The following is a 144,179-nucleotide window of genomic DNA, read 5'->3' as shown; positions in this document are numbered from 1 at the left end:
GGCAGGTGGAGCAGAGAGTCTCAGACATCATCAGAACCTAGAAGGAAGTGAACTGTCTGTCTCATGGTAGCCTCTCAGAGGAGATAGGGAAGCAAATGGGAGATGGCATTGAAAGCCTCACAAGCCTCCTACCCTCTTGTGCTCTGAAAGAATCAGAGGATGCTCAGCCAGACTCAGAGTGGCTGTAGTTCAAGCCTTTTCTTGTGTGGCTCTGGAGTTGCCTTTTCTCTGCACTATCTAATTGATGTAGCATTTTTATTAAAAACACTAAATTATTCCTCTACTGATGTGTCAATTTTAAAGGTTTTTTTTTTTCTTTTTGCACCAGGATTGAACTCAGGGGCAAACTCAACCACTGAGCCACATCCCCAGCCCTATTTTGTATTTTATTTAGAGACAGGGTTTCACTTTGCTTAGTGCATCGCTTTTTTGCTGAGGCTGGCTTTGAACTTGCAATTAAAGGCTTTTTGATTCATTAATTGATCAAACTCACAAATTGTAATTAGAATCCCATCTAAATAGATAAGAACTATGTCAAATATTTGATTTTTAAAAATATTTATTTTTTAGTTATAGGTGGACACAATATCTTTATTTTATATTTATGTGGTGCTGAGGATCGAACCCAATGCTTCAAGCATGATAGGCGAGCACTCTACCTCTGAGCCACACACACCCCAGCTCCAAATGTTTGATTTTTTTTTTCTTTTTTTTAGGAGGCATAATGGTTTACAGCAGGGAAAAAAGCATTGCCTTCAGAGTCACATAGATCTGATTTTAGCAAATCAAACAAGTTTTATTACTGGCTAGCTATGTGATTACCGATGAGATCTCAGAACATTCTTGTCTTTGTTTGGGCAACTATAACTAAATATCATAAACTTTATAAAATTTAGTTATAACTAAATGTCATAAACTGGGTGGCTTGTAAACAACAGAAATTTATTTCTCACACTTCTAGAGACTGGGAAGTCTGAGATCAAGGTGCCAGAAGATTCGGTGTTTGGATAGGGTGCATTCTCTGGTTCATAGATGGCCATATTCTTGCTGTGCCACATGTGGGCTGTGCCACACGTGGCAGAAGGGGTGAGGGCACTCTCTGGAACTTCTGTTAATAAGGCATGAATCTAGCCAGGCACAGTGGTGCACGCCTATAATCCCAGCAATTTGGGAGGCTGAAGCAGGAGGATGGGGAGTTCAAAGCCAGCCTCGGCAATAGTGAGGCACTAAGCAACTCAGTGAGACCCTGTCTCCAAATAAAATATAAAATAGGGCTGGGGATGTGACTCAGTGTTCAAGTACCCCTGAGTTCAATCTCTGATACCCCTGTGCCAGCCAAAGAAAGGGCACTAAGTGCACTCATGAGGGTTATACCCTCCTGACCCAATCACCTCCCAAAGTTCTACCTCCAGTTACTCTCTTATTGGGGGTTAGGTTTCAACATACAAATTTTGGGAAATGCAAGCATTCAGTCTACAACAATTTATTTCCTTTTCTGTAAAATGGAAGTAATATCTATCTCTTGCCATTATGAAATGTGATGCTGTATGTAAGTGGTACCCAGCACGGTGCATTTTATGTTACGCATGTTCAGAAAACATTCAGTGGTAATCATTGAAATACATCTTATCACGGATTGATAACTTGTTAGGGATTCTAGTTATCATAAGTACATAGATGGAAATTTTATTTTCAAAAGAAAACTTCAGATACTTGTTATGGAATATAATCTGAAATTCTCTGATGTCTAATATTTATTAAATATCTGTTGGGTAAAATAAGGTTCATGGGCTATTTCCTGAGGATGCGCAAGTCATCTCTCTCTCCATGTTTTTTAGGTTAGGATGCCTGGGAAACAGACTCTGAGATGAAAATTTGTATCCAGGGAGTTTATTGAAAGGAATACCCTGGGAATCAACATGTGTGAGCATGAGGAAATAAGAATAAACAGAAAAGTTTAATTGTGAATGAATTTTTCCTTTGGATTCATCAGATGATCAGACAGTTACAAAACAGGACACTGTGATTTTGGCTTCAATTATTTAATTCATTCAAATATTTCTCTTTTTAATATTTACTTTTTAGTTGTAGGTAGTGGATACAATATTTTTATTTCATTTTTATATGGTGCTGAGGATCAAACCCAGTGACTCACTTGCGCGAGGTTAGCACTCTACCACTGAGCCACAATCCCAGCCCCATTCAAATATTTCTTAAGTACTTGCTGTGCACTTTATGCTGGGTTCTGGAAATGGTGAACAGAATAGGCTCAGTTCTTGACATCATGGAGCTTATAGTCTAATAAGGAGAGACAGACACTAGAAGAATTACTTATACTCTGATGTTTAGTAAGTTACTAATTAAAATACAAAAGTTACTAGCTAAATTATATATTTAAAAAACCAAGAATAATAGGTGATAGAGGAAAGAAACTAGCCCTAACAGGTATTTAAGACATAATATAACACTCTGTTATTTAGTGAGAAACTAATCAGCAGATCAGGAGAATTTGGCCTAACTATGTAGGTAGTATATGAAAAAAGGAGTTTTGGAACAGGATAAAAAATGGCTTATTTGATAAACTAATGAAAGAATTGCTTTAAGACAATTGGCTGGTTATTTGTAAAAATTAAATTTAGATATGAATTTATACTTTACACCAAAAGAAATTCTAAATACATTCACTATTAAAAACATATGTTAAGTCACAAAGGCATGGGACAAAAACCTAGTAGTTTTTTTTTGTTTTTTTTTTTCCATCCTGGGGATTGAACCCAGGGATGCTTTACCACTGAGTTACATCCCCTTTTTTTATACATATATCTTTATTTTATTTTTTAGTTTTTTTTCTGTGGTGTTGAGGCTCAAACCCAGTGCCTCACATGTGCTAAGCAAGAGTTCTACCTCTAAGCCACAACCCCAGCCCTCCCTAGTCCTTTTTGAGAAAGGTCTCGCTGAGTTGCTGAGGGGCCAAGGCTGGCCTGGAATTTATGATCCTCCCATCTTAATCTCTCAAGTCACTGGGATTATAGGTGTTCTTTTTCTTTTCTTTTCTTTCTTTCTTTTATTTTATTTATTTATTTATGGTGCTGGGAATTGAACCTAGGGCCTTGTGCATGTGAGGCAAGCACTCTACCAACTGAGCTATAGCCCCAACCCCTATAGGTGTTCTTTTTCTGATGTTATTGTTTCTTTCTTTATTTTATGTTTTTATTACTGTATTATAGTTATACATAACATTGGAGCTTATTCTGACATAAGCATACACGCATGAATTATAATTTGCTCCACTTCAGTCCCCAGTACTTTTTCCCTCTCCTCATCCCTCCCTGTTTCCCTTTTTCTACTCTGCTAGTCTTCTTTCTACTTATTTATATATTTTTTAAAAATTAGTACTTTATAGATATACACAAAAGTGAAATTCACTATGGTATATTCATATGTGTACATAGCATAATTTGGTCAATTTCATTCTACCCTTCCTACCCTTCTTCCTTTTGCTGCCTCTCCGCCCTCCTCCTCAGTCTCCTTCCTCAGCTCCACTGATCTACCTTCTTTCCATGATTGCTATAAACATGATGTGCCTGTATCACTGGGGTATGCTGATTTTACTTCTTTTGGATAAATGCCAAGGACTGGGATAGCTGAGTCATATAGTGTTTCTATTCCTAGTCTTTCTGAGGAATCTCCTTACTGCTTTCCAGAGTGGAGTACTAATTTGCAGTTGCACCAAAAATATATGAATACACCTTTTTTCCTCACAACCTTTCCTGTATTTATTATAGTTTGTATTCTGATGACTGCCATTCTAACAAGAGTGAGATAAAAATCTCAGTGTAGTTTTTTTTTGCATTTTCCCAATTGCTAATGGGATGTTGAACATTTTTTTCATACATTTTGGTCCTTTGTGTTTCTTCTTTTGAGAAGTGCCCATTTAGAACTTTTGCTCATTTGTTAATTGGGTTATTTATACCTATACTCAATGCAATCCCCACCAAAATACCAATGACATTCTTCATAGAACTAGAAACAGCAGTCCTAAAATTTATTTGGAAGACTAAAAGACCCTGAATAGCTAAAGTTATCCTGAGCAAGAAGAGTGATGCTGGCAGCATCACAATACTGAATTTCAAATTATATTATAGTGCTATAGAAACAAAACCAGCATGGTATTGGTATAAAAACAGATATGAAAACTGATGAAATAAAATATAAGACACAGGGACAGATTCATATAGATATGGTCATCTGATTCCTGACAAAGATGCCAAAAACATACAGAGGAAAAAAAGAGAGCCTTTTTAGCTAATGGTGCTGGGAAAACTAGATATCCACGTATGGATGAATGAACTCGATCCCTATCTTTCACCCTGCACAAAAGACCTAGGAATTAGACCAGAAATTTAGCAACTGCTGGGAGAAAACATAGGCTCAACACTTCCACATACTGACCCAGGGACAAACTTGCTTAAGAAGACCTCTAAATCATGAGATATAAGACCAAGAATCAATGAGTGGGATGGCATCAAATTAAAAAGCTTCTGCACAGCAAAGGAAACAATTAAGAGCATGAAAAGAGAGCCTATAGACTGGGAGATCTTTGCCAGCTGCTTCTCCAGTAAAGGATTATTAGCCAGAATATATAGAGAACTCAAAAAGCTTAACACCAAAACCAAAACAAAACAAAGAAACAGACACACAAAACAAAATACAAAAAAAACAGAAAAATAGCCCCCAAATAACCAGGCTTAGAATTTTAAAAAATATTTTTTTTTTTATGAATTGGAATGAAGAAAGCCTTTTAATGCAACATCCCAAATCTAAAACCTCAATGTAAAAGATTGTTAGCTCTAACTACCTATCAGTTTGAAATAGCTGTATTGTAAAAAAAAAAAATACCATAAACAAAGTCAAGAGAAAAATGGATCAATTCAGAAAAATAGATTTGCACAAGAGTGACAATGGCTAATTTTCTAAGTATATAAAAACCTCTTAAAAGTTAATAAATAAAATATCTACTAACCTGAGACCACACCCTCAGTAAATACACATGCTGATCAAAGGAAAAGAAATGCAAATGACTTTTACAATTATGAAAACCAAATGAAATAATGATTTCATGTATTGACTGAGTAAATGTTGACTGAATAAAACAATAACAATGCCAAATTTTGTGACTAATCTGCTAGCTGGAGGCCCAGAAAACTGGTGATTTAGCTATAGTCCAAATGTGAAGGGTGGAGAAACAATGCTGGTGAGGTAAGTCTCAGTTTCAGGGCAGGAGGAGACCAATATTCTAGCTTAGACAGTAAAGCAGAGAACAAATTCTTCCTTTGTCCATCTTTTTGTTTCACTCAGGCCCTTGTGAATTGAATGATGCCCACCCACATTAGGAGGGTCATATTCTTTACTCAGTTTACTGATTCAAATGTCATTCTCATCCAGAAACATCTTCACAGACACACTCATAAATAATGTTTAACCAAATATTTGTCCCCCATAACCAGACAATTTGACAACACGTAAAACTAGCCATTACAAATATCAATTAGTAAAAATAGAATCAGAAGGTCAAATATACATCTTATTAGAGTTCCAGGTGAGAAAAATAGAAGGGGAGAGATACATTATTCAAAGAGATTTTGCCAAATAATTTTCTAGAATTGATGAAGACATAAATCTTTAGATTCAGGAGACACAGTGAATCCAAAACAGAATTTTCAAAAAGAAATTCACTTGAATGTGTCTTGGTACAACTGTATAACACTAAAGACAAAAAGAAATTTCCATCATCAAGACAAGGGAAAAGATAATTTACTTACAGAGGGTATGACGATTACACTGAGAGCAAACTTTTTGTTAGTTACATGAGAACTAAAAATCAGTGGTATGATATATTCTAAGTGGTGAAAGAATATAACCATCAATCTCAATTATGCTATTATCACATAAATCTACTTCCTGATAAATGAAAATAGAGAATTTTACCTTCAACAGATCTTAATTCAAGTATTCCAGGTGAAATACAGTATTGTGTACAAGAGCACAGAATATGCAACCAGACCATTAGGGCTTGAATCCCAGGGTCTTGTGATCTATCTGTCTTAATGATGTATCTTACAATGTACCTGTGTAAACTTGAACAAATTACTAAAAATATCTTAAGCCTTAAATCATTCATGATAAGAAAGATTCTAACAACAGTCCTGAACAAATAGCAGGTACCTAATAAGCATTTTTGTTTAGAAGGAAGTTGACATACTAATTACCTGTAGGCATGAGTTAAATTTTAAGGATGACTACCAAAAGTACAGAGAGATCATACCATTCTCATCACAGGGAAAGACTAGAAAGATTCTTAGTTAATCCAAGATGAGACAGCAAAAGTAATGAAAAAAAGTTTATAAAAATAGAGCATCTTGTAAGTACAAAATATGGTGGTAGACATTTTTGTAAGAAACAGAGATTAAAATATGTGAATTTGCTGGGTGTGGTGACACATGTCTGTAATTCCAAGTACTCAGGAGGCTGAGACAAGAGGATTATAAGTTTGAGGCCAGCCCTGGCAACTTAGTGAGACCCTATATCAAAGGAAAAAAAAAAAAAAAGGTCTGAGGATATAGCTTAGTGGTAGGTAGAGTGTCCCTGGTTCAGTCCTCAGTACTCTTCCCACCAGTGAATTTGTCTACTTGTATAAAAAAAACGATGGTAAGGGTAAGTAAGAAATTAAAGAAGTGGATGAAAGGGGTTCTCAAGCACACATGAAAGGTTGTGGAAAATTGAACAGTAAGCAAGTCTTCACAAATTTCAAAGAATTAGTAATATATGGATCACATTTGTAGACCAAAATGCACTTAAGTTAGAAACCAGTATAACCAATCAAAAGGAAAAGAAAGGTGTGGAGGGGTCTCATGAAAAGCAAAAGGAGATCAGTGGAATAGAGGAAAAGGACCAGGGAATGGCAGGCTGGAAGGGAGTGGGGAAGTGCTGGGGAGGATATTGATCAAATTATATTGTTATATTGTGTGCAGGTACTAATGTGTAACAACAAATCCCATCATAACGTACAAATGTAATGCACTAATAAAAATGTAAAAAAAAAAAATTGGACTGGCCATATAATTTAGTGGTAGAGTATTTGCTAGCATTCATGAGGCCCTGGGTTCCATCCTCAGCACCACACAGAAACAAAACAAAACAAAACAAAACCCAACCCTACCTATTTGTTGGTAGAGTATAAACTGGTCCAGTAGCTTTGGGGAAATGTTTGACCATACCAACTAAACTGCATACACAAGTAACCTATGACCCAATAATTTCTTTCCTGTAATGGAAATGCATGCCTGTGTTTAACAGGAAATAAATACAGGAATTTTCACAATAATCTAAACTGGAAACTACCCAAATGTTCATTAACAATAGAATAAGGAAATTGTGGTACATTCATTCAATAAACTATCTATAGGAATGACAATTCACAAACTATGTTTCCATGCAACCATATGAAAGAATCTCACAAATAGAAGGTCAAGTGAAAGAAGCCAGACAAAACAGCTTGTATACTGTATGATTCCACTTATATTAAATACAAAAGCATGCAGATCTATGCTATTGAACGTCAAATAGTGTTTACTTTTGGGGAAGGGTAGAGATTGGAAGAAAGTGTACAGATAGCTTCAGAGGGCTGGTAAAATTCTGCCTTTTGATCTTGTTGGTGACATGGTTACATTTAGTTTGTGAAAATTCATCAATGATATTCCTTTGTGTATACATGTTATTCTTTGATAAAAAGTTAAAATTAAACTCATTTAAGGTTTATGTAGTGCTTTAAAGTATTCTAATAAGAATTTATGAATAAGAGTATTGTCAAAGTGGGGAATTTGTAAATGCTCAGAATTACCCACAAAGAAAGTACTCAGTCAAAACTTATGAAAGTGGCCTGGGGTTGTGGCTCAGTGGTAGAGTGCTTGCCTAGCATGTGTGAGGCACTGGGTTTGATTCTCAGCACTTCACATAAATAAATGAATAAAATAAAGGTCCATCAACATGTAAAACAAAACAAACAAACAAACAAAAAACTTGTGAAATGTAACAAAAGCATAGGGAAATTTCTTTTCTCTCTCTCTTGTGGTGCTAGAGAGCAAACCCTGAGACTCTACCATAGAACTACATCCCTGACTGAAATTTCTATTTTTGAATGTTTACATTAGAAAAGCAGGAAGGCTGAAAATTAATGAGCTAAGCATACAAATTAAGTTAGAAAAAGAAATTGGCAGAATAGACCCAAAGAAAATGGAAGGAAAGAAATAAGGATCAAAGCAGGCATTAATGAAATAGATAAAATAGAGAAGATCAACAAAGCTATAAGTTGGTTCTTTGGAAAGACTAATAAATTAGACAAGCCTCTGGCAAAAGTGATTATGAGAAAAGAAGGAAAATAAATAATATTAGTAATGAAAAAACACACTCGCAGAAATTAAAAATTACAAAACTATGCCAATAAACTGTATGCCAATAAATTTGAAAACATAGATTAAGTAAGCAATTTCCTAGATAAGTATCACTTGCCAATATAGAATCAAGAAACAATAGAAAGCCTGAAGAGTACTTAAGAAACGGTATTAATAGCTGGGCTTGACTGCGCGTGGTGGCACAGGCCTGTAATCCCAGCGGCTCAGGAGGCTGAGGCAGGAGGATTGCAAATTCAAAGCCAGCCTCAGCAAAAGTGAGGCACTAAGCAATTCAGTGAGACCCTGTTTCTAAATAAAATACAAAATAGGCCCAGGGATGTGGCTCAGTAGTTGAGTGCCCCTGAGTTCAATCCCTAGTACAAAAAAAAAAAAAAAAAAGCTGGACATGATGGCACAAGCCTATAATTCCAATGACTTGGGAAGCTGAAATGGGAGTTGGAGTAATGTCACATCACATGACTAAACTGGTCAGGGCCACACCAAGTGAATTTGGGGAATAAATAAAGACACAGACACAGAAAGTACCTTTTCTTTGGGTTCAGTGACTGCTCCTGAACTGTAGCTCCCACAAAGGGGCAAAGCAGGCAAGAAAGAGAGTGAGGAGCATGTGCTGAACACTTTTATTGGGGAGAAGCCATTCAAATGAGGCAAGGGGTCAGGTTTCAGGGGGTTGAGTCTAGCTTTGTGATGTTTTGCTGTCAGCAGGTTGACTGACATCTAGGAAGCCCACGCCCATCTCATGTGCTGTGTGGGGATCAGAGGCAGAGCGATGGAAAAGATGCATATATTGCCCGCCCAAACAAAGGGGCAACGTGGGTTCAGTCCACTGTATGTGCTCAATGCTCATAGTTCACACACACACACACAGCCCACAGCTGGCTTGCCACATCTCCACATTCTCATCGTTTAAAAGCTAAGGGATGCTGAGTTCCTATGTGGCAGCTCAGGACAGAGACCAGCTCAGCAACTTAGGCCCTAAACAACTGTCTCAAAAAAAAATTTTTTTTTTTTTAAAAAGGGTTGTTGATGTGACTCAGTGGTTAAGCACCCCTGGGTTCATTTCATGGCATCAAACAAACAAACAAACAACCCCAAAATAAAAACAAAACCCCAAACCAAAAGAACAATCCAGATGTTGGATTATATATAAAATAAAAGTTATTAATATATATATATATATATATATATATATATATATATATATATATATATAGAGAGAGAGAGAGAGAGAGAGAGAGAGACAGAGACAGAGTAAAAGTGATCAGCAGATCAACAGCTTTGGTACAGTTTGTTATTTTAAAAATATAGTTAAGACCAAATTAAGAAGAGAAACTGTAATACTCCATAATTTTTTTTAAAGAGAGAGTGAGAGAGGAGAGAGAGAGAGAGAGAGAGAGAGAGAGAGAGAGAGAGAGAGAGAGAAAATTTTTTTTTAATATATATATATTTTTTTAGTTCTCGGCGGACACATCTTTGTTGGTATGTGGTGCTGAGGATCAAACCCGGGCCGCACGCATGCCACTTGAGCCACATCCCCAGCCCAATACTCCATAATTAAGTCTAGATAGCATCAATGTGATAGGAGTTGAATTAAAGGGAGTGAGGGGTAAGAGATATGAAAGTGTGTTACATTTATTTTTATTTATGAGGAGAAATGGATCAGTAGATTAATTTTTAAAAGGGCTAAAAAATAAAAGTCCAAGGGGGAAGGGATGACAAATCCCAAACAAGAAATTCAGGTGGTAGAAGATCCAAATATCTCAATAGTAATAATAAATATAAATTGAGTAAGCTTGCAGTGAAAAGACAAAGTGAGATTGTATTTTTAAAAATCCAGACATACTATTTTTAAGGGATACATATTATTAAGAAATTATGCATAAATAAATGAATACATAAATCCATCATTAGTATAAGAAATTTTAAGAAATCACTCTTCATTATTGCTAATAGACAAAAAGCAACAGATACAGAAAAACTGCCCAGTAGGATTAATAAGCAACCTAATGCAAATGAGTTCTATGTGCAACAATTAGAAGATTTATATTTTTATCAAGCCTTTTGGAATATTTTCTTTTTTTTTTCCTCTCTTTTTTTTTTTTTTTTGCAATGTTGAGGATTGAACCAGGGCCTCATGCATGCTAGTCAAGACCATACCACTGATGCTACATCTCTAGTCCAATATCTTCAAAAATAATTCATGCACTAGGCCATTAAGAAAGCCCCAATAGGGGCTGGGGATACAGCTTAATTGGTAGAGCACTTGCCTTGCATGAATAAGGCCCTGAGTTTGATCCCCAGCACCACACACACACATACACACACACAAAATAGGCTAGGTTAGGTGGCTCAGTGGTTAAGTGCCCCTGAGTTCAATCCCCAGTACAAAAAGAAAAAGAAAGCCCCAACAAATTTCAAATACAAATTATCATATGCAACATTATGTCTGACCTTAATGCAAATAGATTAGAAGCTGGTTACAAAAACAAAAAATTTAACCCTCTGAATATTTCAAAATCTATAAAACACTTTTTTTAAACATTTCATAACCAAAATAATTCATAATTTAAAAAAATACAAATAACAAAAACTTCCTAGAACTGGTGCCTCAGAAAAATCTGTGAAATGCAAAAAAAAATGCTTTTAGAAAATTTAACAAAGTCTTGAAAATTAATAAGGTAAATACTCATTTTAAGGTATTGATAAAAGAATGGAACAATACATCAAAAGAAAATAGAAGGAAAGATGACTAAAAGTGAAATAGAAAACAAAGATTCTATAGAGTCCAACAAAGACAAAAGTTGGTTTTCAAAACAACTAACAATATAAATAAACCACTGACGAGATTTATCAAGAGAATGAAGAAGATACAACTAATTCTTTGATTAAAAGGGGAATTTAACCAAAACAAAGAACAGATTAAAACATAAGATTTATAATCCCAGCGACTCAGGAGGCTGAGGCAGGAGGAATGCAAGTTTGAGGCCAGTATATAATTTAGTGAGACTCTGTCTCAAAATAAAAATAAACTGAATTGGGAACATAGTTCAGTCGTAAAGTACCCCTGGGTTCAATCACCAAATTATTAGTGCCAAGAAAAGAGTGGGACAATAGAGAAGAGGAAAGAGAGAAGAAAGAAACAAGCACTCTTAAGAGAACCCTATCAAATACTCAATGCCAATGATTTTGTAAATGTTGAAAAGAACAAAATTTCAGAAAAATGTAATTAGAAGAGTTAACTCAAAGAGTCTTAAACTATTGCCATAATTAATATAACTGAAACAATGTCTAAAATCTTCCCATAGAAACAAGTAACCTGATATTTAAAAATCAACAAAAGGGAGCTGAGCTACAGCACAGTGGTAGAACACTTGCTTAGCATGTGTGAGGCACTGGGTTTGATTCTCAGCACCACATATAAATAAAATAAAGGTCTATCAATAACTACAAAGGAGAAAACTTTAAAAAAACTTTTTATAAAGTCAATAAAAGACCCGAACAGAAACTTTTCAAAAGACAGAAATAACCAAAAGGTATAAAGAAAAGGGGTCAACATTCCTAAGAATCATGGAAATACAAGTTAAAATCATTTTATACTTTCTACTTCTATTATCAAAAGGATGAAAGATACCTATTGATGAGGATATGAAGATAAGGTAACCATTGTACATTGTTGGTGGGGGTATAAATCAGTATAGCCAGTATACAAACAATATGGAGGCTCCTCAAAAAAATTAAGAATAGAACTGCTAGATGATCTAGTAATCCCACTACTGGGAAGAAAAGGAAATCAGCATGTCAAAGAGATTTGTACACTCCCATGTTCACTGTAGCCTTATTGACAATAGCCTAGGTAAGGAATCAACCTATATTTTCATCAAGGGATGAATGGATAAAGAAAATGTGATATGTGTAGCAGCACACATATTTTCTCACTCTCACACACAAACACACACATACACAAAGGAATATCATTCAGCCTTAAAAAAGAAGGAAGTAATTTGTGACAACATAGATAAGCCTGAAAGACATGTTAAGTGAAATAAGCCAGGAACAGTATGTCAGAGACAACTGATCTCACTTATATGTGGAATCTAAAAAAGTCAAACTCATAGAAAAAGAGAGTAGATTGGTGCTGGGTTAAGGCAGGGATATGAAACGTCAGTTACATCAGAGGAATATGTTCAAGAACTCTGTTGAACAACATGATGACTACACATAGCAATTTATTATAAACCTGGAAACATCTTAAAGAGTATGTTTTGTGTTCTCACTATACAAAATTCAATAGGTTAGAGGGTATAGTCCATTCTTGATGCTATCGCAAAATATCATAGACTGAGTAATTTATAAACAACAAAACTTTATTTCTCACAGTTCTGGAGGTTGAGAAGTCCAAGATCAAGCTGCCAACAGATCAAGTGTCTGATGAGGTTTTCTGTCTCTTCCCAAGATGGTGCCTTGTTGCTGTGTCCTTACATGGTAGAAAAAGCAAAAGGTGAAATCACTGTTCTCATATGCAGAAGAGATGGAAGGGCCAGGCAGTTCCCTGGAGCCTCTTTTATAAGGACATTAATCTCATTCATAAGGATGGATTCTTCATGACTTAATCACTTCCCCTAAAGTTCCACTTGTTATAGTTTGAGTCTGAAATGTCCCCACAAGTCTCATGTGTTAAAAGACATGGTCTGCAGTGGGAGGCCATAGACATGGGGCCTAAAGGGAGTTTTTCTGCCTATTGGAGGCATGCCTTTGAAGGAGGCTATGGGCCTTGGTCTCTTCCTCTTTCTTTCTTGCTTTCCAACCATCAGGTTTTTGCTCTACCACACCCGCCACTGCCATAATGTGCTGCCTTACCACAGACCCAAAAGCAATGAAGCCAACCAGTAATGGAGTAATGGACTGAGACCTCCCAAACTGTGAACTAAAATGAATCTTTTCGGTTTATAAGCTGATCATCTCCGCTGTTTTTTTTTATAGTAACAGAAAGCTGGCTAATGCACCACTTCTTAATACCACTACCTTAGGTTTAAATTTCAACATATGCATTGTGTAACAAATAGCACAAATAGTACTATGTAAAGTAAAAAATAGATTAGCTTGATTTAGCCATTCTACAATGTATGCATATATTGTACATATATTGTACAGTATAATAGACATGTATAATTTTTGTCAATTAAAAAAATCTTCCCACTGAGAAAACATTGTTGGCTTTGTAGAAAAGTTCTAAGAAATTTTTAAACAGATAAACTCTAATAATTATTTTAATAAAGAGAGAATGCTGCCCAATATTCAAAACAAACCCAGGATTAATACGTTATGAGAATGAAAAATTATAGGCCCATTTCGTTAGTGAATATAAATATAATAATCTTTAAAAATAGCAAACTGAATTCAATGTTGTATGACAAGACAATACATAGCAATCCAGTTAGATTTATCCCACATACGCAAGGATGATTTAATATTAGAAAACTCATATAAAGAATTCACAATTATAAATTAAAAGAGAAAAATTAATGTGAAAATCTCAAAGTTTATAGCAAAAGCATTTATAATTAAAAACAAACATTTAGAAAATAGAGATGGAAGGGAGCTTTTTAATTTTGATTAAAAACTTCAAAAAACAAAGCCAAAACATCATCTTAAATGGGGAAACATTAGAAGTGGTGTCTTTAAAATCAGAACTGGCACATTATCACCACTTGTATTTAACATTGGTTTGGGGGCCCAAGACACTGTTAGAAGACAGGAAAGAGGCACTGGAGGCATAAAGATTGGCTTCAACTAGTAGCATGTGGCAGAACTGCCTTTATGGAACTCCCAAGCCCGACCTTAAGAAAACAGACTATTTCTATTTCCTGCTTCTAAGAATCCAAACACTGTATGAAATGGTCACCTTCCCTGATGGAGAGAACCCAGAGAGAGATCATGTGAAGAAGTCACACAGAGAGGGAGAGGTCCTGATATTGTAGGTACTGAGGACTTTCCTCAAGAGCCAAGACTCTACAAGTATGACCCAGGGGGTTGTTTCAGTCAGCTCCCAGCTGTTGGAGTCATCCTGACTGAACTCCAGATGTGTAAGTAAAGATGCCATCTTCAGCATTTCAGCCCCTGAAGATATCAATATCATATAGATCTGATATCCCTACCGGGCCCTGTCCAAAAACGAACTCACAGATTATGAACAAGGTAAAATGGTGATTGTTTTAAGCCACTAAGTTTTGAGGTAGTCAGATAGTCATGTAGTGATAGGTGTTTGAGACACTAGGTGTTTAACTTCATACATTGTTCTCTTTTTTTTTTTTTTAAAGAGAGAGTGAGAGAGGAGAGAGAGTGAGAGAGAGAGAATTTTTAACATTTATTTTTCAGTTCTCAGCGGACACAACATCTTTGTTGGTATGTGGTGCTGAGGATCGAACCCGGGCCGCACGCATGCCAGGCAAGCGCGCTACCGCTTGAGCCACATCCCCAGCCCCATACATTGTTCTCTTAAGCTCTGTGATATACAGTAAGGGTATGGTGTTTATTTATATGCTTGAGGCCTTTTATCTGTGTTCTTGCTATAGAAGAATTTTTATGTAGATGGCAATCTGTATGTATGATATGAATTGTGTCAGATAGATGCCAAGATGACATCCAATGACTCCTGTCTCCTAGTGTTTACACCCTGGGTAATCCCTTCCCCTGAATGTGGGCAGAATTGTGGCTGCTTCTAACACATATATAAAAACATGATGGATTAGGTTATATCATGTTGTAAAGGTGATAGGGTATCATTTGGGTGGTTATGTTACCTTGTGTAGGACAACATTTTAGCAGACTGGAATTAGAGACTCTCTTGCTGAATGAACATACTGCCCTATTAAGAAAGCTCACATAGCAAAGAACTCCAGGCAGCCTCTAAATCCTGAGGGAGTCCTCCAGCCAATTTCCAGCAAAAAGGCATGTTCATCATAAGCAATCCTAAGGAAATGAAGTCTACTAACAACCTGAAAAGCTTGGAGGTGGATTCTTTCCCCAGTTTAGCCTCCAGATGAGAATGCTGCCCTATTGAACCCTGAGCAGAGGATTCAGACAGACTGTGCCAGGACTCCTGACCTGTGGAAACTGCAAGATAATAAATGTATGTTGTTTTAATCCATGAAATTTGTGGTAATTTGATGTAGCAGTAGAATACAAGTGCAGGAAAATTGGTATTTGGGTTAATGTATCACCTATGTGTCCAGCAGGGAAGAATACTGCTAAGCAAACAAAAGCAGTTGCATTCAAACTTCACATCTCACTCACACAGAATTTAGCTGGTGGCCAACAATGTATTTCTTGATTGACTCAGGGTTGAAGAAAACCATGAAAATAAATGCAGACTTGTGGCAATAGGTTGAAGTTTTGAATTGAAGTTTTAGTGAGTTTCTGGTATAATGTTAAAAATTCTGAAGGTTGATAGATGAAAAAAAATTATGTGCTTCATGTGTATAGTTGAGTAAAGCACTTTCATGGATCTTTCCATTTTGGGTGGCTTACTTCTTTCTGATTGTGGCTCCCATAACCACAAAAGCTTTTTATATTCTATGCAGAACTCTGAAACTTCTCTGGTTTTCATTTGGAAAAAAAAATCTATGAACATCAGCATTTGTGAGTGTTTTTTTTTTTAGAGAGAAAGAGAGAACTTTTTTTAATATTTATTTTTTTTTAGTTATTGGCGGACACAACATCTTTGTTGGTATGTGGTGCTGAGGATCGAACCCGGGCAGCACGCATGCCAGGTGAGCGCGCTACCGCTTGAGCCACATCCCCAGCCCCCATTTGTGAGTTTTTACTTGGGGTATGGGGAGAGGGGAAATACCCTATCACTGAAGGTTTAGAGAGAATTAAAGTGGGAGATCATAATATATGGAAAGCAGTGACTGAGATTGGGGTTCTCTGATGACCTCATGGCTGTGGCGTGCCTAGTGCCCGGGAAAGTTTCTGTGCAAGGGCATAGAATTCCTAGCTGCTATGGCAAAGCCCTGCCTGAGGAGACTCTGTGCAAGAGTCTTCACAGATTTGACCTTGATCTCAGGCACATAGCTCCCAGGGATAGAGGAATTCTCATGCTAGACAACCACAATATTTCACCATCTCTGTTACTCCTGAGTCTGCCCCCTTAACAGTAACTTTAAACAATGGACCTCCTTGAGCCCTACACAAAGCTACTAACATTGCACATTGCAACTGTGGAAAAGCTGCACAGATGTTTTTAGTTCTGTAACTTTCCTGAGTACAAAAAGTAATACCTGCCATGCTGTTCCGCCATGATATACTATGCCACCACATGCCCAAAGCATGTGGGCCAAACCACCATGGGGATTGGAACCTCTGAAAGTATGAGCCAAAATAAACCTTGCCTTCTTTTAAGTTGATTAACTCAGGTATTTTGTCACAGTGACAGAAAGGTAACACTGTGATTGAGAATTCTCTTTCTCATGTTTGACACTTCTTTCCTTTGTTTGGATCCACTCAAATTCTTAGTCTCTCTCTGAATTGACTAACTATGAAATTCCATCCAGATAAGTATTTTGGATGTGGCAGATTCTTCCACTTGACTATTCAATATTTGCTCACTTTCTTTTCCTTACAACAGAACACAGATGCCTTCGTCCAATTGGGTTGCTATAACAAAATATCTCAGGCTTCATGACCTGAAAGCAACAGAAATGTCTCACAGTCTTGAAGGCCAGGAAGTCCAAGATCAAGGCAACAGTAGATTCTATTTCTGGTGGGGACCCACTTCTTAGATGGTGTTATGGTTTGGATTGAGAAATATCCTCTAAAAAGTTCGTGTCTTAAAAGTATGATCTCCAGTGCAGGAAAATTCAGAGGTATGACCTTTAGCAATGATGAGAACTATAAATCATCAGTGGATTAATTCATTTGATGGATTAATAATTTGAATGGATTATTGGGTGGTGATTGTAGGCAAATGACTGGAGAAAATATGTCATGGTGGAGCATGCATTGGGGACTATATATTGTCCCTGGCTTTTTGCTGTCTCTCTACAGACTGGCAGCCATGAGCTGAACAGCTTTCCTACATCACACTCTTCCACCATACGATGTTCTGCCTCACCTCTGGCTCAGAGTAATGGAGTCAGCCAACCAGGAGTTGAACCTCTGAAACTGTGAGCCCCTGATAAATGTATCTGCTGCAGTCTGGCTGGGCACAAAATCACGAGCCACTCAAGCAGGAACAAACTTCATTTTTGAAACTGCCGCCAATACCCCCGTACATGTCCGGGAAGAAAGCTGATCCACACACGCCTTCTCCAGGAACCCCAGAACAAGTTCCTCCCCCGGAATTCCCTCCTACTGTGCTTCCCCAACCAATGGGAACTCTCCAGGAGTCCCGTAGCAGGCCCCCCCCCCAGGTGAACAGCAGGAGTCCAATATTCATATGAATGCAAATCTTAACATAATCATATCATCTCAATGGCTACCTGGCGTCACCTTTCAACCAAAAGTGCCATGCATCATATTACTTGGCTGTGGCTCTTAGCATGTATCCTTCTCGAAATTATTGTTATCAGGTATTTTGGTCACAGCCATGAAAAGCTAATACAGATGGATATCTTTTTGCTATAGTCTCATAAGGCAGAAAGTGGGAGGGAGATCTTTTGGTAGCCTCTTTTATAAGGGTACTAATTTCATTCCCGAGGACTAATCACCCAGTCACCTCCCAGAGATTCCATCTCCTAACATCATCGCCTTGGGGGGTGTTAGGATTTCAACTTATGAATCTTGGAGGGACACCAACATTCCTTAGCAATAGATAAAAATATTATTTTTCCTAAGGTTTTCTTTTTCTTGGGGCAGGGCGTGCCAGGGATTGAACTCAGGGGCACTTGACCACTGAGCCACATGCCCAGCCCTATTTTGTACTTTACTTAGAGACAGGATCTCACAGGGATTACAGGCATGTGCCACCTCTCCTAGCCCCAAGCTTTTCTTATAGCCAGTGAAATGTAGATAGGTTAGTCAGGGCTTTTGTGAAAACTATGACTTCCTGATATAAGGGACAGACTCAGCTAGCAATTTCCTTTTGCTCTTTCTCCTTCTTCCTGTGTGGGCAGATACAATGATTTGTGGGGCAGCAGCTGCCTTGTAACCATGGAGGTGAATGGCAGAGCAGGTGGAAGGCAGGGCAACCTTGAGGGTGCTTTGAGCTGCTGCTTCTCTTGCCCTAGTTATCAACCTCTGGACTTATTGTTATGAAAGAGAACAGAATCTCATATTTAACTATGCCACTTTTTTATTGGGTTTCTGTTATGCAGCTGAATGTCATCCTGGCTGACAATGCTCTTCCTGAAAGGAGTTCCAGTGAGGAGTTTATTTTCTTTGTTTCTTGTGGTTTTCTCGTTTCTGAAAGGCTTATTTTGAACAACTCAAATAAAACTGGGCCATTGGGCCCCTCCCTTCAGGCCTCCGTCAGCATGGTGATTCAAGAAATCCAAATCTGACTTCAAAAAGCAGTGTTGGTGTCATAGGAGACTCCTGGGCATGGAAAATTGCAGCTTACTGCAAAACATCCCCAAAACCTTTTTACACAGCTTTCTTTCTCCAGTCACGCATTAAGCTATCTTTACTTCCTCAACTCTTTTTGCTAATTGCTATTCCAAACTCTGTGCACCTCTCTTTCCTACTCTTCCTTTTAGTCAATTTTTTTTTCTTTAAAAGAAGCTTGATGCTGCTACCTATTTTGGAAATCAATCTTTCCTCTTCTCTTTTTCTTCCTCTATTTTGGTGTGTGTCGGGAGATGTACTGGAGATTTTGGATAAAGGGAACTCGACTGAGCCACATCCCCAGCCCTATTTTGTATTTTATTTAGAGACAGGGTCTCACTGAGTTGCTTAGTGCCTCGCTTTTTCTGAGGCTGGCTTTGAACTCACAATCCTCCTGCTTTAGCCTCCTAAGCCCCTGGAATTACAGGCATGTGCCACTGCGCTGGGCTCTCTTCTCTTTTTCTTAAACTTGCAGTGTTACATATGGACCCCAGTGAGCACATCTAAGAATCTATGCGATGTCACGGAATTGTCCTCAGAAGGCAATTGAGGGAGAGAGCTGTGAGTAGGGACACTTGAATACGTTCCCACATATATTTGTCAAGTTGTCCAGAGAAACTGAAGAATAGGATGAATGTATATATGAAGAATTTATTATAAGGAATGATTCACGTTATTAGGGACACTGAGAAGTCCCAAGTGGGACATAGGCTGGGGAACTAAGAGAGCTGATGGTGTAATTCCAGGTAGTTCCAGTCTGAATGTTCAACACCTAGGAAGAATTTGTGTTTCAGTTTGAATTTATAGGCAGAAAAAAAATGATGTCCCAGCCTACAGGCAGTTAGGCGGGAGGAATTCCCTCTTCTTTACTTGAGGGTAATTTCTTTTTTCTATTTGAGCCTTCAAGAGACTAGGTGAGGTCCATCCACTTTAGAGAGGGCAATCTGCTTTATTCAGTCTACGGAATCAAATGTTACTGTTATCCAGAAATACCCTCACAAACACCCAGAATCACATTTAGCCAAAAGTCTGGACACCCCTTGGCCCAATCAAGTTAAGATCTGAAATTAGCCATCACCCCTCATCCCACTTGCTCTTTTCCCACAGCTCTCCATACTATGGGCCTACTCTCTAGGCTCATCTCTTCTCATTTCCCTTCTTTGTCCCTTTCACATGAGGGTCTTGGTTCTCATGTCCTGGAGTAGACTCTTTGCTACCACTTTCCCTTGAAAAACACTGTGTGAAGACCACAAAACTTAGATTGAATATTTCTCCTTCTTTAAAGTATTCCTTGATTTCCCCCACTAGACAAAATTGCTCTCCCTTCTATCCATCCCCAGCACTTTGTATGACTGTCGATCTTGTAGCTATCACAGATGGTTTATATTCTACTCATGTCTGTGTTTCAAATGTCCATGTTCTGTAAGTGACCCTCCAAGAGATGGGAGTGTAGCTGATGTGATAGGAAAGGAGAAGCAATGTCATATTTGCATAGAAATGATAGCAAAAATAATTATTTGGGGGCTGGGGATGTGGCTCAGGCGGTAGCGCGCTCGCCTGGCATGAGTGCGGCCTGGGTTCGATCCTCAGCACCACACACCAACAAAGATGTTGTGTCCGTCGAGAACTAAAAAAAAAAAAAAAAATGAATATTAAAAAAAAATTCTAAAAAAAAAATAATAATAATTATTTGGCATGCAAGCAGTGATTTTTATTTGAGAAAGACCCTTTAGTTGGACTTAGTTTAAAATCAATGCATTTTAAATAGAAATGTTAATAATAATACAAATAGCTAATATACAGACACTTTTACTGTATGCTGTGCAGTATTCTAAGTGCTTTTCATATATCACCTATGTAATCATTAACATTATGAGGTAGGTCCTAATAACCTGTTTTGCAAATAAGGACACTGTGGCAGAGAGGGGAAAGGTAGCACGACAAGGTCATAAAGCTGGTAGGTTTGGACTGGAGTTTGAATCTAGCATAGATGCATGGAACCCACGTTGGCTCTAGGAAGAGGCAGAGGTTGGTGAAGTTTCCAGGAGGAAAGCTGCACATCTATAATAGTGTGATCTATTATCCATGTTCCTGGATCCCTCTTATCTCCATGTAAACTTGCCCCCAAACAAAGGTTATTTTCTGCTTCTTTTTTTCCTCTGTTTTCTCTCCTTTAAAAATACTGTTAACTAACATAATGAAAACTTTTCTGGAAGAGCAATACCAAGAGCCACAAGCATTTCCAACCTGGTTTTTGTTATGAGAGTTTCTTTCCACATGTGATTCTCACCAAGTCATTAAGTTGTGGTACCCTTTCTGTCACTCTGCTTTTTTGTTGGTACTTCCAACCTCTGGATTAAATAATAAAGAGCCAATTGTACATTTCAGAATTATTATACATTTAATCAGGACTTTAAAAAACTGTAGAGAGCAATGAAGTTTGTAAATATGTCTATAATTAATGTTATTTTCATTTCACTGAAGTAAAAACACATTTTGTATATTATCATGGGAGGAATATCTTAATTTTTCTTTTCTAAAAATGAGCAACTTTTCCATTCAGAGTCTTCCTCTTCAATACCAAAAGAAAAATCATTGTAATTTCCTGTTAGAAAAAATAAAATAGGTGGATTCTAATCTATTTAAAACTAAATAACTAAATAACAGGACATTATCCACACTGACATATGTAAATAAATTTAGGCCCTTTAAGTTTCATACATTGCAGACTAAAAGCTATTAAAATGAAATTTAATTCACTTTTTCAAGGGTGTTCTTATAGGAATTATAAAATGTGCTATTGTAGGGATGGACAGGACATTTATCTTGAAGGAAAATGGTTTTCAGTACTTAAGTAGTTATTGTGTATAAATCATGATAGTTTCAGAGCAAAACCACATTTCTTTCTTCCTTCCTTTCTTTTCTGTGTGTGTGTATGTGTGCACATGTGCACGGGTGTGTATGCTAGGGATCAAATCTGGAGCTTTGCACATGCTAGACAAACATTTGACTGCTGAGTTATATCCTTAGTCTCTACATTTTTTGATAAGCAAATGAGATTAAAAAATAACTTTACCTCTCACAAAGCTCTTTGGAAATTTTTAAAATGTTGACACATAATAATTGTATATATTTATGGAGTACACTGTGACATCTCAATACATGTATAATTGCATAATGATCAAATCAAGCAATTAACATATTCATCAACTCATTTGATGCAAATATTAAAATCTACTTCTCTAGCTATTTTCCACAAAGCTCTTTTTGATGAAAGAGCACAAAAGTTGGGCATTTAAATGTAAAAATGTGGAAGTTTTCAAGATGATTCCTTGGTTCCAGATCTTGGTTCACATGTCTCTGTGGCCAAGAAGCTGAATGTGCTGTGAGAGTTTTGCTTTGTGGGACCATCATAGGCTTTAGTAGCAAGACATCTATTATGAAACAGCTTAGGGAAGGCTTCCAGAGAAAATATGAGAAATCTGCTATGTATTTGGAAATGCCCTTTCCCAGATATGGAAAGGACATTACTTGCAAAACTATTTTGGAAGAGAAGTTATTGGCCCATAGCCACCTTTTTTCTTTTTCTTTTTGCTGGGGATGGAATCCAAGGCCTCATGCATGCTAGGCAAACACTCTACCACTCTGTTATACTCTTAATCCTCATAGCCATTTAATTAAGATATTTTAAGAGTCTGTTCTCTGATTGGCATAGAGAATAACTTCTACTTAAACAGTCCGATATTCCAAACCCCACTCCAAACCCCTCTGCCTCTTAAAAATCTATTGTGTGACTTGATTTATCAATTTTGATTATTTTAAAAATGAAAAATTAGAGGCCTAGGATTGGAATAAAAGTTTTCTGCGTCCAAATTTAGATTGACCTTGGGAAAGTCATTCATTTACCTCTTCAGGTCTATTTTTTTTCTCCTGCTGTGTTTAAGTAAGTTGGACTGAGTCCCAGATTTTCTGGTTTGGTAGAAGAGAAAATGTGTCCTTTGCTTTGGAAGCAGAAGGTAATGTGGTAATTTCATGTGTTTTATTTTTAGACATTAAAGACTTGCTTTCTTAACTAGAACATTAGGATGGTGATATATATTTGTCAAGAATTTGATGACTGAATAAGAAACAATGATAACGGTGCAATTATCACTTCTATGTGCTTTTTTTTCTCTCTCAATGATCATAGGTACAAAGCAGCCTCTAATTATATGTCACTTAGATATAGTGTTTTTCATTAAAGGATGTCAAAATGTTTTGTAAACATTAAGGCTTGCATCTTTCCTGTGAAGTGAATATGATTATGTTACTGGTAAACAGAACAGCAAACTGAAACACAAAACAGTTTGGAAGCTGCTTAGATCACCTTAGAACAGTGCCATTAAGAATCAGAGGCACTGTTTGTAAGTTACTTGCTATAACTGCAGCACTATATAGTTACTTAAGAGAGGTAAACTAATGAATAAACTTTTTTTTTTTTTAAAGTGAGGAAACTCTTGAAAGAAGGCCAGTTGGTCTTGGTGACACTGGCTAAAGTTCTTAGATGTGCCAGTATATTGGAATGCTTGTCTTCTACACAGAAATGGATGCAAACTTATATAACTAAATCCTAGGAAGGAAAGTTACCAGCAGACAGCCTGGTTTGTTTTCCCTTCAGAAGTCATAGGCTTTATTCCTAACTGGTATTGTGGGTAGATTCTATGGTATTCAGTGGAGTTCATAAAAGCAGGGTGCTCTATTTTAGGTAAGTGTTCCTTGAAGTTCCATGTGTTAAAAGATTTGGTCACAGGGTGGTGCTATTGGGAGGTAGTGGGACCTAAAGAGGTGGAGACTAGTGGGAGGTCTGTAAGTCCCTGGAGGTATGCTTTTGTCCAGGATTATGGGGACCCTTCTCCTTCCTTCCTGTCTCTCTCTCTCTCTCTCTCTCTCTCTCTCTCTCTCTCTCTCTCTCTTTGTTTCTCTTTCTTTCTTTCCTTCCTTCCTTCCTTCCTTTTTTCTTTCTTTCTTTCTTTCTTTCTTTCTTTCTTTCTTTCTTTCTTTCTTTCTTTCTTTCTTTCTTTCTTTCTTTCTTTCTTTCTTTCTTTCTTTCTTTCTTTCTTTCTTTCTTTCGTGTCTGGCTGATGATATAAGTGATTTTGCTCTCTGTCACACAGTTGCTCCATGATGTGCTGCTGCCTTACTACTCAAGGCAATGGGGCCAACCAGTTATGGACTAGAATCTCCAAAACTGTGAGCCAAAATAAACCTTTTCCACTCATAAGTAAATTACTTCAGGTATTTGATTAAAGCAACAGAAAGCTAACTAACATAGGTGGGAACCAGAATATTTGCCAACTTTATTTTGTGAACAGCCTTGACCAGAGATTTTCAGGTATTTGGATCATATCCTGTTATAAAAGTATCTTTTCTGTCACAACTCAACATATAATACAAATATAAATGCATATAACTTGAGATAAAATTATTGTTTTAGTAAGTTATTTCATAGCTGTGCAAAAGATCTGATAAGAAAAATTTTAAAAGAGAGTAAGTTTATTGGGGACTCACAGTTTTAGAAGCCATCTTCATTGCTCCAACTATCCATTCAAGTGAATTAATACACTGATTAGGTTAAGACTCTCATAACCAGATGATTTCACCTCTAAATTTTATTGCATTGTCTCACATATATGAGTTTTTGGACAACCTCATATATAAACCATAACAATTACTAAATGTGATTCACACTGTTTTCTGTTCCATTATATTTAACTTTTTTTTTTTTAAGTGCAGATCATGGCCAACTAAATTGATTTTATGACCCACTAATGAGTTGTGACACTGGATTTGAAAAATATTTCTCACCGCAAATTCCAAGCTTTTCTCATTGCAAATCTCTACATACCTTCACCTTCTCTCTATTCCCTTGCTGCTCAGTACTGCTGGTGAAAAGTCACACACTGATGAAGACTGGTGGAGGCTGGAGAACATATGTTTGTAGAGGTCGGAGCTCTCAACTGTGATTTTATCCAGCAGCGCTCCATGCATCCCGTTGAATCACCTTCTCCTCTCTGCAGATGTATCAGCATGCATGCATTTGGGGATATACTCCTTTAACTTCCCGCCTCACGTATGAAACCTTATTATTCTACATTCCTTCTCACCTTCTTTTAGCTGGTGTCAGGCAGAGGTGCTGCATTAGGGCATCTTAAGTGCTCTTGTTGTTATTTATTCAGGTGTTTAATCTCCTCTAGGAGCAGTTAGTGCTATCACATTAGGCTTGCATTCTAGTCATTCTGCCTGTTTCATCTCTCTGGCTGCTAGATCACCTGAGATAAGGGGTTATTTTTCTCTAGAGATAACTCTGTGGGTCAGGCTCTATGTTAGTCAGTGTTCTATTGCTGTGACAAAATACATGGGAAAAACAACTTCAAGGAGGAAAGATTTATTTCAGTTCATATTTTAGAGGTTTAAGTCCATTGTCAGCCGGCTCCACTGTTTCTGGTGAAGCAGTGCATCATGGATGGAAGGCAGGGCAAAGGAAGGCTTCCTGCCTTATGGCAGTTGAGCAGGAGAAGAGAGGGAGAGAAGGAGAGAGAGAGAGAGAGAGAGAGAGAGAGAGAGAGAGAGAGAGAGAGAGAGAGAGAGAGAGGAAGGAAGGGGTCTGGGGACAAGATATAGTCTCCAAGAACATGTCCCCAGGACCCACCTCTGATAGTTTTAGCCACTTCCCAATAGTTTGGATTAATGCAGTAATGAGATTAGAGCCCTCGTGATCCAATTCTCAAAAGTCCCACTTCTGAACACTGCTGCTTTGGGGACCAAACCTTCAACACCTGGGCCTTTGAGAGGAATTCCAGATCCAAAGCACAACAGGCCTGATTGCTGACGTGTTCATAAATGACAGGAATTCTAAAGGAAGTGCATGAAAAAAGGGTCTAAGGCCTAGCAGCCTGCCCCTCCTGCCAGAGACCTTCTGTTCTTTGCTTTGCTCATACTTTTATGGAAGTCATAGAAGACACAGCCCTTTCATTGCCTCCTTCTGGCCTTGTATATCAGGAAGACCAGCATACCCATACACAAGGTTGAGGGGGTCATCTCCAGGATGCCAAGTTGTTCCCCACATTCACTGGTATTCACCCCTGAGTCCAGTTCACAGGGAAGGAAGGCCAATACCATGTCACTCCACTGGGACCCTGCATAGCTTTATACACCTATATATACAGTTGTCTGAATATCTCAGCAGCTCTCATGACTCAGAAGAGACAGATAATTTTGAGAATGAACAAGGAGGAAAGACTTCAAGGTACTCTTTTCTGATATCTGTAGATAAATGCCTGTTCAGCTACCTCCTTATTTATATCTTTTTATTCATAGCCAAGCTTATCAAAAAATGGAACTAAACCTATTATCTCCCTTTCTCATCCTACACTTGCTTTAGAACCCACTGCAGTGAAATTTTAATTCTACAATTTTCTTTGAAACAGCTATGACAAAGGCAACCATTGATCTCCGAATTACCAAATCCATTGGAATCTTCATGTTTCTCAGATCTTTCTTGACCTCTCAGTTGCAATTACCTTTACTGACCAATCCTACTTCCCTTTTGACTTTTTTTTTTTTGGCTTCCATTACCATACTTTCTCCTAGTTCTTCTCTTATTTCTTAGATTCTTCTTACTCTCCCCATGACTTTCCCATCTCTCCAATCTTCTTAATTTTGGTGTCACTCATAGCTCCATTCTATTCTTTTTTCTCTATTTTCTTCCTCCTCATTTAATCTTTTAACTTCTTTATTTAGCCATTTTGATGTGAATTTTTCCCAAATTTGTGTTTCTAACCCAAATCTACCTTTTTAACTCCAGATCAATTTACGAAGTGTTTACAGTATATCTCTACCAGGACATTTCATAGATGTTCTAAAATGGAAAGCAGTCTTTCTCAGAAATAGTATTGTATAGCTCAGAGGTTAGCAAACTAAGGCTGATAGATACAAATGTAGCCTGCTGCCTCTTTTTTGTTTTGTTTTGTTGTTGTTGTTGTTGTTTGTTTGTTTTGCTATGGCCTGCAAACTAAAAATGAATTTTACATTTAAAAAATATGTTTATTGGTTATTAATGGATATTTATTTTATTTATTTATATGTGGTGCTGAGAATTGAACCCATGCCTCATACATGCTAGACAAGTGCTCTACCACTGAGCCACAACACCAGTCCCAAATTTTACTTTTTTTTTTTTTTTTAGATGGACACAATATCTTTATTTATTTTTATGTGGTGCTGAGGATGGAACCCAGTGCCTCACATGTGTAAGGTGGGCGCTCTACCACTGAGCTACAGCCCCAGCCTCTATCCATGCCATTTCTATCCTTATTGCCAAAGATAACAACAGCAAGTTAACTTTTGAGTTCCTGATGTTTCCTTAAAATTGTTAAATAAAAATAATAATCAATAATAACTTCTCCCATAGGGAATAAGGATCAAATTTTATATTTTTAAACAGCTAGAAAAAACAAGTATTTCATGAGAACTGAAAGTTATATGAAATTCAAACTATGTTGTTCATTAGAAGTTTTATTCTAACATGGACCCATTTATTTGTTTATGTAATTTTTTTTAGATTTGGCTACAGGTTTCTTATAATAATAGCAGACAAGAGTAGCTACAACAGGGATCATATTGTCTACAAAGCCTGAAATATTTACTGTGTGACCCTTAATAGAAAAAGTTTGCTGACTCCGCATGTAGCTACATGAATCTAGCTTTGAATCTCAGCTCTACCTCATTTACTCTCCATGTAACCTGTCTGAATTACTTTATTTCTCTCACTTTGGTTTCCTCATCCATAACATGAGAATTATATTTACTGCATAAGGTTTTTGTAGATTAAAAGAGAATGCATATAAGACATTTAACATAGTAATATCTGATACAAATTACCTCATAAATGTTAAATCTGTATTTCTTCCCAAACTCTCTCTTCTTCCTGTGTTGTCTTTTTTAAAATTTATATATGACAGTGGAATGCATTACAATTCTTATTACACATATCTTTTTGTCTTTTCTATCTGTGTGAAGACTGCATGGTCCACTGGTCACCCAACCCAGAAACTTAGGAGTCATTCTAAGCCTTATATCTTATTTATTGTTGACTTTACCCACACGAAACTCAGGATGTTCATCCTTTTTCCTTCAGAACCACTGCTACTGATTTAGTTTACACCCTGATCTTCTCCTGACTGAAATCTCTCCTAACTTGCTTCCTGACTCAGATCTTGTCCTCGTTTCTTTGTTTTCCACACTACTACTTTTGTGGATATTCTAAAATGAAAATCTAATTGTGTTACTCTCCACTTTAAAATCATACAAGGACTATCCATTATCTGTTGGGTAAAATCTGAACTCCTCCCTGGTCACTTGTATGCCCAGCTTTAAACCCTCACCCATCCTACCATGAACCACATGTACCAACCTTATTATAGTTTGTCATTTCCAAGATAGTCTGGAATGCCCTTTCCCACCCTGTCAATCTAGGCAGCTTCCACGTCACTTTCAAGGTTCAACTTAAATTGCCACTTTGAAAGAAGATTTTGAGTCATGCAAAGTTGAGCACTCCCTTCTTTGGATTCTCATGTACCCTTATGGTCTTTAGTCATAGCATATAACTGTGATTCCAGGTGATAAGCTCCTTGAGAGCAGGAAATATTCACATTCCAGAGTTTAGAACAATGGTAAATATACTGTAGAAACTTACAAATTTTATCAAAAGAATGAACAAATTCCTACAAATATATAAATATAGGTAGTCAAGTGACTATCAACCTATATTTTTCCTCTATGATTTAAAAAAAATCAAAGTAATTATCTGAGTGTGTTCTCCCTGGTCCAGTATCAGCAGCATCACCTGGGAACTTGTTAGGGAAAAAAAAAAAAAAGTAGATTCTGGGGCTGAGGTTTTGGCTCAGTAGTAGAGCACTTGCCTGGCATGTGTGAGGCACTGGGTTTGATTATCAGTGCCACATAAAAAATAAATAAAATAGGACTGGGGATGTGGCTCAAGCGGTAGCACGCTCACCTGGCTTGCGTGCGGCCCGGGTTCGATCCTCAGCACCACATACAAACAAATAAGTTGTGTCTGCCACAAACTGAAAAATAAATATTAAAAAAAATTCTCTCTCTCTCTCAAAATAAATAAATAAATAAATAAATAGAATAAAGTTATTGTGTTCCTCTACAGCCCCCCCCCTCTCTCTCTATATATATGCAGATTCTTCAGCCTCATACACCCAGGTGATGTTGATGTATGCTAAAATTTGAGAACCATTGCCTTATGTTACTGTGGCCCCCTGTATTAGAGTCACTTGGGCTGGTTGTTTTAAACATACCAGATCCCATCCCAACATCTATGGGTGCATGAAATAACTGTGGTTTCAAATAACTGTGTTGCATATTAGCAGGACCTGGGCAGGACTTAAAAACAATAACTTGTGCTCTGACTTTATTCCAAAAGATTCAAATTGTTTGGGTTTGATGTGGGGCCTGGAATGAGTAGTTTTTAAAGCTCACAGCCCAGGTAGAGAATCACTGCACTTACAAATGAACATGAGTGCTGGGGTTGAATGACCTCTATCTAATCTTTTTTTTTTTTTTAATAGGAGAGAGAGAGATTGAGAGAGAGAGAGAGAGAATGAGAATTTTTTAATATTTATTTTTCAGTTTTAGGTGGACACAACATCTTTTTATTTTATTTTTATGTGGTGCTGAGGATCGAACCCAGAGCCCCGCATAGTTACTGCTTGAGCCACATCCCCAGCCCCTCTATCTAATCTTGATACCATCACTTCCTAGCAGTGTGACTTTGGGCAAATTAACTCTAAGTTTCAGTCTCTTGTCTACAATGAAGGTTAATGAGGTGATGATGTATATGTCAAGAGCGGCTCAAGACAGGGCTCTTGCCACAGTCAGTTCTTAATGAATGTTACCAGGACCTTTATGATTCTTTATGCACACTTAGGAGCCATGGAGCTGAATAGGTTGGGAATTACTTTATGTTTCATATCAGAAACCATGTAAATCTCCCAACTTTTAGGTATGCTATTTCATCTGGATGATCAGTCTTCTCTAATTCTGATGGTAATGACAAAGTTCTAGAGCACCCGCAGAAACATACAAGATTGGAAGTGCTTTATAAATTAATATCTTGCCCTCTTGCTCAAAGGGCTTAATAAGTGTATTCTTTTCTTTCCAGTTAGATTTCAATTCTTGTGTGGAGGGATCGTTTTTTATATTTGGTAGAGTGCTGGATATATAAGAACACATAAGCTTGACTGAAACGCAGGCTCCTAATGCCAATCTCAGTCTTACTAGTGTGATCTGCTGGGTTTTCTGAATTCCCTGTTTCTTGGTTTTCTCATCTGGGAAAGGGAGAAAGATTGTTTAGATATTTCAATTTACTTCCCAAGGCTACTGTGAGAAACAACAAATACAAATATCCATATAGCATCTTAGCATTTCTAGTGTGCCTTCAATTTGCAAATATTCAAAGAAAACAAAGTTTCCCCACAGCTGGTGTTGGAAAGCTGAGTATTTATTTTAGGTAGACATTGCTCCTATTGCCAGGTAACCCTAGTACATCTCTCCTTCCTTGTGATAGTTCATCATGAAAGGACATTTTAATGTGAATTGTATAAATTCCCAATTATAAAATAATTAAATATTCAGAGAAAACTTTTTTAAAGTATTAATGTTACCTTTTTATTGTCTTCCTCCTGAAGAGCCAAAGGTTCTTTAAGGTTTATCTGGCACCTTTAAAAAGAAAATTAATTAGGGCTGGGGTTGTGGCTCAGAGGTAGAGCATTCGCCTACTATGCGTGAAGCACTGGGTTCAATCCTCAGCACCACATAAAAATAAAATAAAGATATTGCATCTGGGCCTGGGGATGTGGCTCAAGCGGTAGCGCGCTCGCCTGGCATGCGTGTGGCCCGGGTTCGATCCTCAGCACCACGTACAAAGAAAGATGTTGTGTCCGTCGAGAACTAAAAAATAAATATTAAAAATTCTCTCTCTCTCTCTCCTCTCTCACTCTCTCTTAAAAAAAAAGATATTGCATCCACCTACAACTAAAAAATAAATATTAAAAAGAAAAATAATTAATTTTAAAAGCACATCAGGTCACCATATATATTTAATATACTTATGTACTTTATCTGTTTAACATATTTAATCCAAGTTTATATGAGTTTATATGAGTGTCAGGACTTGGATTGCTTATTTAACATACTTAATCCAAATATGTTAAACAGATAAAACCTGTTTTTCATCCATGATATAATACATAAACCTTATTTCTAGGACTTTTGTACAATTGTTTCAGTAATTAGTGTTTTGTAATGATGCCTTCTACATAATTTTATCATTGAATTCCACTAGGAATTATTGTTACCTTTGAAGGTTTGGGGTCAGAAATCAGTACATCAAAAAGTCTTCCCTATGAACTGTTATTAAAGTAGAATTTTGAGAGTAGGAAGCAGGTTGGGCTTATTAAATTCACCTCTTACTACTATTCTGTTCTGTACCTTGTTCTATCCCACTTGAATCCCAAAGCATTTTTCTTAAAATTTTATTATAGTGCTTCAGACAGCTGGTTTTTATTTTAGTTAGAATTAGTCACACAGTTCTCTGGCCTTGGAATTTGTAAGGTTTTGGATGGAGAGACTGTTCTTGGAAGCTGAGGCCTGTATAATTTTGTTAAAGACTTTTTGGCTTGATGAATTCACTGCTGTGGTTCTTGACAGATGAAGGGTGTGCATGAATTGGCTGTAATTTCTTCATTGTAACAAGCAAAGTTCTACATCAAGTGGCTTTTTAATAAATCAATTTTGTTTACTTCATAAATGTTAGAACATTACATAGAACTCCTAGAAAGAAGTTGGGTTATTATGGGTGATCCTAGATTGTGTTATCACTGTAAGATTCCCTAAATGATCTCTAAATGTGCACTGATATATGAGATGTAACTTTATTTTATGAACATTTGTAGAATAATTCTGGTGAGTTTATATGAGTGTCAGGACTTGGATTGCTTTTTTAAGAAATTCTCACTTATATCAGATAAGTCAATTGGGAAAATTTCGTTTTCCATTGAAATTTCCAGCCACTTCAATGTACTTTAACGTTTTGAAGTTGGTTTCATTTGTTGGATTTGATCAAATTCTAAAGGTTATTTTTTTATACTTAGTTTGGATTTATTTTTACTTTATTATTTATTTTTATGTGGTGCTGAGGATGGACCCAGGGCCTCACACGTGCTAGGCAGGCGCTCTACCACTGAGCCCCAACTCCACCCACTAAAGGTTAGTTTTTAACCTGCAGAGCTAGTTAACATTTGCTATTGATGTGGATCTGATTGATTTTGCTGAAGGAAAAAATCCTACTGAGTCCTTTCATTTATCAGGCATTTGTTGAGTCTCTATTATTTCCCAGATTATGTGCTAAAGGCTGGGATGTTGTGGACACAAAGTGATGAAGGACAGAATCATCTCTCAAGGAGCTCATCACAGGCAGTGGGTGTCAGGTGCCTTAACTGAGCAAACAGTTACAATACAAGGTGCTAAAGACTGGATTAGAGATAGTGCCTTCAGAAGCTCTCCACGATGTCTCCTTCCGGTCAGAAGTCAGGGCCTTTCTATTCCAAAACCTGATGAATATTTTGCAATTCAGAGTGCAGAGAGATGTAGGCTGATAATTGTTCTTGGGGAAACAAAGCAGAACGCTTTTGTACACGAGGTGGTGCTGCTGCTCTGTGGCAAGAACTGGCGGCCCCTCATAAGGGACGAAAGCCTCCAATCACCTTTGGGCTTGTGCTGAAAAGCTGAATTCTTAGACCTTTTCCTCCTTGACCTTATAGAGCTTTTAATTCCTAGGTACATTTGCTTCTGAATGAAAAGGCCTACTTTATCTCTGAAGCACTATTCATCTTCCTTCTTACCAGGGAAGGCTTTTGCTTTTACTAAAAGTTACTGAGGTTTTATTGGGAGTGTTCTTGAGAAATGCAGTATTTACTACCTAAATGCCCTGGGTTTTTGTTTTGTTTGTGATTTTAGTTGTTCTGACAATTTTTTGGAATGGCCTGAGCCGTTGTAAGGGCTCTCTGGGAAGAATGGAATGGAGGCAGGAGGGGGAAGCCCCCACGCACTGAATTAAGTTAGACTTTTTTTTTTTTTTTTTTAAACAATTGCTGCAGTATTTCTGGTAAGAAAAGTTATTAGGTGTTTATGGATATTTCAAAAGACCAAGAGAAAAAAAATGCAGATTCCATGTTAAAATAGACACCTGGGGACCCTTAACACTCAAAACAGAACCTAAATTGGGAATGCAAACGAGTGTGATCAGCGAAAAGCAGCAGTGGTTTCAGCAAGGGGTGTTAGCTGGATGTAGTCCATGAGCCAAGGGGTTGCCAAAAGCATTCCCAGGGGTATGTGTGATGGGGGTTGGCTTGGCCCAGTAGATCATGAATATGGGGTTTCCTCCTACTAACCACAACCTGCTTCTTCCTATACAGAGAAAACTCAGCCCCTGTTAATGGAGGCTCCCTCCTGACCTGCCTGTCCAGGAAGCTTGGCAGGAAGCAGTTACGGAAGAAGGAAAAAAGTTAGAGTTCCAGAGGGGCACAAAGAGGAAATATTTTAGGCTAACAATTTTGGGTTGCTGTTTTAGAATACAATGATTGTTTTTTCCTCCTTTGGAGATGAAGTTGCTTTGAATTGTTTTTTGCAGGGCAGGGGAGGGATTCTCCAAGAATCCAGAGAAGTACACTTTCTTATCAGTTGCAGTTGGGACTCTACAGGCCACATTTACTAGCATCTGAGGGCCAGGGTGTGGTAGAGCCCTTGCTTAGTGTGTGTGAGGCACCAAAATAATAATGATAATGATAATAACGACATAGATTTGGTAATGGGTCTTTTTAGCATTCAAGTTTTGGAATATTCTGGGAGAGCAAAGCTATAAGATATGTTCAAAGGTTATAAAAGTTATGTCACGGGCTGGAATTGTGGCTCAGTGGCAGAGCCCTTGCCTTGCAAGTATGAGGCACTGGGTTCGATCCTTAAAATCACTTCAAAATAAAAAAGAAAGAAAGTTATGTTGAATATTCCTTTCAAAGAATAAATATAAATGGTTAATTTTAAGAATATTGTTTTATATAGTGGCATGAATAACAGAACTTAATGATTACCTCTGCCTAATCTCTTCATGGTCAATGCCATAAAAATAGTGTATTGCCACATAGCATCTCATAATGCTGTTTGTTCCTATGTATGGATTATACTGTATCATATAAAATGCGTGCAATACATTGTTATTATTTGAGACATAATACATTGTATATATGTGATATATGCAATGTTAATAAAGACATATAATGTACATTAATGTTTGGAATTGCCTTTCATTGTATATTGTGAGACACAGCAAACAATAAAAAAACTACTCAGTGAGACTTAGAGCTATATAAATCAGTAATTACATGTTCTAAAGTTTGAATCAAATTAAATCTTAGTTTGACACCCATCTTCTGTAAGACTCTTTCCTAGTCTTTATGTGGGCACCCATAAGTTTAAGACAAAATTATGAAAAATTTAAAAATGAGGCTGGGGATGTGGCTCAAGTGGTAGTGTGCTCGCCTATCATACGTGAGGCACTGGGTTTGATTCTCAGCATCACATAAAAATTAAAAAAAAATAAAGATATTGTGCCCACCTAAAACTAAAAAATAAATATTAAAAAAAGAAAAGAAAAATTAAAAAAAATGAGTCAACTACCGATCTCCAATTTAGAAATGGGTTATTTTCCAAAATATTTCTTTAAAATGTTTGCTTGGAAATTAAAACACATTCTTATAAAAATGATCATACATGAATGTCCAGTTTCACTGGCTAGCCAACAAAGCTCAATTAATTCATAATGACTTTGGTAATAATGTTAACCTGATTTCTGGAATTTGAGGAAGGAGTCATGTGGTGTAGACATGAGAAGGAAATAGTCTTTCTGCTTTAGTGAAGCAGAATCAAACCTATGAAAACATTTTTAAACAAGAATATTTATATTTGGCCAGTGCCATCTTCCCTTTCTTCCCAGATCCAGGAACCCATGGTGTTCTGAAGGCTTCCCACCTTGTAGCTTCCCACTCAAGTCTAACCTACTCCTAATATACTCCATACCCCTTACCCCTCCCAGCTTATCAGTGATTTGGGAAGCATGGTCTTTGCATCACCTGCATCAGAATTACCTGGGGGTGCCTGTTAATTAGAAATTCCTGGATCCTACCCCAGAACTGTTGAATTAGAACCTCCAAGGGTGGGGACTGAGAATCTGTCTGGATTTATAACAAATTCCTTGAATCATTCATGCTTATTTAGATTGGGCATCTCTGAAATGAAATCTCTCATTTCATCAGAAGAGCCAACATCGTAAATCAGTGTTCCTCAGACTTTAGCACACTTCAGAATCCTTTCGTGAGATTCTGTTAAAACACATGTGGCTGGGCCCTCGTCCACAGGGTTTCTGATTCATTCTAACTGGATGGGTCTCAGACAGTGGAGCATGGTAGAAGAAAATGGGGAGTGCATGATTAGTACTGCTGAATAGGGGCTAAAATGTGTGTGCACGTGTGTGTGTGTGTGTGTGTGTGTGTGTGTGTGTGTGTTGTGGTGAGTAGGCATCTGAGATCTACCTATGTAGTAGTCTGATGATTTCCCTCCTAAGACCCTGTTTTTCATGCTTTCTTCTAATTTCCCTCCAATCTAATCCCACATATTCCCCAAGTAGTTCCAAGTAGTGATAATAAAAGAATAAGTGAGGAGAGGTAGAGGTAGGGTATGAAAATAAAATATTTCAGAAAATCCTCTATTAGGTTCCATTTATTTACATTTCCTGACGTTAGAATTTTACTTTGACCACCAGGGGGCTCTCCTAACATGGTATAATGTGGAAGAGAGACCTGGATATATTTTTTTTTTTAAAGATTGCTCTCTCCCTCTTCCTCCCCCTTCCTCCCTCCATCCTTCCTTCTCTCTCCCTTTCTCTCTCTCTTCCCCTTCCCCCTCTCTCCCCTCTTACCCCCCTCCCTTCCTCATTTTTTTTAAGTCCTAAAGTGATATCTGCATTCCAATGTTTATAGCAGGGCTGTTCCCAATCGCCAAGTTATGAGACCTGAAAGACCAGAGACTGGAGTACTGGAGTGCTTAACAAAATTTGCAATTAAAAGCTTCTACACTATTTTGATTATTAGGTTTTCCTGAAGTTATAAAAATATTTAAAAATTCCTGATTGGTAAGTAGATAAGAACAATTTGTTAAGTAAATGGAGGCTTGGAAGTTTAAATCTTTACTATAGTTGTTGGCTGACAAAATTTGTAGTGTGATAATTGTCAAATGAGTGGGGTTGGGATGTGAGAGTTAATGAGTTTTAAAATGATTTTAATGATCCAGATTAAGGTTTTCGTTTGTTTTATTTTCTAGACCAAGAAGCCTTCAGAATTAATATTTCACAGGTGAAATATTATTTCATAGGTTTCATGGGAAATATTTCACAGGTTTTCACAAGGTTTCTATTGTGGACAAGGATATGAAGTGAAATTCACAAGTGTCTGTGCACATAGGTTCTATAGTTCATCCTTTTATTAATCTTGACAAAGTGAGGGAGATTTCAAAGCAAGTCAAGCTGTTTAAAGAGAAATAATATTGCACAGACGTGATTATTTGTGGGATCTTACAGACACAGAGAATATCACATTGAGAGAAGATGACATATTTCCTAGTTACTCCAAAGAAACTGATTTCTATAAAGTAAGTTAGTTGGGTTTAATAAAGAATGGAAGCAGAGCTGGTTTCACAGGTGTGTGACCTATGCACTCTCACAGTGCCCTGTGTTCAGCAGTTTAGTTTAATGTTTTTCTGCTGTCATGTTGAATTCTTTTTTTATTAGCATTTTTAAAATTTGTTCTTTTTAGTTATACATGACAATAGAGTATATTTTAACATATTTATACAAACACATAGTATATTTTATTCTTGTTGAATTCTTAATAATTTTTAAACAAGGTGCAGTATATTGGGGTAGTTTTTGAAACTCTAAATGTTCTGGTTGCCCCCAGACCAATGACATCACATTATCAGGGATGGGTTCTAAGCATTGTTTTTTTAAAAACAAAACAAAACAAAACAAAAAAAATAAACAACTTTACTTTTGGTACGGGACTGAACCCACAGGTACTCAACCTTTGAACATCATCTTCAGCCCCTCCCCCACCTTTTTTTCTTATTTTTTATTTTGAGGCAGGATCTTGCTAAGTTGCTTAGGATCTTGCTAAGTTGCTTAGGATCTTGCCAAGTTGCTGAGGCTGGCCTTGAACTTGCCACCCACCTGCCTCAGCCTCCTGGGCCACAGGGATTCCAGGTGTGCACCACTGCTCCCAGCAAGGCACTGGTGGCTTAAAACTATTTCTCAATGATTCCAATGTGTAGCCTAGGCTGAGAACCACTGTAAATTTGGAACTCAATTTCCAGAACCTGCCTTCCACACCAGTCTTTCCTACCTAGATTGTTCTTGCAGTTTCATTGGCTTTGTAAGCTTTTAGGTTCTTCACACAGGTTTTATGTGTTAGAAAAATGAAAGTTTATGAAATTTGATTCCTTTATAAGATGTGTTTTCTTTTTATTGTCCTTGCTTTAAAGACTGTGGGGTTACAAAGAAAGTCTTCCATCTTAAATATAGGTCCAATTACCCTTGTATTCTCTTTAAAGTAGCAACTTAATTGACTCTAGAAGAGAAGTCTTAGATAGGTAGTAAGATTAAAACTGAAGCGGGTGGTGCATATAGTCTTTCCTCTCTTTTGCTTGTGGCTGAATATTCACTAAGCACCTTGCCCTGGCTGGGCCTGCCTCAGGTTTCATTAAATGCCTCTTTTTTATCTGAAGGTTTTGGGGGCACTAATTGTTTTTTCCTTATGAGTCACCTGTGGGCTTTGGCAATAATCTAGATGTGTCTGGTCCCAATCCTTCTGGATTACAGGAATTGATGGCTCCAATTAGAGACTTGGGGTCCTGCAAGGGCAAATCCTTTTAACCTTAATTCACTGGGGGCCTCCTTTGAACAGAAGTTGTTTTTCTGCTTTCAATCTCACAAAAGCACACAAGGAACGGCTTTCTTTTTAGCATGTCTTCCTAAAGTTATGTCCACATACAGGTAATTTAGGGATTAATTCCAGTGCTAGATATTACATTAAATCTTTCCACTTATTTAGCCCTGGACAAGGCATTGAATAGAGAAAGAGTAACTTAATGGCCAAATAATTAAATGTTTAATGAAAATATTAGTAAGCTGAAACCCAAAGGGAGATCAAAAATAATAATCCTTTGGCTCTCAGAGCTTAGAGATTCAGACCTATATGAAGGCAGCATATTCCTACGATTTTTGATCAAATTAGAAAGGAAAGCTGAAGATGAACCCAAAGTTTAAGATAAGGTATTTTGATATTAAAAAATTTCTCTTTAGCAAATAGTGATATAAATAATGTATGCAATTTCAAATTTTGAAAAGTGAATTTGTTTTTTTATATACATCATTCTTTGAATTGAAATGTGTACTTTATTTTTGGTTCATAAAAATGCACTAGGTTAGCACCTACTCTGTGGGTGCCTTCCTCTTTCTTTGTTTATTTATTTATTTATTTTAGGTATCAGGGATTGATCCCAGGATCCAAGGGCACTTAACCACTGAGCCACATCTCCAGCCTTTTGTGTGTGTGTGTGTGTGTGTGTGTGTGTGTGTGTGTATTTTATTTAGAGACAGGGTTTCACTGAGTTGCTTAGGTCTTTCTAGGTTGCTAAGACTGGCTTTGAACTCACGATCCTCCTGCCTTAGCCTCCCGAGCCACTGGAATTATAGGCATGCAACACTGTGCCATGACATTCCATATATTTTTGCTATACCTCAGAACAATCATGCAACAACCATTCTACTCCTTCTTCAATTTTTTGAAAGAGTTTGAGAAGGATTGGCATTGGTTCTTTTAATTTTTGCAGTACTGATGATTGAACTCAGGGCTGCTCTACTGCTGAACTACATTCCCAACCCATTTATTTTTAATTTTGAGACAGGATATTGTTAAATTGCTTAGGGACTCACTAAGTTGCCCAGGCTGGTCTTGAACCTGTGATCCTCCTGCCTCAGGCCTCCTGAGTTGCTGGGATTACAGATGTTCACCATGGTGCTTGGCTGGCATTGTTTCTTTAAATGTTTGGTAGAATTCATCAGTGAAGCCATCAGGTCCTGGACTTTTCTTTGATGGAAGACTTTTTATTACTGATTCAATTTCCTTGCTAGTTATTGGTCTGTTCAGATTTTCTATTTCTTCATGCTTCAGTGGTGCTGGCAGTTTTATGTGCCTTAGGAAGTCTTCCGTTTCTTCAAGGTTATTCAATTTCTTGGCATATAATGGTTCCTAGTATTCTTTTATAATCCTTTGTATTTCTGTGGTATCAGTCATAATGTCTCCTCTTTCATTTCTGATTTTAATTGAGTCTTTTCTCATTTTTTCTTGGTTAGTCTAGATAAAGGTTTGTTGATTTTATCATTTCAAAAAACCAACTTGGAGGGGGGCTGGAGTTGTGGCTTAGTGGTAGAGTGTTCGCCTCAGCACCACATAAATATAAATAAATAAAATAAAGAAATATTATGTCCAACCACAACTAAAAAAAAAAACTCAGTTTTATTGATCTTTTCTGTTACTTTTCTAGTCTCTCGTTTATTTTGCTTTGATATTTATTACTTTTTTTCTTCTAATAACTTTGGGCTTTTTCTAGTTTCTTGTGGTAAAATGTTAGGTTACTTTTTTAAAAATATTTTTTAAGTTGTTGATAGACCTTTATTTATTTATTTACGTGTGGTACTGAGAGTCAAATCCAGTGCCTCACACGTGCCAGGCAAGTGCGCTACTGCTGAGCCCAGCCCCAGCAAATGTTAGGTTACTTATTTGAGATCTTTCTTCTTTTTTTGATTTATGCATTTCTTCCTCTGAACTTCTTTTAGAAATGGCTTTGCTATATGCCTATTGTCCCAATTTAGAGATGAGGAAACTGATTTTCAGTAACTGATACAGCCTGTGTCCAAACTAGGACTATCAACTTCCTCTTATCTCTGAACTCTGCTTCCTCCTGCTGTAGTACACAATCTCTAGAAGCTGTAGAAATAGCATTTTTTATTTGGAAAAAAAAGACAATAAAATATATACAAGTTTTACTATTCTAACCACTTTAAGTCTACAATTCAGTGTTATTAAATACTCTTAGGTTGTTGTGCATTCATCACCATTATCAATCTCAAGAAGCCCTTCTTCATCCCAGATTGAAACTCTATACCCATTGGAATAATTCCCCATTTCTTCCTCTCTTTCCTTACAACCATTATTCTACTTTCTGTTGCCATGAATTTAATTTCTCTGGGTGCCTTATATAAGTGAAATCACACAATATTTGCCCCTTAGTGTTTGGCTTATTTCACTTAGCATAACATAGAGTTTCATCTATGTTGAAGCATGTGTCAGAACTTTGTTCCATTGTGTGTGTATGTGTATTTATATATAATGTTTGCATATAAATGTTTATATATACAATATTTACATACATATAATGTTTTATCTGTTTATCTCTCAATGGAAATTTGGGTAGTTTCAACCTTTGGGCTATTGTGAATAATGCTGCTATGAACATTAGTGTTCAAATATCAGTGTCAATTCTTTGGGGTATATACCTAAAAGTGGAATTGTTGTATTGTATAAATGGTAATTCTATGCTTATTAATTTTTTTTGAGGAACTACCATACTGTCTTGAAGACATACAATTTGATTTGGGGAAAAAAATAAAAGCTGTACGTAGAATGTTGAGGTAAAGTACAATTTAACTATGAAATAACAAATGGACCAATAGGACAAGGTCTGACTCCCTGTTTGTGGGTTTTTATCTGGGCATAGAGTTAAGGGAGAATGGAAGTCATGGAAGAAGGATATAATGAGGAAGAGATCTTCCTTCTCTTATTGTGGGTCCTTTTCCAACAGGTGGCCATTCACATTTGTCTGGCTCTTGCCCTGGATGTTCCAGTAAGAAGAAAGTTATTTGAAATTGCACACAGGTAGAGTTATCTTTCTTAGTAAAACTAAATTCAAACAGTCTTTTCTGACTCTGGAGGGAGCAAGGCTCTGTCTGATGATTTTATTGTTTGAATTACAGACATGCAGAACCATCCAGCAACCACACATATTGAATAATTATTTTTTAATTCTTTTTTTGGTCCTGAGGATTAATAGCCAGGGCCTTGCACATGCCAGGCAACTGCTCTACCACTGAACTACATTCCCAACCCTTTTTATTTTAATCTTGGACAGGGTCTCGCTAAATTGCCTAGGCTGGCCTCCAATTTACCTTCCTCCTGCCTTGGCCTCCTAAGTCACTAGGATTACAGGAGGGCACCACTGCACCTGGCTGAATCATCCCATTTTTAAACTAGTTGTCATGGTTTCATATTATAATAGTTCTAATAGATGCTGCAGTTGCTGGGCTTTCCTGTGGGGGCCAGGCCAAGTAAAACCACTGGGAGAAGAAATAAAAATAAAAAATGGCATCTGTCAGGATGGATGTTTGGCAACTAATGATGATTCACTAATAGATTTCAGCTGTGCCTCTAATATCTTCTGCACTAATGAACATTTAATGGAATCCTATGAATTTGCTTTTGGCAATGACTATGTGTGCCTGTGTTCAATTCTGCTCTGTCTTACTATTAGAAATAAAGAAATAGGACTGAAGAGCACATTAAGATGAGCTTCAGATACTCCCTTCCTTTAGAAACATTCCCTCCACTTGACTTATAATACTATACCTTTCATATTTTTCTCCTTTTTCTATGGCTATTCATTCTTTCCTTTCATTGACCCACCTCCTTGACTTATCTCTTAAACACTGGAATTCTTAGAAGTCTAGGGCAAGCTCATCCATTTTTATCTATAAGTCCTGATCCCTGAGTGTTCTATTGGCTTTAGATGTCTATTGAGTTCTAAGCCATTTGCCTATTTGTCTCTTTGCCCTCTCTCTCTCTCCCCCCTCCCTCCCTCCCTCCCTCCCTCCCTCCCTACCTTTCTTTTCTTGTTCTCTTTCTTTCTTTCTTTGTTTTTGATACCTGGGATTGAACTCAGGGGTGATCAACCATTGAGCCACATCACCCTTTTTTGTATTTTATAAATTTACAGACAGGGTTTCACTGAGTTGCTTAGAGCCTCACTAAGTTGCTGAGGCTGGCTTTGAACTCACAATCCTCCCGCCTCACCCTCCTGAGCTGCTGGGATTACAGGCGTGTGCCCCCATACCAAGCTTCTCTTTGACATCTCTGAAGGGAACACACAGGTACTCATTTCAAACTTCTGCATAATAAAATCAAACCTTGCACCTGTTCTTTCTCCAGTATTTGCCTTCTTAGTGAAAGTCACTATGATTCATTGGGTTTGCAAAGTCAGAAACTGAAGAATTTTTTAATATTCAATTATATTGCCAAGTCCTATTGCTTGTGCTTTCTGGATATCTCTGGTGTCTGTCTATGACGTTATTCCTATAGTTATTTTATTGCCACCATCCTCATTCATATCCCCATAATTTCTTGCCTTATCTATCAGTATCTCCTAAGTGACCTCCCTACTTCCATCCTCACTCCCCTCCAATCCATTTTCCACACATACATCTTAAATAGAGGAACATTTCTATTTAAAACTTTCCAGCAGATGGGTGTGGTGGCACATGCCTATAATCCCAGCAGCTTGGGAGACTGAAGCAGGAGGATCTCAGGTTCAAGAACAGCCTCAGCAATTTAGCAAGACCCTGTCTCAAATTAAGAAATAAAATGGGCTGAGGATGTGGCCCAGTGGTAAATCACCCCTGGGTTCAATCCCCACTACCAGAAACAAAACAAACAAAGACAAAAACAAAACAAAATAAAAAACCCAAACCAAAACAAAACAAATTCTCCAATGGTCTTCTGTGCAGTTAAGACAAAACCCAAATTTCTAAACCTACTGGGGTTGAACTTTTATTATTTTAACAACTGTAAGTAGAATTTCTCTTTTTAGAAGAAAATTATCTTTGTTAAGAAAAATGCCTGAACAAACTACTAGGGATGGGCTGAGAGGAGCTCTAATGACACAGGATGACACAAGCCACGGTAACAAAATAATCATCAATAAAAATAAACAAAAGTATGGAATTGATTAAAGTCCTGGTGGTGTGAAGACTTTAGGGAACCAGAATTCTAGTGTTTGCTTTAATTTGTACATTGCAATGATTTAATGCCCTCTCATATGCTCTATGAAAGCTGCTACTTACACAAATCACCTGGGTATGTGGGTGATTGTGTATGCATATGTGATTGTGTGTGTGTGTTGTGTGTGTGTGTGTGTGTGTGTGTGTAAGAAAGACCTATATAAAGAAAAGAAGAACCTTAGAGAAAGAATAAACAAAAGTAAATATTTTTAAAAATTATTTACTCATAGATGAAATTTCGTTCAAAATAATAATAAAAAATATATTTGCTGATTATAGATTAAGGATAAGAGAACACATAACAGCAATGCCTTAAAAAAAAAACACAAGAAGGAAGAATTGGGAATACTCTGTCATACTCCCACTATCCCTAAAGTGAAAGAATTATTTGAAAGTGGACACGGATTAGTTTGAATGTATATTGCAACAACAGGTCACCCACTAAAATTTTCCTAAAAAGAGCATAATCTTCTCAAAGAGCATTTTCTTCTGCCTTAGCATATTCAATATGCTAAGGCAGAAAAAAATGAAATTATATAAATTACTCAATGAAAACCAGAAAGGCAATACAAGAATGGGAGACCAAAAAAAAAAAAGAAAAAAGAAAAAAGAAAAAGAAAAAAATAACTAGAGCAATGAATAGAAAACGGTTACAAATATGATAGCTATTAATCCAGCTACCTCCAATGATTGCTTTCAATATCAATGATCTAAATACATGTTTAAATCTGGCCACTAAAATATTGTCTACTAGAATACCACTTTACAGGCACAGGTAGATTAAAAGTAAAGGATTGGGGATGTGGCTCAAGTGGTAGCATGCTCACCTGGCATGCGCGGGGCGCTGGGTTCGATCCTCAGTACCACATAAAAATAAATAAAGATATTGTGTCCACCAAAAACTAAAATATAAATATTAAAAAATTCTCTCTCTCTCTTTAAAAAAAAAGTAAAGGGTTGTGAAACAGAGTATAGAGCCTAAAAATAAAGCCACATAAATTTGACCAACTGATTTTTGACAAAGAAGCAAAGGCAGTTCTATGGAGAAGGGGTAGGGTGTTCAACAGACAATGCCACAACTGACATCCATATGCAAAATGATAAGTCTAGACACAGACCTTGAACTTTTCACAAAATTTAGCTCAATTTGAGTCATGGATCCATATATATATACTGCAAATCTATAAAATGTAGAGGATAACATAAGAGATAAGCTGAGTGACCTAGATAAAGTTTGGTGATGAGTTTTAGATACAACACCAAAAGCACAATTCATGAAAGAAAAGATTGGTAAATTAGACTTCATTAGAATAAAAAATTTCTGTATGTGAAAGATACTGTTAAGAAAGTGAAGAGATAAGCTACAGAAAGGGATAAAATATTTTTAAAACGCATATCTGATAAAGAACTTATATCCAAAATATACAAAGAATTTTTAAAACTCAACAATAAAAATCAAGCAACCCAATCAAAAAGTGCTCAAAAGATCCAAAAAGGCACCTCACCAAAGCTCCATAGTCATATGGAAAATAAGCATATGAAAAGATATGAAAATAATATCATTGGTGAATTGCAAATTAAAATAACCATGAGATACCAGTACAAATCCATTAAAATGTTGAAAAGCCAAAACAGTGATGATGTCAAATGCTGGTCAAGACATGGAGAAAAATAAATTGCTGCTGGGAATACAAAGTGGTATAACCATTTTAGAAGGCAGATTTTTTTTTTTTAAGGCTGAGCATAATCTTTACATACAATCCAACAATGGCACTCCTAAATACTTAACAAATAATTAAAATCTTAGGTCCTTACTCTTTGCATAAGGAGGTTTATAGCAATTTTATTCATAATTACCACATATAGAAGTATCCAAAGTGCCCTTTTATAGAAGAATGGATAAATCCACTGTGGTATATTGGCACAATGAAATATTAAAAAGTAATAAAAAGAAATGAAATTTCAAACTATGAAAAGGCATAGAAGAATCTTAAATGTTTATTATTAAATGAAAAAATGAGTCTGAAAAAGCTGCATCCTGTATGATTTCTACTATAACATTCTGAATATGGCAAAACTATGGAGACAATAAAAAGAGCAGTGGTATTAGTCAGTTTTCCATTGCTGCAATAAAACAACTTAGGCTGGGTACTTATGAAGATAAGACGTTTATTTGGTTCACTGTTTTAGAGGTTCAGGAGCATGGTGCCAGTATCTGTTTGGCTCTGGTGAGGACCCATTTGTCTATATCATATAGTGGATGGTATTATGGTGGGAGTACATGTGAGAGGGAGAGATCACTTGGTAAGACCGGAAGCCAGAGAACAGATAGGCTGTTCTTGCTCTTTTACACACTCTCCTGGGAACTAACACTCCCTCAGGCTGTGAGATTGGCATTCTCCCAACAACCTACTCTCCTACTGCTAGGCTCCACTTCTTAAAGGTCTGCTGCCTTTTAACACTGCCATACTGAGGACCATCATTCCAACACATGAACCCTTGGGAGACAAACCACAATCAAACCTTAGCAGGGATTTGGAGGGGAAAGAGAAATAGTGATGAATTGATGGAAGACAGGAGATTTTTAGGACAGCTAAACTATTCAGAATGATACTGAAATGGTAGATTTATGTCATCACACATTTGTCAAAACACATAGAATGTACAAAACACAGAATGAACCATAAAGTAAAATATGAACTTCAGTTAGCAGCAATGTATCAATATATGTTACTTAATTGTAACAAATTTACCACACCAATGCAGGCAGTTAAAGATAGGGACAACTGAAAGTAGTTGTGGGATGCTGGGAGTGGTGGGCATGTTTGTGATCCCAGCGGCTTGGGAGGCTGAGGCAGGAGGATCAAAAGTTCAAAGCCAGCCTCAGCAATTTAGTGAGGCTTTAGGTAGCTTAATGAGACCCTGTCTCAAAATAAAAAATAAAAAAGGGTTGGAGACATGGCTCAGTGGATAAGCACCCCTGGATTCAACCCCCAGTACCAAAAAAAAAAAAAGTAGCATTGGGGGTAGAGGTGCAGAGTATAAGGGAACTCTCTGCACTTCTTTTTCTTTTTCTTTTTTCTTTTTTGAGATTGAACTCGGGAGCACTTAAACGTGGAGCCACATTCTCAGCCCTTCTTTTTAAAAATTTTATTTAGATACAGGGCCTCACTAAGTTGCTGAGACTGGCTTTGAACTCACGATCTTCCTGCCTTATCCTCCAGAGCCTGTGGGATTACAGGCGTGCACCACTGTGCCCAGCTTCTTTGTACTTCTTGTTCCATTTTTTTTCCTGTAAACTCAAATCATCTCTAAGAAATAAAATTTATTAATTTTTTAATGGAATAAAAGCCTGTGCAAGATCCAGCAGAGGAGAATAGAGAAGTCAATATAGTTGGGAGCTTTCATTTTAAGCTCTTTCCACTTGGAGGTACTGGGGTTGATCATGATTACCTGGAAGATACTGAAAAAAGCAGATAGTGTCAAAGGACACCCCTCTGCCCACTCTGTGAAGAAAAGTAATTTTGTATTTTAAATATCTGGGGGGGAAACTCAGTGTCTAGAGACTCCGTTAGAGTGGAGGGCCAAGGAGTTGGCTAAAATCAGGTATTTTGAGAATTAAATCTGTGAACCTGAATCTGCATCCATGGAAGCATATGAAGGTAATGATAAAAAGTGGGAAAGTCCTCAAGATTCTATTCTATAGTCTGTGATAAGGAGATGATAGAGATCAATTCCTGGAGGTTATGCTACTTTATAGTGATTAGTATTCATCTCCAGAGTCAAAGAGTCCCGTAGGGGAACATGAGATTTTGATGCTTTTATTGTGGCAATCACAATCTTCTGTTCTCCACTTGGCATTTGTTCTCATTAAAAAATACATCCTATATATATATTTTTTTGAGAGAGAGAGAGAGAGAATTTTTAATATTTATTTTTTAGTTTTCGGTGGACACAACATTTTTGGGGGTTTTTTTTGTATGTGGTGCTGAGGATCGAACCTGGGCCCCACGTATGCCAGGTGAGCGCGCTACTGCTTGAGCCACATCCCCAGCCCCAATATATTTTATTTTAATAATTTATCTTGTAAGTTTGTGTGTGTGTATATATAAATATATGTATATATTCAGCACTAAGAAAAATAAACTGTTCTGAACGATTTATGTATAATAAACCAACTAATGTCCGTGTCTCAAAAATTGCCCCATACCCTGTGGTGATGAACCCTGGTAATCCCAGTGACTCTGGAGGCTGAGGCAAGAGCAACTCAAGTTTGAGGCCAGTCTCAGCAACCTGGCAAGACCCTGTCTAAAAATAAAAAATAAAAAGGGCTGGAGATGCAACTCAAAGGCACAGCACCTCTAGGTTCAATCTCCAGTACTACAAAACAAACAAATACACAAATAAAAAACCACAACCCACATATGAATAAAAGGATTCATATTAAATACATTAAAATACTTACTTATTGGGATAGGGGAATGGGAATAAAAAAGTGTATATATATATAAAACAGGCAGAACCATTACCATAGGAAATATTGTTTGGTGTGAGGGCTGAAAAAGAGCAAAAAATCAAACATGACTATGTAATTTCTGTTTTGGTTGACTAGTAAGGTAGCAAGCCTGCATATGCTGAAATCTTGAAAACTTTATCTTTCACAAATGTAGATATACAAAAAGAACACTCTTCATTTATTGTGAAAGTTTCAACATTTTTACAAACATACACAATACTTTTACACAAAGTTAATGTTATGATAATGCAGTTTCATGGAGTCAAATTTGCAAAAAAAAAATTTAAATGAATTAGAACACTCTATAAGACATTATAGGGGCTGAGCTCAGTAGTAGAGTGCTTGCCTAGCCCATGGGAGGCACTGGGTTTGACCCTCAGCTCCACATAAAAATAAACATGAAATAAAGGTACCGTGTCCATCTACAACTAAAAATATTTTTTAAAAGAAGTTAAAAAATAAGTCTTTACATACCCTTTGCCTCTAGTATTGAAAACGGTGCAAAGAAGAAATACATAGCATAGCAAACTGTAAACAATCAAACAAACAAAAGCCATGGGCCATTTGAAATAGTGGACGAAAAGCTGAAAAAAGAAAAATTTAAGTGAGAAAAATTATCATGAAAAAATGTATTGCAGGATTAGATTATGAGCAAATTGTGCAGAGATGGTCCATAAGACTGGTTACTTTCATGATTATATACTATATTTTGAAGTCTTGCATCACAATGAATGGCTGCTTTTTTCCCCCCATGTAGGGCCTGGTTCACCTTAGAGAACATGTTCATATTCGTTTTCTACATGGCACTGCTTTTTTTGAAGTTCTTCTATGACTTGATACACACTGACACAAGCATTGCCTATTGAATTTTCCCATCTTTTGTGCCATGATTCTTTGTTGTCTTGGGTATGAGAAAATTCATCCCTTATACACTCATAAACAGACCCCAAATTTGGCAGAAACAACACAATGATGGAACAGCATCACTGTTGTGTGTCTTCTTATCCTACCATGCACATCATTATTTTTGAAACAGTCAGTAACTCTTCTGATTCTTCAGGCAAATGTGGCTTTAATTTATTAAATGCTCCTGAAATTTCATCAGCTGGAAGGAAAGCCAATTCATACATTTTAAAACAAATTTTCATTATTACCATGTCATGTTGGTCCATTTACTCATTTGAATTTCCTGACATATGTATTGGACTGAATGGAAAAACCAAATGTTACTGGTAACACCTTTAAATTCACCTTTAGGAACCTTGATCACACCTACTTCCCAATCTGTTGCAGTTTGGGAATCCAATTGAAATTCATTTTCTTCTGCAACTTCCACAAAATCTTCAAAGAAGCATTTTTAAAGTGCTTCCCTTTTTCCAATCATTAATATTCAAGTGAGCAGATATGTTCTAAAACTTTGGAACCCATCAGGAGCATAAATTGTTATATATTTGATAAAAAGCAGTGGGGACAGTTTTGAAAGTGCCATCCATTAGCCAAAGTGAAGTATGAACTAGTTTTTCTATGTTAGATTTAGTGGTAGTATAAGAAGTTCATCTTCTTTGACAGTGAAATCCCTAACCAAGAATAGTTCACTGTTTAATATATTTTGTGACACTGGAGGACACTCTATCAATCTCCATATCAAGTGTCTTTAGTTTAGAAGGTCACTGAGCTTGTCAGATTCTTTTTAATTCTCTGACCAAGAGCATTTTTGGAAGGCATGCATGGTGCACTGTGCAGAGGGGCATAAGTAGCACGTGACTGAAAAATTTGCCAAATATCCTGTGTCCATCTGAAAATTCAGTAACTCCTTCCCTGAAATTCAGCTTTCTACCTCTCTTATACAGCCTTTTGATTTCCAATGGCAGTTATAGTTGTTGGGATTTTAATTTTCAGTCTAATTAAGGGTAGCTTTCTTGATCAAAGGTTCTAGGTGGTCCTGAGATGACACTTTAAAGTCAATCAGGCCCACGTCACATCTCCTACGGGCTACTCCCAGTCAATGGTATGCACTGGTATAGTGATCAGGCTGTCCAGGCAGATTTAAGATTTTCTTCCTTTTAACCAGTGATGTTGGGTTGAAGACTTCCAAATAAGTCTTTTTTTTTTTTTTTTAAAGAGAGAGTGAGAGAGGAGAGAGAGAGAGAATTTTTAATATTTATTTTATTTTTTTTTTAGTTCTCGGCGGACACAACATCTTTGTTGGTATGTGGTGCTGAGGATCGAACCCGGGCCGCACGCATGCCAGGCGAGCGCGCTACCACTTGAGCCACATCCCCAGCCCCAAATAAGTCTTATAGAATGTCATAGAATTGTGTAGCAGTCTAAGGTCCTTCAATCCAATCTTTTTCCTTCCTTCTCCTCTTTACAAAGTGAAAACTAATTTGATGACTTTCTCAGACTCATAGACTGCTTTCCTATTTCCCTTCATCATTGTTTCCCCAAATTCATCTCTTGCGTATTTAATCTCATCTTGACTTCTCCTTCTCAGACAACCCACACTAACACGAGTTGTTATGGAGATATACATTAAGAAATGTCTGACTGACAGTTACAGATAGAGATTAAGAGCAATTGATAGAGATCTTGCATCAAAACAGGGAGCAAGTAGAAAATTATCTCAAACTGGCCCAAATGATAAGTAAATTCATAATCTCACTTAACACAAGAATGGTTCCTAGTTATGGTGTGATCAGGGCTCTGGCCCCCATTTCTCTAAGACTTTTGGTTCTTCTCAACTTTGTGTGTAAACTTTGTCCTCAGGAGACCATATTAGTCAAAAAGTCTATTCATTCTTCCAGCCTCAGCTCAAATGTCTGGTACTCTTTGGAAACTCACAGTTGACCCACTTAGAAGCCATTTATCTTTGCCAAACTTTAATCAGTTCAGTACTATTTTATTCTGCTTGTCAAGGTTAATTGTTTATATGGCTGTCTCCTCTCTACACTGGAAGGGACAGTAGAGATCATATTATATTAACTTTTATTCCCATTTAGTGCTTTGCGTATATTGGTATTCAGCAAGTATTTATCAAATTAAATTTACCTTTTTTTTTTTTGGATAGAGAAGAAGAAACAATCAGTGCTAGAATTCATTGAACATGTCAAAATTGTCTAGAAAAGAAAAGAAGGTACAGAGGAAAAAAAATTGAAGTTCATACATAGAATTTAGTTTCACTCAAGAGTACATCACCACACTGATGTTGGTAAACTCAGGAAGATATAATGAAGTTGTGGGCAGATGGATGGAGTATAAGACTGGCAATTTACAAATAATGCATATGGCTAATAAGTTCCAAATTATGATTTCCAACATAGAGACAGGATTTAGAAATCCATCTGAATTATTTCTGAAAGGTTTTGACCTAATATGTTTTTTCAGCCAAACAAAACAAAACATAAAGGTGAAAATAGTAATATCTTCATGTTCCTTATATTCAAAACAAGAAACAAAACATGAAATGTATCCTATCTTTGTGCAAACTCCTGTTAGAATCTTGAATGTCAAATGTTAAACTAGAAGACTGTAAAGCTGTGAAGTGATAAAGAGAATACAAGAATTGCTGGACATGGTGGTGCATGCCTGTATCCCAGTGACTCTGGAGGCTGAGGCAGGAGGATCTCGAGTTCAAAGTGAGGAGCTAAGCAACTCAGTGAAACTTTGTCTCTAAATAAAATACAAAATAGGGCTGGAGATACAGCTCAGTAGTTGAGTGCCACCAAGTTCAATCCCTGCTACAACCTCACCAAAGAGAGAGAGAGAGAGAGAGAGAGAGAGAGAGAGAGAGAGAGAGAGAGAGAGAGAGAGGCTATAAGAATTGCTGAATGAAGATAGATTGATGATCTTAGGCATAGAAGGACGAAGTCTGAGAGAAAAATATAATACACAAGAGATACTATACTGTTCAAGAGGAAAACAGACCTTGTCTATCAGATTCAAAAATCCAAAAATCTGAAGACACACTTTCAAACAAATAGGAAGAAACAAATTTAATTTAAGCAAATTAAATTCAATACTCCAAAAGGGGATATAGACCAAAAACTGTATTAAATTCAAAGCTATACAATTTATACAGTTATTAAAGTGGGACTGGTTTGGAAATACACAGAAAAGTTTGAGGTTGATGTCATGAGAAACAATAATGTCTATCTGGATCAATTCACACAGCCCACCAACCGGAGCACCAAGAGGATCTCAGCTGAAGATGACCAAGAAATAATACTCATCTAACTCAACAGAATGCTTATGGCATAAAAGATATTTTGCATAAAAGATATTTGACTCCAGACTATGCTCTTAACCACTGAGTTAACAGAGGTGTACAATAGAAATGTGATGCAGACCATGCATGTAATTAAAAAACTTCTGTCAGTCACATTAAAAACATTATGAGAAACAGGTAAAATTTATTTAAAAGTATATTTTATTTAGCCTAATATACCAAAAAATGTATTTCAATATATGTTCAGTATAAACAATTATTGAAATATTTTGATTCTTTAGTACTAAGTATACAAAACCTGTTTTAAACTTAGAGTGCATTTTGAGCAAAATCTGCATTACATTCCCTGTATTCATAGCCATACATGACTATCAGCTACTGTGTTGCACAGCACATATATGTAAGGTAGTATAGCTGGACAAGATTATGCAAAGCTCCTACTTTATGAACAATTTGCAATTCCTCCAGGTTTTCAGAAGAATGTCTTATTTTCATGGTATGTCACTAGTGTTATCTTTTTTTTTTTTTTCTTGGTACCAGGGATTAAACCCAGGGGCGTTTAACCACTGAGTCACATCCCAGACCTTTTTGTATTTTATTTCAAGACAGGGTCTCACTGAGTTGCTCAAGGCCTTGATAAATTGCTGAGGCTGGCTTTGAACTCATGATGCTCCTGCCACAGCCTCCCAAGCTGCTGGGATTACAGGTGTGCACTACCATGCCCAGCTCACAGGTGTCATCTTGAGTTGCTGTTTCAAATTATTCCTCTAGGTGTATTAATGAAAATATTTATGGAATCACTGTAATTTTTTCTTGTGAATATATGTGTGAATACCATTTTGTTATTGTCCAGTTGTATTGTCCCTAGAAAGAGAGAAAGTGTAGATGAAGAGGATTTCCTGGTGTTTTCTCCACTTAAGTAAATTATAGTTAGAAAAAAGAAAAAGAGGGCTGGGGATGTGGCTCAAGCGGTAGCGCGCTCGCCTGTCATGCGAGAGGCCCAGGTTTGATCCTCAGCACCACATACAAACAAAGATGTTGTGTCCGCCGAAAACTAAAAAAATAAATATCAAAGAAAAAAGAAAAAGAGCTGGGTGGGGTGGCAAACACCTGTAATCTCAGAGACTTGGGAAGCTGAGGCAGGAGAATTACAAGTTTGAGGCCAACCTCAGCAACTTAGTGAGGCCCTAAGTAACTTAGTAAGATCCTATCTCAAAATAAAAAATAAAAAGGATTGGGTATGTAGGTCAGTGGTAAAGCAGTCCTGGGCTCAATTACCAATACAAAAAAAAAAGATAGAAAAAGAAACAACAGGAGACAGGTCACAGGTGTGATCTAGACTAGTATTATTTGTTTGTTTGTTTTAATAACAAGTAAGATAATTTAAAAACATTAACAGAGTTCTATAACCATAATATATGTGTTGCTAACTGGTTTACATAAATCTATTATGCTGAATGGTCTGCCCTCTTATGACCTTTCTATACAGAATGGTTTGGAAGTGTTTCTGAAGGGGTCCTTTCTCTAACATTAGTCTAACTCTAGTATTATAGTGAAGTGGTTATTTTAAAACAAAGTAGAAAGAGCTTTACCATGTTATAATGGGCCACATCCCTTCAGGATTAAAAAAAAAAAACTGATGCTAGATTATCTCTTGTCTGTTTCACTATATACACATTTGTTGTCTCTAAATTCCAAGGATAAGTGGATAAATGTGATGGTTTGCATTTGCCCTGTAACTAGTTAGAATTGGCTCTCTAAAGCAAATGTTTCTACTCCTTTGCTTTAGCTTTACCAAATGATCTGAACTGAAGCAATCTTTTTAAATGGCTGTGGTACACTCAGTGTTTTCGAAAGCAAAGCATTGTAACCATTTAGATCCTTCATCATTATTAGTGCACAGTGGCTCTTCTTGTAGAATTAATGCATGAAGCTTCCATTAAGTGTTCTCAGAATCCACTCATAAATAGGCCAATCTATTGTCCTCTCAACTAAGTAAGTGTTTGTATATAAGACTTGAAAAATATTCAGAAACATCACCAATCAGGGAGGGAAAAACCCCTGCACACATCAGCTTTAATAAAAAACAAACAAACAACAACAACAACAACAACAAAAAAAACATTCTTAGGAGCTTCTAAAGGGCAGTGGAATAAACAGACAATTAGAAAACACAGCTAGGGATTTGGAGATCTGATAGTAGCACTATGAAACCCAAGACAGTTGTCAGTTTAGAAGATCCAAGGGAAAAGAAATTAAGAAAAATAGCTAATTAGACTAATAAAATATAAGAGGAAACACAGCAATCTTCAAATATATGAACTGTGATTTATTCAGGAAACCTGGTTGCATGAAGCCCAATTCAAATTAGCTTAAGAAAGAAAAAAAGACACACACACACACACACACACACACACACACACACACATGTTTAAAGGAAATTCTGGCCTTGGGCATTGCCTGCTTTCATAGTTCTCTTTTTATCTGTCTCTTTATCTCTGCTCCTTTCACATTCAGTCTTTTCTAATGCATGCAGCATTGCTTGCCCTGAAAGAAATGTGGCTTCTGGCAGCAGAGGCATCACAAATCTTTGACTTCAGCTCCAAATGAAAAGAGAAAGTTATCCCTTAGCCTCTAATTTGAAAAATTTCATGAATTATTAATTGTTCTAGGTTGGATCACTTGCCAAACTTGCCTCTTGAACCAGTCATTGTTTCTAGGTGACTGTCATCCTATAATCATTGGAGCAGAGGAACATTGATTAGCAGCTCTACCAAGTTCATGTATGATGGTGCTCAACCAGTTCTTCAGATCCCATGATGGAAGGAGTGTCAATCTCAGAGCATGAGAGATCTCATGGGTCAGGCCATGGAGCCCAGGTTTGTAAGGGAGGGTTTGTATGGATAGGAAATCAGGCAATTTATTAACAGCTGGAGAAGGTTCTATGACTTATGTGGACAGCCTTTTATTGAGATTTTACTGAGTTTTGTCATTGTTGATGAATTCATTAACTGAGAAAGAAATGAGTTCTCTTCATCAGAGTGGCAGTGGAGTGGTAATAGGTAAACGATTTGTTACCAATGTTTGTATAAATTTTAGTTTTTACTTCTTTTCATTTGTTTATTAAAAGAATAAAGAGCTGGGTGGCGTTGTGACTCAGTGGTAGAGTGCTTGCCTTGCATGCATGAGGCCCTGGGTTTGATCCTCAGCACCATATAAAAATAAATTAAAAAAAAAACAACAAAGATATCATGTTCGTCTACAACGGGGAAAAAAAAAAAAAAAGAATAAAGAGCTGAGCACAGTAGTACATACCTGCAATCCCAGCTACTTGGGAGACTGAAGCAGTTTAAAGCCAGCCTGGAAGATTGCCAGTTTAAAGCCAGTCTGGGGGCAATTTAGCAAGATCCTGTGTCAAAACTGAAAAATGAAAAAGGGCAGAGAATGTAACTCAGTGGTAGATTGTCTGCATGAGGCCCTGGGTTCAATCCCCAGTACTGGAAGAAAACAAACAAGATTTAGGGTCTGATTATTTATTCAGAATATAATGTGAATAACTCCAAAGTAAATACCTGCTTCTTCTCTAGTTCTACCTTCAAAATGTCTGCCATTGCTTTCACTCTGTGCCTCATTCATACTATCTCTCATGAGGCCATGCCAAGTGTAGAAGTGGACTCCCTCTGAAAGCCTTTGGAACTTGTCTTCAGATGAGGAGGATCCCCAGAACCTTCCTGATTATCCTCAAATTCAGATTCTACAGAATGAGGGAAGAAAAGAGTGAGGAATACTCTTTGTTGCCATATTTTACTCAAGATATAAAATAGTCATGGTTCTATGGTTCCCTTGGGATAACTGTGGAGCCCCTCTTGTAAAGCAAATCAATCTATGCAGAAGGTAGTAGTGGTCATGCAAATTTGAAAAGTAATTCAGAGACAACATTTTTGTGGCTGAGATTTGAGATTAAGAAACAACACATTTTAAAGATTCTAAAAAACATTGATTAGGGCATACCACATTAACAAGCAGATACAAATTAAAAAACAATATGCCCATGGTGATTCATGGTGACTCAGCTAAGGTAATTTGGTACCTAAGACAGGATGTTCTTTGTTGTCTTCCTCAGTCTTTTTTGGAGGGGAAGTGGAGAAGGAGGGAAAGGGGAAATCAATTTAATGTTTGCCATTAAAGTGAATTAAAATTATGCAGAATTACTTTTCTTGGTTTTTGCAGTTTAACAATGAATAAGCACATGTTTATTTGATGGAAACTCTATCACTCCTTCCTGGGAGCATAAACATGTTGGAGCCTTCCTGTTAAGAAGAATATGTTATTTGACTCCAAAAAAAGGGGGATACCATTTTTTTTTCACTTTTTATTTTGTAATAATTTTAGAATATAGAAGAATTTCAAAAATAATACAAACATTTCATGTGTATGCTTTGCCCTGCTTGCCTGTGTCAGTTAGCTTTCTGTTGCTATGACAAAATACTGGATAAAATCACTGTAAATAAGGAAAAGTTTATTTTGGCACACAGCTCCAGAGGTTTCAGTCTCTGGTCATCTGGCTCCATGGCTGTTAGGCCTGTGATGAGGCAGAAACACCGTGGCAGAAGGGCATAGTGGAGGAAAATGTTCATCTCATGGCAGTCAGGAAGCAGAAAGAGCATGAGGGACGAGATATGGGCTCCGAGGGCATGCCCAAAGGACCCACTTCCTTCAACTAAGTCCACCTTCTGCAGTTTCTCCTGTTTCCCAATAGTCCATTCATCTATGACTCCATCAAGGGATTAATTCACTAGTGAGGTCAGAGCCCTCATGATCCAATCACCTTCCCCTCCTCTAAACACTGCTGCATTGGGGACCTTTAACACATCAGCTTTTGGGGGATATTTTGGGTCTAAACCATTACATTCCCCTAATATTAACTATTTAGGTAACCATTACAGTTAGAAAAACTGGGAAATGAACATCGATGCATTACTATTGTCAAAACTATGAAGATTACTGAAATTTCACCAGTTTCTCCCTATGTCAGTTTTTTTTTTTTCAGTTTCAGAATCCAATCGAGTATCCTACCCTGCATTTAGTTGTGGTATATCACTAGTTCCCTCCAACTGAGACTTATCTTTTGCAGGTCTTCATAACCTTGTCACTTCTGAAGAATACTGGCTAGTTTGTAGAATGCCTCTTAATTTGAGTTTGCCTAGTGTTTTCTCATGAAGAGGTCATGAATTTTTGACAAGAATATCATGGAAGTCATGCTGTGTTCTTACTCATCGTACCCAAGATACTTAATGTCAATATGTGTTATTCCTTGTGATGTGAATTTTTCTTGATTACTTAGAAAGTTGGTTGTGCTGGGGTTTTCATTGTTAAGTTCTATTTTCCCCTTGTAATTGATGACTATCTTGGGATACTTAGAAAATATGTTAATATTCTATTTTTTCTCAAACTTTGCCCACTAATATTTGTAGTCATAGGATCTAGTCTGTAACAACTAACAGATACTGTAGTATTTGCCTAAAGCTGACTTTGTTATTCTTATTCTCTCTACATTTTATAAGTTAGAGTTTTTCTATAAGGAAATGCTTCTCTTTCATCCTTATTTATGTATTTATTCAATTATTTATTTATAATAATATGGACTCATGGATATTTCTTATAATTTATGTATTATAATTCAATATTATCATTATGTAACTTAGTTGCTGAATTTTTCCAAGTCTCTCCATTGGGCAACTCCTTCAGATCAGATCCTCTATCCTTTTGTTTGGTACTGGGAATTGAACCCCCAGGGGTGCTTTACCACTGAGCACATCTCCAGTTCTTTTTGTTTTTTATTTTGAGACAGGGTTGCTTAGGGCCTCTCTAAGTTGCTGAGGCTGGCCTCAAACTTGCAATCCTTCTGCCCCAGTCTCTAGAGCCACTGGGATTACTGGTATGCATCACTGTGCCTAGTTGCTCCTCTGTTCTTTTAACTTTCTCCCTTGTATTTTTTTTAAATGTTGAAAAGAAATGTATTTAAATTTTATCCACTGTTTTTTTTCAGTCTTGGTCCTCATTTATTCTGCAGCCTGACCTAGCAGGAATCTAGATGCGCACAAGACTCTATCCACATTTTTATTGGTACATTTTACCCACATTTATTTATAGGTACATTTTATTGGGACATTATTGGTACATATTGATGGAATTTGTTGTTACATACTCATATATGCATACAATACACAATATAACAATGTAATTGGTCCAGCATTACTCCTCAGCACTTCCCCACTCTCCTCCCTTTTTTGAGAACTTGTTTTTCTAGTGCCACAATTGTATCTAGGCTCATCCTGCTCCAGCCCTGGCAATCACCACTTCTCTAAGGGACCCTGATTCTCTTTATTTGCCTTGCCCTGAGTCCTGCACTTCTCTCTGCTCTGGTGGGCCACCTTTTGGATATGATATTATATGCAGTTTATTTCTCCCATTCTGTCCTTGGAAGGACAAACAAACTATCCTGAACAATAGCTAGTGAACCTCTTCTTGTGCCTTCTGTGTGCCTCCAATTCCCTTCAGAACTATCCCCCGCCCCACCCTGCTTTGGTTCTTGTATCTAGTGACCTTTGCTACTGCCTTATCTGGAGTAAGACACTGGCATCCCAATACTAGTGCCTACTTTTTTTTTTTTTTTAAACTATATTGACTGATGCGAATACCTCTAGGCTCAGTCTCTGTCCAGCCACATTAATGGCAAAATTTAGTCTATGGAGGAAGAAAGTTTCTAGTTAACTATGCTGACCTAGACTCAGCAGTAGGGAATGATCAAAGCAGTTCCTCTCTCTGAGCCTTGGGGAGAGTTTGGCTTGAACTCTTGTGGGTAGAGATGTCAAAGCGCTCCCAGTGATTGGATGGTCCCAGGAGGTAGAGTCAGGCCAGGAGCCTTCCAAAGAACCCTAAGGGATGGCCTGTTTGTGAACTCTGATAATAGTCACTTCTATTAACAATTGTATTACCTGTTTAATATTTCCTACCTGTTATCTTTTAACCTTAATTTTTTACAAGTTATAGCTTCACATTAGCTATACGTCAAGGATTTTAATGGAGGATCTGTCCCATAGGGATGGAGATGCAAAGCAGAGAACTTTGAGATAGGAGAGAAGTTACAGTGGCGCGGATCATAAGTGGGACCGCTGTGCCTGGTGGTATGGCAGTTTCGTGCAGTAGTAGGAGTGTGGTATTGTGACAAGGAAACATAGCAGAAAAATGTAAACAAAATTCAAAAGCAATCTGGGGAAATCTCAAGTAGTTTACTACAATCAAGGGCACAGGTTCATTGTATTTTCATATGTAGAAGAAGTATGGCCTGAGACCTTATTTTGTGGTTATAGGCTGTGAAAACGTGGACATTTGAACCAGACCTATTAAAACTTATCTTGTGTGTTTGGGCCAAACATTCTAGAATAATAACATCATGTTGAATTTTATTTCTGTCAATTATCATAGTAATTATTTTTTTTAGTTATATTTTTTAACTTTCATACAAATCTAAAATTAAAATGTTGGCTTAGGATGGTGACCTGTGATACTGTGGTCCACCATGCAGATAGAGAACTATCTATGGTTTTTAAAAATGTATCCTTATCCCCTTTTTTCAGCTGAGGTAATCATTCTCCCATCCCAGGACTCTGGCATTTCTTTCATTGCTCATAGAGTATCAAAGATTTCTAGCAGTGACTTAGAGAGACAACCTCAGCCAGTTCCTACTGGATCTTGGAGTGTAACTCATCATTGTTTGAATATTTGGATTTACTTACGAAGGCTAAGTGCTCCTTTCCTATTGGACATTCATTTACTGATAATTACTTAAATTGTGAAAAGGTGAAGAAATTTTCAATGTGAGTAGAAACCTGCCTGTATATAGTAAGTAAACAACAGATGTTGGATGAATGATTATAGGATGATTGAATGAGTGAATGAATTTCTGGCCAGTTTGAATGTCTATAATGGTGTTAACGATACCATTGGGCTATTGACAGTAATTGTTTCTTCACTAGAAGAATGAGACTTACGATTTATATAAACTAAGATTTTATAAGTTTACTACTTAAGATGTTGCAATGCAAATACCAAGCTGATCCTTTTACCTAAATGAAATATTTTAGTTAATTACAAATTAGACTCTAAATAGATTGTGTGTCGAAAGACCTGATTTTCAGTCTTAATCTAGAAGAATGATATTGTATGCCAAAACACATTCCACTGTCATGTATATCTAAAAAGAACAGATGAAAAAAAAATGAGATTGCTTTTTCTTCTCCCTTTGGTCTATAAAGCTGCTTACTTTTATTGATTATTAGCATTATCCATCATGGTGAGTTTTAAAATTTCATTTAGATGACAAAATATTTCAAGATATGAGGCCCATGATTGAAAAACAAAAAAAAAAAAAGCCCTTGGATAAAAAAGACTGGAGATGACTGGATCAAATATCTAAAATACTTTTCAATTTAACATTAACCTTGTTTTCTCATTTTCAAAATACCCATCCAAAAATGTAAATTTCAATAAGTTCTGACAAAAGGACATTTTTTCTTCATTGGAAAGAAAAACTGTGAATTAGTAGATGAAGAATATGAAGAATTCTGAATTCTCTGTTACACTTGATTTTTATGTGAAATAATTTTACTTGAACCCTTTGAATTTAGCTTCAATATCAGTGTCATTATCATCTCCAGGGCTATTTGTTCCATTTACTACAAACTCTAATAGAATTTACTAGAATAGGTAATGATTCACATGGTTAAACAAATTTAAGTTACTTTTTTGCTTTACAATATATATTTTATTATAATTATTAGCACTTATTAATTGTATAAGATAATTGGTTTCATTGTAACATTTTCATACATGCTTATGCATAGCATGCTTTGATCATATACACCTTCCCTATTACCCTCTCTTACCCACCCCCTTCCTGCTGGTCCCCTTTCCCTCTCTAACATTCTACTTTCACATCATCTTCTCCCCACTACATTCCATATATGAGAGATAACATGATACTTATCTTTCAGAGTCTGACTTATTTCACTAAGCAAAATTATTTCCAATTCCAACCATTTTCTTGAAAATGACATGATTTCATTTTTCTTTAGAGCCATAGCATTTTTCAAAACAAGAACACATGTCATCACTTATGCATATTTCATTAGAAGGTAAGTTTCTCCTTTCATCTTGAAGGTGAAGAATGATCTTTACCAAAAACTTCACTTTAGTTATTAGTTTATTCATTTAATTTTAATTTCACTTTTGAATAGGTAATGATTCACATGGTTAAACAAACTTAAAATATACAAAGTTATACATTGAAAAGTGTCCCTCTCATCTTGGGCCTCTATTTGTTTAGTTGCTCTACCAAAATTGAAGTCACTGTATGGTTCTTGTGCGTCCTTCCAGAGTTTATTTATTCAGATACGAGTAAATATAAACATAAGCTTTTATTCCCTCACCTTTAAAAAAATCTGATTGCTATCTTTCCCTTGCAATCAATGGGCTATTCTTTCTTTTATTTTGGCTTTGGGGAAAAAATACTTTATTTTATTATTCTAGGGGTATGTAAGACAGTTAATAAAATATTTCATTTTTTTTCCTTTGAATTTCAGCTCATTCAAAATAAAATTTCCTAATATAAAATATTATGATTCTAGCTATACTTTGTTATGTTAATTTATTTAATCCATTTATTCAGCAAAGATCTATTGAGTTTTCTGCTGTGTGAAAGATCCTGGAGAATCCTCAGTTCTTGGAGGATCAAAAATATTATGAATCTTGTTCTTGAAGAACAGATGGTATAGTGGGAAATATAAGATTTGAAGCTAAATAGCTATGAGAGATACATAAAATGCCTCAGCAGTTCAAACAAGGGAGCCATTAGTTAAATCCTATGGGTCAGGGAAGCTTCTGGGAGGAAATTGGCCTTTGAGCTGAGCCAGGAAAGTTAACTCTATGTACCTATGAAGGAAGAGGAAGAATATTTCTGACGGTAACAGAAACTCAAAAGTAGTTTAAACAACAAAAGAAAAAGGAGGAGGATATCGTGTTAGCTACCATAAACAAACCAGAGAGACAAGGCCAGAGCTGGCTTCAGCATGGAGCTGGCTTCAGCATCAATAGCACAAATAGGATCCTTCCTGTAAGAGGTGACATGGCTGAGGTATGGTGTTCTTACTGGTCTCAATCCAAGAGTACAGAGAGATCTGCTTCTCTACTTCCAATTCAGAATTTTTTTCCAAAAGGGCTGGCCCTGCTTGGTGGTTAGACCCCACTGTGGGTTGGGGGATGGAAAATTCTATGTGACAGAAATATTGAAGTGGGGAGGGCCAGTTCCCTAAGGGTGCTGCTACCAGAAGAAGGTAGGAAGGGATGCAAGGCAGATGCAAAAATGGAGATCTATTTACAACTGCATCATGAACAAAGGAATGAAGACAGCAAATTGCAGGCCTTGCTCTGAATTTAGTGAGATCCATTATGTTCCAGAAGGCTAGGGTGAGGCATCTATGGAACAGAAGTTAAGAAGGTACTCATTCTTGGATGCCAACCCTAAACTTGTAGGACATTGAGTAAATACTTCCTTAACTTTTATACCTCAGGCAATTTGCTTACCTTAATCTAATCCTGGTCCTGTTAGAAGGAAGGGAGACTCCATAGATGACGATGAACAGGTTGCGTAGTTTGAAGACCAGGTAGAGTGACTTTTTGAGGTAAACATCTTGATGGAGAGATGTAAGTAAAAGTCATAGTGCGTGAATTAAGGAGGAGCATATAGAGAAGAAATGGGGGCAAATAATGTAGGCTACTCTCTCATAAAGTCTGACGGTAAAGGGGAGAATAGAAAAGGAATTGTGTCTTGAGAGCAAAGCTTGAGAGGCCTGACTAGATGTTCTTATTTATTTATTTATTTAAAATATATATATTTTTTAGTTGTCAATGGACCTTTATTTTTATTTATTTATATGCAGTGCTAAGAATCCAACCAAATGCCTCACACATGTTAGGCAAGCACTCTACCACTAAACTACCACCCCAGCCCCTTCATTTCATTTTCAATATTGCTGTTATATGACTTTAAAAACAGTCATCTACTTCATTGGAGTGATTTGAAGGGTTCTTGGCTTCCTTCCAACCCAAAATAATTTTCTACTAGCCTGATGTGATGTCTGAATTGCACCATTAGTGACTTGGGTTATTGAATTAAAGGATTATCTCCTAGCAGTTAGAAAGTACCATCTCAGGTCCCAGTCTGTAGGTAATTCATTAAGCTTTTAGCAGCTATTTTTATGTGGATGTGAATTGGTTTATCTGACTTTTTTGGTGACTCCTGAGAATAGATTTTGATAAAGGGAGAGTGAAGAACACTGAAGGGCTTTTGACAGTTTGGGTTGGAACACTTGTAAGGAGGCAAAGTGGAGGGGGACTCCCAAAAGGATAGGTAAGGAAGTTCAAAGGGATAACCCCACCTGGTGGTTCTACCCAGGGCCAGTTCTCCATGAGCAATTCTAAACTGTCCTCCTCCATCCGCCAATCATTTTTAAAAATAGCTTTTTAGTAGAACCCTGTTGTACTATTCTGGGAAAATGCACTGTCTCAGGTGATAGACAAGAATAATGGACTTGGGATCAGAAAATTGTTCTTATCACTCATTGTTTATGCAGAGGCAGAATTAACTTGAAGCAAATGATGCTTTGGCTTTGAGATATCTCACTTGCACAGGCCTCTTCTAATGTCCTAGTGATTTGCTTACATGATCTTGTATTTTTGGAAAATTTATAAAATAAGATAATTTAATTACAGTAGGCCACTGCCTCTTTCTATTCTTATCTTTCTTCTGTCTAGTTCCTCTCCTGCTGGGTGGCACTTGAATAACCATAGTTGGGGATCCAGTAGCTTAAGGAGTTGGAACTTGAGTTGGAGGTGCAATTAATTTGAGTTTGGTGATATATATTTTAATGATTTGTCTTCACTTCTTTATAAAGTTGTCAGCTGCTGAAGTGCAGGAATATCTTGCAGGAATATTCCTATTGCCCAATGTGCTGACTTTTTCCCTGCATTAACGTGTAAAGTCCTTGACCACAAACTGATTAGTGAGGGTGTCATTGCAAAAATTAGTTAGGACAGGTCAAAGCATCTTGAAGTGACATGAAATCTTATTGATCACATGTGAAAGAAACTTCATTGAGGCTTTTCCAAATTTTATACCAATCCAAAAGTAATATATGGCATTGCCAATAATGGGCTTTGAAGATAGAAGCAATTTATCTAAACTATTAATAATAAAAATATTTAAATTAACCCATGCTAGGGGAAAGATCGAATTATCTTTCTATTTGGGGCTGTTTTATGAAATTGTTGTCATAAAGAATCAATCAAAGAACATATAAAGAAAAAACATAGGGTAAAAAATTATTCTAGAGGTGTGTAAGACAGTTAATAAAATAATTTTGTTATTTGTCTGGATTTTGTGGTTATGTTTGCTAGGTTTTTAAAATTTGTAATTGTGTGGTTTCTTTTCTCATACCCAATTTTGTACATATAAAATTGTATCTTTCATCTTAAAGAGTGTCTTCCCCCCTCCAAGTTGTGAAAACTTAAGGTCCTACAAGATCCAGATTCTTCCCTGGTCCTGTGACTTTGTAATGTGAGCCCCAGTTTCCTTAACTAAAAGGTAGGAGTCACCCTATTTGCTGACTTATCTAACAAAGTTCTTGAGAGTGAGATGGTGCAGGTGAAAGGATTTTATTATTAATTCTACAGCTCCAGGGGCTGGGATTGTGGCTCATCGATAGAGTACTTGCCTAGCATGCACGGGCCCTGGGTTCGATCCTCAGCACCACATAAAAATAAATAAATGGAATAAAGGTATTGTGTCCAACTACAACTAAAGAAAATCAATCAATCAATAAGTAAATAATTCTACAGATCCATACAAATACATGTAAAGTGAGATCATTGCTTCTTCATCAAACAAGCCTTTTATTTTCCCCAAGAGGTTATGTTACTTCTCAGTGACCATACTTTATTTTTTTAAATATCTTTATTTTTTATTTATTTATTTTTACATGGTGCTGAGGATCAAACCCAGAGAGACATATATGCAAGGCAAGCTCTCTACCACTGAGCCACAATCCCAGCCAGTGACCATACTTTATATCTGGGGTTATCTTGACTTGCAATGTGGGCAGGGATCTTCTTGGAGAGCTTCACATCAATGCCAAGCAGCCCTAGGCAAGGTAGAGAGCCTAGGAAAGAATAATGGTGCACTAGCATAAGCCCATCTATTGCCACTGATGGAAAAACTTGGGTCACTCCTGGGGATGGTGAAAAGAAGATGCTTTAGATACTGAGGACAGCATTTAGCATGTAAATTCAGCTTGGCTTAGGGAGAGGGGGTTATAGTGTAGCTCACCGGTAAACCAGGTGCTTTACATGCATGAGGCTCTGAGTTAAATTCCCAGCACCATTCACAAAGTCAACAATATTATGAATATGCCAATGACACTTATTACAAGAGAGTCATATAGCATTTCTTTGCCTTAATATTTAACCAGGAGAGTGGGAAAAGGGAAGTTCCATTCTCTCAACATCTATTATATGTGAGGGTCTATGAGAGGTGTTTTATATTCATTATTCCAGTAATATTCATAATATCCCTGAATATTATCAATTTCATTCTATGGCGGTAAAAACTAAATCTCAAAGTGTTGAGTGACTTGTCCAAATTCATAGCAATTAGGTATTTCAAACCAGGTTCATTTGATTCACCTGTCAGGTGTCAATCCATCGCCACAGTATCTTTACAAAACAGACTTATTTTTCCTATTTATTTGTCTATTTTAAACTGATGAATCCTTCTCACACAGTCAAGATTACCTGAAAAAAAATTGATGTCTAGTATGCATGCATAGATCTTTGGTTCAAATACATAATTTATAATGAATTTATAAAAAGTCAAGAGTACACCTGATACAATAAAACATGCTTTAAATGGTGCTTAATTTAAATAGGCAGATCATTAAAAAGAATCTTAATGTTTGCAATATCAAATTAATGTATGCCACCTGAACTTAGGTGTTTGATTTCATGTTAGAAAATTCAAAATTAATCTCTTCAGAAAAAATTATACATATATGTACGTGTGTATATGTGTATATATGTATATATATGTAAATATATATATATATATAATCAGAATACTCAGGTTGCTGATTGACAGTTCCAGGCTAAAATGACTTTCCAGGAGGCAGCCTTATATATATTTTATCAGAATTAAAAATTATACGCAGTTCACTGCTTCGTCCATTAAAATTTTAAATTGGGATGAGTTTGTTATCAAGTAGATTTTCATAGAGTCTTTGCAATTTAAGATTTTAATGAAAACTGTGGTTTATCCCGTTCCAGGTTAGGTTAAGCATCAGGGTGGGATGCCAATTCTCTGTCTTAAAAGTGGACCCCTTGTCTGAATTTGAGATGTGTGTGTGTGTGTGTGTGTTTACTTTTTAAAGGTAAAGGTGGAAGAAGGATAAAGGAGAGGGCAGTGGGGAGGCAGAAAGAAAGCGAAGGGTATTATTGTCTGAATTTATTTCTCCTGGAAAGAAACAAATACCTTAGACTGAGCAATTCACAAATGAAGAAATTTATACAGTTAGGGAGGTGGGAAGTGCAGGATCAAGGGCTCAGCAGATTTGCGACTGGTAAGTGCTGGAGTTCTCTGCTTGTAAGATGGTCTCTTCATCTGGCTGGGGCTGGGGCTCAGTGGTAGAGCACTCACATAGCATGCATAAGGCACCACATAAAAATGAAACAAAGATATTGTGTCCACCTACAACTAAAAAATAAATATTATTTTTAAAAAGATAGTCTCTTCTTGCTGCATGGTAGAAGGGTAGAAAAGAGACTAGCAGTCAAGTTTTTTTTTTTTTTTTTTTTTTAAATAAAGGCAGTACCATTCATGAGGGCAGAGCTTTCAGGATTTAATCACTTCCTTAAAATAGGCCCCATCTTTTAATACTGTTGCACTGGGAATTAAGATTCAACATGAATTTTGGAAGGATAGAAACATTCAAAACACAGCACTTATCATGTGTTTATTACTTTAACAAAAATATTAGAAATTCTATTTTATAGTCTTTAGTGAGTGTAATGGCTAGACTTTTTGAAACCTAAGGGAATGACTCTCGCCCTAATGTTTGGGAAATGTGTTGTGTGAGAAGAATATTTTCATGTTATGAACTCAAAACCACTGGATTTTGAAAAACCATAGGCTCAGAGGGATAGAACTCAACAAACCAGTCAGCGACCTGGGAGGATTTAAATAAACTTTGGGTTCAGCCAGTATGTCATCTTTGCTGTTCAAATAAGCTCAGAGCTATCAGAGGTTCTCCACTAATGTGGAATAGGCCGGTTTCAAGGAAGATTCATGAATTCACTCAGGTTTAAAGTACTCATTGAGCACGTACTACTCAGTCTAGGCGCTGGGTGTACAAGGATGAATAAATTCGGTCCTTGCCCTTGAAGAGGAGATTCTATGGAGGAAGGGAGTCCAACGGGCAAATAAATACGCAAAAAGATGTTACAAGCATTAAAACCACCATTTAGATAAAGTGTAATCTGAACATTAAGGAGGAAGTGAACAATTTTCTGTGGGCGGCTCACTGGTTCAAGAGAAAGTTAGTGGAGGTAGGGTAAATTTGGTGACTTGACCGTTTAGTGGCCCAGGTAGAAGGCAGTATGTGGACAGAGCAAAGTACCCCGCAAGCGGAAACAGCGTGAGCAGAGGCACGGAGGCGTGAAACTGCCTGTGCTGCCCTGGGATCGCCCTCACCACCCTTTGTCTTCGGACAAGGCAGTGAAAGGGGAAAGGAAACCAGTTGGGTACGTCTAAAGATGCTTGGGAATATAAATCCTAGCAGAGACAGGATCAAGGCAGGATCTAGAGAGCTGCGAGCCAGGATGCACCCTGAAATGTCTAAGAGTTTAGAAAGGGAAACGGGAGTCTCAAGGTTTCCGAAAGAAGGGGGGTCCCGGTGGCTTGCCAGGCTTAAACATGCGGTTTGTTCCTCGTAGTGCACTGCTCCCTGTCTCCTCCCGGACAGCTGAGCCTCTGCCGGCTGCGCAAAACCCCCTGGAGGTCCCAGTGCCTGCATATCCCGCTCCGTGGGTCTGAAACCTCTCAGCTTTTTCACCCTGGCCCAGCATCTAGCTCTGCGCCGCCTACAGCCAGGGGTTACTACTGCGGTGGGGCTAGCGGTCCGGGCAAGACTCGCGCAGGCCTAGGCCCGACGCGCGCGCAGACACTTGCGCAGGCCCAGACCCGCGCGGCGGCCCTGCATCGCTTAACTGAGGCTCTAGCAGAGCCCAGCCGTCGGCGCGGCCCGCGTCTCCATGGCTCCTGGAGCGCTCACTTGGGTGTGTATTTTGCTCACCTTGGTTTTTATTTAACCCCGTTCCCAGGTTTTGAGAGGTTTCTCTCCCCGAGCTAGTTGAGTGTGGCCGTCACAACAGGAGTGGCTCGAGGCCTACAGTGTGCGAGCTCCCCGGGTGCTGGACGGAAAAGGTGGGTGCGCAGAGTTGCCTCCCCTCAGAGTCGCGATTCGAGCCCGGAGGAAGGGGCACGTTCCCGGCAACTGTGGGTCCGGGCCAGCCTTCTCCTTCGGAATGAAGTTCAGGCCCCACCATTTCGCACAGGACCGCCTCCCCGAGGGGACCCACGCGCCCGCCGCTCCTGCGGCCTCTTTCCATCGGGCCTCCAGGAGGCCTCCCGGCCGCTGCCGCCCGTCCCTCGCGCCGGGCTCCAGGGGTGGCCGCGCGACAGAGGGCCGCGCCTCGGCGCCCGGGCCAGTGCGCGGACAATGACCCCTTCTCCGCTCTCTGCCTCCTTCTCCTGACACCGCCCCTTCTTTGCCCGCAGGCAAACCTATTAGCCATTCAGGCCGACAAAACCCCGCGGCCCCGCGCATTGTCCCGCCGAGCGCCCGGCCGCTGTCATTAGCCCTGATTACGCTGAGCCGCCTGACAGCCCCGCGGGCCGCCCGGCAGACCCCCCATTCACCGCCGCCCCCCGGCCCCGCCTCACAATGGGAGCGGAAATCGTCCGCGCTCCCGCGTCCCCGCTGAATAGAGCCAAAAGCTGCTTCTCTCCTCCTCCCGCCCCTTTCACATTCTCTTTGGATACAATATTTTTTTCCTTTTTGTTAAAATTAGGGAGAGAGAACGGGGTCAAGGAAGACTTAGCCGGAGCTCTTTGCCTGTCATTTGTTTAATGTAAACAAAGAGCAAGTCCTCCCCCACCCAAGCCTCTCCTCCCCACCCTCTCAGATTTTTATAAACAAACTGGTGAAGGGGAAGAGGGGGTGGGCAGCGGCGGGTGGAAGCCGAGTGGGTCATTAAGTGGAGGCGACAGGAACTGCGGCATTTGGGGAGCAGGGCCATCGGTTTTTCTTTCTCTTTCTTTCTTTCTTTTTTTCCCCCTGGAACTGAAGGCTGATTGGAATAGTTATTAGAAGCGGTAAAAGAACCTGAGCGGAGACTTGGGGTAAAATCCTGACATTGGTCAAGTCTCTTGAAATGTAAAACTGCTTCGTTCTACTCTGCCTCCGGAGTAACTGCTTTTGGGGCAACTGTGATAAAAGAATTGCAGAAGAAAGGAAACTCACCATATGGAGATATCTCCAAATTCAGAACGTTAAGACTTTCTACATTTTATTGATTAAAAGAACCCTGTCTGGAACAAGATGAAATTGATATGAGGGGAGGGCTTAAAAAGAAATCTTTTATAATAATGTTCATGGGAAAATTTGGACCTTTAAATAAAAGAAATCTCAAAAAAAAAATCTGAAGATCTGGATTAATTTGCAGTATGTGGTCGCCAAATAACTGATTATTCACAAGGCAGTTAGGTGTCACCAGATTTCACATAAACTTTGTGTGTGTGTGTGTGTGTGTGTGTGTGTGTGTGTGTGTGTTGGGGATTGAACCTAGGGCCTTGTGCATGTGAGGTGAGCACTCTACCAACTGAGCTATATATATATCCCCAGCTCCAGATAAATACTTTTTAAAAGAACCTTTAAAAATGCATTAACTACTTAAGATTCTAAAGTGAAATTAGAGGAACAAATCTCCAGATTATTGAAACATTATAGCCACTTTATAATGTAATCCTTAGGGAGCATGTTAATTTAAGTAAATGATAGATGTAGTTTAAAGGCTTTCACTAAAGCAGAAAGTTGAAAACAACAACAAACAAACAAAAAACCAACTTCCACCACTGTTTGGCCTTCTTGCTTTCTCCAAACAAGTAAGTGCCATTTAAAAATCCTTTTCTGAGAAAAACTTAGTTCCTAGAAGTGTTACCTGTTTCCTTTAAAATGAAGAATGGGCATTTCTTTCTGCTTCTAGACATCATTTGAACTGATAAGTGGGTTGGAATCTTTAGAATATCATTTTTTTTTACATTATTCCACTCATTAATTCTTTCCTTTTCCTTTTGGACCTGGAATCATCAAGTTAAGAGAGAAAGTTTGCCAAACAAAGTCCTCCAAATGCTGGTTCGGGGCAACTCCATAGCTAGGATGGGATGGAGCTGGGGCACAAGACTGGAAATCACTGGATTTTTCATAGAAGCGCAATACTACTTGGTAGATTCAGGACTATGGTGAGGCAATAGAGGCATTTAGAGTGCAAAATTTACGGAGACATTCAGATTTCTGGCACTTACATGACCTTGAAAGTGAATGGCTCCTTAAAATTTGCATTCTAGGTGCCTCCCAGGCACCTGTAGTCCTGTCCTGCTCCTGGGCATTTGAGGAACTAGTGGAACTACTATGTGCTCTAGGAAACAAACTTCAGTCCGGAAAGAGCTCTATCATCTTAGCCATTCAGGACCTACAGGAAGGCATTTGCTTGCTTTTGGGAAGAACACCAATTTGATCACAAAGGGTTTCTCAATGCTTCAGTCTAGGGCTCTTGTGCAAGAAGGAGTTTTGATTTTTTAAAATTCTCCAAAAAGGGCCACTGTGTGCAATGACAGTCATTTATAAAGTTCAGATGAGCCAAATCTGTTTAAGTAATTTAGAAATCAAAAATCAATCCTTCCTGGGCTTTCAAAGTATATCTTGCCATTTGACTGCTTTTTGTTTTCCATTACTTCAATTATTTTGGTTGGTTTGCAGTTCAACATATCTGCCTAAATCATCCACTAGTTAGCAGGCTTCTGACCCAAAGAACATCTAAGGACAGAGAGGTAAATTGAAAGGACTCTAAGGGGGTGGGGAGAGAAGTCCAGCTCAAGTGATTTAAAGATCAGTGTCAAATTTTATAATATGCAATCTGTTTCACTAGGTTAAAAGCTTAGGAGACTCTTTGGATAGCATTTCCTTTCTTAGTGTCAGAATAGTAGTGCATGTATGTGGGGGTGGGGGTGTGTATGCAGAAGGAAAAATTAATGCTAGGAATATTTTATATTTTTAATTGAGGCTATTACTAGGAGAGTGAGGCTCTTGATCACTTATTTTATGTTTAATGTGGAATCAGACTTTTAAAAGGTTTATCATTTTTCTGAAGTCTTGTCTTACCCTCAATTTGTGACACAATTCTATACTACCCTCCATCTTGGTATCTGTCTGGTTAAAAATCATTCGTTAGATTAAAACTAAGTTCTGCAGCAAAAAAAAAAAAAAAAAAAAAGAAAGAAAGAAAAGAAAAGAAAGAAAGAAAGAAAAAAGAAAAAAAAGCTAGTTAGTTACCTATGACCTCTCCTATTTTCTTTATTTTTTGGTCTTATTTTAATAAAAGCTCAATTCTAAATGGAGTGTATGCTCACTTAGCATGATCATGAGTGCTCACTACTTGAGAGGGGCCTCAAAGGAGATGGAAAGCCTTTTTGTTACCGAATATGTGGCAGGATGGTTTTGCTTTTTTATAAAATTGGATCTATTATTAGGGCCCAGTCTGGCTTCCCAAACTGTTCCTGCTTCATAAAAATTAATGTTGGTGGACAAACCCTACTTACTGACCGGGGGTTGCCTTACAGAGCATACTCATGTTGCCTGTTTCTAAGTTTAAATATATCATAGTGTGTATATATGTATGCATACACATACTTACATACATACATATTACAACTTGGCTTGGCATACATATTACAACTTGGTTATGGACCTACCATTAGTTGTTTTAGAAATACACTGGGAGACCCCAGAGATGGCCTAAGATACAGAGAAAACCTTGATGAGACTATTTGCAGGAGAGTTCATTCCTGCATGCCTGATTAAGGAAATAAGAATGATCTTAAAAAAAAAAATCTGAGCAGCTCCCTTAATTAAGAAAGGTTGTCCACCAAGTTGTTTTATTGTTTGGCTTCTCCACACAGAATGCACCAGCTTGCGTTTAGAAACAGCAAGTTCCCCAAGCTACAGAGAAACCTACCATGGCAGTCTCTTAAATAAGTAAACAGCATATATATGTTTTGTTAAAAAAAAACTTTAAAGCAAAAGTTATACATATATAACAGCGTCCTTTCGACGTGAAATACCCACAAGAGACTCAGGGCAGGCGCTCAGCGTGCAGTTCGGGTTCCGAAGACTTCTTCGCAGCAAAATCCTTGGGAAAAAGCAAAGCGAGGACAACGGGGCGCTGCCGTCAGGCCTCACCGCGGGCGCCTGTGATAACGGCGGAAGGGCGCCACTGGAGTTGGGCGGACCGTGGAGCACTGAAACCCAAGCCCGCGGGTCCCTGGCCACCTGGCTTCCGTCGTGGTGTATTTGTTGGTCTTTCATCCTCTTTTCCGCTTCATTGTTTATCTCGTTTTTACACGGGATTCTGTTTCTGAGCGTGCTGGTTGGGCAGCTTAGATGTCGCATTCACTGTCGCTGGATGTGATGGAGATGGCCGAAGTGGCCGCCTTGCTGGATAGACTAGCGGCCGGACTGGTGGAGACACCCAACACCTCCGGGGTGCCCTCGCCCTCGGCCCGTAGAGCCCGCCCGGAGCCTTGCGACAGAACCTGCTGCTGTAGTCTACGGGGAAGGAAGGGGACACGGGTCACACTGCGGAAAGTTGCCGCCGCCCGTCGTCTCCTTTTTCCACCCCCCTTCCCCGGCCCGCATTCCTTCAGCCCCGTGACCAGATGATCTTCCTTAGACCCTGGCAATTAAGGTGGGGAAGGAGAACCGACAGAGGTCAAGCGGGAGTCCTCGGCCGCTTCTTGGCAGAGTCCTGCAATTGCCTCCGCCCCCTACGTTCCCTTTATCTGCTCCACTTCCCCTGCCTTTGGTCTTTCCTAGTTGTTCCCCACCTTTGGGAGACTTACAGGACTCTAAGGAAACAGCCGAGGTGTGGATGAATAGGACAGATAAGGCTTCGGACTTGGGACTCCCTTCCCAGTAGTGCATCTGTCTCAGACTAACCTCTGACTCAGTACCCGTGAGGCTCGGTCGGCTCCTGCTAAAGGCAAACATTGCTGCCTGAGGGTCGCACGGAGAGTTTGGGCCTGGGGAACGAGGCAGAGCCCTTAGCCAAAATGTTTTGACTAATGGAGATCCACACGTTCAGTAACGAAAAACCTGGGCCAACTAGTTTGTTCTTTTGAGACTAGTCGCGCATGGGAAGAAGAAAACTCGACTTTGCACTTAGGAATAGGAGTCCTCTCAAAAACCATTTTCAAAACATTAGAGAAGGAGGCACCTGGGCTTTAAAAATGATAACCTGAAGCTGACACGTAATAAGCCAGGCTTTCCTTAATAGTAGGAGCCTGGGCCCCGGCTGACAAGAATTAGGTTTAGACCTTGGAGTCTCCCTATCTTTTCTAGGATTTTAATCTTTATTTCTCTCCTGCCGACCCCTCTTCATGAAGCCTTAGTTTGGCGACCGAGGCTAGCTGCTATAGTGACCCTGATACGCCGTGAACGATAGAGAAGTTGAGGAACTAGGTGACCATAGGGAACACGCGCTCGACAGCCCAAAGCTCAGTGGGCTCCTAAACCGAGGATAGAATGTGCTCCCAACTCCTGAGATTTGAATAGGATTCTCCAAGCACCAGGTACCTCGCCAAGAATGTCTCCACCCGCCCCCTTCCCTTGCTCACTAAGCGCGGAGGCCGCTAGTTACCGACCTGTTCTTGGCTGCAGCCGCCCGGTCCCTTTGTCGGCGGTTTTTGAACCAGTTGCCCACCTGCGTGGGGGTCAGTCCGGTTGCCTGGGCGAGCTCGCGCTTTTTGCTGGGGTTGGGATATGGGTCCTGCAGATACCACTCTCGGAGCAGGTGTCGCGTGCGCTCCTTGAAGCAATGTGTCTTCTGTTCGCCATCCCAAATGGTACGCGGCAGCGGGAACTTCTTCCTTACACGATACTTGTCCACTGGCCCCAGCGGCCGTCCACGCAGCTTCTCCGCCTCCTGGTAGTGCGCTTCAAGCCATAGTGCCTGCAGCTTAGCGTGCGATTCCTTGGTGAACTTGTGGTTTTCCAGGATATGGTAAAGCTCGCGGTAGTTGCCACCGTGAAAGGCCACGATGGCTCTCGCGCGCAGCACCGACTCGTTCTTGTTGAGGGCTTCACAGGCCGCAGGGGCCACGGGCAGCGACCAGAGGAAGCGACCCAAGCGCTCTACATCGCCGCTCTCCTCCAGCGTCTCACATACCCCGGCCACTTGCTGGGGGCTGAAATTCAAGATGGGTAGCTGAAACATTGAGGCAGCGCCGGCAGCTGTAGGGACACTGAGCCCGGGGCCGGACGCACAGCAGATGCCCGCGGGCCAGGGCGGGTGCGCCAGGCTCTTCTCCGCGAGGCGCCTTGGGGTTACACCGCCGGGGCTGCAGTGGCGACACAACGGCCAGGAGCTAGCGTCCCCGACTGGAGGAGGTTCGGCTCGGCTTGGCTCAGGCACGCAGGCAGGCTAGCTGGCGCGACTACTGGGGTGGGCGGATTGGCGGCGCGGGCGCCATGGAGACCCCCTGTCAGTCACTGGTCGGCTCTGCCAATCAAGGCTGCGACCAGTGCGCCCTGGCCATTTCAGCACCTCCCAGCACTCGACAGCGCCCGCTGTTCGCCGGTGGACTTTTCCTCAGTATTTCATTGAACCCAGAGGATGAAAAGACGTAATGAGTGGCTGGAAAGAAAACAAGTAAGAGCGACAGCGTTTCGCTCTCCCCCTCTCCTCCTGCCTGGGCCCTCCCTCTTTTTTCCCCATCAAAGAGGCAGGGATGCTACAGGAATTCACTTTGGGGTTATGCGATGCCTCGTCAAAAGGTCTCCAGAGGACAAAGAGGACTGGGCAAAATCGAAATCCTCCAAGAATTCGCAAGTTTAGTTGTAATAACGGAACGGTAAACCCTACGGGGTGAGCACGCACAATGGGGAGAGGGAGGCAAAGCGGATCTTCTCATTTCTTCCAAGTACCCATCCTTACATGCCTGCCACTTCTCCTTTTCCAGCTGTCAAAGCAGCTGGGTGGGAAGCAAATCTGCAGCAGAGGAAACAGGACCAGGGATCTGTAGAAGAGGTCAGTTTGGACTCTATCTCCATTCCCTTCAAAAGTCTCACACTTGATAACAGTTGCTGGCCATGAAGTAAAAACATTTCAAGCTTTAGAGGACTCTCACCCAAATAAAGATGATGCTCTTTAGTCTCCCCCTCTCCAGTTTAACGGACTTGAACAAATGTGCAGCGTAGCCACATTTAGAGTGAGAAGTCATTGGTAGGTCAGAACAGCAACTTAAAGGCTTGTTGGAAACACGTTTTTTTAAAATATTGATTTGCACCTCTTATTGAAGGTTAATTTCTGTGCTAGAACATATAATCGGAACTGGAGACAGAAATCTTGACTTTATAGCCCAAACGCAATTCAGTAAAAAATAGAGCAGGGGGGATCCTCAATTGTGTGTGGGTGTGTGTGTGTGTGTGTGTGTGTGTGTGTGCGCGCGCGCGCGCGCGCGCGCGCGCGCGCGCTTGCGTGGAGCGGGGACTAGAAAGCACTTCCTAAGCCGCCGGGCCCTGACCCCTCCTGCAGAGAGGTAGGGCTTTCTTGGCGGCTTTGCCTTCTGGCCAGTAGATTGAATTGGCAACTTTTATTGATTCCCAATTGACATCTACATCATACCGTTTTCTGAGGCCTGGGTCAAAGAAACCACGATCTCATCTGGGCCTTTGATGGGGGTTTGTTTAGTTTGATGAACATACTCGGTAGAGGGTGTGTCCAAGGAAAACACCAGGAAAGTCTTTGGGAGGCCGGTCTTTAGAAAGGGATCAAATGGAAAGTTCACCATCGAACTGGACTGGGCCTGGCTGTCTTTTCTTCGGTATCAAGTACAATTTGTATGTGGCTTGTACAGATCTGGTAAATCAGAAGGCAGATAGATAGCACAGATGGTTGGAGGTGTCAGGTCAGATCATGCTACGCCTGAGTGCAGGGCAAAGCTCGTTCTGACGGAAAACCCTGATATTATTTTCACAGATCTTCACAGTTCACTCGAAAAAAATAGCAGAGGGGAAGAAAAAAGCCCTGCAACCATTAACATCATTTCTGTGAGATTGCCAGCCGCCTCAACGGAGAGGCTTTCTTTTCTAAGAGCTCATTTTCTTGAAATGCGACAGGGCAGGGGCAAAATAAAGAGGGCGATGAGGATAATGACAAAGCATAAACCTTCTCTAGCTTGGAGCGACTTCCGAATCAGCCGGAAGGACAACTTTTAGGGGAAAGTCGTCGCCTACAGCGGCCCAGAACACGTAGGCGGAGGAGAATTCGCAGCTCTAAAAGCCTGGCGGGCCTTTCCGGGCCGTGGGGGTGAAGAGAAGCATCCCCTTGTTCCATTTTGCAGAGGTTTCTTTATTCTCTCTGGGGATGGCTCCCTTGCCGGCTCTCGCACGGTGGCAGAAGAGCATCACGCTTGCCCTTCCCTTGAAGAGGCCACAATCACACCGCGACCTTAGCTGGCAAACCCCGAGCGAACTCCAATCCCAGTGCCTAGCTGCTGGAGATGAAAGAGGTTGTCCTCCTCGTCGCAGGCGACCATTTTTCCCCCTCGTCCCTTTGCTACACATGACCAGTTTGAATGCGGCAGATTAGGGGAGAATTGACTTTTTTAGCCTTAGCCTTTGTGAGCAAGTCATTTAAATTTTCCTAGCCTAGGCACCCCATCTGAGAAATGGGAGTATTTATCCTGCAGCCCACTTCTTGAACAATAGTTCTGTAAATATTAGAAAAGAGGAGCGCTTTGACTTCTGCGTGTTCAAGGCTCTGGGACCCAGGGTCTAGGTTGGCCGAAGCCAGAGCCACCAGAAGGGGTTTGCTGCATGCGACATAGAAGTGCCTGGAGTCTACTATCACCAGATCCTATCTTCACCATTGTAAGGGATTTCATTTAATTTTATTATCTATAAGGAAATTAACTTTCCCAGGACACCTAGAAATTACTTATTTTTTTTTCTCTAGCTTCATGCGGCGACAAACAGGAAGAAATAGCGGGGGATTCCTCATCCCTGGAAGAAAGAGCAGCTTTCCTGGGTTCCTTAGAAATAACCCTGTTGTGAAAAAGACAGTGACCTTCAACCTATCCTTAAAGCTCACTTCTTCCGGACTTGCCAGGAGAATAGTGCACCTTCAGGTCCTCCCCACTATATCCCACCGTCCCGCTTTATTTTACGGAAAGATAGTTTTTTTTTTTTTTTTAAAGGAGAAAAAGAAAAAATTGTTGGGCTCTGTGCCAACCCTCAGGCAGCCCTCCACTCCTCACCCCACGTTTCTTCACTCCCCCCCACCCCCCTCGCCCCCGCACTTGGCGAGGAAATCCCAAAAGGGCAAAGACAGCCCTTGGCCTCAGGCCTGTCTGGGTGGCTTTGCAACTTTCTACAGATCATTTGCAGCTAGTAGATAATGTGAAGATTTGGGCAAATTCTCAATTTTCACCGGATGTATTCTCTGCTCTCCAAAGTCAGGGTTTTGTTTTATAGGGGGAAAATGTGGACATAGAAGCAAATAAAAGAGAATGCCTACAGGCACATTCTGTGTTTAACTATTCAGTGGGTACTTGGACTTAGGCGGAGTGACCCCAGGAAGTTGTGAGGCTCAGGCCAGAAATCTTTGGAGTTCACGGAATCATGTCTATGTATACTGGGATCTCACCCTATTTCTGCAGCTACTGATCTTCCTCTGTAGAGGAACTCTGTTCATACCTTTCTGAACTATGTAGCTCGTATTTGTCAGAGGACAGCACTGCCTTTTAGAAGTCAATACATTCTTACCTCTGGGTTCCAATCTTGTTTTTTACCTTTTCACTGACTTTTCCTAAGTTAAGTGCCTTCAAAATAATGAGGTTTTTTTGTTTTGTTTTGTTTGAATAGTCAAGGAATTTAATAATCTAGTAATTGAATCCATCTGAATTTCTTGATGAAGACATTTTACTGGGTATCTGAAAGTCACAGACTGGAAGATCAGTCTTTTGAATGTCAGTTCGGACTTTTGGAAAAGGTCTTTTTTTCCCTTTCCTGTACCTAAAATTCTGATGTTGATGGTGAGAACTATTTTTTTTAAAAAAATTTTTATAACTCTAATTTTTAAATGATTATTTTAAATATTTTATAGCAAGATAATGTAGAAAAATATAAAAGGGATTTATAAACTTTGAAAGGACTATATTAAGATTTCACAATCTCATTTATTCATTAATGTACTATTCTGATTTTCAAATGATATGATCTGCATATAGATATGTTGAAAACATTTATATATTTGGTAGTCCACATTTAAAGAATATGGAATAAATTCATTATCCTATTTTAAAAGTATTAACTATTTTAATAAATTCCCAAGGTAGGTTGCTGTATTTCATGAACTTCTCCCATGCCACCTTGAAACAAAGAATAAAGATAACTTCCCATTGCATTCTCCTGAGAACAAACACCATTTAAAAAATATTTTGTAGATTTCCTGTCACAGTAAAATTAACCAACAAAAAACACATTACAATGAAAATATTCATCTAATTTTAAGAAATTAAGATTTTTTATTATTCACCAGCAGTTTTCAGATAACATTTTAAAATGATGCAAATTGTTTATGTTGCTAAGTGGAGGACATTTTTATAACTTTAAATGTGGAAATGTACTATTTAAAAGTAGTGATTAACTAGTAGTAATTTTAAAAAGTTAGGCTGCCTCTACAACCCTGTTTTGACCTCTAGCTTATGACTAATCCAAGACATTTGGATGAGAATTTCCTTTTAAGACAAGAATATATACAAGGTATAATTCTTATTCTTATTTTTCTTTTGGTACTGGGGATTGAACTCTAGCCCTCTCTCCACCTTATCACACTTCCAACTCTTTTTAGTTTTTTGAGACAAGATCTCACTAAATTGCTGAGGCTGGTCTCAAATTTATAATCCTCCTGACTCAGCCTCCTAGTCTTTGAGATTAAGTTAGAACTTCTAAAATATAAGCTGTGCTTTTGAATTCACTGTTTTCTCCCCTGCTTCTCTAAAATAAGACTAAATATACACAGGGCTAATCATACCACAGCATTGCTTGCTTAGAGCTATGAATCAATTGGGTTCTTGTTTGAGGGAGTAATGCTTAGAAATGTAACCAGCCTATCACTTCTGAACATGTTATTATCAGTAATGAACCTTTAATTGAATGACTGAAAAAAATGATTAATTCATAGTTCTCTACTGGAATATTATTTTTTCTACAAGCGGGTTATTTTTTTACCATTTTCAAATCCAAGGTCAAAGTATCTTTCTAAAATACACATAGAAACCTTAAAATTCAATGATATAAAAGGGTGTCAGTTTGTTTAATATATTCTGGGATTAGCCAAACATTATTCACATTAAATTGTATGCATCATATACATGTTAGGCATCATATACATATTATTTATATTTATTATATATATGTATATATGTATGTATACACATACATACATGTTTATTTATATTATTTTGGTAAATCATGAATCCTTTCCACATACTGTAATGTCAAATAGAGACAGTAACTTTTAATAAATACCTTAAATTCTCTGAATTGACCTAGCTGGTTAGCAGAAAATACTTCTAAAAAATTGCATTATAAAAATATATATTCTTATCCTTTAAAGCAGCAATTCTCAGCTGAGGGCAATTTTGCCCCCCTTTCCACTTCTCAGATATTGGGCAATATCTGAAGACATTTTTGGTTGTAACAACTGGCATCTAGTGGATGCGGGCATGTTGTTAAACATGTTGCAATCAAACAGAACAGCTCCCTTTGACAAATATCAATAACATTGCTGTTAAGGAACTTTGCCTCACAGGATCTCAAAATAATTAAGGCATATACAAAACCTGTTAAAATTCTGTTTATTCTGGAGTTGAAGTGTTTTCAAAGGAATCAGTGCATTTTTAATTTCACCTTGGGTGTAGGCCATACTAATAAAATCTATTCCTAAGAATATACTATTAATTTTTCTTCTTAGAATTTACCATAAGTGGTATTAGTAACCCATAAATATCTGTGGCCAAAGTCGGGATTTTATTTCTATCATGATGGAATCTGTTTTTTTTTTTTTAAATTGGTGAAACAGGCAACAATGGGTTATCAGTCTCTCTCTGTTTTACAAATGAATAAAATATGAAGATCAAAGAGTTTAAATGATTACCTATATTACACAGCTAGTGACAGAGGTAGGTGTAAAATACATTCAAACTTCTGTTAGATACTTTGTTTGCCTCAGTCAGGAAAGGTGGTTTAATTTCAATTGCGTTGAGGGCAGAAGATATGAATTACACAAATACTTATTGATGCCTGTCATATGTGAGACTCTGCACTATTTCATGCTGCTGTGACCTTCATAATTTGCAGCAGGAATTTCAGAGATATTTAAACTATCCTCAGTCTTGTCAGGTGGTGTGATCCTCCTTTCAAAATGTGACTCAGGGACATTCTTTGTTTTCTCTGGGGAGTCTGAGGCTGATGAAGACTCTTCCCTGAGTCAGCACACTGTCCACTAACAGGAAAAATGGAACTGAATGCAGCCTTGTGGGGGAGAAGAGATTGGACTTGAGGTGTTTGTTGTAAAGCTGGGTTTAAGTGGAAAAACTCTGAACTCTTTTGTCAGGTCTTTCAAAAGAATAACAGTGATGCTTACAAGCATTTCTATAATTAACAAGCTGTCAACATTTCTATTATGACTACAGAAGTCTATTACAGACCTCAGAATTGTGATAAATGTTTCTTTAGGTCTGAAATGTTAGCCTTCATCTTCTTTTCAGCCTAGGGGCAATTTTTGAAACCAATTTTGTTTCAATCATTTTGGATCAGTTGTGTGGTAATTTTGGAAGTGCAGATGCTCTAGGCCCACCTATTGAAATAAAGATTTTTAAATGGAAACACAGAGAGGAGGCTGCTTAAGCCCCAGTGGGGACCAGCTGCAAAGCTCTGGCAGGGAATTGTATGGGCAGACAGTGGGAATAGATTTAGAAAAACATTAAGGGACAGAGAAATGTGTGCATGTTTCCTTTAACAACATATTTTTTTTCCCTTCAGGTTCTTTCAAATTATAAAAATTTAAACCTTCCTATTTTTTCTTTTCTGGGTTTTTTTTTTTGTTATTACCTTCTCTGTTGTGCTAGGTTTTGGAGTAATTAATGTAAGAAAATTCATCATTTCAGATATTAAAATTTGGGGCTGAACTGATTTTTTGAAATTTTATATTTATTTTTTACCCTCCCTTTAGTTAAATTTTCTTCTGTTCCACGCATCTCCTTTTTGCTTGTTCATCTTTTCATCCTTATTTGTACTTTTGGGAGTTTCTGATGGTTATCTTATTTCCTAATGATTATATTTCAATATCATAATAATTTATATTTATGTTCTTTCTGTTTGTTCTGATTCCACAACTCCTTCCTTCTGCTTTCTAGTTTCCATTGCCCAGTATCTCCTCAGTAGACTTAAGTTTTTTTTAAATTTCTTTTATTGGTACATTATAGTTATACAAGTAGTTGGGTTCATTTTGACAAAATCATATAGCATGGGATTTGATTTCTCCATTTCAGTCCCTGATCCCTTAATCCCTTCCCCTAGTCTTCTTCCTCTACTGTTTTTTCTCACACTTGTTTATTTATTTATTTATTTATGATTTTTTTATAGATACATAAGGTGGTATTTGTTGTGGTATATTTATACATGCACATGGTATAATTTTATCAAATTCACTCCACATTTTCTTCTTTCTATCCTTCCTTTCTTCTTCCCAGTCTCTTTCTACTTCATTGATCTTTCTTATATCTTTTGATAGCTGACCCCCCACACCTTTATCTCTACCCCCTTATTTTACTCTAGCTTCCACATATTAGAGAAATCTTTCACCCTGGATTTTATGATCTGGGACTTAAGTCTTAAAATTGTGAGGTAGACAAAGACAAAAATCTTACTACTGAAAGAAGATGAAGGGGAAGGGGTACAGTTCTCAGAGAAAGAGGGGTATAGTCACTATAATGATATTTTGGGCAATAATGTTTCTCAAACTAAACTTTATGGAAGTTGATAGATAAAGTAGTAGAAATAGTGAGGACTTTAGATATTTTAAAGTTTAAGTATTGATTTTGGGTCATATTTTCCTTATCTGATATATGGTATTATACTTATGCTATAAGGTAGGTATGGGGATTAAATGAGATTATGAACAACTTTTCCTTGCATGGGACCTAATATGGAGTAAATTCTTGATTATTAGTTCCCCTCTTGTGAGCCATCATCCACTTAATCTATCAGTTAAGCCTCCTATGTTGACCTAGTGATATCTCACTTTCTATCTTGTCCTTGGGATCATCATCCTTTGGTGTTCTGCTTGGGTCTCTCAAAACTTTGCAAGCAATAGGTTCTTTTGAAGTAGGCCTTCCTATTCCATGGAGCACTGTTGTAATAAGTTAATCTTAAAAAGTCATCAATAGCTTATGTGAAATTCCTCAAATGCCCACTGTATTTGTTTCCTGTGGCTGTTGTAACAAATTACCACAAACTGGGTGGTGTAAAGCAACAGAAATTTATTCTTGCATAGTTGTAGAGGCCACAAATCTGGATAAAAGTGTTGGCAGGGTCATGCTTTTTCCAGAGACTCTTGGGAGCAGTGTGTCTTCTCTCTATCACCTTCTGAACCTTGCTGGCACTTCTTGGTTTGTGACTGCCTCTCTCCAGTCTCTTCCTCCCTCCTCACATCACTTCTTTGTGTGTATGTGAAATCTTTGTGTTTTATAAGGATCCAGGTGAATGCATGAGGAACCACCTGGGTTATCTAGGATATGCTTCTCTTCTCAAGATTCCTTACTTAATCACATAATTTGCCACATAAAGTTAAAGTCGCAGATCCTGGGGATCAAAAGTGAATACACCTTTGGAGACCTTCTTTCCTCCTGCATACCATACCCAGTTGTATGACAAATATAGTAGTCTCAAATGTTTCTTGGAAGGGAATTGAAATAATAGAACATTGTGAGTGGATGATCTAGAACTTGGAAAATAAATCCTTTTGAATTTTTAAAAATAAATTATAGACTTTTCACCTCAATACTACTCAATGTTAAGATTAGTAAAAGTCTAATCAAAGAAGAATTTTCAATAATTTCTTCATTTTATGTAAAATATTGTGTTTTTAGAGCTTTTAAAACTTCCCTTTGGATAAAAATAGAAATGAAAACTAAAGAAGTATATTTATGTCACAGAATAAGTGAAAGGTTTCATTCCTTTCTGCATATTTTATTCTAGAATACAGTGAAGAATTGGTATGGTATTATGTTGAAGTACAGTTCACAGATACATGAAGAAATTTGCAGCTTATTTTCATTTTTCTTATTTCAGGGAGTTGAAATAGAACCCTTTCCTGTTTTAAGCACTGCTCTCTTATAGATATTATCTTGTAAAACAAGAGTCAAACGAGTCTTGTGCAATAAATCACTAAGTGTAAATCACTTTACACAAGTGATTTAATTCTTCAATATTATTTACTTAATTTAACATATGTCAGTGAGCTTTTTATTTGGATTTAGTAAAAATCCCTATCAAATAATATTCTATTTTATTTTATCTAATTTTCCTTTTCCATTCTCAGCAGTTGGGAAGTAGTTATTACAGCAACAATTCTTCTATTTAGATTTTGGCACATAGGAAACAACTATTTGTCAAAAAATGCATGTTTTTAAAACAATTTGCTTGACTCAAAATAGTTCCTTCCAGGCATAATTCAGCAGTTAACTCTTTTAAAAACATTATGCATATAATGTTTTTTTTCTTTTTGTTTTCTTATTTTTTACCTGCTCTCTTAATTATTCCAGGCTCCTCTCCCTCCTTCCAGTGTGGAAGCAGGACCCTTAAGGTCATAGAGCCATTCCATCCTCGTTTTTCAAAATTATTTCTGTTTTGTGTGATTTTTTGCCATATTTCTCAGTCGGTCCATTTCACGCAAGGGAAACCCACATTTTATATCCCATGTGAGATGTGGGAGAGAAAAGTAAGAATCAAGATATTAGGATGGGATTTCTGGGGAGGTTGGGACTTCACCATGAAGAATAAGTAGATATTAATTGGGTCAAGAAGAAGAAACTTTTCAGTCAAGTGGAACACAAAGCCACAGAGGCTTCAATAAGCACAATATCTTCATTGATCACTGAGGGATCTGTCTTGATTAAAGTAGAAAGATTTTGTTAAGAAATAAAGTTGAGGTCATAGTATAGTCTTAAAATACTGAAGAGGCGTTCCAGTTTGAAGCAGAGGAAAATGTTTTGATTTTTTTAAAATCAGGTAAATAACATGATGGAATAGATATAAGAAAAATCATTATTATTATTGCATGGAATAGAAAACTACAGGGTAGATCAAATAGAAGGTATCCCCAGTCTGTTACAGTAATCCGTACCTGAAACAGTGTATCCATCTTGGGGAACCTACTTCTCATTCATTCAATTATTCATAAATTAATTTATGTTGAGTTTCTACTATGAGTTAGGCCCTGTGTTAGGTGCTGAGGATATAATGGAGTAAAAAAAAGGAGTAAAGTTAAAGAATTGTGTAAGATAAAGGATAGGATAAGAGGGAATAAGCTGAAATGGATTTTAGAAGTAAGCAGACATATTTGAGGAGAAATAGGATTGTGCCAAGAACAGAATCAAAGGTGCATAAACAGTAAAATAGTGGATGGGTTAGATTAACATTTGGTGGTGTCTACAAGGTATATTAGTAATGAAAAAGTCTGCTTTTCGCATTTGTTTCAAAAAGTTTGCATATACACAGAAGGAGGAATCCACTGGCATTAAGATTATTGTCCAGAAGGCAGAATTGTCAAACCCATATTTTATCAACATGATAATTTAAGGCAGTGATGAAGATATAAGCCTGATTTAGCCTAGAAAGTCAGCTGCACTGACCCAGACTTAGAAGATCAAATGAGGGGTCAAAGAAAAAGTGTTTGTTATAAATCCAATCATGCTATTTGAAAATCCTTGCACATTTTAAACTTGTTTTCCCTTTTGATTTGACTGCCATTTCTATAAATAAATTGGTCTTAGCAAATTCACATTGCTTCACTTCCTCTTCTGTAACTCTTTTCCCTATAAAGACTATTTGTAAAGTGAAGTGGCATCCATTCTCTTGGAAGTGTTCATGAGTTGAATTGGGATTGTAGCTATTACAAAAAACTACTGCTGTAAGCTATTTGGTGTAGCTACCAAGGGGTAGGGGAGGCAAGACCGGGTTGAGTCTTTTCTCATGGCACCTATAATAAGCGGATGATGTAGATATTCATACAATAATTATATAAATAGTGGAGAATTACAACTGTCTTAATGGCTATGAAGGATAAGTGCATAAACATTACAGAGGTTTGATACTTGAGTTGAGAGTTGAAGAATAAGTAGGAGGTTTGTAATGAAGAAAGATAGAGCAGTCTAGGCTGAGGAGCTGGCAAATAATATGTCCCTGTGATGGAAAGGATTATGTTGAGAACTGAAAAGTTTTTAATGAGGCTGGATTTCAGAGAGGAAGATAGAGTTAGTATAATATGAAGATACAGAGAAGGTAGGGACAGGACTATAAAGGACCCTATAGGTCATGATAACAATTTTGTTCTTTATCCCTAGAGCAGTAGAAATCACTGATATATTTTAAGGTGTGTGTGTATGTATGGGGGGAGATAGAGTATTGAATTTTTATTTAAGAATTGCTCTATTAGGCCCATTGTAGTGGCACACCCCTGTAATCCCAGTGGCTCCGGAGGCAGAAGCAGGAGGATCTTGAGTTCAAAGCCTCAGCAATTTAGCGAGGTGCTAAATAATTCGGTGAGACCCTGTCTCTAAATAAAATACAAAATAGTGCTGGGAATGTGGCTCAGTGGATAAGTACTCCTGAGTTCAATCCCTAGCACCCTCCCTCCCCATCAAAAAAAAAAAAAAAAAAAAGAATTGCTCTATCAGGATGATCAGGATGGGTAGAGAAAGAACAAGAGGGTCAAAGTAGATATGCAGCAAAACTAATTTGAAAGTTAATACAAAAATACAGATACAAGAATGAATGATGATTGAAAATGAGAGCAATGGATAGATTTGAATTATGTTTAAGAGGTGAAATTGGTAAGATTTATGGTTGATTAGGTACGGGGGATGATAAGAGAGGAAGATTGTTTCTGGTATGCATAAATGGATACTGATCTCATACATGAAAAGAGAATGAATATTGAAAGAAGCCTAGCATTAGTAGGGGGAATCAAGTTGCATTTGTGTGTGTGTCCCTCCGACATTTATGTTGAAATTTAATCCCCAGTGCAATAGTATCAAGAGGTAAGGCCTTTAGGAGGTGGCCTAATCACCTCCTAAAGGCCTTATAGGTGGCATTGCCCTTATAGATGGGATTAGTGCCCAGAGAACAAGTTTATCCCTTCCATCCCTTCTCGTCCCTTTCACCATGTGAGGACACAACATTCATCTCCTCTGGAAAACACAGCAACAAAGTGTTGTCTTGGAAGAAGAGACCAAACCCTTACAAGTCACCAAATATGTTAATACCTTGATCTTGGTCTTCATCGCTTCTAGATAAATGAAAAATAATCTTTTATTATTTAAAAATTGCCTAGTCTATGGTATTTTGTTATAACAGCAGCAATGAACTAAGACAGCTTCTAATGTTGGTGATTAGATACATGGGTCTGGAACTCAGAGGGTAGATAACACAAAAAGTTGCTGTTCTTTTTGACTATTTGTCTATATGTAACTCTTTTATTTGGAGAATACCTATTTGAATAGTATGGAAGGAAGGAGAGACTGAGCATATTTTCTAGACGTTTTTAAAAATATATATATTTAAGGAATCAAATGTATGAAATATGATACGTCAAGAGCTTTGTAATGTTTTGAACAACCAATAATAAAAAAATTATATATATGTATATATATTTAAGGAACTTATGAATAGTATGTAGAAAAGTGTTAGAGTCAAACATCCAACTCAACAAAAATAAGAAACATTTTTGATTCCCCTGTTAGGTATAGACTGCTTCTCCTTTTGCTAATGAATGTTTTTTAGCTGTAATATCACTGAGCTGAACAAATAAATCACCTTGAGTACATAAGAAAAAATAAACACATGGTAAATGGATAAACATTACTACTACATCTTTATTAGACCATCTCTACCTCTAACACTTCAGCAGCTTAGAGACTTAGAATATTTTTACATTAACAGCAAGAAAAATTAAAGGAGAAATTCCTTTTTTGAGATCACAACTATGAAGTCATGTGGTTATAAAATTCTGTATTTGTGTGCAAAACATGAAAGTTCCTTAAAGAATCTTCATAATTGTATTGTAGAAGAATTTAGTATGTCATAAGTACTTAATTTGACATTCAACTGTAGTAGCCATATGTTCTTTGATTTCCTTATGAGCACCATGATGCAAACACTCAAATGAATTTGAGAAAAATTGGAAGAAATTAGATTATTGGGTTCTGTTAAATTGTTAATGTATCTTGCTTAAATTTTTGTTCATTAATTTATATACATCCAATTATATAAAGCAAATTTGGAGGAAACAGCTGAAGATGTGCAAAATTTTCAGTGATAATTACTTTTTGTTCTTGTGTTTTCTACTTAAAACATGATGTCTATGTTATCCAGTATTATAGTCAGACCTTCTTTTCTAGATTTTCAGAATTGCTAAATGAACTTTAAAAAAAAATAAATTTCCAAGTTGATTTTAGTCTTTCTTTGTTATAAGGCTTCTTTCACAGAAGTTTGGTAATATTGAAGGCACTGGTATTGAACAGAATGCTTTTTGGGGCACTTTGTATTCTTTGACTTTATTCTCCACATATCATGTTAAAATCCATCAATTTTGGCTTTTACTGAGTTGTTAAATAAAGATATATATATTTAATTGTCGATGAAACTGTATTTAATTTATTTATTTATATGTGGTGCCGAACATTGAACAACATGATTCTAAGTGGAGAAAAAATAAAGGCATTCCCTCTAAAAACTGCAACAAGACAGCGATGCCCTCTTTCACCACTTCTATATAACATAGTCCTTGAAACACTGGCCAGAGCAATTAGACAGACGAAAGAAAGCAAAGGGATACACAGGAAAAGAAGAACACAAATTGGCAATATTTGCTGATGATATGATTCTATACTTGGAAGACCCTAAAAGTTCCACCAGAAAACTTTTAGAACTAGTAAATGAATTCAGCAAAGTAGCAGGATATAAAATCAACACCCATAAATCAAAGGCATTTCTGTATATCAGTGATAAATCCTCAGAAAGGGAAGTGAGGAAAACTACCTAAAAAAAAAAAAAACTTGGGAATCAACTTCATGAAAGAGGTGAAAGATCTATATAATGAAAACTCCAGAACCCTAAAGAAAGAAATCAAAGACCTTAGAAGATGGAAAGATCTACCTTGCTCTTGAATAGACAGAATTAATATTATCAAAGTGACCATACTTTCAAAAGCACTATACAGACTTAATGCAATTCTAATCAAAATCTCAATGACATTCCTCATAGAAATAGAAAAAGCAATCATGAAACTCATCTGGAAAAATAAGAGACCCAGAATAGCTAAAGCAATCCTTAGCAGGAAGAGTGAAGCAGGTGGCATCACTATACCAGAACTTAATCTATACCAGAGCAATAGTAACAAAAACGTCATGGTATTGGCACCAAAACAGACTAGTAGACCAATGTTACAGAATAGAGGACACAGAGACTAACCCACAAAATTACAATTATCTTTTTTTTAAAGAGAGAGAGAGAGAATTATTTTTTAATATTTATTTTTTAGTTTTCGGCGGATAAACATCTTTGTTTGTATGTGGTGCTGAAGATTGAACCCAGGCCGCACGCATGCCAGGCGAGCACACTACCTCTTGAGTCCCATCCCCAGCCCCTACAATTATCTTATATTAGAAAAAGGAGCCCCCCAAAAAAAGCATTGGAGAAAAGATAGCCTCTTCAACAATTGGTGATGGGAAAACTGGAAATCTACTCTAATCTCTATCATGTGGGATTAGGCCCCGACTTCCTTAATAAGAATTAAAATTAAGAATCAATAAATGGGATGGACTCAATCTAAAAAGTTTCTTCTCAGCAAAAGAAACAATCTGTTGGGCTGGGGATGTGGCTCAAGCGGTAGCGCGTTTGCCTGGCATGCATGCGGCCCAGGTTTGATCCTCAGCACCACATACAAACAAATATGTTGTGTCCGCCAAAACCTAAAAAAAAATAAATAAATATTAAAATATTCTCTCTCTCTTTAAAAAAAAGAAAAGAAAAACAATCTGTGAACTGAATAGAGAGCCTACACCTTAGGCGCAAATCTTTACCCCTCACACATCAGATAGAGCAGTAATCACATGAGTATATAAAGAACTCAAAAAGCTAGATACCAAAAAACAAATAACCCAATCAATAAATGGGCCAAGGACATGAAGAGACACTTCTCAGAAGATGATGAACAATCAATCAACAAACACATGAAAAAAATGCTCATCATCACTAGCAATTAGAGAAATGCAAATCAAAACCACTCTAAGATTTCATCTCACTCCAGTCAGAATGGCAGCTATTATACATACAAACAAAAATAAGTGTTGGCGAGGATGTGGGGAAAAAGGTACATTCATACACTGCTGGTGGGACTGACTGCAAATTGGTGCATCCAATATGGAAAGCAGTATGGAGATTTCTTGGAAAATTGGGAATGGAACCACCATTTGATCCAGCTATCCTTCTCCTGGTCTATACCCAAAGGACTTAAAAACAGCATACTTCAGGGACACAGACATCAATATTTATAGCAACACAATTCACAATAGCTAAGTTGTGGAACTAACCTAGATGCCTTTCAATAGATGAATGGATTAAAATGTGGCATATATACACAATGGAATGTTACTCAGCAATAAAAGAGAATAAAACCATGGCATTTGCAAGTAAATGGATGGAGTTAGAGGAGATAATGCTAAGTGAAGTTAGCCAATCCCAAAAAACCAAATGCTGAATAAGGAGGCTGATTCATAGTGGGATAGGGAGAGGGAGCATGGGAGGAATAGGCAGGCGAACTCAAGATAGGGCAGAGGGGTTGGAGGGGAAGGGAGGGGGCATGGGGTACTTAATGATGGTTGAATGTGATGATCATTATTATTCAAAGTACATGTATGGGGCTGGGATTATGGCTCAGTATAGAGCACTCATCTACCATGCATGAGGTACTGGGTTCGATCCTCAGCACCACTTAGATGTAAAATATTGTGTCCACCTAAAACTAAAAAAAAATAAATATTAAAAAAACAAACAAAAACAAAGTACATGTATGATGACATGAATTGGTGTAAATATACTATGTAAACAACAAGAGATATGAAAAACTGTGCTCTATATATGTAATAATAATTGTAATGTATTCCACTGTTATATATAAATAAAAAATATATTTAGTTGTTTATTTAATTTATTTACTTATATGTGATGCTGAGCATTGAACCCAGTGCCTCACACATGCCAGGTAAGTGCTTGTTTTTTAAACAAGTGTACCCACTCAAGGTTTTGAATTGGAAATGCATAACATGAAGAAGTGTGCCCTAGGAAGTATCCTCTTTGCCACTGGTAACAGCTGAAGAAAGAAAGTTTGTAGGGTAATTGTGGTAGTTAGTGTTCATAGCAGTGTTGAGCTACAGACTTTAGGGGCTGGTTGTGATGAAGGTATCTTGACCACCAAATCTGTAATGCAACTTTAGGTAGTACTCCTTCTTGTATAGCCTCTGAGTTTGGCTCTGTAGCCATTCTAGGCAGTTTTGCAACACACCATATCTTTAACAAATTCTACCTTTGCTTAAGTTGGCCAGAATAAACTAACTTTGAAGTGAAAGTTGTTTGCAGCTGGGCATGGTGGCGCATGCCTATAATCCCAGCAGCTCAGGAGGCTGAGGCAGGAGGATTGTGAATTCAATACCAGCCTCAGCAATGGCGAGGCACTAAGCAACTCAGTGAGACCCTGTTTCTAAATAAAATACAACAAAGGGCTGGGGATGTGGCTCCGTGGTTAAGTGGCCCTGAGTTCAATTCCCAGTACCAAAAAAAAAGAAAAGAAAAGAAAAGAAAAAACATTGTTTGCAATAACCAACTTGGATTGGTACTAGAGGCCTGAGTTATAGATACACATTTGTGAGTCATTTATGTAATGGTTGTATCGGAAACTTGTACATGAAATATAAAATGAGAAGAGACCTAGGATTGAACCTGAGAAATTTATAACATTTAATGGCTGAGTAGGAGGAGATGAACCTGAAGGAAGTGATAGAGAAATTTCTGTAGATAGGAGAAAAATCAGGTAAACTTGTGTTTTAAGGAGTGATACTGTTGAATGCTGTGGAGAGGTAAGGTCAGATAAGGACTAAAACATGTTCATTGGGTTTAATAACATGAGATCATTGTCATCCTTAACAAGAGCAAGTTTTATTGTGTAATGAGGTTGGAAGGCAGATTGAAGTAAATTGAGAAATGTGGTAGGAGTTTGGGCACCTGTTTAGAAATCACGTTGGCTAGAAGCAGAGTAAGACAGTGATGGAATGAGACCTTACAGCAATCCTCTTCCCACAGAAATATCAATTTGAACACCAACTTATGCTCAGAAATAACCTTCACAAGAGCTAAGGAAACCAGCCCAGATGGTAGCATAATAATGAAAGAATTATCAAAGAAGGACAGAAGCAGAGTTGTTCCTGTTACCTTTCCCCCCAACTCCAAGCAGGGCAGCATAGAGAAAGATTCATTCTTCTCGGGGAGGAACAATCCAGCCTAAGAATTGTAATCCTGGCTTACCACAGTGAAACCCAGTACCAACCAGAGCTCCATACTCTTACACCCAGGCCAGTGCCTATGAATGGAGCCTCTGAACCCACTCTAGACTGACCACCATGGATCTGCCTCCACCTTTCCTTGCCACAACCTTGGACAGCACAGAGTAGAGAAAGACTCCATCTGCTGGGAAAGAGGAGAGGTAAGTACAAGATTTTGTCTTGGGATTAAGCATCAAGTCCGTACAACCCTACATCTGGTAGATTCCAGTGTCCCCTGTTTCCAGGGAAGTGCCCCTGGATAGAGCCTCTGGACTGGTTCCAGTGCCAGGTGGATACCCATGGCTCCAGTAGAACTAACTTGTATTCTGGTTAGCATTACTAGATTGGAGGGATGAGAGAAATATGTTGACAAATAGAGACTTTTAGTGTCTAGGAAAGATTGATTCCTTCCTCCCTTCCTCCCTCCTTCCCTCCCTCCCTTTCCCTCTTTTCCTCCCTCCCTTTCTTTCTCTCTCTCTTCCTGCCCTCTTTTCTTTCTACTGGTAGAGATTTCACCAAGTTAAAAACTTAGGGTCAAGAGCTAACTGAATGGAAAAGGATGAATACACCTAAGAGGAAAGGAATACTTGATATTTTAACATTCCTGAGGAGGTGAAAGGGAGATGATACTCAGGACGCGAAGGAAATGGCTTTATGGAAGAGACGAGATAGCTTCTGTTATGCTTTAAATGTGAGGTGTCACCCAAAAGCTCATGTGTGACAAAGCAAGAAGATTTAGAGGAGAAATGATTGGGTTATGACAGCCTTAACCCAATCAATGAATGGATCCCCTGATGGAATTAACTGTGGCTGGAGGAGGTGGGTCATTGGGGGCTGCCTTTGGGGTATACATCTGATATCTGGCAAGTGGAATCTCTCTCTGCTTCCTGATCATCCAATGAGCTGCCTCCTTCCCCCATATTGTTCCACCATGATATTCAGCCTCACATTGAATTTTGAGGAATGGAGCTTTCGGTCTGTGGATTGAGACCTCTGACACTGTGAGCCCCCAAATAAACTGTTCCTCCTCTACAGTGAAAATGTAAGTGGGGTCATATGAAATATGACCACATGGAATTTGAAGTATTTTGTTCTGATGGCTTTTAATTTTCTATATACCATTGTTGGTCATTACAGTTGGGCATTACATTAGGGGCTTTATAGAAATAATTTAATTTTCAAACTATCCTATCGTAACAATTCTCATTTTGCTTTTGAGAAACCTGAAGCTTAGGTTAGAAACTTGCTCACAGTTTTGACCTAACAAATGATAGAACCAATAGTTACAATCATATCTATTTGACTACAAAGACTATGTATAGAGTGGATTGGATGCATACAAAGAATATATCAAAGGAGAAAAATCAATGTCTTGTGAATAATTATTTATAAGAGATGAGGATAATCACATAAGATAACAATTTTCATGTGTTGATTCTTAGGCAGTGTCAGAAAGACAGGAATATTAGAGAGAAAGATATAATTTTGGATTTGGGTCAAGTTCAACCTGAATTCATAAAAGTAGAGTGGAATGATGGTTGCCAGTGAGAGGGGAAGTGGAAAGTGGGAATGGGGAGATTTTGGTCAAAGGGTATGAAGTTTGAGTTAGGCAGATGAAACGTTATGGTGTAGCATGCTGACTATAGTTAATTACACTGAATTGCATACTTGATATTTGCTAAGAGAGTAGATCTTAAATGTTCATGCTAAATGATAACTATATGAAGTGGTGAATATGTTATACAAATTAATTTGATTGTGATAATTATTTCATAATTGCTATGGCTTGGATATGGTTTGAGGGTGTTCCCCAAGGCTTCATGGGTTGAAATTGACTCCCCATTGTGAGATACTAACAGGGTGGGACTATTCAAGTACAGAGTCCATAGGTGGGGCCTTTGGAAAGTGATTAGGATTAGATAAATTCCTAGGAATAGTGCCTCCATGACTGACTCCTGGTGCTGTTTAAGAAGAGGTTGAGAGACCAGAAGAGACAATCATACATGTGGGTACTCCCTGTCTCTTGCTACATGATACCTTGTGCTGCCTCAGGACTTTTTGCCACCAAGAAGGCTTTCCTCAGATGTGGCCCCTCAATCTTGGAGAGATCTGTAAGCGAAAATAAACCAACCACTTTTCTTTTCTTTCTTTTTTTAAATTGATTGTTCAAAACATTACAGAGCTCATGATATATCATCTTTCATACCATTGACTCAATTGGGTTTTGAACTCCCATTTTTACCCCAAATACAGATTGCAGACTCACTTCTGTTACATACTCACATTTTTACATAATGGCATATTAGTGACTGTTGTATTCTGCTACCTTTCCTATCCCCTGCTATCCCCCCTCCCCTCCCATCTCCTCCCATCTTCCCTCTCTACTTCCTCTGCTGTTGTTCAATTCTCTCCCCTTTTTTTCCCTCCACCTTGCCCCTCATAACCTCTTATAATTTTGTGTATCATTGAAGGTCTCCTACCATTTCCATATGCTTTCCCTTCTCTCTCCCTTTCTCTCCCCCCATTCCTCTTTGTTTACTGTTAGTCTTTTCCTCATGCTCTTCCTTCCTGTTCTGTTCTTAGTTGCTCTCTTTATATCAAAGAAGACATTTGGCATTTGTTTTTTAGGGCTTGGCTAGCTTCACTTAGCATAATCTGCTCTAATGCCATCCATTTCCCTGCAAATTCTATGATTTTGTCATTTCTTAGTGCTGCATAATACTCCATTGTGTATAGATGCCACATTTTTTTTATCCATTCATCTATTGAAGGGCATCTAGTTTAAACCAACCACTTTTCTTTGTAACTTCTCCAGTTTTGTGTCATGTTTTATTAGCCACAGAAAACAGACTATTTCAATAATGTACATATCAAAATACGATGTCTTCTCTGTAAGTATATACCATTTTTTTTGTTAATTATACCTCAATAATGCTGGAAAAATAAAGGTTTTCTTTCTCACACACAAATAAATATGGTAAGTTCTTAAATCATCAGAACCTAAATTAGCTTTGATGGTTCACTATCATTAATACTAGTGATCAATATTACAACACATTATAATAAAATATACATATGATATGTACTTAAGAAAAGCTTGTTTTTCATTTTAATCTATGAAATGATTTAGTATGTGTCGGCTTAAGGCAATTATTGATATTATTTCACATGTCCACCAGGAATAAAAGATTCAAGAGGGATCCAGCGCAGTGGTAGAGAGCGTGCTTAGCATACTTGAGGGTTCAGTCTCCAGAACAACAAGGGATTGAGGCAAATTGTTTACATTATTTTTTCTTCACTCTTCACTTCGACATGCAAAATCTAAACATAAATTACCTAGTGATGACAGTTTTAGGCAGAAAATATGCTTTATTTGCAACAACAAATGAGGTAGTCATAAAATGTTTACTAAAACGTGTTTGAATTATGCTTTTCAAAGAAGCAAAATGCTGAATTCAACACTGAATTCTGATTCATGAGTTTCTTATTGTCATGTTAAAGTTAATTTTATTGCTATTCTCCAATTTTTGTCTAAAGCCATTATGTTAGAAGAGGGCTGGATAGTCTTTGAAGTTAACACTTGGTTGCAAGGCAGCGGGAGAGTTGACGACAGACCCCCTGTGTTTTTTTTTTTTGAGTCCTGTCTCACCCAGCACTCACTCCTGTGCTTCTAACTCTTTTAGGCGCCCCGGATGGCGCGATCGCCACCCTGTTCTCGCCGGTAGCGGGATCTCGCTCTTCCACGCGATCTGCTTCCTGCTGCGTGCTCCGCGGGGTCTACCCACGCTGACGCCAGGGGGCGAGGGCAGGACGGGGCTCCAGCCCTTCGAGTTAGGTTTGGGGTCACGTTCCTGGCGACCCGGGCCCTAAGTGGAATTTGGGACCCTAAGGAAAGAGGGTGTGGACATCAGGGTTTCGAGGGGCCGTTTAGGTGGGTGGGAAAAGGAACCGTGTGTGGTGGTTTCTGAGGAAAGCGGCGGGAGTGGCTGCCTGGCCCTACTCCGGAGAACTACCCGCGACGTGGCGCATCCCGTGGCGGGCGCTTGACGCGCGCGGCGTCGTGGTTGGCTTGTGGTGGGCAGAGGCCGGCAGCGCTGCCTGAGGGGAGGGCAGGCCAGCGAATTCCCGCCGCAAGTCTCGGCTGCGAGCCGCCAGCCGCCCCGCGGGTCTACGGGGAGCCAGAGCTGCGAACCCCGCCTCTGGCGTGTTCCGTACAGCGAGTTGGCTCTCGTGTGATTTTTTTTTTTTAATTATTGGGGGACAAATTGGTAAATGTAAACCTGCACCACTTTTCTAGGTTTCACCTTGCTGTTGGTGAAGGACTTTCACTGCGCAGGGCAGTACACACGCCAAGCAGGGACATATTCAGATATTTATTTTACAGGACACGCCCTTTTGAGAAGTCTAGGTGTCTGGATCCCCGCAGATTCAAAGACTTACAGCAGTACCAGGAATAAACAGTTATGAAGGCGCCCACCCTTGCCCCTAGTCTCAGTCATGCAACAACGTTCAGCAGCTGCCTAAGTGTCTCTTAGGGCTCTACCAGAAGGTGGCTGTGGACTGAAAATGTCTCTTACCCTCTGTCTTGCTCCATCCACATTTTTTTTGTGAGAATGTTATATTTAAAAAGTTGTTACTGAATATACATGTGTATTTTCATTTTATATTCACTTATTTTTTATTTTCTTCACATAGTATCCAAGATGAATGACAGCCTCTTTGTCAGTCTGGACAGACTTTTGTTAGAATTTGGTAGGTATAAAATGAAAATAAATAGGTAACTGTATTATTATTCGACATTTTAACAATAAAGTCACAAGAGAATTGTTTTAGTTTTCCAGTATGAGCAAGATATAAGTACTAAAGAAGACATGATTCAAAGAATTAATAGTAAGTAGTTTTGCATGTTAAAGATGTATTTGTCTTAATTTTTTATGACATATAGCATAATATGTAATTGCCCTGTTTAGGGCAACTTGTAGTTGGCATTGTAACTCTTCTGGAAATTCTCTACTAATTTATTAGTATAAATTCTCTACTAATTCTGGAAATTCTCTACTAATTCTCTCCACTAATAATGAGCTTTTTAGCCTAGGCAAAATAGTTGTGATTCACCTACTGTTTTTCAGTAATTTTGTGTATTCTGCATTTAATTATTTTGTGAAGAATTTTGCTTTAAGCAGCAATGACCCCTAAGGTGCAGTTAAAAAATGTTACATTTCTCAAATAACAAGGTTACTTCAAATTTTATTTGAGTGAAATGTTTCTCTTTAAAGAAATCATCAAAAATTAGGAACCAGGATTGATGCCACATTTTCAGGAATAATAATTCTGAAATAAGTGAATTGGCTAGTAAATATAAGTGAAGTGGCTGGGCAAATTAAATAAATATAATGTTTTAAATATTTTAGTTCTAAAAATATAACTATTAACTTCTTAATTGTCACAGAAAGATTGAATTTGGTTATTTTTTTCTCAATCAAAAAATAAAGTATTATGAAATTATTTAATATTTTTAAGAACTAAGTTTATCTTAAATCATTGTAAATAAGTTAGTTGATGGTGTATTTAATAATTAATTGATAGAAATTATGTATTTGTCAATAACAAAATACTTATGAGTAAGCATTTGCATGAATTTATAGCATCATAAGATGAATTGACCTTAAGTGTCACCTAATCTAGCCCAGCGGACATTCTTCAATTGCAAATACAAATCCTCCTTAGTTTCTGGGGGGCTGTGGTTTTCTACTTTTTAGTACAGGAGCCTTCCCTTCTCAAGCCTCATTTCCTCTCCTTTCTGGCTGTCCTCCTTTTAGGTAAGTTGCCATAAACTTTTTTTTCTTACTGTATTTGTTTGTTTTGAATTTAAAATTTTTACCTTAAGAAAATAAACATTTCCTCTTTTAGAATGCTTTGAAGACATAAAAGAAAACAAATCAACTATTTGTAAGATACATGAAACTATAAATACAACAGATGAGGAAATTGCTCATTACTGTAAACATAGTAATGAAATCAAAGACAACTGTAGTAAGTGAGTATTTGAAAGAAATGAACCTTCAGTAATTGTCATTTGATTTTTTTATTCAAGATTTCTATGTTTATAGTTGAAGACACCATTGCTTGTTTTGTTTTGGTTTGGGTATTTGGTGTTGGGAGTTGAACTCAGGGTCTTCCTTGTACATGCTGAGCATGTTCTCTACCATTGCCCTAAGTGCTGAATTATGAGATTTCAGTAACTTAGATATAGTTAGTATAAATAAAGAATTTTAGTATAGTCTATCTAAGTCCTATTAGTCTGAAATAATTTGCATTTTTTGACTTTTCAAGATCTTACTGTTTTTGTTTATGTGGTGCTGGGAATCAAATCCAGGACCTTATGCATGATAAGCAAGTGCTACCTTGATATATGATAGACAAGAACCACTGAGCTACACTCTGGCTTAAGATCTTAGTTTGTATAAGGGAATCCAACCTAAAACTTTTCAAGATAAAACACTTCTTTTGAGAAATATCTCTCTAGGTCTTTTGTCCAATTTCTAATCAAGTTATTTCTTTTCTTGCCATTGAATTGTGTGACTTCTACTTCAACCATTTTTATGATAGGAAAATATTGGAAGTAACTCTAAATGTTCAACATTAGGGGACTGGTTAAATGAATTTGGTATATCCAGATGACTGAACACTAGGCAGCCAATAAAATCATGATATAGGTGTATGTTTGACATGGGAAAATGTTAATAGTATATTGCAAATTGAACAAAACAGTTTATGCATCATTATTCATAATATGAACCCAATGCATGATAATATATCTATATCTAAGAAAAACCTCAAAGGATGCACATTGAAAAGCTTATAGTGAATATCTTCTCAGTGAGCATATGTTTCTTATGGAATTTTTAAATACTCAGAAAATATGCATGTATAATCTTAGACCTTCAGATTTCCTTTTGGGGAATATATTTTAAGTATCAGAAATTAAGGGGTTAAATTAAATTATATCTCAGTTGGTAGAGTGCTCACCTGGAATGCACAAGGCCTTGGGTTCAATCCCCAGCACCACAAAAAAAAAAAAAAAAAAAAAGGAAGAAAGAAAAGAAATTAAGACAAATATTTAATTATAATTTCAGTAATTTTATGTGAATATGATCTCAGTGATGTTAAAATATATAACTGTAGCAAAATCTTGAAACAATTTTAAAATCGTAGTAGTTATTTAATATTGAGAATATGTATGATAGTTTCTTATGTATACTCTCTGTGCTTCCAAATGGGCATATGTACTTTTTGTTTTTCTTTTTCATTTTGCATATGTACTTTTTGAATTTGGAAAAAAAATGAAAATAGAGAAAATATTCAAACAATACTTAGAATGGAAGCTGCCATGGTATATATAGTAATTTTAGTTTTTTTGTATTGGTAATAGTTTTCAAGTTATATAATAAAACAAAAATATATAAGGTGAATATTCATTTTATTCTATCTGATTTGATAACCTATTTTGGCCTAGTTTCAGCTATGCTATATTTGCTTCTTTCCCTGTCATATCTCAAAAACAAATTTCATGTAAAAATTAATGAATATTAATATTTGAGCATATGAGTGTGTGGATATTGATAGTGATGGGGATAGGATATGCAGTTTTTTTTCTTTTTTAATACTGTTGTATTTATTATTTTAAAAATTGGTTCATATTAATTATACAGAGTAGTAGATTTCATTGTGGCATAGGGAATGTTTTCTTGATGTAAACTTGTTTTCTCTAGGAAGACACATTCATTTCTCTTTAAATGATTTTGTTCATTTTTTATTATCTCTGCCAATTTTTTTTTTGTTTATCATTCTGAAGTGCTAATTACAACTATAACTTTTTTCCATAGCTGGAAGCCAACATGTGATGTTTTTCATAAACATGAAGATTATATGCAGGACCAGTTTACTGTTTATCAAGAAACCATTGAAAAAGACAAGTACAGTATTTATATTAACTTAATAAGTGTATCAGTTCTATAAATTAGTATTACTGGAACATTTTGTAAGAATTTAGAAAGTGTATATTCTGAGGGAATATTTTTTTAAGTAAATGTGATATCTCGGACTGAATCATTGAAAGTCTCCATATTTGTTGTAAAAGCTTGAATATGTTGAGATATTGCCTTAGATATAAACCATTTATCTATCAGCAGCATTTATAGCAAAGTTCTTCAATTAATGGTATTTATGACTAAACAGTGTAGGCAAACATTTAGGAGGATAATTATTTGTAGAATAAACATTTTGAAAAATTTGAGGTATTGGTTTTTTAAAGGTATTTTGTATCAAATTTCAAGTTTTTCAGATTGCTAATTTAGTAAAGTGGTTATATTCTAATGGAGAAATACCAGTAGTTATATGAATTTATTTTACTTTGTGTAAAATCATATCATCCTAGGGATTAAATGTAATTAATGAATGTAATAAAACAAGGTTAGAGACTTTGAACATGATATATATAGCATTAAAATTTTACCTAATTTTAAAAACTGAAATGATTTGGGGAGAACACTTATCAGTTTTTATATTTTACTTAAGAAACACATATGTTGAAGGCCTTGTGGTGCATACCTATAATCCTAACAAGTTGAAGGTTGAGATAGGAGGATCACTAGTTCAAGGGCAGCTCTAGCAACTTAGTGAGACTCTAAGCAACTTAGCAAGATACTGTCTCAAAAATAAAAAATAAAAAAATAATGCCGGGAATAAAGCTCAGTGGTAAAGCACCCTTGATTTCAGTCCCCAATATCAAACAAACAAAAAAAAAAGCCCTCCTAAAATAACTACCCATGTAAAATCTATAATCCATTATTTTCAAAGATGAGTCTTAGGTTAAAACTAAAGTTTAAAATTGGGACTTAATGGCATTAGAAATCTTGTATGTAGATGAGGTTTCTCAGGAAAATATATGGAGCAAAGTGGAGAAAGGCAAAAGTATGCTATCACCCAAAGAGTAGACAGAGGGTGGAAAAGATGAAGGAGACTATTAGGTTGTCATTTATAGATCCTGCTTCAATCCCAAAAGAATGTGAGATATTTGTATAAAAATACCACAGTGTTTAAAAAAAATAAAGGCTACATGTGGTCCTGCATATTGTTTGTTAAAAGTACAGATTAGGCTTTGAAATTCTTAGTAGTAAAGGCATTGATCAAGAAATATGATCAGAGTATTCATTTAAAAAAATTCAATTAGAGGCTGGGGGTGTGACTCAATGGTAGAACATTTTCCTAGGATGCTCAAGTCCCTGGTTTTAATCCTTAGCAGTTTAGTTGCTTAGGATAAGTTATGAAGTTTTTCCCGAGACTTGAGAGAAATTTCTCTCCTGGGTCTTCAAAAAGGGGAAATTGGGGAGTGTGGTAATATTTTCAGTAAATTCTTTCAAAAAAGTCCCTGTTTTTAATGTTTTTATTAATGCATTAAGTTATACATAATAGTGGTATTCATTTTGACATATTCATAAATGCATATAATTTCCTTCATTTCAACAATCAGTACTGAGGAAGTAGGAAGGAAGTAGGGGCACTAGCTACTTATTTCTGATCTCCCATTCTTGTTCTGAGCAATCATGAAGACTAGTACTGCTAGAATAAATTAGATAATAATGACTTTCTGAATCATGACTTAGCTATGCTGTGTTCTGCCAAAGTTTCTATATGGAAGATGTTAGAAGTGGATATGACTATATAATATGAACAAGATGGAATATGGTATGCTAATCTCATATGAAACAGGTGACCCAGGCCTAATTTTTCAATGGTATTTCTCTTCTCCCTGGACCATTTTCCCAAGTTATTATATAAGTGGGGTCTTAATTAATAAATATACATTTAGAAGAATAGGAACTTATTTGGGGCTCAACTGCTTTATCTTGCTAAAGGGGACAGAGTTTAGCAATACTAAAAAATTAGATCATTCTTAAAATTCAGACTTGTTGACGCAGTACTTGTTAATCATTATTTATGAAACCAGAAGTTTTAAGAATACTTGCTCCTATTCTCTGCTAAGGAGAATAATCATTATAGCATCTTTTAAGAAATTTCTTGATCCAAGAAATAAAATCTTGAGGAATATAAGGACTATATATTTTCAAAAAGTTTACTATGAATATTATTTTTGAAACCAGAATTTGGTAAAAAGAGGATTCAGGAATATATTTTCTGTAGGACTGGGATGTATAGGTCAATGAGTGAGGCTCTCGGTGCAGTCCCTAACTGAGGCTGAGGGTATATTTTCTGTGAAGAACTGTATTGAGTACTTTCAGTGTTATAGATCAGGATTGGCAAACATTTTTTGTAAAATACCAGATAGTAAGTATTGTAGCTCAACTCTACTATGTGGTACAAGATGGCTTTAGGTCATATATAAATAAATGAGATATGATCCAATAAAACCTTATTGGACAGTGAAATTTTAACTTCATATAATTTTATTATGTCATGGAGTATATTTCGAGTTTTTTTCAATAATTTAAAAACCATTCTTAGACAACAGAGGATGGATTAGATTTGGCACATAGGCAGCCTGGGGATGTAGCTCAGTGGTAGAGCACTTGCTTAACATGCAAGGCTCTAGATTCAATCCTCAGTATCTCCTCCCCTACCCCATCACAAAGTTTTGGTACATAGGCAGTAGTAATCAACTCCTTTGTCCATATGGGTCAAATAAGAAAGAAGTCTTAATATTCTTTTGTAAGAATAATGCCTCACTTACGACTTGTGCCTAAATAGATGGTCACCCATTATTAGTTGAGTTGATATAGAAGAGTTCCTCCAAATGGCTCAAATTTTCTTCGTAAGAATACTTGTGGGGTATACATGAATGATTATGAACCCAGAGTTTTAACACATAGAACGTGACTTCATGTAATAATTTCAGCTAAAAAAATTAAAGGAGATTTAAAAGGCATAGTTACAGAGGTCAGAACCCAGGGAGCATAGATATTTAAGAAGGTATAACTGATATTGGCCAAATTATATTGTTATATCCTGTGCATGAATGAATATGTAACAACAAATCCCATCATTATGTACAACTGTAATGCACCAATAAAAAATGTGGGGAAAAAAAGGTGTGACTAAAAGAACCCAGTTCTGCAATGTCATTTAGGATGAACATGAAAAAGAGATCATTTGATTGGACAATTTAGATCATTGATGACCATGGAAAGAATAATGTCATTTTACTGGTGGAAGTGGAAGTTAAATTGAAGAAGATTAACCAGGTGAGGAATAAAAAAAGTATAGCTGAGAAGTGTCTTGAGGTTAAAGAAAGTTGAAGGACAGACAAATAGATGTTTGAATTGCTTTTTATACTTAATTTAAGAGACTTTAACAAGTGATATTTATTAGGTTTTTAGATCTATTCTACATCATTTATTTTTAACAGAAAAATGTATCATGATTATGTATGTCAGTATAAAGAAGTTTTGAAGCAATACCAACTAAAATATTCAGAAACACCCTTTTCACGTGAATATTATGAGAAGAAAAGAGAACATGAAGAAATTCAAAAGAGAGTGTTGGCATGTTCTGAACAACTAAAAATGAATGAAACTATTCTTATGGAATTTCTAGGTATTAACCTTTCTGTAATATGTTGCTTTAATAATTATATCTTTGTACTGAGAAGAATATAATAAATCAGTCTCAACTATGACTTTTTTTCAGTGCCTGCACCCTTTCCATCACTTCTAAAGTGGACATTACACATGTATCCACAATAGTATTTCTGTTTATAATTTTATTAGATAAGTATTGTTTCTGTATTTTAATTATTATTTTGTTTTCCTGATGAGAGCTTCATAGATTTGTTTTTGAGTTTAATTCAGATTTTAAAGGTCACTTTAAGGTCTTTTGGGATTAGTTCTCATGTACATGTGATCAAAAGCAAGTAATTTTAAGGGGAATAAAATTGTATATGTATTTGGCTTTAAAGTGGCATATCAACAATCAAACTAATGAAAATGTCATCTTTGTCTTATCAAAGAAGTTCTGATTAAATTGATTAATTATTACTTGTTATGATAGATGGTGGTAAGGAAGTGAGTCAACAATTATTCACTAAAATTTAAAAATTCATTGGGTACTTACCTTGTGTCAGGCAGTACTGAAGAAATTACAAAGCTCTCTTGCAAGGAGCTCACAGTTTAGTAGAGGAGAAAGACAAATAAAGAATTCTAATACAGTATCACTGTAATAGATGCTTAAGTAATTCTTAATTGGTCTAAGTCTCACCTGTTTGTCAGAGAGATCTTTCCTGATGCTGAACTTGAAACTTTAATCCTCTTTCAACCTCCACAATCCTTTATATGCTTTTCTATCAGATTATAACTCCTATGTTTGTACTAAGTCTTCTTTATCCCTGTATTCTACCTTGCTTCCTTTCTGTTTCATCCTAAACCATTCTTTTATCTCCTCTGTTGCTTTTTATCCTTCATGTTTTGGTTTGAGCCTATTATATTTTTATGAACATTTGTTGTTTATCTATGCATTAACTTCTTAGTGGGAAAGGGCAGAGGTTAGTTGGTAGGTGAAGTACAGAAAGTATAAGGGAGTTGGATATGAGTTGGGATGAGATGTAAAATTGCATGACAAATAAGAAGAGGTAGATGGAGGTAGGAAGAATTAAAGATTAGGATTTAAATATCTATTTCTAAAAATTTAAACTGATACTTTTGGTAATAACTTAGCTTTATAAATAATATTCACCTGAAATGTTTGTTCTAGCATATAAGTCACATATTTTTAAGGCAGGATAGGAAGTTCTGATAAAATTTCTCTAGAGTTCTTGTTCACTGTTACTCTTCTATTCATTTCTAAATTCTAGATAGATAATAGAGGAACTTAGGTAATTGTGTTAATTAATAACCATTTAGGATTCTATTAATAGCAGATAAATTTTCTACTTGAAATTGAGTCTAAATCCTCTCTAAACAGAATGTCCAGATGAAAGTTCTCAGTTTTACAGGGTGCATTGATGAACCTTATAAGGCAAGAAAAGGGAAATTGGGTGGATTTTTAATGTTGATTTTGGAATAATACATGATGGAAGCATAAAAAGTTAAATTGGGACCTGAATTTATTATATTTTATTAGTCATCCCAATGACACAGTGAACTTAGTTTTAAAAAACCAAATAACATCTTGTGAAAATATTTAACTGAATGAAAAAATTCTAACAAATATTTTTGATGGATGTTACTTTTAAGTTAATAGAGATCAATACTAACTTATCTTCATTAGTCTGCCAAATATTTATATTAATCTTACCTGTTTCAGTAACAGTGCTTATTGCTTATATATACCACATATATAAATGACATTATATAATATTAACTATCTCTGACATAGTACACTTATTTTAAATGTAAAGTTTACTTGCACAGCATAGTTCCTTAACATAAAAAGAGTTAATCTGAGATGTAAAACACAAGATATCCTCAAACATGCCAACAGTTTTACCAAAAGTTCATCTGAATTGAAGAAAGAAGCAGATGAAGCAGAAATGGAAATTAATTCATTAAACAAGGTATATATTTTGTTATTGTTTCTAAAATATGTATTAATGTATAATAGTGTGTTAATTGACACCTTAGAAGAGCTGTTAAGATAGCCTCAATGTGGACAAAGGCCAATTGATAAGCTTTAGATCACTTTGAAGCCAAAATGTATTTCAGGTGTGGAATTTATTTAACTCTGAATTTGAGGGAATAGGTTGGCTTTTGGGAGGGCCTGAGGAAGGATCAAGATGTAGGTTAAGAGGAATTTACTTATTGACTTGTGGTGCAGTAGGTTAAACCCAAGGCCTCATGCATACTAGGCTCTGGGTTTGATCCACTGGTACCTAATACCTCTGGCTCTGTAACAGGAATTTAAAAGCATTGAAAAAGTAACAGTGTTTTCAAAAAGGTAAACAAGATAGTAAATAGTTAAATAATTTAATCTTGTAAAATTTACAACTGTAGTTTATAATTTTTAGGAAGCCAGTCTAGAACCAGTTAAACTTTTAAGGTTTTATTGAATATTTTTAGTATCATCCATTGAATTGTGGCTTTGATTCACATAGATACAAGAACTCATCAAAATAATTTTATAAATTTTGAGAAAATATTGAAAATTAAATTTTATAGTTATAAGGTACAAAATAATATCAATATAATTTTATTTTTTTATAAATATTTGTTTGTTAGTTTTAGGTGGACACATATCTTTATTTTTTTATGTGGTCCTGAGGATCGAACCCAGTGCCTCATGGCATGTTACGCAAGCACTCTACCATTGAGCCACAACCCCAGCGCCCCCAGCAATATAATTTTAATAATGAGAGAAAAATGGATGCTATTTCCTTTAAAATATGTGATAACTATGTCCCTGTATAAATATTCAATGTCTATTTTGCTTATGATTATTCTTTTAAAAAATGGAAATTATTGATATTTATGATTGAAAATTTAGTAGTAAGGAAAAATTAAAGGGGTATGATTTAATATTGATGTAACTCTTAATGACTTTCAATAGAAGATAGTAAATTCTGCCAAAAATACAAATCTTGTGATTCTACAGAAAAAAATCATATTCATTAATTAAGATAAAACGTTCTTCTTTGCAGGTAATTATTTCATTTTCCTTTCCCATTTTTCTTTTTAGCTGATTGCAAGACTTTATGAAACCAAGAATCTTTCAGAAACTCTTGAAGAAAAGAAAAAAAGTACAGAAAAGAGAAAGGAATTGAAAGAAAGGTATAGGTAAATTTTAAAATTGAATTTTATGTGACCAGAAATTCTGCATCTAAAAGTTTGATTCTGTATTCTATCCTCTTTTTTTTTGTTCTGATTAGTTATACATGACAGCAGAATGCATTTTGTTTCATTGTACACAAATGGAGCACAACTTTTCATTTCTCTGGTTGTACATGATGTAGAGTCACCCATTTGTGCAGTCATATATGTACCCAAGGTAATAATGTCCTCATTCCACCATCTTCCTACCCCCATTCCTGTTCTCCTTCCCTCCCTCCCCTTTGCCCAATCCAAAGTCCCTTCATTCTTTCCATGCCCCCTCCCCTCATTATGGATCAGCATCCACTTATCAGAGAGAATATTCAGCCTTTGGTTTTTGGGGATTGGCTTACTTTGCTTAGCCTGATATTCTCCAACTCCATCCATTTACCTGCAAATACCAGAATTTTATTCTCTTTTAATACTGAGTAATATTCCGTTGTGTATATATACCACAGTTTCTTTATCTGTTCATCTATTGAAAGGCATCCAGATCAGACAGTTTTGCTATTGTGAATTGAGCTGCTATAAAAATTGATGTGACTGTGTCACTATAGTATACTGATCTTAAGTCTTTTGGGTATAGACAGAGGAGTGGGATAGCTGGGTCTAATGGTGGTTCCTTTCGTAATTCTCTGAGGAATCTCCATACTGCTTTCCAGAGTGATTGCACCAATTTGCAACGTACCTTTTCCCCACATCCTCGCCAGCATTTTTGTTGCTTGTATACTTGATAATTGCCATTCGGACTGGAGTAAGATGAAATCTTAGAGTAGTTTTGATTTGCATTTCTCTAATTACTAGAGATATTGAATATTTTTTCATATATTTGTTGATGGATTGTATATCTTCTTCTGATAAGTGTCTATTCAGTTTCATAGACCATTTGTTGATTGGGTTATTTGGGTTTTTTGTTTTTTGGTTTTTTTTTGGTGTTAAGTTTTTTGAGTTCTTTTATATATCCTGGAAGTTAGTGCTCTATCTGATGTGTATGTCTAGTAAAGATGTTCTCCCACTCTGTGGGCTCTGTCTTCATGTTATTTATCTTTTCCTTTGATGAGAAGAAGCTGTTTAGTTTGAATCCATTCCATTTATTGATTCTTGATTTTATTTCTTGTGCTTTAGTAGTCTGATCAAGGAAGTCAGGACCCAATCTGACATGATGAAGATTTGGGCCTACTTTTCCTTCTATTAGGCACAGGGTCTCTGGTCTAATTCCTAGGTCCTTGATCCATTTTGAGTTGAGTTTTGTACATGTTGAGAGAGAGGAATTTAATTTCATTTTGCTGCATATGATTTCCAGTTTTCCCAGCATCATGTGTTGAAGAGGCTATCTTTTCTCCAATGTATGTTTTTTACACCTTTGTCATGCAGGCTATCTTCTGTTAATTTCTTATGAAAAATATTAATTTAAGGGGTTGGGGTTGTGGCTCAGTGGTAGAGCGCTCGCCTAGCACGTGTGGGGCCCTGGGTTCGATCCTCAGCACCACATAAAAAATAAATAAATTAAAAAAACCTATTGTATCCAACTATAACTAAAAAATAAAATATTTTTAAAAATATTAATTTAAATGTTATGAACTATTATTATTTAGTATTCTTTAGTGAGACTGAGGATATTATAATTGTAGAGGGAGAGACGGTAGCAACAGTACATCTGATGCACAATCCACCTTTTTATCATCTTGTCACCAACTTGTTTAGTTCTTTCTTTATCATGGAGAGTGTAGATGAGCCTATAATTGTGACTTAATCCATGACGTCATATGTTTCCTTGTTTTTCTGTCCTGTTTTTTGATAAAATAGACCTTAGTGGTGGAAGTATGAAGAAAAAGTCATTAATTTTTCTCTTACAGAAAAATAGATGTGTTACTCTTGCTGTTTCTGATCTACTTGCTATTTTTTTTTCTTTTTGCCTGTGCCCTTTTTTCATTCTAAATTTCCATTCCTCAGTCTTCATTGCCTTTGTGTTGATTTTTCAACACACTCTTCTCGAGTTTATTTCCCTGAACCCACTTCCTTGGATCTGTTATTTGCTTGACCTCCTCCCCAACATGTTGCACTCCCACATATCATGTCTATGGCAGTGTGTATTTAGTTTTATGATGAAATTGATTTTAAAAAATAGGCAAACATACAGAATTTTGCTTTGCCAACAATGTTTTAACATAAAATTCTGTATATTGAGAGGAACTTATATAAATATTTAGTCATTTTTTACTCAGTGTATACAGTAGCACCCCCTTATCCATGGTTTTGCTTTCCATGATTTCAATTACCTGTAGTCAACCATGATCCAGAAATATTAGATAGAAAATTCTGGAAATAAACAATTAAATTGCATGCTGTTCTGAATAGTCTGATGAAATTTCATGCCATTGTACTCTGTCCTACCTGGGATGTGAATCATCACTTTGTTCAGTATGTCTAAACTGTATACATTACCTGCCTGTTACTTACTTAGTGGCCATTTCAATTATCCCATTGAATGTTATATTATCATGGCGCTGGTGTTCAAGTAACCCTTATTTTACTTAAAAATGACCCCAAAGTGAAAGATTATGATGCTGGCAATTTGGATATGTCGAATAGAAGCTGTAAAATGCTTTATTTAAATGAAAAGGTGAAAGTTCTTAACATAAGGGGAAAAAACAGTTATATGCTTAGGATGCCAAGATCTGTGATTAGATTTATCTGTCCATGAAATTGTGAAGAAGGAAAAATAAATTTATGCTAGTTTTGCTATCATACCTCACACTGCAAAAGTTAGGCCATAGCTGAGTGTGGGGGTGCTGCCTTGGGAGACTAAGACAGGAGGATTGCAAGTTGGAGACCAGCCTCAGCAACTTAGGCCCTAAGCAGCTTAGAGATAACTTGTCTCAAAATTTAAAAAATAAATAAAAAGGACTGGAGATGTAGCTCAGTGATTAAGTACTCCTGGGTTAAATCCACCAAGGAGGGAAAAAAGCTACAATGTGTAATAAGTGCTTGCTTAGTTAAGATGGAAAAGGTGTTAAATTTGTCTATGTATGTATAGGGAAAACTATGGTATATGTAAAGTTTGGTACTGGGGAACTTATCATGTATCCTAAATTGATAAGGTAGAATCAGTGTATTTGATAGCATTTATTCTACTTCATTGATTTAGGAAGAAGTCAATGAAATTATCTTTCAGTAAAAAACTTAAAAGACCCACTTATAATGTATTACTGTTTTAATGATTTCTGTATTCATGGTAGTTGATTTGTTTCCAAATCAGTCTTTTTAAAGTTTAAAGTACTCTGAAATCTAAAATGTTACTTTTATGATTAGACTTTTGGTTTAAGATGTTTTTGATATGTTTGAAAAGTCATTAAAAATGACTGTTTGCCAGATGTATTAATGCATGTGTGTAATCCCAGTGACTTGGGAGGCTGAGGCAGAAGGCTTGCAAGTTTGAAGCCTCAGCAACTTAAGAAGGCCCTAAGCAACTTAATGAGACTCTGTCTCAAAATATAAAAAGGCCTGGGGATATGGCTCAGTTGCTAAGTGTCCCTTGGTTCAATTCCTAGTACCAAAACAAAAAGAATGATTATGTCTTAAAAATAAAATTGTGACATACTGAGAAGATTACTGGACTTAATCAGGAAAAGTGTTTTAGCTCTGATACTATTACCAAGTAATTTAATAATATTGTACAAAAGTCTGTTAAAAATCTCTGGAACTGGGGCTGGGGATGTGGCTCAAGCGGTAGCACGCTCGCCTGGCATGTGTGCAGCCCGGGTTCTATCCTCAGTACCACATACAAACAAAAGATGTTGTGTCCACCGAAAAACTAAAAAATAAATATTAAAAAAATTCTCTCTCTCTCTCTCTCTCTCTCTCTCTCTCTCTCTCTCTCTCTCTTTAAAAAAATCTCTGGAACTTAGTTTCATTATTTGCAAAGTGGAGGATTTTAACTATATAGTATCTAAATATCCTCTAGCTTCAGAATATGTTAATTTTTACTTAGCTCATATTTAATGTAATCTGTTCTTCTCTTTAGAATTTTTGAAAAAGATGAGCATATGCTTGTATTGAATAAAATCCCTCAAAGCACTCAATTATTTCTTCCTTATGAACCTCATAAATTAGTAAGACCAAAAAAGATGCATTCTTCAGAACCAAGAGTTACAGGTACAGAATTGTTTATTATTTAATAACTTTATTTGTTTGGGTTAAACCCACAGAAGGAGAAATAAAATAAATTTTAGTTATCATTTGACGTGAGCAAGAACAAACAATACTGGAGACTTAGACTCAGGAAAGTACTGCTTTGAGTTGGAGAACAAACAAGAAATGTCTTCTCTACATATTTTTTCCCTCTGAGAAGGAAACTTTTCACATAAAATGTGTTCTGGTTGGGTTGCTCAGCTGTCAGAGGAATATAAATAATTATATATTTTTATTTGAGGAATTATATTGTCATATGTATGACTTCTATGGGTAGCATACTTGTGTTAATAGTGTTTGAGACTTGGTCATTGAAACATTTGAATTAGATTTCATTCAAGGGTCCATAGATTAACTAGTTTAACTATATTATCTGTCTCCCCTCCATCATTACTATTATTACTTTGTCTTTTTTGGTTATGGATTCTAAAGCTACAGTTTTGCCAGTTGGTCATTTTATCATTTCATATTTAATTGCTATAATAGTGAATATAGAGTGATAAATTAAGAGATTTGATGTTTAAAATTGTGTATTTAAATTTAAATTTGATATTCATATAGACTTGATTGTCTAAATGATAAGGTTAGATTAAATGGTGGAGATGAGGGCCAGGGTTGTAGCTAAGTGGTAGAGTGCAAACTTAGTGTGCATAAGGCCCTGGGTTCAATCCTCAGTATGAGAAAAAAGTCAGAGATGATGTTTGATTCTATCTTCAGAATTGATTTTAAGTAGTATTACTTAATAATCTAGATAACAAAGAAGAATTTTCTGTGCAGCAGTCAAAGCTTGCCAACATTGACTTCAGACAAAAGGAAAAAGACCCACACGTAGGTATTTCTTTTTAAATAATATAGATTAAATACTTGCTTTCATTAAATGAGAGTAATGTACTATACTTGAGACAGAGATGTGTGTGTGCAGGTGTGTGTTATAAATATATTAAATCAGCCATTAGCATAACCTTTGGGATCTAAAAAAATTTAAATTTGAATATGACATTCTGAATATAGACTATAATCTGCTCGATTGCCTTCAAAATAATGGAAAAAATATTTTAAAATACCAAGCCCTATATCTATTAAACCAAAAACTTGAAAAATCTCTGGAAGAAGAAACACTGATTGGATTGAAGAAGGAAATTATAACCTGAGACATGCATAGGATAATTCTGTTAACAAAATAGAGATCCAGGGACAATCAATAGGATAATTTGTTGGGCTCCTTCAGAGGGAGTTAAGTAACTTAACTCATGTTCATCTTTGTTTCTCTACTTTGCCTTTGGTCAGCCTCAGTAATGGGATGACTGACTCCAGGTGGAAGCAGTGAGTAAGGGAGCATGGGTAAGAGAAACTGGCTTGTGTCCTGGATGGTTCTTGATGCCTGTGAAAAATAAGGACTACACCAACCAAATAACTAACTGCTGATATTGCACATCTTTATTTTCCCTTGAAAACAGTCCAGAGGGAATTCCTCAATGAAAAAAAATTTGTCCTTTCAATGATTTGTAATTAATTCAGACACTAAAATGAAACTTAAGTCTTATAGAAATCTAAAATTACAGATGATTTTAATATGGGATGAAGGTAGATAAATGAGGAAAACAAATGTTTACCGATGTTTTTAATTTTTTGGTGGTGGAGGGGTAGTAGATGTAGGGAGAAAATATAAATGCTGATTAAGTATACATTCTGGAAAAATGTAAATTTATGTCTGTATGTCAAATATTTAAGAAAATCATCAGAAGAGAAATGGAAGGTGTAAATTTTTTAAAAGTAGAAGAAAAAAGATAAAAATTAGGTCAACAGAGTGGAAACAACAGTTAGCATTTAGATAGTAAACAAATAAGATGCTGGGAAAAGTTCTGAACAGATAAACAATCATAAAAATCTGACTGTGTTAAACCACTATTAGAAGACAGAGGTACTTGTATGGGATATATTTTAAAAATACAGTTACATACTATTAAAACAGAATAGCTGAAACAATTTTACAAATAAAGGCTAAAAATAAAAAATGGAAAGTATGTATCAGGCAAATACAAACAAAAAAGCAAATATAACAATATATAAAAATAACAATGTCATATTAAATGGAGTTTAAGATGAAAAGCATTAGCAAGGATATATATATTTCTTATTTTTTAAAGAGAACAGTTTATTGAGAAATCATAAAAACCATGTTGCACCAAATTATGCAAAGCAAAAATTGACAGAACATCTATCATAACAAAAACAATGAAATAAACTTTCCATTTAAGCCAGATATTTTTAGGGAAAATTAAAGGCTGTAAATGAACATAATAAAGCAGTGGCTTACATGTTAATATTAAAAAAATTTATTTAAAATTAAAAATGAAGTATTAGCTCTTTCACATGTAAATAAAAAAGAAAGTTCAGGCTTCAATCTTTTAATTTGTTCTTTTACTTTTCTGTATTCCGTTTCAAAGGTTTTAGAGGATAGAGGGACACAGAGCAGATCATCATTTGAGAAATGGCAAGATTTTCTTAATTAGTTATAGTATGAAGGGAATAAATTTTAAAAAGATTTACCTTAACTGTTATAAAAATAGTTTATTATATTTATGATAAACATCAAATTCATTGAGGGTTTTGAATTTGTTTTCCAGTATTTGTATGTTTTATATGTAGTAGTTTCAGTTAATGTATATAAGCATTATATTGCTAATGATGATGATAAGGTTGAAATGCCAATGAAATGAGAGAAACTTGTATAGCTTTAGCAAATGTTTATTGTTATTTTTTTTAGTTTTATTGATTTTATTTTTTTTAAATACACAACAGCAAAATGCATTACAATTCTTATTACACATATAGAGTACAATTTTTCATATCTTTGTATACAGAGTATGTTCAATTCATGCCTTTTTACATGTACTTTTTTTTTTTTTGCATTGCAATTCTTATTACACATATATACTCACGGGTTTCTGTTTTCTCGACTAAGAGGCTCAGGGTTTACTCCAGTTAAACTGGGCTGACTGGGCTGTGCAAAATAACCACACAAGAGACACAAATACCGTTTTCTTTGGGGTTGCTGTGATGGCTCCTCTGACCTTAATGGTCCACAGGAAGAGAGAGAGCTTTTATTAAGGAGAAGCTATTCAAATGAGATAAGGGGTCAGGTTTTAGGGGGCTGAGTCTATCTTCATGATGTCCACTGTCAGCAGGTTGACTGACACCTGGGTAGGCCACACCCAAGGACACAGTAAGAGAAGGGGACACACAAGGCACTTCCATGGGAAGATTCTATCCTAAACAGGGCAAGGGGTTATATTACAAAGGAGCAGGTGAGCATAGTTTCACCTGTGGGGCTGTAGCAAGACACACCCATGCACAAGACACTGTCCCTGGAACCCAAGAAGAGTGGGCAAAGCTCTGCCACATTTCTGTGACTGAGCACCTCAGAACCCAGTCGGGAGTGTGACTCAGTCACATGTAAGGTTGGTCTCCCACAATATACCACAATTTTTCATATCTCTGTTTGTATATAAAGTATGTTGACACCCAATTCGAGTCTTCATACATATACTTCGGATAATGATGTCCATCACGTTCCATGGTCCTTGCTAATCCCCTGCCCCTCTTTTTCCCTCCCACCCTTCTTTTCTATCTAGAATTCATCTAATCCTCCCATGCTCCCCCTCCCTACCCTACTATGAGTCAGCCTCCTTATATCAGAGAAAATATTCAGCATTTGGTTTTTAGGGATTGGCTAACTTCACTTAGCATTATCTTCTCCTACGCCATCCATTTACCTACAAATGCCATGATTTTATTCTCTTTTAATGATGAGTAAAATTCCATTGTGTATGTATGCCACATTTTTTTTAATCTATTCATCCACTGAAGGGGCATCTAGGTTGGCTCCAAAGTTTAGGTATTGTGAATTGTGCTGCTATAAACATTGATGTGGCTGTGTCCCTGTAGTATACTGTTTTTAAGTCCTTTACGTATAGACTGAGGAGAGGGATAGCTGGGTCAAATGGTGGTTCCATTCCCAGATTTCCAAGGAATCTTTATACTGCTTTCCTTACTGGCTGTACCAATTTGTAGTCCCACCAGCAATGTATGAGTGTACCTTTCTCCCCACATCATATGTAGTCAATTCTAATGCTTTCTTTTTTTCTTTCAGGTATTTAATGATTCTGGTGCGAATAACAATTCAAAATGTTCACATGTTACTGATATTAAAAGTTCACAAAATTTTATGCAGTTCAGGTAATTTTTTAAAATAAGAAAATTCTTAAGAGGTGAGGATGTAGTTTTAGTGGTAGAGGACTTACATGGCATGCTACTAGGTCCTGGTTTGAATCCCCAACCCTACCTTCCCCCAATAAAAAAAAACTTTAATTTCTGAAATTTGTGAATATCAATTCAAAATAATATAAAAATTATATGCATTGCATTTTAGATTGTTAACTCCTCAGAAACGATCAAACAACAATCAGTGGTTTGAAAAAAGACAAACAGGTATTTGCTATTCATATTTTTCCTAATAAATAAGGGTAATAAATTACATCAGTTTTTTATAGTAGAATTATTTGGATTGTTTACATCTCTGTATAATTGATCATGCATGCCTGGTTTTAAAACGTATTCCCTCTAAATATTAAGTAAATGTATTTTATTGTAGAAATTTTGAAATACAAAAAAATATAAAAAATACTACCACGCAGAAATAATGGACATGATACATACCAGTGTATATTCTTTTAGTCTTTTTTTCTATGCATATGTTTGTTTTGTTCTTTTACCCTCCAAATTTTAATTATACTATGTATATAATTTTGCATCATTTTTCCCTTCATGATAAATTATTGAGGTTATTTCAACATGTCATTAATTAGTTTTTATGTAATGACTGTATAATGTCCCATTGTGTGGATATGCCATTATTTAGCCATTCTTTAGCCATTCTTTCACATTGAATTCTTTTTGATTTCCTGTTTTTTACTATTATAAATAATGTTATTATATTTTTGCATTGATATATTAGTATCTTGGACAATTTTCTTTGAATAAAGTCACAGAAAGATCACAGTATATATGCATGAATTTATTATTCTCAAATGAGCTAGCTATTGAAACTTCATATCTTTGAAAATACTAATTTATTTTTCTCTCTCTCCATATACATTTCAATATGCATGTTTGTATAGTTATGTATATACATGTATACATGAATATATAAATATAAACATGAGTATATATTGTATATTAAGTGCATACATGCATACGTATTTTGGTAATCTAGTATTTCACAATAATTATTTAATTTATTATGCCATGTGGAAGTCTTTTTCTCTTCTTCTTGGATTATTGACTTTTATGTTGAAGTTTTAAAGATGACTTTTTCTGATCCCAGGAAAATTCTGTTAATGTATGCATTTTAGAACGATTATATACTTAGAGTCTTTTTCACTTACTCTTACTAGGAGATCCAACACAATATGTTTATTGTACACAAATGAATAGTCTCCTTGCTTTCTTCTAAGATAAAAACTTATCTTACCTATACGGGTGATCTGTTCTAGCTATTTATAATTCGCTCTATATACCAAACCAACAGTGTTAAACAAGGACAAAAAAATTAATCAAACAGTGCAGGGAACTGCATATCGCTGGCATAACTCTACCTGTTGTTGAGTATATATGATGAGGCTTCATACACAAGAAGTCATATAATTATTTTGAAATAAAAATATTTATTTCAATAATCTTTAGACCCCAAATTTGAAGAAATTAATATGTAATGAAAATAGTAATTTTTATTTAAATTCAGGAGACAAAAACAAGAAAGCTTTCAGAAGATCAGATAGAATAATATTGTCATGACTTCAATATAGAGAAAGATCTCTTAAACAGGAATTAAAAAGCCCAGTCATAAAAGAAAAATTGATGAATTTGACCACATTAAAATTAAGATTTTTGTTTATCAAAAGATACCCTAAAAGAGTATCAGATGTATCATCAAGCCAGAGGATATATTTGCAATACAGAAAGCTCTAAAAAGAGTAATTTGAAAGTATATACAGAATTTTTACAAAAGAAGAAAAGACAACCCAATTAGAAATATATGCAAAATATGACTAGGTATTTTAAAAAGAGAAAGAAACGTTGTGGCGGATAAACATGAAAAGATACTCAGCAAATCATGGAACTGAAAAAAAAAAAAAACCAAACCCACATTGAGTTATCATTACATGTTTACTGAATTAGCAAAATTCAAAATGTCTCACAATATTAAGTTTTGATGAGAATACAGAACAATAGGAACTTTCAAACTATTGGTAGGAATTGTCTTTAATAAATTAGAGCTAATTTGTCTGATGAGATTGAATGATTTCCAATGTGGTTAGTTGTCACAGTGGAAATTAGTACAACTACATTAGAAAAGGTTGGCATCTGGTCTTGAGAAAAGCACATACTCTATTCCTCATAATTTCCACCTCTAGGCATATACTTTAAGAAATACAAGTATATACATTCAATTGTATCAGTAAAGAATGTTATTATTTGTAATAATTTTAATGTGGAAACATCCTAAATACCCATTTGCAGTAGAATCTTTAGATACATAATGTCCTGTTTGTGCAGTGGAATACTTTATATCAGTAAGAAAACTATATCATGTACTACAGAATGATGAATCTCACAAGCATATTTTACTCAAACAAAAAAAGTAAACAAAAGCAAGAGATAGGACATATTTAATTTCATGATATAACATTTTAAAACAGGAAAATAAGATATGTTATTTAGATGATAAAACCATATGTAACAAATTAGGAAAAAATTATCACAAAAGTCTGGATAAGGGATTACCTCTAAGAGAAGGAGAATATAGGACCTTTTGGAGTGCTTGTGATGTTTTATTTCTTTACTTGATATGGTTATATGAGTGTTCTCTTTATAATTTTGTTTATTAAACTGTTTATATTATATTTTATTCTCTTATTTGTATATATTGGATTGAAATATGAAATTGCCATTTTGGTAGACTAACAGAGTTAAATATTGGCAATTTCATATGGTTAAACTAATGTGTTTTATTTTATAATAAAATTGCAAAAAGAAAAACAGTTTGTTCTCATGTAACAGATGCTGAGTGTGGAGAAAAAGGGACAGTAAGACAATTAAGAGAATCAAAATGCACTTCACAAGTAAGTCAAATGTTTGATTTAACCATTCTAATTTTAAAATTTTGTGTCCATTTTAATTTTGGATTTAGTGCAATAAAGATTGTTTATGTGAGATTTTATTAGTTGCTAATCAGGTTTCTAGGAAGTTACAGATTCTATTTTTCAGATTCAAAAGCAAGGCCAAAAACATGAGAGAAGAATAGCGTTACCTTAGGGAAGTAAAGGGAGGAGAGGGGAGGGGATGTGGGAATAGGAAACACAGTAGAATGAAATATATATATATATATATATATATATATATATATATATATATATATATATATATATATATCTGCATGACCAATATGATTCTACAACATACACACTCAGAAAAATGAGAAATTATGTCCCATCTATATATGATATATCAAAGTGCATAAATGCATTCTCCTGTCATTTATAACTAATTAAAACAAAACAAAAAGCCAAAAGGACTGGGGGTATAGCTCAGTGGTTGAGTGCTTGCTTAGCATGCTTAAAACACTGGGTTCCATTCCCAGCACCACTAAGAAAATAAAACAGAACAAGATGAAAACCAAAAGCCACAAAAAGTTTACACATAAATATGCAAAAATTTGTCATTAATAAGGGCTGATAAATTAAAATTTTAAAAAACTAAGTGCTGATATATATTGAGACTACAATTTGGTAAGATTAAATGATTTGTTGTGGCAGTCCAAGACCAGTAATTGCCATAAAAATGTCTGGAAAGTATTTTTGAATAGTGGGAAGCTTTATTTATGATAGATGTAGACAATATATTTTAAACTTTACCTGGATACTAAGGTTTAAATAAGAGAAACAATATAGTAGTATTATTCTGTAAGGAAATACAAATAATAAGTACATTTAAATTTTTTTTGTCAGACCCAAATTACTCTTTCCTTTCAAGGAGTTAGTATATACAATTCTTCATCTATACTACAGTCCTAAACATTATTCTTTATCAAGTTCAGTATTTTCTGGTTGTTATACTTTTCTCAAGTAGGAACGAGGAAGATGGAGCTGGAAAGAAAAGAAAAAATTGATCATTAAAATAATTATTGTTTGAATGGTATTTTAATATCACTTTTCCAGTTATCCTTATTTTACTTATCTGTGAAATGACTACAGATTAGTATGGTATTTTCTGTCTTGTGCATTTTTATATATGTCATTCTGTTACTGCAACGACATTCATTTTTAGTTTTCTGTTACTTTGAATTTGCAGCCTATACATACAGAACATTTTGGAAAGTCAATAGAAGATAATAGTGATGAAGTAGAAGAAAGGCCTGAGAATTTTCCACAAACTCCTGAAATTCCTATATTTTTAAAAACTCCTGAAGCTATGAAGTCACATGAATCTTTGGAGAAAATACAGTTTCCTAAAGCTCCCTCATTTGAAATGTAGGACTTTATTTGATAATTATAAGTAAATTATGCACTGAGTCATATAAAATTGATAGGAATAGTAAAATGACTTATACTTGTAACTTTAAAAAGTTTTTTTTAGTATAGAGTATTTCAGACATGCAGAGACTAGCATAATGAACTTCCAAGTACCTATCATCCTGTTTGAATTATTAATGTTCTGCTGTTCTTGTTTCACAGGTCTTCCTCCCCATTTTTCCTGCAGCGTTTAGCTGAAGATGATGTAGATCCTGAGTACTTACCCAGGGCAATACTATATACATTTAAAATTTTCCAAAGGGTTAAATTTTGTAGAGAAATTTAAAATGTTAAAGAGCTACTGCCATATTTGGAAGATTGTGGGCTTATCATTGAATAATGTTCCAGCAGTCATTTTCCCACGTGTTATAGTGTCTGAAGCAAGAATTGCCATTCTGCTTAGTAAGCTAGTTAGGCATAAATATCTCTAACGTGAATATTTATCTTTGAAAACTATAGATATATGGTTTGCATTCAAGAAAATAGTGCTACCTTTAAACATTTTCTTTAGTTCAGTCTCTTCCTTAATACTGATCCTTGAGGTTTTTCCAAAATATGTCAGATAGATTTCACTTTATCAGGGATATCTCACCTATATCCTACTTCTGTATTTTAAATTGTTAGAAAAGTTTTATATATGAATACTATGCTGTTGACCTCAAGCACAGCATGTTTAAAGTGAAACTCAACTTTAAATCTGAGAATTATTAAGGAATATCAGATTATATGCTAAAACTTCTCTCCATGGATGAGAAAATTATGATCTGTAAAGTTAAATGACTCATTCATGGTCATAGAGATAGTTTATGGAAGTATTGTTACACTTCATACATATATACACACACACACACTTTTTTTCTTTTTTGGTATTTGGAATTGTCTCCAAGGCCTTGTGAATACTAAGTACTTAATCTTCTGTTGAGCTATTCCCCTAGCCCCTATTATATTTTAAAAACACTTACGTAACACTATCTGTGAGCCACTGTTATACGCACTTTAGACCATTTAATATTGATCATTTAATGTTCACAACAATCTTATACATTTTAGGTACATTATTATCATTATTTTTATAAATGAGGAAACATAATTATAGGTAATACAAGTAATAGATGTTAGAGTTGAGATTTTAAACCCAGGTAGTTCTGGTTTTAGAATCTATTCTCCTAACCAATGTGTTACACATTGTATTATCTATTTTTTCCGGATCATTTTACTATTTAACTCCCTGATAGAAACTTAGTAATGGCTGGCTTCTAATCCAGACACAGCTTGTTGGGGCTGGGGCTGGGGCTCAGCAGTAATGCCCTTGCCTGGTATGTGTGAGGCACTGGGTTCGATTCTCAGCACCACAGATAAATAAATAAAGGTCTATCAAAAACTAAAAAAAAAAAAAAAATTTAAAAACAAAATAGACACAGCTTGTTACTGACTTTCAAGATCTTGAAGACTGTGTTGGGGTTAAGGGCTTGGACTTTGAATCTGAAGTGCTGAATTCAATTCTCAACTCTAGAACTTACTGTATTTTTTTGAGCAAATCATTTATACTTTCTGTGCTTAAAAATCCTTTACTGTAAAATTAAAGTGACTGAAATAATAACTGTATTATAGAGTTATTATGAGAAATAAGTTATGCTTATGGAAGTACCTAGAAGAGTGCCTGACAGAATATTGAATAGATATTCATAATAATTATCCCAAAGTTGATTTTCCATATTAGTCTCCTCCCAAACCATCTTTTCTTTATAGGTTGCTTCAATACTACTTCCTACCTTCCCTTCTATGCTAATTTTTACCCCCATGACATTGCTTGTGGTCAATCTTCAGTGTTTAGTGATAGATTTTTAACATTTTGATGATTTTTAAAAATCTCTTTGTAACAGAAATGCAGTACCTGAAGGTCAAACACAAAAAGAATCCTCTGGATTTTCATTTCTTACAAGTTATACTTCTAGATCACCTAGACTGAATTTATTTGATTCTTCTGTATTTGATTCAGAAATTTCATCAGATCAGGTAAAATGAGAAACTAAAGTTGATTTCTAAAAATTGTACACTGAAACTTTGGGGTAATTTTATTTCCTTAGTACCAAACTATCCTGGGACAGAGTACCAGTAAAGGCAATTAAAAAAAAAATCTGGGTAGCTGTAGTATAGCAAAGTTCCCTATTATCTTTTTGCTCTTAACTTTAGATGCCCCAAATTCACTGTATTTATTTTTTTAAATTTCAAGATAGGGATGATTTAAATTTCAGTTAAGGGCAATTTGAAATGAATTTGTCTTTTTAATTAATGTACCTACTAAACAAACTACATATTTTGAAAACAAACTTTACATATTATCAATGAACTTACAATGGCTTCATGTTTTGTCTTTTCAACTATGTGTGTGTACATGGCAACATTATCATTGGTTCATTTTAAAAGACCGAAGGAATTTCCTGCATCAACATTGCTACTATTCAGTGGAAATGCTTATTTGTGTATTTAGTAATTAAGCCCCAAATTAAGACATGCTTTATTTGAAAAGTAGAGACTATAAATTTGTGGTTAAAACTAGACTCTGAAGCCTGATTACTTGAGTGAATACTATATGTAAGATTTTGGGTAACTCTCAGTTTCCTTATCTGTAAAATGAAAATAATTATCACCATAAGGTTTGTAAATATTTAGGTGAGTTTATGCACATAAAACATTTAGAAAAGTTTCAATCACTTAATAATACCATATAAGTATCAATGTAATATAAGTATTATTACTTATTTAAATTAGTCATATTTAGCCGTTTTTTATATTTATTAGAATTTTTATTACTGTGTTCCTTGTACTATATTAAGTTGTTGAAATTATAAGTTTGTTGATGATATAGTAGTATACATTTCATATTTTGTTTCTTTTAACTTTGGTCTCAATTTTACTTAAATACTTACTTCAAAAACTAGTGGGGCTGAGGATATAGCTCAGTTGGTAGAGTGTTGCCTCACATGTACAAGGTCATGGGTTCAATCTCCAGCACCCCAAAAAACAACAACAAAAAATTAGTAATCCCTAGAAAAGTACATTAGAAAAATAGATTAGAGTTACTAAATTCTCATTTACATTAATACTATGAATGTTAAAATAAGTGTATATAAATAACCTCATCAGGGGACATATACATTTTGGAAACAGAAAAACTACTGAAAATTATTGAATATATAACATGATGTACTTGTTTAGAAAGAAAATATTATAAAGATAAATTCCCTCTCAAAATAATTTATAAACGTAATCCATTATGGATCTAATTAAAGTCCTGGCAAGATGTCTTTAGTTTTTGTTATGTTTTGTTTTTGTGGTGGTAGAGCTGGGGAAAGAGATTGACCAAATAATTACTGTGTGTCCTGGGAGAAATGTATTCAAGAATAAGCAAGAACATTTTCAAAAATAAGGTTGGTGATAGATTAAAATAGAATTCTAAGAAAAAGTTTCATCCAAAAGAAGGCAAAAAAGAAGGAATGGAGTGACAAAAAACAAGGGAACAAAATAAGTAACAATATGTTAGACCTAATCATGAACTTTTAAATGATTTTTTAATATGAATGGGTTAAATACTCCATTAAAAGGTAGAGACTATAAGAATGCATAAAAAAAAAATAAATTGAATGTGGTGGTGCACTCCTGTAATCACAGCTATTTGGGAGGCTGAGGCAAGAAAACAGAAAGTTCAAGGCCAGACTTGGGAATTCAGTGAGATTCTGTTTTAAAAATAAAAAAAATAAAAAGGGCTGCCAGATGCAGTGGCGCACACATGTAAATCCTACTGGCTTGGGAGGCTAAGGCAGGAGAATCTCAAGTTCAAAGCCAGCCTTAGCAACAGTGAAGTGCTAAGCAACTAAATGAGACACTGTCTCTAAATAAAATATAAAATAGGGTTGGGAATGTGGCTCAGTGGTCAAATGCCCTTGAGTTCAATCCGTGGTACTCCCCTCCCTAAAAAAAAAAAATGGTCATGATGGCCATATTGATACCATTTTTGGTAGTCTTGAGATTCAGAGTATTACTGAAGATAAAAATGGTTCAGAATGGTAAAAAGTCCACTTTATAAGGAAGATACAACAATCACAAATGTGTAACTGTGCCTAATAACAGCTCCAATATACATAAAATCAAAGTTGTCAAGTACTCAAGCATAGTTGGAAGTTTTTAATACCCTTTTATCAGCAATTGATAGAATCACACAACACAATCAGATCTTCTGTAATATCTGTATACAGCATCAATCCCCTACACCATTTTTAAACACTGTATCCCACAACTGCCTCATACATGTTCTTTTCAAGTGCTAATAGTACATTCACCAAGATCAACTATATTATGGGCCATAATAAGAGTAAAGGAATTTAAAAGCATTGGAATTAGAATGTGTTAAATTAGAACTCAGTAACAATAAGATATCTAGAAAAATCCTAAATATGTAGGTCATGAATCAAAGAATGAATCATGAGAGAAGTCAGAAAACATTTTGAGCTGAATTATTATGAAAATTCAGTTTATCAAAAATGGTGGGATGGGCTGGGGATGTGGCTCAAGCAGTAGCGCGCTCGTCTGGCATGCGTGCGACCTGGGTTTGATCCTCAGCACCACATACAAACAAAGATGTTGTGTCCGCCAATTACTAAAAAATAAATATTAAAAATTCTCTCTCTCTCCCTCTCACTGTCTCTCACTCTCTCTTTTAAAAAAAATTGTAGGATGCTGCCAAAGCCAGAGCAAAACTATAACTTTAAATAATTTAGTTAAATAATTACGTTAATAGAAAAGAGGAAAGATTTAAAATTAATGACCTATATTGAGAAACTAGAAAAAGAGCAATGAAGCAAATCCAAAGTAAGTAGAATGAAGAAATAAAAAAGATGACATAACTGAAATAGAACAAATAAATAAATAAGAATAAACAAAACCAAGGATTGTACTTTAAAATAATTGACAGAATTGATACATTCCCATCTAGATTGACAGAGAAGGAAAGATAGTTATTAAACATGAGAGAATATCATTACAAATACTATATATTATGAAATAAATTGGTGAAGGGAACTTCACTTTTTACACATTAAAACATCCCTATATAAACTTAGAGTAATCAAAATGGTGTGATATAAGGATTGAAAGAATGATATTTGGTATGGGTTAAATAGTCTTGATACAAAAGAATTTAGAATATGATAAAGATGGGACCATTCAGGGATAAATTAGACACTCAACTTACACTGTACGCCAGTAAATTTACAGATGAATTAAAATAAATGAAAAAATATTAACCATAAAATACTTCAGAGGAAATATAAGTTAATATTTACTAGACCTCAGAAGGATGGATGCTCAAAGCATAAAAGCAGTGGAAGAAGAACCAAAAGAAAAAGCAATTAAGTTAATTTCATTCAGACTTCCAAGTTAAAAAATTGGACAGGCAATATGATAAAAGTATAAAAATAATTAACATCTTTATTATATTAAGACTTAAATTACTGGGCTGGAGTTGTAGCTCAGCGGTAGAGTGTTCGCCTAGCACGTGTGAGGCCCTGGGTTGATCTCGGCAACACATAAAAACAAGTAAATAAAATAAAGGCATTGTGTCCAACTACCCCTAAAAAATAAATATTAAAAAAATTAAAAAAAGAACTTAAATTGCTACCTCAGTATAGAAATGGGCAAGATCCATTTGGTGAATAGTCCCCTGAAAAAGAAAATTAAATTACATGATTTATGGTAAAACAGTTTTTCTTATTAATTGTTAAAGAAATATGATTCTGTGCTTAAATGTTTTAAGTGTGGTGTTTATAATTATAGAAAAATCAAAACAACCTAAATGTTCAAAATAAATGAATAATTGAATAGTACAGTATGTCTGTATGGAGGAATATTATACGCCACAAAGAGGTTTCAGAAGAATAGTAACGTGGTCATATGGTAATATTAAGATAAAAAAAAGGACAAAAAAACTAAGCCATCATGAAAACATTTTTAAAAGCCCATCTTACTGAGAAAATAGACTTTTTTTTTTTTTTTGCAGCAAAATTTGATCTGAATGGACATGAAGCTGTCAGCATCCTTTTACTTTCATAGTCAGCAGTACTAAGACCCTGATTTGTTAAAGACCTTCAGAATCAAGCAAGTTTTATTAGGATTTAATGTTATAGTAAGATCCTGAAGTAGGAATTATCCTTAGTGCAATACATATTGCCTATTAATTCTTTATCTATTGGTATAGTAAAATTAGTAGGCCTTATTTTAATAAATAAATGACAGCTTTTGAAGACAGAACACTCCCCCCACCTCTCTTCAGTTTTGGAGATTGAATCCAGGGCCTAACATATTCTAGGCAAGCACTGTATCACTGAGCTACATCCCCAGCCTAAAAATACAACTTTTTTTTTAAAAAAAAAATACAGTAGTGTGCTGTATAGAATATTACTATATGCTTACTCTAATGCTGCATATTAGAAGTTCCAGGCTTTGGATTCAAATACAAATACTATGTATGTTTTTCTACTGGTTTGACAAGTAATATTTTATGGAAATTATTTTCCAGCTTAATGAACATTATTCTGAAGCAAATCTAAATCCTCCCTCATCACAACAAGGAATTGGTAAGTGATTTACTACTTATAAAAACATGCTAACTTTCCCCCTTGGCATTTTAGTTTGTTTCTAATAGATTTTTCTAGGCATTCAGTTTATTCTTTAAAAAATTACTCTTGACTTCTATACTATTCACTGCTTTTATTTTTAGCAATGTAGCGTGATTTTTTCACTGCGTTGACAACACTTGCTTTCTCCAAGATTACTAATAACTTCTGAATTTTCAAACATTATGAATATTTTGCATTGTTTATCATATTCAGTCCCTTTGCAGCATGATATAGTTGACTGTTCATATCTTCTTTCTGGACTCTTTGGATTTCTTCCTATCTCTCTGTGCTTACTTCTTATTGCATTTTCTTTCTTTTATTCTTTTATTGGTTAATCTGTTCAAAATATAAATAAGTGTGTGTATATATTATATTGTTTTATCAGTTACTACTTTGGTTTTGATGATAGAACAGTGGACAAATATGCAAAATTCTCATAGGGTTTGTGTTCTAGTGGGAGAGACTGAAGATAGACAAGTCAATATATAATATATCAAGTGGTACATTAAACAAAAATTGGCAACTGATCATATGTTGTGATTTTTAATTCAGTATTTAATTTACTCTATAGCTAACAAGGATGATGCCAAGGTTTGACAATACTGTAAGAATTTATTGAAATGTGAATGGCTTAATAAGAGGAGGAATAAGAAATAACATGGGTACAATCATCAGATACCCAAGTAATAATCTTACTTCTGCCACCTCATCCATGTGAAAGATTTCAGGCAGCTGTGGATAAGTTATATTGCATGTAGGTTGCCTTGACACACAAAAGCTGCAGCCTCAGTTTTCAGCAGGCTCTTAAAGAAATCTAGTCATGAGGCCCAAGACCTATACAACTCTTCTAATTCAGGTGTAATTTCACACAGAACAAGTAATGCTGTAGACTCAGCATTCCATATCTACCTTAATTCTGTATTTTCTAAGGAGACGGTGCTGTGAGAAATCAGACTCCAAGATCATTCTTCTAAGTGGGTCTGAATCAATCTAGGCTTGAGGTTAACTCTGTACTTATTGGTTGTAATTAATAATATAAATAAAGGTAAAGCAGAATAAGGGGAATAAGAAGAACTTGGATTGAGAAGGCAGTTGCTGTGTTACGAGGGAGTCAGAGAAGGCAATCATTAAGAGGTGACATTTGAGGAAAGACATGAAGGAGGTGTAGTACAAGCTACTGGGAAAAGCTTTCCAAGTGAAGGATGAAAAGTTGAGATAGGCACATACTCAGTATGTTCAATGAACAGCAGGTAAATTGGTATTAACTGGAATGGAATAAGGAAGGAGGAATTATGTAGGAAGATTAAATCAGAGAGATTGGAGAGGGAGCAAATCGTGGGACCTATAGACTGTTCAGATCTTTGGAAAGTGAGATGGGAAACCATTGGAGGGTTTTGAGCAAAGGACTGAAATGATCTAACAGGCTTTTAAAATATTACTGTCTGCTATATGGGGAACAAATAATGGAAATGAGTGAAAACAGATTAGGAAGCTATTAAAATAATACAAGTAAGAATTGGTGATGGCTAAGATAATGACAGTAGAATTGGTAAGAAGGAATGGGATTTTGATTATCAATTTTTCTGAAGATAGATCTGAAAGAATTTGTCTATCACCTTTAAGGATGAGAAGGAAACAAGGATGATGCTAAGATCTTGACAACAATAACTAAGAATGAAGTTGTAATGAAAATATTTTTATATCTAAGATATGTTTTAACATTAAAAACTCACCATATCTGAAATCAAATTTGTTCTTTTAATGTCCCTAATGTTATCTCCATTATTGTGGTGGCCAAAATTCAGTAATAATTTTAACTTGTCCTTGTGACTTTGACTAAATTCAGCTAATCAAGTTTTATCAGTTCTTCCTCTGAAGTACTTATTTCCTTTTTCTATATTAATCAAAACTGTTATATTTCAAACTCTAATAACTATTCACAGTGCTACTGTAGTCATATCTTAATTGGTCTTTTCATCTTCTTAGCTTACCTATACATCACAGTTTAAATAATCTTCATGCCTAATGTTGATTTTGTAATTGCACTAATCAGATGCTTTTGGTGGCTCTCCATCAACTCAAATTATTTTCCTACTTTTCTAACCTAGCTCCAACATACCTTTCAAGCCCTTTCCCTTGTAAGAGTTACCCATGCTTTGGCTAGACTGAAGAATATAGTGCCAGATAAGCCATATTTTCTTATCTGCTTTTTTTCTTCTTGTAATCTCCAACTTCCATCCCTAACCATCTTTCAAGACTAAGTTCTATTCCATAAAAACCTTTATTTTCCCTAACCATCTTTCAAGACTAAGTTCTATTCCATAAAAACCTTTATTTTCCCCTCAACCTTGCATTCCAAAAAGACTTCTTTTTCATTTTTGTAAATGTTTCTTCTTCTTCTTCTTCTAATTCTTTTTTTTATAATGCTGGGGACTGAATCCAAGGCCTGTGAATGTGAGGCAAGCACTCTACCAACTGAGCTATATGCCCAACCCCTTTTTTATACTTTTAAATATTCTACCTCCTATCATTTGTTATTTGTGTGTGTGTGTGTGTATATATATATATATATATATGAAATACTCTCTGGATTTTTGGTTCTTGAAGAGCAAAAACCTGTTATATTCACTTCTGAATTCCTTACAGCACCTAGAATCCTGCCTTGCATAGCAATCTATATTTATTTACAGTGAACATAGTTTTATGAAGCCCACATATAATCTTGTGAAATTAAAAAATGAAATCAAATTTATTTATGCAAAGAGTTATTCAAGATTTTAGTTTTTTCTGGATCTATGTCTAAATTTTCTTTTTAAGATTTATGAGTGTGTGCTGAAGACAGTAGAATAAAATGAGAAAGGGAGAGAAACAAAACATAACTGTCTGGTAATCAGTCCATCCAGTCATTCAGCCATTTTAATTGCTAGTTGGCTTATTTAGAGTAAAATAACTGAGATATTAAAAAATATAAGAAAACTTCAAAGTGGTACAAAGTAATTTCTTTTGCTTAATGTACTAGTTGATCAGTTCTCTATGGAAAAAATATTAGGTGCCTTAGGAGACTTGTTTTAGGTAAATCTTTCATTTATTGTAGAGTTAATAATAATTTATTTTAAATTTAAGATGTTGACAATTTTAATATTTATAGTTTTCAATAATATAATGATGAAAACAGTATTTTTCTTTAGTGGAAATTCAGAGAGTCAAACACCAAATAATTCTATACATAAAGTTGATTTTTGAACAATGCTATTAGTATATATTGTAATTAGTCAATAAATAATGGTTGGATAAGTTTGACTTATGCAGTGTCTCTCAGATCTAACATTTTTTCTCTCTATTTTCATTGCTATGATAGTTTAGGTAAGGTCAATTTTCACCATCTCTTTGCTGGACAATAGAGTTTTTTCCTTTTGGTTTTCTCCACTTCTAGACACTTCTGTTCCAGCCTTTCTACACTTCTCTCCTGAAGAATCCTTATAAAACAATTTATTTAATATCATATTGTATTTGATAATGCCTAATGTTTTCCTGTTGCCTACTAAATAAAGTCCTGGTTCTCTAGTGAGACATTCAACTGTCTTTCCAAGCTCATCTTTATTAATTCCTGCTTAATATATCATTATTATTTCTCAATATCTTGCCAAGTTGAACTGATTTCTGTTACTCTAATACTTCCAATGCCTATTTCTGGGCCTCTGTGCTAGTCTCTTCATTTGAAGTGTTTTACTACACCTTCTACCACATATAGTAGTTCTTTATTTACTTGAGTTCATATTACTTACAAGTTGGGTTTATGTTTGAGTCTGTTTATCCTTCCATAGTGCCAAGAATAATGCCTCACATGTGAGAAGAATACATTTAAATATCTGTTAAACAGGTAAATAATTCAGTGGTACTATATTTATTGTATACATTGTATTGTAATCCTCTAGGTTATATGCATTCCATGTAACACGGATAGCATGATCTTGTAATATTTGTCTTCCTCAGGAAATTTATTTGGGAAACCAGAAGGAGAAGACACCTTTACATTTTCTTTTTCATCAGACACTTCAGCTCATACATTTGGAACTGGAAAAGATGATTTTAGTTTTCCCTTTTCTTTTGAACAGGATCAAACAATACCTTCTTCTTCATTAAAAGGTTTTTCATCTTCCTCACAAAATACGGCACAATTTACTTTTTTTTGAACTAGTTATTAATTTTTGAATTATTTTAATATTTTATAATCATCTAGGGCATAAATTTACATTATTACTAAAAACTGAAGATACTCCTTTTTTGGTGATGAAATGAAATGGTTTACCATAGTGAAATTATTTGATTATATTAATTTAAATATTTAAATATTGAATATTTTTTATTTATGACATTAGCTAGTCATTTATTTTGGTTTTGATTTTGCAAGGCATACCCAGGCAGAACTTTTGTTAATCTGAGTAAAATTTGATACTTCTTCCATTACTCTTTATTATAAATATAAATCTGTTTATTCCTGGAGTCCAAATTTCATTCTTAATGGTATTTTAGTTGTTTTCATAAGAAGAATTCCTGAGGTCATCAGAAGACTTTTTAGTGGCAATTGTTTAGAATTAGTGCTCGGGTATACTATAGCAACTAAACATTTTTTTTTTAACAATTATTGGGTTTCACTTATGCATCAGTGTTCTAGAATGTGAATGGTATTCTAATAATCATTTCATAGAATTTATTATTGACAGTGAATGAAATCTCTGTTGTTTTCTCTTAAATACAACAAATAGTAAATTTCTAATTTTATCAGTTATTTTTTCTATCTTTAATGGAAGAAAATTGTATGAGAAAGACTATTTTCTGAAAATTGAGTTGTTGTTATCAATGGTGTTCCTGCTTTTTGTTTAAACCTTTTTTGAAGAACATTTAAAACTTTATTCCCTGTCTTCAACAGAAAACAATTTCATACTTATATTTTGTATTTTCAATTAATTATATATAACTTAAATCAAGATGTTTAAAATTTTCTGAAATTATGTAAATATTGTACAATATCTTGTATTTTGTGCTTTTTAAATTGGTTGTAATGTCAAGTAATAAAGAGTATAACTCCATATTTGATGTGTAACTGCTGACACATTTTTAAACCTTATTTCTTCTGATTCCCCTTCTTTCCCACATCTGGTCAAACTGATAAGAAAATCTAGGGGCTATCTCCTTTGGTGTCAGTAACAACTGTACAAGAACTCTCACCCCAGCTTCACCCCTAACCACCTTAAAAACCCATAAGCAGTCTCTTTTCTTAGGCCATTTTCAGATCAACATGGAGGCCTGCTCTCCCCTCCCCATAAAATCTTGTTATGTGAGTAGAAAATCTTTTCATACCCTATTTGAGTGGGGATGTGTGGCATCATCAGTCTCAATATGCAAACCACATTTGGGTGAGGGTCTATACTGTTTCATCAGATATCCAAAACATCACAATTGTGTTAAATTAAACCTTCCCAAAGACTTGTAAAAAAGGCTAATCTAACTAATGATAGGATTTTTAAAACTTTAGACTGTGTTAAGGAAAAAAAACCCACAAATCTTCAACTGATTGGAATATTAAAATTCTAGTTAAAAAGCTGAAATTTGGGGCTGGGGCTATAGCTCAGTGGCAGAGTAGTTACCTAACCTGAAAGGCACTGGGTTTGATCCTTAGCAACACATAAAAATAAGCAAACAAAGCCGTTCTGTCCATCTACAACTATAAAATTTTTTTTAAAGCTGAAGTTTTTCTTTTCATATTAGGTATTTATTTTATAACCCCATGATTGAATTAATTGGTGGTTTTGATATAATAAAGAAATTGACAATATATGAGAAAGGAGAAAAAAAGTTGAAATTGGTTTATTTGTTGTTTATTAAGAAATTCAAAACTGGTTTTTAGCCTTGAGTGACTTAGTGAGTCTATGGTTTATTTTTACTTCAGAGAATATCTAGCACAGTAGTGTAGTTAAATTATGCATCAATAATTGGCAGAAAATAAATATTTTTGGTTTTTGTTCTGCAGTACTAGGCCCTGCACATGCTAGGCAAGTTTTCTGCCTCTGAGCTACAAACCAGCCTCTAAAATAAGTACTTTAAAATATCTGTAGTGCATATGGCAACTTGGGAGAATATAAAATGTCTGGAAAACATAGTCCTACATTCAGGTAACTTAGAACTTGGTTGAGACAAAACTCAGAAAACAACAAAAGTACATTACAATAAAGTTATAATTAAATCCTATGGTTTGTAACTTGTTCTGTGGTAGAGAAGAAACCAGTTGCTTTAAGAATTAGAAAGGTCATCGTGACCTGGAAAGCTGGAAGGATTCGCTGAAGAGGTAGAATTTTAAATATATTTTTTTTAGTTGTAGATTCACACAATACCTTTACTTTGTTTATTTGTATGTGGTGCCAGGGATCCGAACCTAGTGCCTCACAAATGCTAAGCAAGTGCTCTACCACTGAGCTACAACCCCAGCCCAAGAGGCAGAATTTTAATTGGGACTTTGAAGGTATGTAGATTGTAAAATTTGTATGTGAAAAGCTAATGCATTTTTGTAGACTTTTTTTGATTGTGATACTGGGCATTGAACTCAAGGCCTTGCATATACTAAGTACATTTTTTACCACTGAACTACTCTCCAGCCCTGAATTGAAGCCTTTTTCAGCTTTGCATTTTTTTAATTGTTGAACTCTAATGGCGAATATTAGGTAGGATTTCATTAAGCATTTATTGACTTAATATAATTAAACTGAACTGGTAAATATGACAAAAAGAGCTTTCTGAGTAAATAAAATACTATGAGCAAAAGAAAAATGGAATTACAAATTAACTATGTGTGGAGGAAATTAAAGAACAGACCTAATTAGAGTACAGGATAATAGGAAATTGAGTTTAATATATATGATAGGACTGATTTATTGAGAATCATGAAGCGTATTGATTTCTGAGGCCAAAAAAAGGAACTTACATATTAAATGCCAGATCTGCAAGAGAAAAAGAATGGCTAAGGAAGATTAAACTGATAATACAGTCAGAGATGGGAGAAATTAGAATTAGATAAATGAATTTGGAGTCATTTGCAGTGGTCCAGGTCTGTGGTGGTATGTTCCAGGTAATGATATTTTTGCAGTTTGATACCACTGATACCTAAAATTGGAAAATTATATCTTAGTTAAAAGAAATCTATTTGATAGAATTCCATCTGGGTATAAGAGAAAAGGAGAAAGGAACCAGAATTGTTTAGTTGTGTTTGATATAATAGGTCATCCAGTTAATGGGGGCACATGCAATTTCCTAATACAAATCACAAAAATAACTTTTAATCAAACTTCTAAAGATAATTTTTTTAAAAAAGTATTCCTCTAAAAGCAATCAAATCTGCTATCATTTTCAAAATAGGAATTTATGTCCACTTTTATTTAGATTTTAAAATTTGTGGTCTAGTGCCAGAGCTTCCTAATGCATGTAGAAGAAAAATCAATACTGTTTACTAATTATCTTTAAGGAAATAAAGTATTTTAATATTAGACTAATTTTGGCTCTATATGATAAGAAAAAAACTTTCTAAGAATATAAGAGAAATACTCCAAAATTAATCAAGTCTGATTTATTCTCAAGGGAAGTATATGTCTGAGCATGCAACAGCTTCTGGGGTATCACTGCTTCTCAATGAACAGAGCTAGGAAATGTATGTATGCATACTTACCTATGTATAAATACACGTTTGTTTGTGTGTCTTTTATCTATCTGATAAAAATAAAGCAAAACACAAATTTATGCTGAAAGCTCAAGCAATATGAGATTGATTTTATGCTAGGTTTAGATGCTGAGTGTACCCAAATGTCATATGTTAAAGACTTCGTTCCCTGGGTAGCACTAATGTGATGGAACTTTTAAGAGTGGGAGGTTCTTGCTAGGTATGGTGGCACATGCCTGTAATCCCAGTGATTCAGGAGGCTGAGACAGGAGGATAGTGAGTTTAAATTCAGCCTTGCCAACTTAGTGAGACCTTGCCCCCAAATAAAAAAATATTTAAAGTAAAAATATAAAAAAATATATAAAGGGCTGGAGATGTGGCTCAATGGTTAAATGCCCCTGGGAATCCCTGGTACAAAAAAAAAAGAAAGAAAGAGTGGGAAGTTTTTATGTTATTGGGGGCATGTCCTCAAAAAGGATTGTGGGACCTTGGTCTATTTTTCATTTTCTCTCTCTCTTCTTGTTAGAGATGTGACCATTTGCCCCTACTTGCACTTCTGCTATGATGTGCCACTATCTGCCACCCTTATCAGAGACCAAACCAATGCTTCCACCACCTGATCTTCAACTTTGGACTTCAAAGCTATAAGTTAAATAAATATTTTCTCTATAAATTAGTCTCAGGTATTTTGCTGTAGGAATGCAAAGCTGACTAATATATTCTAGTATTCTCCTTTTATTTGTAACTGTTTTATCTGATAGCAAGAAACCTAGATGTTATCTACAATATATGAATATATTCTTGTTCAGTTCTAGTGTACATACATAACACATTTTGTAATCAACAAAATGTATCAGCTACTACATATTAATTTCCTGTGGCAGCTATAGCAAATTACTGTAGCCTTTCTGAATTGAAACAACAGAAAGTTGTTCTTCCACAGTTCTGCAGACCAAAGTCCAAGGCTGGAATCAAGATGTCAGCAAGGCCATAATTTCTCTGGAGGATCTAGAGAATCACTTGAGCCTGGAGTTCAGGGCCAGCCTGAGTAACATAGCAAGCCCCTTTTCTTTAAAGAAAAAAAATTAATCCCATCTAAAAACATCTTCATAGCAAAAAATAGAATGGTGTTTGACCAAACAACTGGGTATAGACCAAGTTGACATAAAATTAGCAATCACAGACAACATTTCAAAATTCTCTGTTCCACCTTCTTTAGTCCTCTCTGCATATGAAATCTCCCTCTGCTTTCCTTTTGTAAGTACACATGTGATATATTTGGGGTCCATCTAGATGGACAATTAGATAATCTTCCTATCTCAAGATCCCACTTATTTCAGTATAAAGTAACATTCACAAACTCCAGAGATTTGATTCTGAATCTTTGCAGGGTACATTTATAGCCTATGACACAGGGTGTAGTATTTGTATACTTCCTTTTGGTCTTTAGTCTTTTTTTTTTTTAATTGTAGTTGAACACAATATCTTTTGCCAATGTCTTGGCTGGGCACAAGATCACGAGCCACCACACACCTTGTAGATTCAAACAGCAATTCTTTATTCCCGAACTCACACCGGCCTCTACAAACACGTTCTGGGGAAATCCAAAATCTCCCAGCCCAATTCACCTACTCCACGAGGCTTTTTTTCCAAATCCCATTTTCATCTCACGAGAACTCAACGGGAACAAGCAGCAGGAACACCCTAATCCCAGCAGCAATAATCTTCAACCTCCAACTTCCCTAAAACCCAATTGTCTTAAACCGGGAATGCCCTAAACTCAAGGAGCGGGATACTTCCTCAAACCTGATCAGCTCTAAACCCGGATCCGCCCTGGTCCTTGAGCAAGGTCACCTTACATGCAATGTCAACAGCGAAATTTCAAGGCAAGTCCATTTAACATGGGGTACTCTGGCAAGGAAATTTCGATGCGTTATTCCTACTTGGCAATGGCCCTCAGCAATCTTTATTTATTTTTATGTGGTGCTGAGGATTGAACCCAGGGCCTCACACTTGCAAGGCGAGTGCTCTACTGCTGAGCCATAACCCCAGCCCCTGGTCTTTAATCTTATAATTATCTTTTGAAAACAATGTTTATGGTACTATAGTACCATAAAAAACAGTCCAATCACCCCCACATTCCATAGTGTCGACCATTTGTAGTCAAGCCCTCTCCTTTTAAAACCTGGAAACTATAGATCTGATTTCTCCTGTAATTTTGTCTTTTCCGGAATGTCCTAGAAGTAGAATCATATAATATGTAGCCTTTGGGGGCTGGTTTCTTTGGCTTAGCAAAGTGCATTTAAACCTCATCAGTGTTGCATGAATAGTAGATTGTTCATTTTTATTGCTTAAATATTCCACTGTATGTATGTAGTACAATTTATTTACCCATTGATAGGGGGTGAGGGGATAAGATCTGTTTTAATGACTTTTTTGTTGCCTTTGGTAGTTATGAATAAAACTTCCAAAAACATTTATGTACAAGATTTTATGTGAATATGAACATCTTAGTCCATGTGGATGCTATAACAAAATACCAAAAACTGGGTCACTCATAAACAATGACTATTTCTTATAGTCCTGAAGGCTGGGAACTCTTAAGACCAAGGCACTAGTGGATTTGATGTCTGGTGGAGGCTGACTTTCTGGTTCACATCTGGTGCCTTCTAGCTGTTCTCTCACATGATGGTTTAAGACATCTTTTATAAGGACATTAATCTGATGAAAGCCCTCATGATCTAATTACTTCCTAAAGGCTCTCCCTCCTAATGTCATCTCTGGATTAAGATTTCAGCATATGAAATTTGGGAGTACACAAACATTAAGATATACAAACATTAAGATCACTCATTTCATAGTGTAATTAGGATTCCTGCATTGTGTAATAAATATATGCAAAATTTTTTAAGATTGCCAAATGTTGTCTAATTGACTATACCATTTTACATTTCCACAAGCAATGAATGAACATTCCAGTCCTTGACAGCACTTAGTATTATCAAATTTAAAATTTTAACCATTTTAATAGGTATAAGATAGTATATGATTGTAATTTTAATTTATATTTTCCTAGTGTCTAATAACAATGAGCATATTTTCATATCCTTTTTTACATCTGAGTGCTCATTTAAAAGTGGTTGTTTGTTTTCTGATTGAATTGTACAATTCTTTATATATTTTGGATACAAGTCCTTTATCAGATATGTGACTTAAAAATATTTTTTCTCCCCATTAGTGACTTATTTCTGTATTCTCTTAACAGTATTTTTCACAGAGTAGAAGTTTTAAATTTTGATAAAGTCCAATTTGTCATTGAATTGCACTTTAGGTATTATACTGTAAGGGTCTGGTGAAACGTCCGAGGGAGAGAACACCCAAGAGACTGACTCCATGCAATTGGCAAAAGGGGATATTTATTGGGGATCCATTCCAGCGCGCTGGGACTCTGTGCTCACTCAAGAAGGGAGAGCAGCCCAGAGCCCAGAGCAAAGGTCAAGCAGAGCTTAAGTACACTTTTTGGAGAGGTTGGTGGGCTTTGCATACATAGAACAAATCATCATGAGGCGCGGGGAAATTGAACAACAACTCTGACACGTGATTGGCACATTCATTGGCGGGAACAGGTCGGTCGGGGGTGATTGGTCATTCCTAAGCGGGTTACACATTCAAACTGATTGGTTCGGGCCCTGTGACAACTGCACAGGGCCCTAGGCTAAATGGCCAGTAGGGCCGTTGTTTTAACTATCTCAGGAATCTGAGTGTAACAGAGGAACTTAATAATACCTAATCTTTTACATTCAAGCTTTCCAGCTTAGAAACTTTACCCTTTCAATACCTAAAAACTGCGAGCCTAAGATCAAACATACTTTCATCTCTGTTTCTTTCATTCATTTTAGAATTTTACATTTACACTTATATCTGTAATCTTTTTAAAGTTAATTTTTGGATAAGGTGAGGTATGTATCAAGATGCGCTTTTTTTTTTTTTTTTACTTTTTGTTGAAAAGATTACCCTTTCTCCATTAAATTGGCTTTGCACCTCTGGCAAAAATCAATTGACTCTATTGGTGTGGACTTATTTCTGTGCTCTGTATTCTGTTCTACTGATTTATGTGTCTGTTTTATCATCAATACTACATTGTCTTGTTTTCCATAGCTTTAAAATGAATCTTGAAATTGAGTAGTGTTGCTTTTGATGGGAATGCAAATTAGTATAGTAATTATGGAAAATATTATAGAGATTCCTCAAAAAAATTAAAAATAGAACTACCATATGACCCAGTAATCCCACTTTTGAGTATGTAATCAAAGGAAATTAAATCAGTATGTCAAAATATCTGTGTTCTCATGTTTATTGCAGTATTATTCATAAAAATAGCCAAAACAGGGAATTAATCTAAGTGTCCAAAAACAGATGAATGAATGAAGAATTTGTGGTATTTATACTTGAGGGGGAATTATTCAGCCATTAAATAGAAGGAAATCCTATCATTTGCAACAATATGGATGAATCTGGATGATATTATGTTAAGTGAAGTAAGTCAGGCACACAAAGACAATACTGCCTGATATCATTTATATATGGAATAAAAAAAAAACTTGAACTCATAGAAGCAGAGAGAATAATGGTATTTATCATTCCGGGATGTGGGCAGAGTTGTTAGGAGATGTTAGTCAAATGACACAACATTTTGTTAGGAGGATTAAATTTAAGAGAGTTAGTGTGCCGCACAATGACTTAGTAACATGTATTATACACTTGAAAATTGATGAGTAGATTTTAAATGCTCTCATTACACACATACAAAATGTCTGTGAAGCAATGTATATGCGAGTTTGATTTTTGCCATTCCACAATGCACACATATTTCAAAATATGTTGTATATCGTAAATTTAAAACCACTTTATCAGTTAAAAATAAATTTAAAACAAATAAAAAGGAAAGAAACAAATGAATATTCTCTACAATGGGTTCCTCAGACCTATAACAAAAGGTAATAGTTTGTAGTTGCTTAGCATTGTTTTAGCACACAGTAGGCCATCCAGAAACTACTGAATATTTGAAATTAGTTGGACTTAAGTATTTTTCATATTTACATAACATGGTGTATTTCCTGATCTCTACAAGTATATTTATGGATTTAATTTAATTTTTTTAAAAAATTGGGGTAGTGTGAACCCTCCAACTTTGTTCTTTCTAAAAATTATTACTTTTGGGGTTATAACTCAATTGATAGAGTGCTGCCACACATGCACAATGCCCTGGATTCAATCCCCAGAAGCACAAAAATAAATAAATAAATAAATATTATTACTTTTGTCTTTCCATGTATATTTTAAAATGTTATTGATATTTTTTCAATGCCTGTGGATTTTTTTTTCTTTCTTTCTTTTTATGTGGTGCTGAGGATCGAACCACATGCCTCAGACATGCTAGGTAAGCACTCTACCACTGAGCCACACTCCAGCCCCGCCTGTAGATTTTAATTGGTATTGCATTGAACCTATACATTCAACATTCTGACAGTTTTGAGTCTTCCAATCTGTGAACAAGATATATATCTCTAATTATATATTTTTAAACTTTTCATCATATTTTATAGTTTTCACAGTGCATATCCTGCACATATTTTATTAAATGCCTAATTATTTTTTAAAATTTTGGGTAGTATTATAAATAGCATTGTTTTTCTATTTTTATTGCAAATATCAATTGTTCACTGATATTGTGTAGAAATAAAGTTGATTTTTGCATATTGACATTACACCTCATAATCATGCTAAGCCTCGTAGAGTTAATTGCTTTTTTGTAAATTCTTTAGGACTTTTAGTTTTGTTTTTAGAAACAATCATGTTACCTATAAAAAGAGTTTCATTCCTTCTTTTTCAATATATATGTTCCTTTTTAATACTTCTTGCATTGTTTCACTGACTAGGATTTCCAGTCGGGTGTTGAAAGATATAGGAAAAATAATTAATAATTTTTTTAAAAAAAAGGTATGGGAAGAGAGGACATTATCACCCTGTACTTGATCGTACGCTAAAAGCATTCAGTCTTTCACCATTAAGTATGACATTAGCTGTTGGATATACAATCGATGCCTTTTTATCAAGTTAAGAAAGTTTTTGTTTCTGATGTATGAAAATGTTTAATATGAATGACTTAAATAATTTTCTTTTTTTCTGCATCAATTGATATGATTCTATTATTTTTATTTTTTAGCTTTTTAAAATAAAATACTTTTTTTGTTTTCTGTTTGTTAGTTTTAACTTTTTTGTTTTTCCAGTACTAGGGATTGAACCTACAGCCTTGCACATGGTAGGCAACTGTTCTACCACTGAGCTACACCCACAGTTCTAGTTAGGTCAATATTTGCTGCATGAGTTTTACTAGGTGTGTGTGTGTGTGTGTGTGTATGTGCGTGTGTGTGTGTGTGTGTGTGTGTATCCTATAGTTTATTCTTATACTTGTATTCTACCAGATAATCTCATTTTATTAATTTTTAGGCCATTTATAGTTAATGTAGTTATTGAATTTTGTATTAAAATCTTCTGTCTGGCTATTTTTATTCATTTTTATTTTTTCCTCTACCTTCTCTTGAGTGTTTTTTTTTAATTCTATTTTATTTCTTTGTTGGCTTGTTTACCTCTTTGTATTTAAAAATTTCCTCTTCTGAAGTGGGGTTGTGGCTCAGAGGTAAAACACTTGCCTGGAATGTGTGAGGCACTGGGTTCGATAAATAAATAAATAAAGGTATGGGAAGAGAGAACACTGTGTATAAATAAATAAATAAATAAATATCCAGTCACAACTAAAAAAATTTTTTTAGATTTTTTTTGTTTCTTTGAAGTTGATTATACATATCTTTAATTGACCAGAGTAGACTTTCAAATATTATTATATAACTTCATTTGTAGTGAAAGGACCTTATAAAATATATTTACAATTCCACCTTTCATTCTTTGACTGTTTTAAAACTCATTTTACTTTTATGTAAATTTAAAAAAAACAGTATATTCCTATATTTTAGCTAGCCATTGTCTTTTTTTTTTTCCTTCCTGGTACCAGGGATGGAAACTGGGGGCACTTAGCAACTGAGCCACATCCCTAGTCCTTTTTACTTTTTAAAAATTTTTAGACAGGCTCTTGCCAAGTTGCTTAGGGCCTTGCTAAGTTGCTGAGGGCTGCCTTTGAAATTGTAATCCTCCTGCCTCAGTCTCCCAAGCTGGTGGGATTCAGGCATGTGCCACCTTACTCAGGACCAATTGTCTTCTTCTTTTTTTTTTTTTTTAAATATATTTTGTAGTTGTAGATGGAAAGAATGCCTTTATTTAATTTTTAAAATTTTTATGTGGTACAGAGGATTGAACCCAGTGCCTCACACATGCTGGCCAAGTGCTCTGCTGCTGAGCTACAACACAAGCTCCCAATTGTCTTTTATAACAATTAAAAATGGGGGAAAAGATTTTTATTTTTCTATTGTTTATTCAATTTCCAGTGTTCTTATTTATTTTGCAAGTCTAAATTTTTGTCTGGCATCCTATTTTTTCTGCCTGAAGAACTTTCTTCAATATTTCTTGCAGGATAGGTCTACTTATAAACAACTTTTGCTTAACAATTTTTTGTTTCTTCTTTATTTTTGATAGATCTTATTACTGGATATAGAATTCTGGATTGACAAGTTTTTTGTTTGTTTTTCTTTCAGTGCTTTAAAAAAAAAGTCAACCTCTCATTATCTAACTTGCATGGTTCCTGAACTAAAGTTTATTGTAGGTTTTATCTTTGTTCTACATATGTAATTTTTTTCTTTAGGTACCTCTGGGACTTCTCATTGTCTTTTTCTCAGCAGCTGGAATATATACTTAGGTGCTTTATTTGTCTTTTGGGTATTTATAGCCATCCTCCTAAAGTTTGTTGTTTGGTTATGTTATTCATTTTGGAAAATTCTTAGCTATTTTTTCTTCAAACATTTCTTCTGCCCTGCTCTTTATTTTCTTCTCTCTCCTTTCTTTTTCTGGGGGGATTCAAATTAGGTGTGTGTTAAAATGTTTGACATTGTCTACAGCTCTTGAATGCATTCTCTTTTTCAACTCTTTTCCTTTTGTGTTTTAGTTGATAATAATATCTATAGACCTATTTTTATATTAACTGATTTGTTCTTCTGGTATGTTGAATCTACTGATGAACCCTATCAAAGGCATTCTTCTTTGTTACTTTTTTTCATTTCATTTCCATTTAATTCTTTTTAATTTAATTCTTTACAATTTCTATCTCTCTGCTATAAGTATTCATCTGGTCTAACATCTTGTCTGTATTTCAAACTATAGCCCTCAATACACTAGTCATCTTTATTTTAAATTCCCTGGCAAATTGATCCAATATTTTGCTCAAAATTGACTCTGATTTGATGATTAGTTTATCTCTTGCAAGTATGATTTTGCTTTTTTCCTTTCCACATGCTTCATATTTTGTTCAAGCAAGGCATATTGTGTAAGATAAAAGAAGGTAAAGTACAATTTTTATGTCTCAAAATGGAATATCTTTCCTTTTTTTAAGCTTTAGTATGGTGCTTTGACTTACTCTAATAAGAAATTTGACTGGATTTAAGATTTGTGGTTGAAAAAGTTACCTTTAGTGCACTATAAATCAGATTTCTCTAGTGACACCTTGTATTTAGGGTGTTACCTTGTTTGCCAGAGTCTGTTTTTGTTTTGTTTTGTTTTGTTTGCCACTGCCTGTTCTGTCCTTGCCTTTAGATCTTCCCCTTGTGTGAATGCAGATCTTGGCCTCTATAATACTATGAGTCAATTCCTTAAAATAAGTCTCTTTATTTATCTATATCTATATCTATATCTATATCTATATCATCTCTATTTCCTATTGGTTCTATTTCTCTGAAGAACTCTTAATACAGATATTCAACCCTAATGGTTTCCTCATAATATTTATTTTACTTTGACAGCTATCTCAACTTTTCTCTGTTTTATGATATTTCTAGGTTTGGGTTTTAAGGAGAGAGTCAATAGACCATATTTCTTTTCCATCTTTGTTTTATATTCTTATAGTGTCTTTATTTGTAGTATTTTTTTAAATGGCCTTTAGAAATTATTGGAAAATCTATAAAATATGGAGTAATTACATATTCTCCAATCAGTATCAGTGTTCTAGTTGTTAAACATTATTTTGTTCTGTAGTCAGCAGTCTTTAGAGAATAAAATATTTGGGAATGAGTTAGGGTGTATTTGCTTCTTTCCAAAAAAATCAATCCTATCATTCTAAGTATTAGTAATAACTTAATACTTAAATTATTAAATATTATTTCAGTATAAATAATAATAATGTTATTATTATTAAGATTATCAGGGCCTTGCTAACTTGCTGATTCTAGCTTGAACTTTGTGATCCTCTGCCTCAGTCTCTCAAGCCACTGGGATTATAGGTATGTGCCTCTGTGCCCAGTAAGTATTAATTATTGAATCAAGTTAAATACAAAACTTAAGGAAAAAAATTCTACAAAATAGAAAATATTTATATCTTTTTAAATAACATTTTTTCAGCTTTATTGAGGTAAGATCAATAATTAATAATTGTATACTATGTGTATTTTAGTGTACAATTTTTAAGTTGCTTTTAATTTTTTTATTATGCCATATTTTATAAACAAGTCACAGTTGT

At 36.0% G+C, this 144,179-nt stretch overlaps 2 protein-coding genes and 1 long non-coding RNA gene across 8 annotated transcripts; 2 read left to right on the top strand and 1 right to left on the bottom strand.

The window, feature by feature from the left end:
* Nucleotides 1–55,611: 55,611 nt before the first annotated feature.
* Nucleotides 55,612–75,017, bottom strand: Six6 (SIX homeobox 6). 2 transcript variants are annotated; one of them, XM_078050012.1, is made up of 2 exons: nucleotides 74,239–74,898; nucleotides 55,612–55,848 (listed from the first exon to the last, which is right to left on the bottom strand). In XM_078050012.1, exons 1-2 carry the CDS (start codon nucleotides 74,808–74,810, stop codon nucleotides 55,842–55,844), a joined length of 579 nt encoding a protein of 192 aa, XP_077906138.1. In that variant the 5' UTR covers nucleotides 74,811–74,898; the 3' UTR covers nucleotides 55,612–55,841. The 2 variants fall into 2 exon arrangements, with proteins under 2 accessions (XP_077906138.1, XP_005322820.1); XM_005322763.4 differs by lacking the exon at nucleotides 55,612–55,848 and adding an exon at nucleotides 72,444–73,144 and having other exon boundaries at nucleotides 74,239–75,017.
* Nucleotides 74,798–86,547, top strand: LOC144377804 (uncharacterized). The gene is made up of 2 exons (XR_013438970.1): nucleotides 74,798–77,467; nucleotides 77,553–86,547. It is a non-coding gene; the product is annotated as an uncharacterized LOC144377804 (long non-coding RNA).
* Nucleotides 86,548–96,191: 9,644 nt separating this feature from the next.
* C5H14orf39 (chromosome 5 C14orf39 homolog) lies at nucleotides 96,192–131,865 on the top strand. 5 transcript variants are annotated; one of them, XM_040275693.2, is made up of 18 exons: nucleotides 96,192–96,409; nucleotides 97,174–97,230; nucleotides 97,312–97,368; nucleotides 98,389–98,515; nucleotides 100,365–100,454; nucleotides 103,904–104,091; nucleotides 104,185–104,227; nucleotides 105,925–106,045; nucleotides 107,164–107,261; nucleotides 111,319–111,449; nucleotides 112,237–112,313; nucleotides 115,639–115,724; nucleotides 115,918–115,976; nucleotides 118,608–118,669; nucleotides 119,898–120,076; nucleotides 122,002–122,134; nucleotides 126,693–126,750; nucleotides 130,786–131,865. In XM_040275693.2, exons 2-18 carry the CDS (start codon nucleotides 97,182–97,184, stop codon nucleotides 130,983–130,985), a joined length of 1,758 nt encoding a protein of 585 aa, XP_040131627.2. In that variant the 5' UTR covers nucleotides 96,192–96,409; nucleotides 97,174–97,181; the 3' UTR covers nucleotides 130,986–131,865. The 5 variants fall into 5 exon arrangements, with proteins under 5 accessions (XP_040131627.2, XP_077906135.1, XP_077906136.1 ...); XM_078050011.1 differs by having other exon boundaries at nucleotides 96,205–96,308; XM_078050009.1 differs by having other exon boundaries at nucleotides 96,192–97,230.
* Nucleotides 131,866–144,179: the final 12,314 nt, after the last annotated feature.

Source organism: Ictidomys tridecemlineatus, chromosome 5, assembly GCF_052094955.1.
Source record: "Ictidomys tridecemlineatus isolate mIctTri1 chromosome 5, mIctTri1.hap1, whole genome shotgun sequence".
Classification (NCBI taxonomy): Eukaryota; Metazoa; Chordata; class Mammalia; order Rodentia; family Sciuridae; genus Ictidomys; species Ictidomys tridecemlineatus.
Note: the sequence above shows the minus strand (reverse complement) of the source record. Positions and strands in the feature narration are given on the sequence as shown.

Excerpts from the sequence above, each read along its gene's own strand:
- Six6 (XM_005322763.4), bottom strand. The coding sequence starts at position 74,810 with ATGTTTCAGCTACCCATCTTGAATTTCAGCCCCCAGCAAGTGGCCGGG. Across the intron at positions 73,145-74,238 it reads GCGGCTGCAGCCAAGAACAG|ACTACAGCAGCAGGTTCTGT; the intron begins GTCGGTAACTAG and ends CCTTCCCCGTAG.
- C5H14orf39 (XM_078050009.1), top strand. The coding sequence starts at position 97,125 with ATGTGTATTTTCATTTTATATTCACTTATTTTTTATTTTCTTCACATA. Across the intron at positions 104,092-104,184 it reads TATTCTTATGGAATTTCTAG|TGCCTGCACCCTTTCCATCA; the intron begins GTATTAACCTTT and ends ACTTTTTTTCAG. Across the intron at positions 126,751-130,785 it reads CTCATCACAACAAGGAATTG|GAAATTTATTTGGGAAACCA; the intron begins GTAAGTGATTTA and ends TGTCTTCCTCAG.